This window comes from Malaclemys terrapin, chromosome 4, assembly GCF_027887155.1.
Source record: "Malaclemys terrapin pileata isolate rMalTer1 chromosome 4, rMalTer1.hap1, whole genome shotgun sequence".
Taxonomy (NCBI): Eukaryota; Metazoa; Chordata; order Testudines; family Emydidae; genus Malaclemys; species Malaclemys terrapin.
Window position 1 is genome coordinate 54,229,839 of NC_071508.1, and position 144,179 is coordinate 54,374,017.

Genomic DNA, 144,179 nt, shown 5'->3' on the forward strand with positions numbered 1-144,179 from the left:
TGATGTGAATATTACAGGCAAACAAGAAGAAAATAAGCCCTTTGGTTAAGGTACTGGACTGGGACTCCGGAAATCTGGATTAATTTCCTGGCTCTGCCACAGACTTCCTGTGTGACCTTGGGCAAGTCACCTCGTCTCACTACATCTCAATTCCCCATGTGGAAAATGGGAATAACAATACTTCCTTTCTTCTATCTTGTGTGTGTCTTGGCAGTTTAGAATGCAAGGGATGGGCAGTTCTCTTACTATAAGCTTGTACAACACTTAGAACAATGGGGCCATCATCTGGGTTGAGGCCTCTACATGCTTCTGTAATACTAATACAAATAAAAAGCACTATTTATATAATAACTGGGAAGTGACAAAGGGACAGGTTTCAAAGGCATTTAGATGCCTTAAGCTGCAGAGAAGTGCCTAGGGATATTTTCAAAAGTGCTTAAGAAATTTAAGAGCCTAATTTCCAAGGAACTCCCAGCAAACGATTCTTCATTGTGTTGCTGAAAACATTTTGCTGATGACAAATGCCAGAGGAAAATTATTCTGGGTGGGAGTTATAGTTGAGAAGCAGAGTGGCAGAATTGGGATTGGTGACAAGGGAGCAAAAAGAGAGGATGAGAACACCCCTCTTTACTTCCCATTTCAAACACATTTTTCCTATCCTCATCTTTTTATTTCCTGCTATTTTCGAGATCTGCTCTGCTCCCCTTGTGCCACTTTCCAGTTCACGCCTCCTGGTTTTTGGCTGAGCTGTTAGCCCAGTTTCCACTTCCTCCAATAGCAGTTCTAACCATCAGTCATTCTCCACTGCTGCAGTTTTCCTTTTTCTTGCCAATTCTGGCCACTTCAGAAAACTTTCATCTTCACCCACCTCTATTTCTGCTCCATCTCATTTCCTCTTGCCTTTCCAATGTTTGCATTGCCACAATACATCTCTGCCAGTATATAGACCATGCAGAGATAGACCTAGAGATCCCAAATAGGTGAAAGATGGATGATAGGTGAAAAGATGATGATAGGTGAAAGAATGCCGAAAGAGGGAAAGGTTAGATTGCATAAAAACCCTTGCTTGCTTTACCAGAGTGAGTTGTACTTTCATATATCATGATGGATGCAAGTTATGGGTCACTCTCTCACTTATGAAAATAAATGTACCATATCACTGCCAATTGTTATACTGTATATTATAAATTCTATCTCAAGATTTATACACTTAGCAAACACACAGACAATACAGGTATGGCTCAGATATATGTATGACCTATGAACTAATACCCCTTGTAATATTGAGAGAAACAGCTGCAAAGTACTCCAGTGCAGTATACTGGTATTGTGTTATCCAGAGTGGTCCAGCTTTTAATGGAAAATGGAAGAACAGTCCAGCACATCTCTAGTTTGCCTGGACTGTAAGGGACAGGGGCGGATCTATGTCTTTTGCCGCCCCAAGCACGGCAGTCAGGCCGAAGGCCGCCTGACTGCCGCCCACATGGCGACCGGCATGCCGCCCCCCGCGGCTTGCCGCCCCAGGCACGCACTTGCTGCGCTGGTGCCTGGTGCCACCCCTGGTAAGGGACATAAGAAAGAGCACCTGCTTACGTGATTTGCTGAACTGGGGCCTACAAGCACTGTGCTCAGACCCCATTTCAGGCAACAGAAAGATCTCTCTTTTCTATTACCTAGGGTTTTGGTACCATACATATTACCATAGTGTCTGAGAACCTAATTGCAGATATGAGGAGAGGCTATAATAAAATTATAATTGCATCATAATTGGGGGAGAGGGATAGCTCAGTGGTTTGAGCATTCGCCTGCTAAACCCAGGGTTGTGAATTCAATCCTTGAGGGGGCCATTTAGGGATCTGGGGCAAAATCAGTATTTGGTCCTGCTAGTGAAGGCAGGGGGCTGGACTCAATGACCTTTCAAGGTCCCTTCCAGTTCTAGGAGATAGGATATCTCTATTTATTTAATTTATAGAGAACTGGACATGCCTAATAAGGCATCGCCTATTCAGGCATCGCCTATTCACAACCAACAGGAATAGCATGCTTGGCTAACTGAAAAGGCAAGAATTTCAAACCAATAAAAGGAAGTTGTCATGAGGTGTAGGTATCTTGTCCTGAGGTCAACCATGAAGGGTGAGACCCCTTGCCTGAGCTGAGAAGAAAAGCCCACCCTTTAGGGCCCACCTTAGGTGTCAGATCTGATGAGAGGGGATAATAGCTGTAGCATGGTAAACAGTTGAAGGATGGAGCCAACACCTGGGCCTTATCTACAGGGAAGCCATAAAAGGTTTCCAGTGAGATGGGGAGGTGGCCCTGTGAAGGATGTGGAGAGCGTGGATTAACTTCTTCATCCTTCCAAACAAAGAGGAAAAGACTGATGCTTGTGGAACGTTCTCTTCTCTATCCTCTTTTTCACTGACACTGAGGAGGACTGTGTGGGGCCTCTTACTGAGAGAGGGCTCTATTGTTTGTTTGCTGTGTAGTTAGCCACTCTGACCCCCTTCCTCTCCCCCAAAAAAAGGAACAGTGAGAAACTAATCGCCTCCCAGGAGGAAAACAGCCTAAACAAGCTGTTTTGCTATTTGCTTTAGTTTGTTCTTCCACCCTAGCTTAAAAGGGTCAGCAACCCTAAACCCACGGGCCCTATTACAGAAGTACTTTTGTATGCAACATATAATTAACCTCTGGAACTCCCTGTAGCAGGATATGATTGGGGGAAACATATGAGTAAGATTTTTATTTAATAAAAGGATTAGATATTTATAGCAATAAGAATATCATCTGCATTTCTACAAGCTAGGATACAAACTAGCAGCCATTGTTCTTCAGGTCAGAAACCAATAACAGCTAGGTTTGAGAAGCAAATTCCTCCCCATGGAACAGTATTACAATTAGATGAATTCTGGGGTTGTGAAACTTCCTCTGAGGCCTCCAGAAATGGCCACATACACAGACAGGAAAATAAAATACAGTATATGGCTCTTTGACCTATTCCAACATAGCAATCCTTTTCTCTAACCTCATAGCTGCAGGACCACCCATCTGCAAGAACACAGGTGTTAGACCTCTGATTTTAAAGCCATAGAAGGATTAACTAAAAAGAATGTAACTACTGGGTTGATTGTGAGGCTTATCTGGCAAACTGAAACCTATGAACATGTTGTAGCAAATGGCAAGAATCAGGGACTACATGGGAACTTTTGATTTTATACCCCTCATGACTCAAGTGGCTTCTGAAAAGAAAAGCCTCATTCACAAACAAGCAAGAGAAAGTGACAATCCTTGAAGTGACTCAAGCTATTTTTTGCAGAAAGGTAAAATTGCTATAGCTAGATGGACAGGGCAGCAGACAGTGCTGTTTGGAATCTGCTGGCGTTTGGAGTATTTTGAAAAGTACGACTTGCAAATAGGGTTCGAGAGGGAAAAGTGACATCCTTTGAAATGGGCCTTGTGTGCCACAGCATCAGTTTTGTTCTTGTGCACAGGGAATCCCATAAGCTGTCCCTGTTTGTTACCAGTGCTATGAAAAAGAAATAACCTTCCCCTAACAGTGTCTGACATTAACAGAGATGTAGATTTTGAATTGATTCAGAATTGGGAGCCTTCCTGGGTGCAAAAGATATTGCGAACCACAAACACCTCAACCCATTGTCTCTATTGTGCCACACAAATATTTGTACCCTTTGGAGCCAGATCCTTGCCTGGTGTAAGTCTCCGTAGTTCCAATTGCTTCTATGAAGCGACACCAATTTCTACCAGCTGAGGATCGAGACCTTGGATTTTATCTGAAGGATCTCCACAAGTGATGGAAAACCCCCCCAACCATTTCAGGTTTTAACACTTCTCTGTACAAAACTGAAATGTCATTGCATGTAGTGGTGTGAAGAGACAAACAAACAAACAAAACCCCCTGCAGCCTTGCGAAACACAGACAGGGAAACTATAGCTGTGAGTTCTGACAGTAATAAAAACATCCCTGGATTGATTCCAGAGAATTTATTGAACAGAATTTAGTTAGTTGGGTTCTTTGGAGTTAGTTTGTTGTTGCTTTTTTAAAAAGATTGCACATCACTTAATTTTTATGAGCTCAATTATACCTTTAAGGCTCAGCCCAGCATAGGGGGTGATGTGGAAACAAACCTCTCGAGAGAGAGCACTGCAAGACAGAATGCCTTGTGGGTGCACTCAGGCCGAATATGTATTACTGCAACCAGGGCCGGCTCCAGGCAACAGTTTCTCAAGCAGGTGCTTGGGGCGGCCGCTCAGGAGAGGGGCGGCAGGTCCAGGTATTCGGCGGCAATTCGGCGGCAATTCGGCGGACGGTCCCTCACTCCGGCTCAGAGTGAAGGACCTCCCGCTGAATTGCCGCCGCAGATCACAATCGCGGCCGCAGCTTTTTTTTTTTTTTTTTTTTTTTTTTTTTGGTTTTGGCTGCTTGGGGCGGCCAAAACCCTGGAGCCGGCTCTGACTGCACCCCTTTATAGGCTTGAATTTGTATTATCTATTGCAAGTCACTGGCTCCTGAGTGGAAAGCCAGATCTACAGTGCATAGGAGATTGGAGCCACGGCTCTGCCTTCTTTCCACCCCTTCCTGACCCCTTTGGAGCTCAGTGCATGCCAAGGGAGTAAGGAAGGAGGAGTCCCTGGAACTCCCTCAAGCACAGGGGCTGCAGAACCTGACCCTCACCAAGCCCTACAAGGTTGGAAAATGTTACACACACACACACACACACACACACACACACACAGAGTTGAGAGATGCTCCCTTCACACATACACATACCCTTCCACTCTGTATGGCCCATCCAGAATCTAGCCCTGTCTAACTACAAGAGGTTTGATGGGAAGGATATGGGATGTATCTCATGTGTTGTAAGACAAGTGTCGCTTGTGATTTATTTATTTAGAATAAGCCACCCCTGCTCTGGGTATTTTTTGCATAATTGAAAACATTCACAATGTTAAAACCAAATACAAACCATCAGAGAATAAACTGCTCATCTCACCTGCCCCACGGGCCAAGCAGTAGCTAATCCCGAGGGCCATGCAATCCTTCAGCCCATCCCCTTCCCAAAGGTCAGAGAAATCAATGGCTCTTGCAAGCACGTCTGGAAGGTTAACAAGTCTGAGCTCTGGCAGGCCAACAGGGGAAGCAAAACTAGAGCTAGAAATCAAGATATTCACAAACAGTGAAAGTGTCTGTAAGAAACACACCCATCCTTGTTATTAGCCTTTGCAAACCAAGCAACAGGGACTAGGGAAATGACCAGTGCTGACTGCATTCCCAGTGTCCTGCAAATACCGAGTCCACAGCACCCCCCACAGCCCAACCCATCAGCCCCTTTTCAAAGCTCATTGCAAAGTTCCTGATCCAAGCTGCTTGTGGCCTCACAGCACTGCCACCCAGGAGGGCTCCTCCGAGGTGAGTGTTAAAGGAGCAGCGGGACTGATACTGTATCTAATGTGGCACAGGGTTCCTCCAGCACAATGCGCCCAGACTAATGAATGGCAGTGCCCCGGAGTGCAAACAAACAGGGAAAGGTTCTATTTTCAAAGCAATCACATTGCACTTCAATGAAGATTCCCTTCCCCCACCCTCCTCAAAAAAAAGTTTTAATATACACACTAAATTAAGCTTGAAAAAAGGGGACATTTCATCTTTAATCTATTTACTTCTGAATATTTAACATACAATTCTGGCACCAATCACCAGATTTAACTGGAAAATTACTTACTAATCTGTTTGCTTATTTGGAATAATTGGGTAGGCTGCCAGGGAAGAGGATTTCCTACCCTGTTTAATATCTCAGTTAGTAGTCCAATTTCAGCTTGGCGGCATAATTACTCTGACAGAGCTGTAGCCACAGGGCCTGTGAGTGGGGCTGCTTTTTAAACCGTAAATTATGGAGGATTAGCATTTATGAATTTTAAATCAGGGCTGTGGTAGGAGACACTAAAGCTGCTTAGAGCTTGCAAACCACTGCATTCAATCACCAGTCATTAACACTTCCCTTCCCAGAGCTTTTTGCAACCATACTAATAAAAATACATTTGCAATCTCCTTGGGGTGACAGTCACTGTATCTGCGGCACAGTGTTGGGATCCACGTTCTAGCAAAAGGTGTCACGATTCAGGCTGACCAAGATTTGCCTCCAAACATAACACCGAGAAGCTCTCTCCCTTGCCGGGTTTCTGCTGCTGCTTCTAACAGATGGGAAACTGTGTCATTTGATCCCGAGGATATCAGTGTTAGTATAGTTAAACAATTACAAATATTAAAAACACAGCTGAAATCAGAGCTGCAATGTGGCTGTTCTGCAGAGATCTGAACTCTGCCATGCTTCTAACTCAGGAGCTTATTGTGAGCTTATTGCTGTTGTGTTTGCTCGTCAGGCTCATGATGAATCGTTATGGGGTAAATCCTTCCTTTGATGTATGCGTGTAACTTCTTTTAAAGCCAATGAGAGTCATGTACATGCACCGAGGGTAGAATATTCTGTGCCCTGAAGAGTGAGACTTAAAGAAACCTAACAAAAATGATACCACTTTGAAATTACGAGTCATTCCACTCAGGAGTCCGAAGAGCTCTGAAGCCATAAGATGTACATCCAAATGAAAGTATTATGCCCTTATTCCTTTATGAACATGTCTATGTGTCTCTCTCTCATTGAGGGTCCAATTCAGCAAGGTACTTCAGAAAGCAGTGCAATAGCGAGTGCCTGGTGTTACCATCTGGGAGGCCGGAGATGCAGATAGGAATCCAGAATTGTTAGCGTAAGGTCCCACAAGGAAAATTTATTTATAACAGCTCCTGCATGACTGAATGTAAAGGGAAAAAATATGTACAGTGCATGAAATTATATACATAAGAACATGAGAACATAAGAGCTGCCATGCTCGGTCAGATCATGGTCCATCTTGCCCAGTATCCTGTCTCTGCCAGTGGCCCATACCAGACCTTCAGGGGCACTGTACAGAACAAGGCAATGATGGAGTGATCCACCTGGCTTCCATACATGGCTTCTGATAGTTAGAGGTTTAGGGGCCCCTCAAACAAAGGGTTGCATCCCTGACCATCTTGGCTAATAGCCATTGATGGGCCTACCCTCTATGAATTTATCCAGTCCTTTTTTTGAACCCAGTTTAATTTTGGTCTTCACAACCTCCCATAGCAACAAGTTCCACAGGTCAGTTGTGCATTGGGTGAAAAAGTACTTCCTCTTGTGTTTGTATTAAATCTGCTACCTATTAATTTAACTGGGGGACCCCAGGTTTTTGTATTGTGTGAAAAGGTAAACAACATTTCTCTATTCATTTTTTCTGTACCATTCATGATTTGAGCTGTTCCATATCCTTGATCATCTTTGTTGACCTTCTCTGAACCTTTTCCAATCCCATTATATCCTTTTTGAGATGAAACATTCAGAATTGGACACAGTATTAAAGGAGCAGGTGCACCAAGGGTTAATATAGAGGTATTGTGGTATTTTCTGTCTTTTCTTTTCTTTTTTTTTTTTTTTTGCTCGTTTTGCTAATAGTTGCTACCATGCTGTTAGCCTTTTGACTACTGCTGTGCATTGAGCAGAAGTTTTCAGAGAATGATCTATGGTGATTCCAAGATTTCTTTTTTGGGTGGGAACAGCTAATTTAGAATCCATGATTGTATCTGCATATTTGGGATTATTTTTCCAATGTACATTACTTCGTCTAGTCATCCAGTTTTGAGAGATCCAGATGAAACTCCTCACAGTCTGCTTTGGATGTAACTGTCTTGAATAATTTTGTATTGTCTGCAAACTTTGCCATTTCACGGTTTGCCCCTTTTCCAGATCATTAATTAAGATGTTGAACAGCAAGATCCTTGGGGGACCCTGCTGTTCACCTCTCCCCATTGTGAAAAGTGACCATTTACTCCGACCCCTTCTTTCCTGTCATTCAACCAGTTGCTGATCTATGAGAGGAGCTTTCCTCTTATCCCATGGCTTCTTAGTTTCCTTAAGAGCCTTTGGCAAGGGACCTTGTCAAAGGCCTTCTGAAAGTCCATGTACACTATATTGACTGGATCATCTTTGTCCACATGCTTGTTGATTCACTCAAAGAATCTGAATAGATTGGAGAGGCCTGATTTCCCTTTAAAAGGCCATGTTGACTCTTCCCCAGCAGAGAGGTAAATCACTGTGGGGCAGGAGGCGGGACTAGGAAAGACCCGTCTGGTGGCTCCTACCCTGAGCTAGGCTCAGTTGCTTGTCCTGGCTGGGCTGGGAAGACGGGACTTCCTCTTCCCGGCATGACATCTGGGGACGGGTCAGACCCACCCCCAGATTTTTCACCCAGCTGCAGGAAGCTCTGCAAACTGCCCGCTCCCCACCCCTGCGCTTCCTGCACCCATCGCTCCTCAGCTGCAGGGGAAGGGATCACTGTACAGGGAGCTGCTCCCCCATCCGCCCCACCCCCATGCACCCAGACCCTCTCATACCCAGACCTCCCACTGACCTTTGCCCCCCACACTCAGAACCCCTGCTGCCAAACTCCACTCCCCCTGCACCTGGACCACACTGACAAGCCATCCACACCCGGATCCCCATCCCACCAAGCCCCAACCCACTGTACCTGGATCCCCACCCCACTGATCCCCATTCCCCCCACACCCAGACCCCCCCCTGCTGAGCCCTAAGCACCTATCCTGGATCCCCCTGCAGAGTCCCCATTACCATTGCACCCAGAACCCCCCAACAAACCCCTGTACATCCAGATTGCCCCCACACCTGGATCCCGCACTGAGCTGCCCACATCCAGACTGCCCCACACAGAACCCTCTCAACCCACACCTGGATCCCCCCACACTTGGATCCTGCCTTGCTGAGCCTGCCTGCCCACACCTGGTGCACCTGGCATGGAGTGGCAGGGCCCTGGGATGTTTCTGGGGGCAGGCTCGGTCCTTGCACTGTATCCGGGTTAGCAGCCTGACCGCTGAGTCTGTGTCCCAGGGGGAGCTGCACAGTGATCTCCCACCTTTGTGAAGCCGGTGGCCTGTGTTCCCCAATGCCATGCTGGAGCTGCCGCATTTATTTGACAAAATGTGCAGAATTTTAAAATATCGTGCGCAGAGTTTTTATTTTTTTGGTGCAGAATACCCTCAAGAGTAAATTTCATATTTGAGTTCCTTCAAAACTCTTGGGTGAATGTCATGTGAATGTGATGCCCTGGAGACTTATTGCTGTTTAGTTTATCAACTTGTTCTAAAACCTCTGCTATTGACACATCAATTTGGGAAAGTGCTTGTGATTTGTCAACCCCAAAAAAATAGTTCTGATGTGAGTATCTCCCCCATACCCTCTGCAATGAAGACTGATGCAAAGAATTCATTTAGCTTCTCAGCAATGGCCTTGTCTTCCTTGACTGCGCCTTTAACACCTTCATTGTCTAGTGGCCTCACTGCTTGTTTGGCAGGGTTCCTGCTCTGATGTACTTTAAAAAAAATTACTGTTAGTTTTTGCATCTTGAGCAAGTTGCTTCTCACATTCGGTCTTGACCTGCCATATTACTCTTTTGCATTTTACTTGCCAGTTTGTCTTCCTTCCAAATTTTGCAATTAAGATTTGACTTCCAAATTTTAAAAGATGCCTTTTTGCCTCTAATGATCTCCATTTCTCTACTGTCTTTTTTTGATTTGGGTATACATTTAGTCTGAGCCTCTATCATGATCTTTTTAAGTAGCCTCCATGCTGCTTGCAGGCATTTTACCCTTGTGCTGCTCTTCTTAATTTCTGCCTAACTAGCATCATCCTTCTTGTGTATTTCCCCTTTTGGAAATTAAATACTACAGTGGTGGGTATTTTTGTGTGTGGGTATTTTCCTCCTACCACAATGCTAAATTTAGTTACATTATGGACACCATTACCAAACGATTCAGTTATAATTACTTCTTGGATCGGATCCTGTGCTCCACTTAGGACTAAATCAAGAATTGCCTCTCCCTTTGTTGGTTTCAGAACTAGCAGGAGCAGTCATTTATGGCTAGAAATTTTATCTCTGCATCACATTCTGAGGTGACATTTACCCAGTCAATATGGCAATAGTTGAAATCCCCCATTATTATTGTGTATTCTGATTTTGTAGCTTCTCAATCTCCCTTAGCATTTCACAATCACTGTCAGCATCCTGGTCAGATGGACGGTGGTATATTCCTATTGCTATACTCTTTATTATTCAAGCATGGAATTTCTATCTGTAGAGATTCTATGTACAGTTTGATTCATTTAAGATTTTTACAATATTTGACTCTATGCTTTTTTTCACATATAGTACTACTCCCCAGCCAACATGACCTACTCTGGCATTCCTTTATATTTTGTACCCCGGTATTACCATGTTCCATGAACTATCCTCATTCCACCAACTTTCTGCAATACCTATTATATCAATATCCTCATATAATGCCTGGCACTCTAGTTCAGTCGAGTATTTAGACTTCTAGAATTTGTCAATATTCAGTTGCTTGCCTTCAGGGCCAGCTCCAGGCACCAGCTTGGCAAGCAGGTGCTTGGGGCGGCCACTCCGGAGAGGGGCGGCAGGTCCAGCTACCTCACTCCCGCTCGGGCCAAAACCCTGGAGCCGGCCCTGCTTGCCTTCATGTGTTATGTTTAAATGGGACTCTTTGGTGTTTGACTGTTCCACACTCACTCCTACCTATACTTAACCAACTTCTTTTTTATTGTATATAGTACAATAAATAAATGTACAGAGTGCAAGAAAAGTATTAGGGGATAAAGAAAGAACTGACACTTAGCTAAAATCCTGAAGGAAAGGTGGACTTTTTTTCAGGTTCTCTGAAGATAAGAACAACTATTCTCCCCTCCCCCACTTCTAAATATTATTTTTCATGTATATTTGCAAGGACTATGGCTCATCAAGGTTAGATCAAGCTGGACTCAAGAAGAAATTATCTTCCATTGCAAAGTATTGCACCATTAGGTGGGTTTTATATGCTTTTCCCCAAAGCATCCAGGACTGACCACTGACAGACAGGACACTGGATTACATGGAGCTATGCTGAAGTCAGTGGGACTATTCACATGCTTAAAGTTAGGCACATGGGGTAAAATTTTCAAAAGCACCTAAGTTCCATTTTCAAAAGTTCTGACGTGACTTAAGAATCTAAGTCTCATTGAAAGTCAATGGGACTTAGATGCTTAGAAGCCTAAATCAAAGAGACTTAGGCTACCAAGTCACTTAAGCACTTTTGAATATTTTACCTATGCTCAAGTTCTTGTGTGATGTGCATCATCCTGGAATGTATCAAGAAACAAACAGACTTTTAACGTAGCAAGCAACAAGCAAGTTTTAGACCACTGAGATCATGTACAGACAGACTATACTGTTGTTTTCAGACAAGTTATAGAACAAAATGGGATATGGCAAGCACCTCTTCTGGTAAATTTTATGGCTTTCCAGAAGGCTTTTGACAGGATGCACAAGGACGGTGTTTGGAAAATTATGACATACTACAGAATACCAGCAAAAATAATTAGAATCAAGGATCTATGGTAGGGGTCGGCAACCTTTCAGAAGTGGTGTGCTGAGTCTTCATTTATTCACTCTAATGTAAGGTTTCGCGTGCCAGTAATACATTTTAACATTTTTAGAAGGTCTCTTTCTCTAAGTCTATAATATATAACGAAACTATTGTTGTATGCAAATTAAATAAGGTTTTAAAAATGTTTAAGAAGCTTCATTTAAAATTAAATTAAAATGCAGAGTCCCCCGGACCAGTGGCCAGGATCTGGGCAGTGTGAGTGCCACTGAAAATCAGCTTGCATGCCGCCTTCGGCACGCGTGCCATAGGTTGCCTACCCCTGATCTATAGGATACTGCCAAATGTGCAATCAAAGATGGTGACCACATCACTCAGGGTGGTTAAGAATTGGAATAAATTGCCCAGGAAGCTTGTGGAATCTCCATCATTAGAGATTTTTAAGAACAGGTTAGACAAACACCTGTCAGGGATGGTTTATATAATACTTAGTCCTGCCATGAGTGCAGGGGACTGGACTAGATGACCTCTCGAGGTCCCTTCCAGTCCTATGATTCTATCAGCCAATGGCTTGTAGTGACAACTGTATTATGTCCCCACTATTGCTTGCACTGGTCATTGACTATCTCATGAGGAAAGTAATTGAAGAAGGTAGCCAAGGAATTTTATGGATAAATGATATATTCAATTGAATGACCTCATTTTCCCTGATGATGATGTCCTGCTTAGTTCAACACACTGCTTAATGGAAGGAAAGAACCAGCTTTTGGCACATGCAGCAAAACAAGTTGATTTGTTCATCAACATGAGGAAGACAAAATATATAGCTATCAGTTTCCCAAAAGTAACCATTAGAGTAGATGAAGAAACACTAAAAGAAGTAATTTTACCTGTCTAGGAAACGAGATGTGCAGTGATGACGACACCATGCTAGATGTCAAGGAGCAAATGTTAAAAGCAGCAAACAACTTTCATAAACCTGAAAAGATTTGAAAAAGTTGCATGATTGGCATTGACACAAAAATATGAATGTTTAACACGTCTGTCCTCCTTTATGGAAATTTACAGCAGAAATCGATAAGATCAATTCATTCCAAAGTAATTGCCTGCGAAAGATCTTCAGTGTTCTTTGGAAAGAGCTTTTTGCAACACCAGAAATTCTAAGTAAAGCAAACCAATCTAAGGCATCAACATGATAAGACAACAACGATGGATATATTTAAGGATGCCACCAACTCGGCTTCCATGGCAAATGATAATATAGGCACCATCTGGAAAGAAAAAAATAAAGATACCTTGCTGAATCACGGTCTAAACTCCTACCCATACCAGTGAAACCTAAGCTGGTGGAAGCTAAGGAAGAACAGTTTATATGGAACCCTGCATAGCTTTTCTCTTTCGTCCATCTTTCTACCACCAGATCCTGGAGGAAAAGTGAACTCTCGGCAATGCTATCCTTCTATCAGGAACTCCACTGATAGGATGGCAGGTCCCCAGAACCTATTGAGAGATGTAAAAATAAACTTCAGCCAGATTTAGAGTCAAATTAAGGGACCACCCAGAGACTGGATTTTCTTCCCCATTGAAGCCAGATAAATAAGACTCTATGTAGCTGACCTCCTCTTTTCTCTGAAGGCCAGGTGAGTCAGAGATGTCACGTGTAATCCCACCTCTGCAAGAATCAACCCAAACCAGCATGGAACAAGTGTTCCCCATTGTGCATGCAGCAATTAGGGAACATACCTATACGGCTCTGACAATCAGACCTGGATGATCCTGCAGTGTAGGGTCTGGGCAGAAGGGCAGGCATGAAAGAAGTGTTCAGCCTCCTCTTTTTCTCCCCATCTCTTCCACCATTTTTAGGCCTTTCCTCATTACAGTTATTAATTACCCAAGGTTCCTTCAGTGATGGATTACACTGTGTATATTACAAGTGTCGAGGGAAAGAAGAAGCGTATGTTCAGCACTGAAATGAGTGAAAAGTTGCCTTCAAGTGCTCTCCTCCCCCTTTAAACATCAGAGAATGAATGAGAAAAGCAGAGAGAGGCAAAGCCTGGATTGACACGCCAAAGAATATATATTTTTGTATTAAGTGCTATTAGTCTGAAGAACCAGCAAGACTGACAGAGGTGGTGGGACACATGGCCACCAAAAGATAAGGCCTCAATTCTGAGCTGTGCCAGGAGATTGACAGGGGTGTGGGGGAGGGAAATGTGGCTTTACACCCCTTTTGCAGACACCTGGTTTCTGGAAGCCAGCTGGTCCTCCACGTAAAGCAGAGCAGGGTCTGAGCTACGCTAATTTACATTCAGCCACAACAGCCCCTAAGGGTCACTCTTGTAGCTCAGAATAGCTGGAGTGCAGCGTGATTCAGCCATGCCCCCCTCCAAACACCTTCTGTTCACACCACGTCTCACTCCTACTACAATGAGGAGGAGGGAGAATATGAGGGGTGGTGACGGACAGCTATTTCAGGATCTTTACATGGCTCGTGAAACCTCTTAACCTCAAAGGACTGGTTATGCTGGGTATGCGGCCCTTTGATTTGGGCAGAGACGATATAAAGATTGCAGTGGAGACCAGAATCAAAACCTAACTTCTTAGATTTTCCTTGACCATCAGAGACTGAAAGGAGAAGGAAAGGAAAGAACTTAGACTGAGCCCCAACACAACACTCCTACATGTGTGAGATTCCTTAGCGTTTTGGTGATATGCACCTATCCCAGTGGTATTGCAGATTCACTTGAAAAATACTGATGGGAGCTACAGAATACAGTTTAATCCTTGTGCCTCAAAAGAAGATGATCTTCCTTTACATTTAATTTTTATAGCACAATATTTCTGAGTGCAGTCAAATCTACTCTCTTTTGACAGTGTTTCCCTACATAGCTTTGAAAGTGTCTCAAAACTTGTGGAGAAAAAAAAGTTTTTTTCTACAGTATACAAGATGAAGGTACAGCACCAGATATAACTTTGACTTGGAAATCTCTCCTCAGAAGGTTTAATATGATTCCTCTGCCTGAAACATGTATAATGTATGAAGCAATCCTGTCCAGTTTCCTCTCAAAGCCAGCTGAACAATCTCCTTTCATTGGCCATGGTGCCTTAGAAGCAACTCCTCCACACAACCAGGTGGCTAGTCACACAGCCTTGGATTTTTATCCTCTATAACTAGACACATTTCAAATATAAATAACACTACCTCTCCCAAAAGTTGGTTACTTACAAACCAAGAAAGACACTGCCATTTCCTCTGACATGGATTATATAATATTATTTGGATTCTTTCCAACCTTGTGGGTGTGGGGGGAAAGGAGGAGAATCTTTCTCCAATCACTTATCCAGATGGAGACCTGGCTTTGTAGGACATCATCAACAGTGTGTCTGGGAGAGCTGCTTTGGAGAGATACTTGTCCACTTCTGAATAATGAAACAGAAAGTGTATCTATGAAAAGCTACTCGCCTGACACCCTGTCTAATTTCTCTGCTCCCACAGACACTCACTATCAAATGAAATGTGGTAAAGTTAGAAAGCTAGAAATGGTTCTTGTAACTCTTTTTTGGGGGGGGCGGAGGGAGGGATTATACAACACAATTATTGTACATCACCAAATAGACTTGATTTGAATCTCATTTATATCAACATAAATTGGGGTAATTAAACTGAGGTTGGGACCAGAAGCAGAAGTATAAACTTATCACAAAGTCCTTGTGCTGTGACCAAAATAAGGAAGTACTAGAAAGCAGATAGCATGGGGATGGGCATGAGCTAGACAGAAAACTTGCCCTTGCAAGACTTTCAGAAAAAAGGAGCATCAGATACAATTGAGATAAGTACCTCCTTTGCTAAACCAAGACTAGTTACACTATGTGTTTAGTGTAACTTGTAAGATTGTCTACTACCTTACATCTTTTTATAACTATTTACAAGTGTGCCAGGTGAGTGTACACTGCTACCACCGGTGACAGTGAGTGGAAATTTCTGGTTGCATTTTATATCCAATTTGCGCAGGTCGAAATGACTACATCAGGAGCAAGGCAGTGGAAGCCCCCTACTTTGTTCTCCATGGGCAGGATTTCAACTGGAAGCACAATGCTAAGCGTAAGCTGTTCCATTCTAGGAGCAACACTGGGCTGCACGGTGACTCTGGGACACACCTCTAAATCACAGCACCTCCCCTGCTTCTTCCTGAGATAGTGATTACTGCTGCCCTGCACCAGCTAGCCAAGGCTCTGCCCATTACCCATGCCCCTGCTCAAGGAAGGGAGTGAGCAGGTACACTGCACACCTCCCAGTGCAGATGGTGAGGCACTGCTTAGGCGAATAGAGTGAAGATACACCTGAACCTTGTGCATCTATACCTGGGCATGTACCCTATATGCGCTCTACTTACTCAAGTTCTGCCTTCCCTGTGTACACTGCTATTTTTAGCAGTGCGGACCGTGTCTGCTTTTCACTGTGATACGTAGCTACACATACCCTACTCACCATGGCAAGAGATGTGCAGTGTAGATGTAGCCCAAGTCAAATGTAACCCAACTTATTCTATCACCACCAATTTTTCAGAACATTCAGCACTGGGCTCGCAATGCTAGTCTGAACTGTGCAACCAGTTCTCTGGGATTAGTTTTGTACATTTGGTTTTATGGCACACAGAGAAGCCGCAGTATCAAGATGATGCAGTGTGCCAAATAAATTGTCATAACCTTTTAGATATGTATATATACACAAAAGTGTGGAATTGAGTGTGCAGTGAATGAGATCTGAAACTGTATTTTCATTAGAGCTTAGGGGGCAGCTAAAGAGTCAAGGTGTATGAGTCATTTCCCTTCCATATCTTGAAATGTATTCAGCTGAATTCTCACATACAGCATGGAGCTGGATCTCATAAAGGCCTTGATTAAAAATAATTCTCTCCTTGAAAAGCATGAATGACTCATCTACCAAAAAATATATTGTTTAGGACCATGGATCTGTTGGAATTTACTCAGAGGACATCTACGGGCAAGGTTCAACTAACTTCTGTTGGTGAGAGAGCCAAGCTTTCGAGCCACACAGAGCTCTTCTTCAGGTCTGTGAAAGGTACACCACGCATCATAGCTATAAATGCAAGATGGAACATATTGCATAGCACAGTGGTTTTCAACCTTTTTTCATTTGCAGACCCCTAAACAATTTCAAATGGAGGTGCGCGGATCACAGGTTGAAAACCACTAGTTTAGCATAATATACTGGGTTTATGGCTTAAATCACAACCATTTGTAACTCACTAACCCCCCTTTTTGTCCTATGACTGCAGAGGTGTTAACAGGACACTCTATCATGAATGGTCCTTTAGAATATGTGCTAAGAGTACTTTTCCCAGACCAGAAAAAGAGCTCTGTGTGGCTCAAAAGCTTGTCTCTCTCACCAACAGAAGTTAGTTGAATGAAAAATATTACCTCACCCATCTTGTCTCTATAATGAGCAGAGACAGACAACTGCAAAACTTTTCCCGTGACTCCATCTCTATAGGGAGAATGTGCGGGCTTTCCCCATAGACCATTCAGAGTGAGACTAGTTGAACCTTGCTCATAGATGTTCTGAGTAAATTCCAACAGATGCATAGTCCTAACCAACATATTTTTGAGTAGATGAGTCCCTCATATTTTTCAAGGAGAGGCTAAAGAGGGGAGCTAATTGAAAGAAATACAGCACCTTTTCATGAATCATAAGAACGGCCATACTGGGTCAGACCAAAGGTCCATCTAGCCCAGTATCCTGTCTTCCAACAGTGGCCAATTCCAGGTGCCCCAGAGGGAATGAACAGAACAGGTAATCACCAAGTGATCCATCCTGTTGCCCATTCCCAGCTTCTGGCAAACAGAGGCTAGGGACACCATCCCTGCTGATCCTGGCTAATAGCCATTGATGGACCTATTCTCCAGGAACTTATCTAGTTCTTTTTTGAACCCTGTTATAGTCTTGGCCTTCACATCATCCTCTGGCAAGGAGTTCCACTGGTTGACTGTGCACTGCGTGAAAAAAATACTTCCTTTTGTTAGTTTTAAACCTGATGCCTATTAATTTCATCTGATGACCCCTAGTTCTTGTGTTATAAGGAGTAAATAACACTTCCTTATTTACTTTCTTCATACCAGTCATGATGTTATAGACCTCTATCATATCCCCCCCTTTAGTCGTCTTTTTTCCAAGCTGAAAAGCCACAGTCTTATTAATCTCTGCTCATATGGAAGTCGTTCCATACCCCTAATCATTTTTGTTGCCCTTTTCTGAACCTTTTCCAATTCCAATATACCTTTTTTTAGATGGGGTGACCACATCTGCACACAGTATTCAAGATGTAGGTGAACAATGGATTTATATAGAGGCAATATGATATTTTCTGTCTTAAATCCTGTTTACAGTGTCACACCACAAATGTGCTGTTTTATTTTATGTTAAGTTCCTGGACAGCTGATGGGACATGCTTGCCTTACAGGATGAGCCCAAATTATTCCCCTTACTTCCTGATCTGGCTTGGAAAATCACTTAAGAAACAATCATTAGTTAAGAGCATCTCATATGGAAAAATGCTGTAGTCTGATATTAATATTCCATGTTCTGTATAGTATTTAGCATGCATATTTAATTCAGTGGACAATACAGTGAAGTTAGCCAGTTTGTACTACAACCAGATGATAAAGCATTTCTGATGGAAAATAATATCTCCCAAGTGTGTCACCTTTTACATAATGGGCAGATTTTTGTCCCGTAAGCAAATCCTCAAGTAATATAAATCCTCTCTTTTTGCCAATCTCTCTGAGAAACTTTGGGCTAGATTTTGCCCTGTTTTGGGGCCACTTTATCAAAGCAAAACAACCCTACGAGGATAACCCCTATGTAGCCATGTCCTCAAGGTAAGTGCTAGTGTCACAGCCCCCACGACTCTCTCCATGGTCAGGGCAGGAGCTTTCTGTGTTCTGGGGATCCCCAGCTGCCATCCCAATTGCTTTGAAGGCCATTGGCTATCAGTGTAATTTAGAACAGCTCCCAGGTTGCTCTAACTTACCCCAGGGGATGAGCCGGGTACAAAGCCAGCCAAGCATTAGGGAGTGCCAAGTGACTTAAAGCCACCTTTGCCACCCTATATCAAGCTGTACTGTGCACTCCATTGCTGCAGCTGAGGATCTAGCCCTATATGCTAAACAGCAAGGGTCTGATTCCTTAGACTCCTCACTGACATTACCCATACATTACCCATTGGAGAGTAAAGGCCTAATGGCAAAGGCATATTCCTTCTTCATAATCATCCACCCCATTAAAAGGGTAGCAAACGGAGTCTGATCCTACCCTCATTGGTTGTGTGGGAACAGCACTGGCCCATACTGAGGATTAGGAGAGATTAACTGCCAAATAAGAGACCGCCGAAGCATTCTGGCTCACTGCTTTTCAGCATATTTACAATTTTCCATTTGCCTTTTCTGCCTTAGAACTCAACTGTCAGGGTGGTTGGATCCTCATATAAGTGCTGTAAAATGGTCAGCCTAGGCTCTGGGCAGTGTTGGAAGGGATGAAAACAACCTAACTGCTTTTTCTCATCATGGTGGGCATGTCCCAAAATTAAAACACTTTTGGGATCAGATCTCAAAGGTTTGCACTGACATTGCTGGTGACCATTTTGTGTGGTCTCCCCTCTGTGCCCTTTGGGGTTCCAGTCTTAACAGGGAGAAATTAAATTCACTATCTGTCATTAGTTGTAGGATTGTGACTGCGATACCCAACAAACCTCCACTGCACAGCTGGCTTTCAGCATGTTGGGAAAGTTCTTGCTATGGAAAAATGACCAGATCTAGAAAGGACTCCTTTACTACCCTCCTGATGGTTGCTTATTAATTACATCAAAAAGATTCAAAGCCAGATCCTCAGCAGCGTGTAATTGACTTCAGTGGAGCTATACCGACTTATGCCACTGGAGGATATGGTCCTCAAGAGTTAGTATTGTCTCCATTTCCTTTGTATTAAGCAAAAGGCCCTGCCTCAATGGGATCTATGCAAGAATATATGTAAAAGCCTATAATGTGAAAATTTATTATCTTGTACTTTAGATTGTTTCCTGCTGTGCCCTTTGTTTCTTGTTTAATTTCATTATCCTGAGCTGTTTTACTGTCTGAGAACTACAATATGAAATGAACTCATTGATTATCTTAGGGCCAAATCTTCCAGTCCTTCCTAAATCTATATTCCGTCAAAACTCCCTTTGACTTCAATGGGAGTTTGGACCAAGTTACAGCAAAATAAGGATTTGGATTGCATTATGGCCCAAAGCTGCATCATGACACAAACAGGTAAAGCTTTGTTTCTCTTTTCACTCCTCTGACATAAAAACAGGTCAATGAGGTATTTTTTTTCTTTTAATTTACAAAAGAAAAAATTGCTCCCAAGCCGAGATCTCATATGTCAAGTTTAAACCTCAGAGAAGTGGTTTATGGCTTAGTCATGAACCAGAGAAATAGGGGTACAGAGTCAAAATGTTGACTTGTTGCAGTGCAAGGAGGCGCTGAGAGATGTCAGCACTCTGAGTTATATTTTATATTAGCTGAAAATGAGCTAACTCTGTTATTTCCATAAATTAATCTTAATTAAGATAAAGCCCTCTCAAAGCCTAACAGAGAGAGAAAAACAAATTCATCCTGAACCACGTCTCTTTGCCATGAAATTTAGAATCGTATTGGGGTCATTTTATAAAGAAAATAATATTCCCGGCCTTCACAATTTGTGACAGTCAGGTTAGAGAAAAAGCAAAATTCCCCATCGTCCTCTCAAGATTTCCTGCACTGTTCTTTTGTGAATACGCTAGAATGGGTGATAGATGGGAGGCTGCCCCTTTCTAGAGTTCTTGCTGCGTTTTGTGATAACTCATTATATTTCTTTCTTTACAAATAGCCCCATTAACACTCCAGAATTGAACAGAATCATAAAGCTTGAAACATCCCACTCCCATTCCAGTAGAGCTAGAAGTATTGTTTCATGAATTACAGAGCTGCCAAGACCTGATTTATCCAAGCATAGCCTTCAAAGCTGAGTCACAGGGGGTGTGTGGTGGTGGTGGTGGGGGGGAATGGATTGGAAAATTGGAAAATAGTTTTTATTAAGATGAGGATGATATAACCTAGCTGCAGCTTTATTTAAATTGAATTGTGTGTCTTTTATGTTTCTCCAACAATATGGTTGATGAAAATATTTTAGCCCTTGTTTTTTTGGCTGAACTAAAAACCCTGTTAAACCGTTTATAGAAAATTTACAAAACAGAAGAGAGTCAAGCTCTTTCAAAGTCTCCGTGGCCTCAATAAAACCTTATATATTCTGAAATTAGATGTCACTCTTAGTCAGATGATTCCAAACAAGACTACTATAATCCTCTCTGTTATGGAGATATTTATTTTTGTCTGAAAAACTTCAAAGCATGCCGTGAAAGATAATCAAAATCAAAATTACCATTCCAATGAGGATTTTTTTAAATAAAAAAGAATAATTCTTACAGTTCTTCTGCAAAAGAGAACCAAACTGACTTGCTTATCTCTTCCTTTCGTCGTTATTCAGTAAAGTTTTTACCTCTGTTGGGCAGAATCACGTCACCAGAAAAAAACCCTCATTCTCCCCCCCACTCCCGAAGTAAATTAAGTAGCTTAGGACCATCACCCATACACTGAAATACAGTGGCCCACTTGGGAGAATACTATACAGACATACTGGGCTTTTCTCCCCTGGGGCTAGATTGATGCCTTTAGTAACAATTGATGCCAGAGCCCTAAGAACAGCATTCACCCTCCCCGAGCTGCCCACTTGTTTTATTATAGGTTAGGGTTACCATATTTCAACAATCAAAAAAGAGGACGGGAGGAGCCCCGCCCCTGTCCTAGCCCCGCCCCCGTCCTGTCCTAGCCCCGCCCCTGCCCCTTCCACTCCCTCCCACTTCCTGCCCCCTCAGAACCCCCAACCCTCCCCCCCACTCCTTGTCCCCTGACTGCCCCCCAGGACTCCACCTCCTCCCTAAGCCTCCCTGCCTCTTGTCCCCTGACTGCCTCCTCCTGAGACCTTCCCCACATCCTAACTGGCCCCCTAGTACCCTACCCCCCTACCTGTCCCCTGACTGCCCCAACCCTTATCCACACCCCCACCCCCTGACAGCCGCCCCCCAGAACTCCTGACCCATCTAAACCCCTCTGCTCCCTGTCCCCTGACTGCCCCCTCCTGGGACCCCTGCTCCTAACTGCCCTCCAGAACCCCACCCCCTACCTAAGCCTCCCTGTTCCTTATCCCCTAACTGCCCCTTCCTAAGACCCCCCCAAACTGCCCCCCAGGACCCTACCCCCTACCTGTACCCTGACTGCCCAAAACCTTACACCCCCAACCCCCAGACAGCCCCCCCCAGAACTCCCAAACACCCCCCCCGCTCCTTGTCCCCTAACTGCCCCCTCCTGAGACCCCCCCACCTGTACCCTGACTACCCAAAACCTTACACCCCCAACCCCCAGACAGCCCCCCCCTGAACTCCCTGACCCATCCAACCCTCCCCCCTGCTCCCTGTCTCTTGACTACCCCCCCCCCCCGAACCTCCCTGCCGCTTCTCTGGCCCCCGGCCCCCTTACTGTGCTGCAGAGCAGCGTGCTCGACAGCGGGGGAGGGCAGCAGTGTCGGAGCCCGCGATCTGTGAGTGGAGGGAGGGAGAGGAGGGGGGGTGTCAAGTTTCAGGAGGGAGGAAGGGGAAGTGCAAGCAGGGCTCTGGCTCTGGCTGTCGGAGCACCGGCTGCTTTGTAAGCGCGCGCACGCTCTGCATGGGAGGGGGAAGGAGGGGAAGTCCGGACATTGACAAATTCCCCCCGGACGCTATTTTTAACCCGAAAAAGCTGGACATGTCCGGGGGAATCCGGACGAATGGTAACCCTATAGGTTATTATTTATTGTGTGTCTTGCAATCGCGCCTGGAAGCCCAAGTCATGAACCAGGACCCTATTGTGCTAGGCACTATACAAACATAGAACAAAATGATGGTCTCTGCCCCAAAAAGCTTTGCGACAATTAGAGATGCTGTGACATACCAAGGCACAATCCAGGCCAGAGGGGGCTGTGTCACCCCTGAGGCTGCAACCTTGGGTGCCTTGATACCCCTGTGCTTCCCTGAGAGGAGGGGCTGCAATTCTGGCCAGTCCTTACATGTGCTGTACACAGAAGGGAATAGGCTCCTTATTCCATCTCCAAATACTGCATGGCAATGTAAGCACAGCCTCAGTCTGGCCCTTGGTGATGGCTATAACAGATGTTTGCTTTCCCATTTAGAGTATTAGTAATTCCCTACCAGCACCACTAACGAAAACTGAAGAAACAGTGAACTTTCCACTGTTAGTAAAATAATTCCTGGGTTTTATCCCAAAGACTTCTAGGCCCTACAAATGACTATAAAGTGGATATATTGTGCATTGGACTTGCACTATTCTGACCCAGAGTAGAGAATCTGGCATCTCTCAGGGGAACATACACAGCTTTGATACATGTCCAACACGTGGGGGACTTCATATTATGTTTGTAGTTAGCCTGCAGCGGTTTGATTTGGGGGGATGAATAAAGATACTGCATTTGGAAGATCAGCTTGCTTGATTCCTTATTCAGTACATGACAGGTTCTGTAACCCTTATGTCCCACAGAAGAACTACTAAGATCAAGGTGGAGGGATATTTGAGGGAAGGGAGGGCACTGCTGTGCAGGGTGGCCTTGTGAAAGGCCACAGGATTCAGTATCCCAAAACTCCATCTCATATACTCTCAGTGACCCCTAAGCATAAGTAGAGGCTCTAAAAGGGCTGTATTGTAGCCCCATGAGCAGTCCCTGGAGAGAAGTGTCCTAATTGCCCCAATCAGTGTTACTATGGCTTTCAGTATGAGGAACTTCACCCAGAGAGAGACAGAGAGAAATGAAGGATGGCACAGGAGAGGACGTCTGGAGACCTGGCTTCTCTTCCTGGTGAAGCAAAATGGCTGTTCGTGGTTCCTAGCTGGAGAGCACTAATGAATCTGGCCCTAAATGGCCATGGAATATCTCTATTATACCTGTTGCTTCTGGAATTACTAGTTGTAGGTGGGTACAGGACTAGTGAGGAGCATAGCCCCTAACATGGATATCATAGCCTCTGATATTCCGCAGGAGTCAATTGTGGACCTCCGCAGTCCATCGCCTTGTCACACTCTATGCAAAGCTGATTTTGTGGTTCCTTTGTTATGTAAATGAGCTTCTAAAACAGTCCTGATATCCTCTAAAGCAATAGCACCCGTCTATAAACTGCAGAAGCTCACTTCTGTGTGGCAAACAGCTCAGCTCCCCCCTCCAATCCCTTTTCAATTTGCTGGGGTTATAATTTTTGCATTTCCTTTCTAGACCGCATACAGTCTTACTTGCATTGTTTTACACACCATAGCACAATGGCTTCATCAGTTCTCCCTTTTATTTCATAATTATTTTAAGAAGAGATGCTCTGCAATAACACTGCATTCAGAAGCAAAACACAGAAGATGGAAACTTTTTAGGCTGCCTGCTACATGGGCTGCTTTGATATTCTGATCTCACCCCCCTCAAGTACAGTTCTTGACAGTGAAGGACGAGCGTGTAAGTCAATCTCTGTTAAATGCTAGTGTGCTCATTTAAAGATACAATGGGCACACTTGGCTGTGTTCACGAAAATCTTGGTTGATACCAATTAAGCCCTAAAGAGATTCTATTAATAGTCTAAACTCTTCTCAAATCCACTTTGCAATTTATTCTGGAAAGTCTCGAAGTTCGATGAAACTGCAAAAATCCGCGAAAGATTCAATGGAAGGAGAAGTTGGAGCAAATATTACTTTTAATAATAGCAAACCTCTCCATGTCCCCAATTTGGGTTCTAAATCTCACTCTCACCTCCTTATCCCTTTTATTCTCTTTTATTCTTTGAATTACTTCCTATAATTGAGACTTTCTTGAAGGGCTGTTTAATGAGAACAAGTTACATTTATAGGTTTCTGAATATAGATTCCTTCTTTGGGACATGGTGTGCCCAATTTTAGACCTTTATTCTGAGGTCTTTTCAGCATTAGCCCTGATTTCCATGTGAATAACAATCAAAATATTTGGGAGGCGGGAGAGAGAGGAGAGGGAGAAAGAGAGAACCCTACTACCACCCTAGCCAAGGCATAAAAAGTAAATTGATCAGGGAGCTTTAACTTCATGGGCTGCTTAAATAGACTTGGAGACCATTAGCTCTCTGGATTTTTGATAAGAAGTTTTGATTTTTGTTTGTATTTTAGAAGATAAAGTTTTCAGTGACAAAAAGCCAAGCCCACAGTTTATATTCCTGTCTTGATGTACTTTTAAAAGGTTTTCCTCCCCCCGCCCCTCCTTGGCCCCTAATTCATGTTGCATAAGAGGATCCCTGCATCTAAATTGTAAAAGGATACCATTAGATTTACTTGTTTTATATTCTATATATAAAAACAAGAACCCTTCCCTGAAAAAGAGAAGACATTTCTGCTAAGGGATTACACGGTACACCCCCTCAGAGTGAGAGACCCTGAGAGCCAAGGTGACAGGCAGGAAACAGAAATGACAATCAGTTTTTTGGAGAGCTGGCCTGAGCCTCAAGTGGCACCATAGTAGCTGTTACAGCGGCTCTTCTATTTCTAAGCAAAATGATATCAAACAGACAGAAAAGACATCCAATAATGAGAAACTTGCAGCTGTTCTTGAAGAAAGACTTTTTATATTGTATCCCGATCCAAAATACTTTAAACCAGTTTTATCAATAGCGATAAATCAGTATGACGATGTGATGTGTCTTTAATCTTTTCTAAAACAAAATTTTTTGAACTTTTGAGCCTGGCCTTCCCAAATGGGTTAGGTCTTCTAAGACAGCATCAAACCTTCTTTTCCTTGCTTCCCATGTCAGCCTGAATCCCGATAGTTATGAAGCATAAAAAAAGTTCAAAGTAAAATATAAATTACCATCCCCTTCAAACACAAGTAGAAGTCTTATTAAGTCTCTAGTGCTTGAATCACGTCCCATGTCTGTTCTTTAGACCTTTCTTCCTTTGTGAGGCATAAATGGACACATCTTATTGATTTTCTTTCAACCTGGATCACCTCGATTGCTGTGAATATGGCAGACAAATCCAACTCATTCTCCCGCAGGGAACGAGGAAGAATGCAGACGAGAAGCTGGGGAAAGTCTTCTCACAGTAGGATACCAAGAGTCATTACGCAAAAACCCAAGTCTAACTGCTTGTAATTCCAAGTCCTTTTTCTTTTCAGCTCCTTCAAAAAAAATTTTTTTTAAACACTGAGCACTCTTTCTTAAATTTTTGATGAATACCATTTTGACTATGGGATCAATTGCTCAAAGTGTTTTTGTTTAAAAGAAGTAGGATCAGATAGGCCCATGAGGGCTACTAACCCTGATAAGCATATATGGTTAACGATTAGTGAATGTGTAAACAGACTGTTCAGAAAGAGGAAATCAGAACAACAGAAAGCATTGTCTGAAGCTTGAGAAAAAAAAGCAAGTTTTAACTCCCTCTTCCCTCTCCCCCCCCCCCAACTTGACTATTTTTTTATATAATGTATGGACTTTTTTCTAAGGAAAATTGTATGAAATGAAAGGAAGCGTAAAAGTAGAAAGATTTTTGTGCCTTACACCAAACCACTTACTGTACATGAAAAAGGGATTTAGTTATGTAGGTTTTTTTAAAATCAGGTGAATGACTTCAGTGAAGTGTAAAAAGGTGGCAAGAATGTGTAGTACCCCCAGCTCTGCTCCCAAAACAGGGAGAAAAGACACAAGTGAAATCCGGTGGGATATCTGTGGATGAACTAGACGGACCGTATACAGACATATTCAGTGGCAATCTGTTCTAAAAAGGATTGTATTAAGAGTACAGTGCACAGTGGCTTGTACATTAAAGACATGATATGCAAGGACTAATTTCAAAATTCAGTAATTCATTTAACGAGAAGGACTACTGTAAAAGCCAGATTTAAAGGACTTAGGTGCAGTTCAAATCCTTTCACACACAGCCATCAGCACAGTGCACTAGCAAGGCAATGCCCGTTTAATAAAACCGCGGCTTTATAACTTGTCAGCATCCATGAAGTTGCTCATCACGATGGCAATGAAATGCATTTCTCCAATAGCTCTCAGTGTGGCATGCAAAAGCTTTTAGTCCAGCAATACACAGTCAGTTCCACATAAAATTAACACCAAAGTGTGTTAACATCAAGGGAAGAGACAAAGTCTCTTTCAGATGGATTTCACAAAGTTTCAGAGAGCTAGTGTTAACTCCATGGGACCTTTGATGCTCTTTAATGAAGCATTTTATAACTAAACTTCTTGTTACTTTAGACTCATATATGAAGAACATAAAATGATGTGATCACAGAAGATGCACTAGGAACTTTAATATTCTTGCTATACAGGTTTTTCTATGCTATCTTGCTACATATTCATCTCATTACATAAAGTCATACTGACAGCAATGGCTAGACCTAGGTGAATACCTCAGAAGAGTTTCTACAAATATTCACCCAAGTAAGATACCGAATTGACTCTGGGTGTATACACACTCATTTTTCAATCTTTTTGGGTGAAATTCAGCCCGGTGCAGTAGGCCAGCGCAAGACCTGGGCACCACTGAAGTATCCAAAATAAGGGCATGTCTACACTGGAAACTTGAAAGTGCTGCCACAGGAACGCTCCCGCAGCAGCGCTTTGAAATGCGAGAGCTCTCCCAGCGCTCTTGGTAATCCACCTCCATGAGGGGATTAACTCTGAGTGCTGGGAGCATGGCTCCCAGTGCTCTGAGCTTGTCTACACTAGTGCTTTAAAGCGCTCAGACTTGCTGTACTCAAGGGGGTGATTTTCCACACCCCTGAGCCAGCAAGTTAGAGCGCTATAAAATGTAAGTGTAGACAAGACTTAGGAGGGACCTAAGTGGTGTATAGACCCTGTATTCATCCTTTCTGTGAATATTCTAGAGAGTAAGTTTACTGATTGGACTGTTCACAGAAATGCTACAAATTTTAAATGCTGCAAATGGCCCATGTAAACATTTGAATGGCACCCACTGTATTTTTAGGAGCTACAGCATTTGAAAAAAGAATAATAAATAGATACTAAGGACAGAAGCAGAGCATTTAGGTAGACAAGGGATGCCTTATGGAGGGCTGAGGCAACACTTGAAGACCAATATCTGGAGATGAGAACAGTTAGAAATGATAAAGAGCACTGGAAAGTGCCACAGGTTGAGGAAATAAGAACTCCACTCAGACGTCAAACCTATAGATGTTCCCAAAATTAAGAACCTCAGTCAGAAGATGAATGAAACAACCAGTTTTTGAGCCCAGGTCAAAACTCATTTTGACAGGTGGAATGGCCCAGTGGTTAGGGCACTAGTTGAGGATTTTGGAGACCTGGGTTCAAGCCTCTACTCTGCCACAGACTTCCTGTGTGACCTTGGCAAATCATTTAGCCCCTCTGTGTTTAGGTCCCCTTCTGTGAAGGAGGGATAAGAGCATTTCCCTACCTCACTGGGGAGTTATGAGGATAAATACATTAAACATTATGAGGCACTCAGTAATGGGCTCCATATCAATACCTATGATTAATTCATTTCAGGTTTTGCTGTTCACAAGAATTTGGGCACATTTTTCCCTATTAATTTTTAGTAAATAGAGTGGAAGAGATATAAACAATTTATAAGATCAAGCCATGGTACCTGGTGGAAGAATCCAGATGTTCCTCCTGCCAATAACATCATTAAATGGATGAGGTGGATGTGAAATATTTATGATGAAGGTGAATCATAGAACACAGAGCTGGGATCTAGGGCTCCATCATTCTCTAGCACCAAGTACAAAAATACAAATGCACTGAACAAACACCACACAGAGGGAGAGAAGGAGATCTCCCTGCTGAACGAGGGGGTAGGGCTGACCTAGGAAAGAAGGCCTTAAAAGCCAGAGGCTAAGCAACTAAAGGGAGCTAGCGAACAGGGGCCGCCAGGGCAGGCTCTGGCAGGGGAGGGCGCCGAGCCCAGCAACGGGCCCGCAATCCCCGACTGGCCGGAGCGCTGGGAGCAGGGCGGAGATCCTGGCCGGGGCTCTCCGCTCTCCCCGGCGGCCAGAATGCTGGGGGGAAGGCGGAGAGCCCCCGGCGGCCAGAGCACCGGGAGGAGGGCGGAGAGCCCGGCCGGGGCTCTCTGCTCTCCCCGGCAGCCAGAGCGCTGGGGGGGAGGGCGGAGATCCCGCCGCGGCTCTCTGCTCTCCTCGACCGGCCGGAGCGCCGCGGGGAGGGCGGCGAGCCCAGTCGCGGCCCCGCTCTTGGGCCGGAGCTCCCCACCACGCCGCCCCCCTCCAGGCGCCGCCCCAAGCACATGCTTGGTGGGCTGGTGCCTGGAGCCGGCCCTGGGGGCCACAAAGAGGGGAGTTTGTAGGAGGGACTCGTAAGATAATTGCTATGGTTAGGAAGGGAATGTGCCACAAATTCGGAACAAAAATGTGCCCAGCAGATATTGTAAACAAACTGACCCAAACATACAGTAGTTAAATGTACAGTATCAAGAGGCCTCAAAAACAGAGTGAGGTTCCAAATGATCTATAGCCTATTTGCAGGTACAATACTATTGTGCCATTTATTATTTTTTGTATTGTATTACTATAGTTTAGAGGGCAACCAAAACTGAGACAAAATACAGATGACAAATAAGAGATGGTCCCTGTCCAAAGAGCTTACAATCTAATGAGGCAAAACAGACAAAGGGTAAGGGGAAAAAGAAGAGGAACAGAGATCATCTTACCATGGTCAGCAGCAGAACCAGGAGGAGAACCCAAGTGTCCTGAATACCAGTCCAGTGCCATATTTACCAGACAACAATATCATTCCACTTCACTTCCAACACCATTTTAACAAGCCTTATTAACAGATAGTCTACCATATCTCATCAGTGATATCCAACCAATGTTCCTTTTCTTAAAATACAGTAACCAATTACTTTCGCTGTCACAATGAATGGCACCTCTCTCAGAATCACTGTGTTTATCATCAATGATCCTCAGTTGCTTTGCCCTTACAATCCAGGGATTATGCCCATGGACAGGTGTCCAAAGGAGGGATGCACCCTGTTTCCCCTACTCTAATCCTCCCAACAGCAAGAACAATTATCAGTGTGTTTTAAAGATTATGGTGTTGGTTGGCACTAAAGTGTCCGATCTCTTTCTTTAAGTAAACAGAATCAATCATATCACCTCTGGGATAAAACAATACATAAAAATCAACAAAACCTGGGACCCTCTGTGCATCCAAATTGCAACAAGAAAACAAATAAAGCAGTATGATAGCAGTAAGTCTTCTAGAAGCTCCAAGGTGCTTAGACCCTGATTCAACAAAGCACTTAAACACATGCTAAAGCTTCAGCACTCGCTTAAATATCATTTATATCAATGGGACTTAAATATGTGCTTAACTTTATCCATATGCTTCACTGCTTTAATGAATCAGGGACTTAATGCGCACAAAACCAAACTTTCCACCCCATTATTTTATAACAGCCATAAATTAAGAAACCAAACAGGAACTGGATTGAAAATTAAACATTTAATCAACATACATTTTCAGTCATACTTGTTGCCTAGGAAACCATGTGATCCACCCATTTTCAATGTACAGTCTTCTTATTCTGATCAGCAGGAAAGCAAAAATGCTGCTCAAGGCACAAGCTAACACAGATGAGTCCCAGAAGGTTAAGTAATGCTAATGGTCATGGAATTAGAATTCAGTCTCAATGATAAACCTCAAGTTCTGCTTCTTAATAGGTGGTCTAGGTGCACAATGAACAGAGATGCTATCGCTGCTGCCCTTTGGCACCTGTCTCAGCATCAGCTGTCATTTCTGTTTCAACCCCCTCTTCCTCTACTGCTGCATCAGGCACAATTTTCCATATGGCTTGGTCTTTGCCTCTTGACCTTTTACACTTATCATCCTTTTAGCTGTTACTCACTTTCTCCCTGTGGCAGCTGCCCCTGCCTCTTTTACTGCCAGACACATATTCAGGATGCTGCCTCTTGCGCTTTAATAAAGCTGGTAATTTTTTATGTCCCCCCCTCATGCAGGACCTAATCCAGCTCCAAGTCAATGTGGTGTGGTCTTCTACATAGCACCTAGTCAGATATTTTTGCCTTGCATTTAAAACTATAATTATAAACTCATCTGACTTGTAATAAGTTGAACGCTAACTCAGTACTTTTAATAAATGGATTCAAAATGAAATATGATGGCGTAGCAACAAACACGGCTGTAATCTGTGTACATTCCCTATTTATTAGGGTTCACTCTAGCACTTCTTCAGTCAGACTGGCATGAAAAAAGAAAAATATCATCTTGGCAACTGACCTAACCCATTTTTCATTGGATTTTGCAGAAACAGGTACCCAGCTTCGCTGCACTCCACGAGAAGCCAGAGATACTGGGGAGCATACTTCATTTCAGAAACACAAAATTTCAGTGTTTCTGAAGCTAAACGTTGCAGGATTTCAGTTCCACAAAAACCATCGAGGTTTTGGCTTTTTCAACCAGACTCAGGATGGAAAAATATTTCCAAAAACTCAACAATTGTCACCAAATTAAAATTCAGTTTCCCAGCCACCTCTAAGGCAAATGTAGGGAGTGCAACTGAAATATCATTCCAAACAGAGGCGTGGATTGTTGTTGATTCTGTGTAGGTGAGGAGAGGAGGGAAGGGAGCACAGGTATTGTCAGTACCGTCCTCTCCTTTCTCTATGCTCACCATCTTTTTTCTCACTCAAATTTGACTTTCAGGTTGTCTTTTGCTTCCTTCTCTTTTCTCTTCACATCTAGTCTCTCTACCCAAAACATGTTGGTTTCCCCTCTGTAATGCTTCTCAAAATCTACCCCTTTCTCTCTTGTCCCCTGCCAAATTCATGCCCTGGTGCTCGATTATCCTGACAATAGTAATCTCTGACTCGCTGCCCTCTAAATCCAAAGGCAAGGCCCGATAGATTGTCAGGAGTGGTGCTAAAAATGGGAGCTCTGCAATGAAGTTCAGGTCATCTCAGAGAACAGTCATGGCAATATGAGGCCTGTGTAGAGTGAATGGGAGGAAAATTGCATAATGGAATTAAGGTAAAGATTTAACTTTATTCCAAACCTTCTGCCTCTTCCCTTCCCCCTCATCTGCTACCCCAGCCCACTCAATTCTATGACATAATCAAATTCTTTTAATCTTTCAGGGGTCTATCCTCAGGGGAGATATACTGATATATAGCAATTGGATCACAGAGACCTCCTCTGCTTCTCTTATATCCCAGTCATTTCTAGATGAGGTTAGGCAACTGTCCCCATCTCATCTGGAACTAAGTGCTGGTGTGAAGATTGCTACAATGATTGTACCAATAGGCCCACTGATTGAACAGTATTGAACAGGGCAGCATGAATTATTGGTCTCCTTGCTTTGGTTTGGATGCTCATGCCTTGTTTTGCCTCTCTGCATTGGTATACAGTGTTTGGATTGACACTCTCCAGGAGCAGCTTGTATCACTGGACTCTCTACGAATTAGATGTCCTGTGGCTTTGTAGACAAGGAAGCATGAAGAAGTTTTTCCACTCCCTAGGGCTGGTCTACACTAACTCTGTAAATCGACCAAAGTTACACTACTTCAATTACGTAAATTACATAACTGAAGTTGACATAACTTAGGTCAACTTACAGCAGTGTCTACACCGTGCTCGCTGTGTTGATGGGAGATGCTCTCCCGTTGACATAGCTTCCACCTCTCCAGGAGGTGGAGTACAGACGTTGACGGGAGGGCGCTCTCCCATTGACTTAGCATATCGTCACCAGACCCACTATCGGGTCACAGCAGTGCTGATTTAGCCAGCAGTGTAGACATGGCCCTTGAGTATTAGAGAAATTATCAGGAGGTTATCAAGTGAAGACAACCAGGGTAAAAAGGAGGTAGGGTACACATGGGGAAGCTGAGTCAGAGAGATTAAGTTCCAACTATACAAAGCATATTGCCTACAAATTATGTGGAGCTTGCAGCCTACAATTCTCTTGGGAGAACTGGCTGGTGCCTCTTCTCAAAGACTGAAGATCCATTGTAGCTGCACTCTCATCACTGGGATTTGGCAAAGGAGCTTGTGTGCACCAGCCAGATGTACTGCCTTTCCCCCTCGACATACACTCACTCTTGCTGTCTCTCTTCCTGGGGCATCTGCAGCTCAGAGTAGCCTACCCAACTAACACCACAGATAACCCCCACACCACCTTGGGGGGAGGGATAGCTCAGTGGTTTGAGCATTGGCCTGCTAAACCCAGGATTGTGAGTTCAATCCTTGAGGGGGCCACTTGGGGATCTGGGGCAAAATCAGTACTTGGTCACTGCTAGTGAAGGCAGGGGGCTGGACTCAATGACCTTTCAAGGTCACTTCCAGTTCTAGGAGATGGGATATCTCCATTAATTTCATGTATTTGCATACTCACAAGAGCTTTTGAAAATTTAGCTGCCGGAGGAGTCTCATGTACCACATGTTGGGTAATAACATGTGATGACACTACATTTTTAAGACTAAACTCACTATTAAGAGAGTTCTTTACAGAGATGCTGCAACTGCAGCTAAGTCTCCACCCATATGCAAACAAACTAACTTCCTGGTGCCTCCTCCAAACTCTTTCTCCTGCAATCTGTGCTCCTTTCTCCAAGTTCCATGCAGGTTACTGCAGGGGGAAAATTAGCCCTCACTTAGCTCCAGCACAAGGCCTATTGTCTACTTAATTCTTATTTAGAGGATTTAAGTGCTACAAGGGGATTGGACAGGCCTGCTGTATAGGGCTGAATTTCATCCTAAGTAATTTGCCCAAGACTACAGAGCAAGTCAGTGTCAGAGCCAAAACAGGAGTTCCCGTCACCTAGTCTTGTGTTCAGACCACTAAACTATGCAAGTCTCTGTCTATATAGATAAAATAGATCAAGTGAGCCAAAAACTTCATTCTGAACCCTTGCTTCCTCTCATCTCTAACTCTTGGCGTGTTCCAATTTGCTTTTCTAGACCTCTACCTAATTGTTATACTTACCATTGTTTTCTATTATCATTTTGATGACAAAACTTGTTGGCTTTCTGGACTATAAACATTTCAGTCCAGAGTGGAAAGATGGGCTATCAAACACTTTCTCTTTGCGGGGGTAGGAGGGGAGGGGAGCGTGTGCTTGACAAAAGCTGTGAGTTTTTTTTTGTTTTTTTTTTTAAAAAGCTTTTTTCTAGTATTAGGAACCTATAGTTCTAAATCCACTTAACTCTCCTATTATTTTTCCTATTGTAAAGTAGAAAAAGAAATCCCTAGACAAAAAAAAGGAATAGACTGTGTAAAGTTTTAGACTGTAAAATATGTTCCATACCTAAACAATTGCTTAAAAATACAAAAGGTAAGCTAACTTATAATAAATTATAAAACTGTTTTCTATGGAATCTGAAAGAATGAACTGTATAAATTATTTGTGTGAAAATAGCAGCATTTCCAAATGTAAGGCTTACAGTCCTGTTAAAAAAAATCAAAAATAGCCATTTTTTAAAGGAGAGAGGGCTCGGTGGGATTTATTAATGCACATCTTTCAGAGATATTCTTATTTGTACAATGCAAGCACTGGGTTAGCATGGACTTCCAAATTATATTTAATTGGACAATTATTCAAAGTGAAAAAACCTACACAATAAACTAAGGAGGTCCTTAATAAACACCTTGTCTCTTCAAGAAAAACAGGGAAGTCATTTACTGACCCAAGAGGCACAATTTTGTCTTTGGTAAATTTATTTTAAAGTAATTGCCAACTCCAGGAGTAACAATATTTTAAAGAAAAACTTGGCGCTCTCGGGCAGAATAATAAATTGTTCTCTGCCCTGTATGAAGGCCTAATCACATTAGAAAGATGTACATTTAGCTGGCCGAGGCAAACAGAGGATGTATATCACCTGGTCCACGAGCCCAATAAAACTCATTAAATGACATATAGCTTTCTTCTCTCACCAGATTAGAACTGAATTAGAGAGGGAAGACAAATGATAATGTACAGGCCGGCTTTACATCTCTGTCTCTCTCTCTCTCCAAAACAAAATCTCCCACTTTTGTTTAAATAAGGTCCTTTGTGGCCTCCAAGAAGGACTTTCAGTGATTTACCTCTCTACCACCCCAGGCATTATACACAAGAGAGAAGGGGAAGCCCCCTATTAGCTTCACCTTTGTTAGGAGTTGGCTGCTCTCTTAGGACTTCATAAGAGGCTATTTAGGCCACCAATGAAAAATCAATAGTAAATTCTATTGTTTAGCACTATATCTGGGACTGAATGGGAGCACTGGGTCAGATGCTATGCCCACCCTGACTGGAAAAGAAGTCTGGAGCCAGGTAAGTTCTTCATAGCTTTTGGCCTCTCTCAATAATGGGTATACCATAGCTGAACATCTAACTCCTGAAGGTGGTCAGATCTGGATCTGAATTCTGTAGCTCAAGGTCATCTCTCTTTAGCACCTACTCCTTAGCTTTTCATCTTCAGAGCTCTTTACAATCACCAACCAATCAATCCTCATGATCTACTAGGTAAGTACAGTAATGCCATTTTACAGACTGGGAAATTAAAACAGAAATGGTCACAAAGGGAGTTAGCAGAAGAGCTGGGATGAGAATCCCATAGATCTTGGCTCCCAGGCCTCATTTTCTTTCCTCATGTGCTTCAGACATAGCTCTCTTGGGAATATAACCATAGGGCTCAGTCCTGCAAATACACTTCCTGTAAATAGCCCCACTGACTTAAATACAAGTGTGGGCTTCCACTGGACTAGTCATAGGAATAAGCTCTACGCTCAACAGTAACATTTGGTTCTTATTTATTTACTTACAATATTTTGCCAGGAAAATTCCAGTTCTGAAGCCTCTTTTCCTCAGCAAGGTCATCCTGAGTTGGGACAGCAATGCCGTATCTACACTCCAACCTAAACAAGTATTCATCAAGATGGACTCTCCTTCCTCATTTCAAACAAAATTGCTGGGACTCTCACAAGACAGGTTATGATAACAGGTTTATTTTGTGAGGTGGGAGGGGGTATTTTTAGTCAACTTAATAAGAAGCTTTCCTTTTAGATGCTTTCATTACAAACCCTGATAAATCTTAAGGGTAAAGAGGATGTAAGAGTAATGAGGACTTGAAGGGCTCCTCGGCTATGTGGTGATTATCTCTCTCCCGTACTGCATTGCCGTGGGACATCTGGTTTCCAAATTTGTGCCTCTCTTTTGCAGATCTGAAGACCAGCCTACCAATTATACATTCACATAGGTTGTAATAAATCAACAACAACCAAACTCTGACAAGGTGATGGCTGTTGACAGATAAAAACGATACACGTCTTTGTGCTGTTCTCCAAAAACAAACACATGCTTTTATCAGATTTTTTTTCTTTTAATCAAAAAATTGCCTTTTTCAATGTAGTCTCACCTAATTTCACAGAGGACTTGCACTACTCAAGGTTCCCCCTTCTCAACCTGAGCCGAATGTAAAAGCAAGTCCTGACACAGGCTCTGGATCCAACTCCTATTGAAGTCAATGGAAAAACTCCAATTCACTCCATTGGGAGTTAGGTCAAGCCCAAAGAGCATACCCTCTTGCCCCTCCCCCCCTTTTTAAATGTTATTTATTAGGAACATGTTTTGGGCAAATGAAAGGAAAGGAGCAAAGAATCCAAGTGTAAAAGTCCTGGATTTATTCATAAGCTAAGTAGAAGGTGGGCACCACACACATCCTCCTAGCAAGGTATGTCTTATGCACCAACTTTTGGTGTATAGGGCCCAAATCGTGCTGCCACTGACTTTAATGGAATGAGAATCAGACCATTTCACAAAAGTGAAATTCCCTTCCTAACCGCCCCAACCAGAGGTCCAGAGCAAAGTTGATGCATCACTCAACTCCATAAAATAGAATCATTGGGTTAGAAAGGACCACAAGGGTCATCTAGTCCAGTGGTTCTCAACCAGGGGTACACGTATGCCTGGGGGTACGCAGAGGTCTTCCTGGGGTACACCAACTCATCTAGATATTTACCTAGTTTTACAACAGACTACAAAAAAGGCACTTGTTAAGTCAGTACAAACTAAAATTTCATACAGACAAAGACTTGTCTCAATGGTTCTCAAACTATTGGGTGAGTCTGTTTTAATGGGGTCGCCAGGGCCAGTGTTAGACTTGCTGGAATCCAGAACAGAAAACTGAAGCCTGATCCCTGTCATGCGTGGCTGAAGCCGAAGCCCAAATTTTTAAGTGAGGTGAAACTTGGGGCACGCAAGACAAATCAGGTTCCTGAAAGTGGTACAGTAGTCTGGAAAGGTTGAGAACCACTGATGTAGTCTAACCCCCTGCCAAGATGGAGGATTTGTGGTGTATAAATCACTCCAAGAAGATGGCTATCCAGCCTCCTTTTGAAAATCTCCAGTGAAGGAGCTTCCACAACCTCCCTAGGCAGTCCGTTCCATTCTCCTACTGTTCTTACAGTTAGGAAGTTTTTCCTGAGATTTAATCTAAATCTCCTATGCTGTAGTTTGAACCTATTGCCTCCTGTCCTGCCTCTGCGGCAAAAGAGAACAACCTTTCCATCTTTTTTATGGTAGCCTTTCAAGTATCTGAAGACTGCTATCATATCCCCCTTTAATATCCTCTTTTCCAAACTAAACATACCTAGTCCGTTCAGCCTTTGCTCATATGGTTTGCATCCTGTTGATCATCTTTGTCACTCACCTACGGAACCTTTCCAGTTTCTCTACATCCTTTCTATATATTGGTGACCAAAATTGGACACAGTACTCCAGCTGAGGCCTAACCAGCACTGAGTAGAGCGATATTATCACCTCCCGTGACTTTGCATGCTCTGCCTCTGTTAATGCAACCTAAAACTACATTTGCTTTTTTTGCAACAGCATTGCATTGCTGTCTCATGTTGAGATTGTGATCCATCACAACTATCAGATTCTTCTCAGCAGTGCTTCTGCTTTTCTTCCTAATTGGTCTCTCCATTGGACCTTGCCTACTATTTCTCTGAGTAGGTTGAAATCCACCTTTCTGAAGTGTAGTGTCCTTGTTTTGCTGTTTTCATGTCCTCCTTTCCATAGGATCTTGAATTCTATTAGATCATGATTATTTCCTCCCAAGTTCCCGATCACCTTCACGTTTGCAGCTAATTAATTCCTGTTGGTCAAAACCGGATCCAAAATGGACAACCCCTTGGCTGTTTTCTCAACTTTCTAAATCAGAAAACTGTCCCCTATACATGCTAAGAATTTGCAGGACATATTATGTTTTGCTGCAATAGTCTTCCAACAGATATCAGGGAAGTTAAAATCCCCCATTTATACTAGCTCACGTGTGTTAGCTAATCTTGTTACCTGCTTGTAGAATGACTCATCCACTTCCTCTCCCTGATTTGGTGGTCTCTAATAGACCCCCACCATAACATCGCTACTGTTCTTTCCCCTTGTTATCCTCACCCAGAGACTCTCAGTAGGTCTGTCGCACACTTCTCTTTGGACCTCGGAGCAAGTGTATACATCCTTGACATACAGCACAACACTTCCTCCTTTTTTCTCATACCTATCCTTTTGAAACAAGCTATATCCCTCAATGCTGGTACTCCAATCATGGGAGTTGTCCCCCAAGTCTCTGTGCTGCCAATTAAGTCATAATTTTCTTCATATCCCATGACTTCCGGTTCATCGGGCTTGTTTCCCATACTCCTTGCATTTGTATACAGGTATTGACGATACTTTGAAGACTGCCCTGTTACTTTTCTTTTTACCTTTTTAATGCAGTTGTGATTTCTATACCCTTCTCCAGAAATTAGCCCCTTCCTCTTATCTTCATTACTTGAGACTAGATGCGCATTGGCCAGATTTTTGTCACCATGCCCCCATAGGACCTAGTTTAAAGCTCTCCTAATACATCTTAAATGGGATTTAAGTGGCACATTAGTCTTGTGCTGGCCATTTGCACAGACATGAATTTCACCCGGAGGGCTCAGTCATCTATTAAGGCACGATGAATGTGGACACTATAGGGCTGCACCATCCTCGCTGGGAGCTCTGGGAGGGATTCCAATTCAGGGGGACAGGATTCATCCAGAACTCATTAGCAGATGGGGCAGTGACCCAAATACCATACACCTTCAGAAGAGTCCAGCATTGTCCTCCCATCAAATTGAGGGAGCAGTCCCTGACTTCCAGAGAGCTCAAGAACTGCAATTGTGCCAAGCTGTTCCACAGGGGCATAATGATGCACAGGGAAGTGGGTCATAATCTAGCCCACTAAATCTTATGTCTTTTACCTCCGGCCACATCTCATAGGAAGTCTCATCTCCAATCCATGACAACATTTGAAAGAGTCACATCACACACACTGTTTTCCTAGTGACGTGACTGGGCCGGAAGGGAGTGAGTTACGCTGTGGATCAGTTTTTACTCTGTCAATGTTAATACCTGAGAAGCACCCATCAAACATATCTCTTTGATTCTTTTTTGCTGGTTTCTCTTCCTAGCCCCCTAACCCCTAGTTAGCATTCAGCTTCAATACAAAAACTGACAGGTCCTACTAAAAAAAACCCACACACTTTAGGCCTTTGCTCCCTCTCCCTCTCCGCTAAAGGAATTCCACTCTCCTTTTCTCATCTATAATATTGAATAAACCATTAACTGGAGACAATCCAGACAGAAAATCAGTCTATATTATAATAAATCCCATTCACCTTTACTTGACCAATTCATAGAATGAGTCACTGAAACATCAAAGCACGTCCTTTGCCATAACTTTTTATTTCTTTCCTCATTTAAAGTTCAACACTGCGGAGATCACACTTGTTGTATGTTCCATAGTTGTTACAATGTAGTCTAATGTTCTGTCTTGATACTCACCTGATCCCTTATTCTTTCAAAAAGTATTCAAACTTCTGTAGATATCTGTGTGTTACACGTACAAATACCTTCCACAAATATGAACCACTGAACCAATATTTCTCTAATTAAGACAACTGCAGAAATGGATTTACTTCAGATTTTTAGCAACAAAAAGGTACAGTGACATTAAAACACATGTCATGTTCTGGGTAACATGAGAATAAGAAGCTTGGGTTTTCAAAAGGAGTCTGAAGAAGTTATGCACCCAGTTCCCATTGGAATTTAATTCCCTTGAGCCCCTTTGAAAATTCCAGCCAAAGTTGTTTAAATCATTACAAAGTTTAAACTAAAACTACTGGTTGCAGCCCAGTTTGGCTTGATTGGGTTTAAGAAGTTCTTGTGGCAAATTTTACTGTCAGCGCCACCAGCAGTGAAAAAACAAAACAAAAACAGCTTCTCCATTGACGTCCATGGAGTTATTCTGCATTTAAACCAGTGACAATGAGTGTGGAAATTGGACCATTGTTTTTTAAACTGCATTCAAGTACTGCTGCTAAGTTAGAGAATCTCTGAAAAGGATTTGGGGGTTTGAAACACTTAGAAGTGATACTCAGAACTGATACTTTCCCCAGTTTCTGTAAGATGATATACTGAGATGCATTGTGACAGATGCTTATGGATTATTTACACAGTGCCACAGGTGTGCATAGTGCCCGAGAGACAAACAAACATAAGAAAAATTCCCTGTCCCTAGGAACTTACCAACTGAGATCCTGATCCTCAAAACAGTTTGGTCTGCAAGACTAGTTCCTCTCCCAGAGTCCCTGTGAAGTGAAGTCAATGATTCAATACCTCTCCTGGGTAGCGTCTGCTAATAGGGTTGCTAGAGCCATAATTTAAAGCTGTTCACAACCTCCTCTCCCTCGATGGAATCCTTATGGGAAAGCAATGGTGAGTCTATCTCCTTTAGCATAGCTGCCCCCAGAGGTGCAGGAAGATGCAGATGGCACCTCCTTGTGCTCATGGGGTGAATCTGGTAATAATCTGCCATGAATTATTCACTCAGCTGTACTTAGCAGCATGGCATTAGGTGCTATCTTTAGACTGAGATTTAAAACGAAGCTCTTGACTGAACACTGTCATTAAAGATTCTCAGGCACTTTCCTTAAGAACAAGGCATCAACCCCAGTGTCCTAGCCAAACTCCAACTTGGGTAAACCATTCCATGAACCTCAATTCTTCCTGCATTTCTAGTTAGCTATGGTAATCCTCTGCATTTCCTGTCCTACCCTGCTCTTTGTGAAGCACTTTGGGATCCTTCAGGATGAAAAACCATATATATGATTACCTTTAAGATCTTTGAAAATGCCTTTGCAAATAATTAACATTACAATTGTATTTCCTATGATAAGGAATGAAATTATGCTATGTGTTCCTTGTATGAAGTCTAGGGAATGTTGTAAACACACTGGTAATGTTTTCTATACGCAAAGGCAAAAACAAAGATTTCCATGGCAGAAACTTATTATCATTCACACGCTTTTTATAGTGTGTCCAAATAAATTCTACTGAACCCTAGAATAACGTGGGAGATATGCAATACATTTGTCAATTGTTCCAGCTAGGGATTAAAAAAATGATCTTGAAAATCACTAGTTATATAAAAGGTGTAAGTCCAGACCCCAAGAGATGTTGGGTAAAATGTTCAAAAGCACCTACATGGTTTAGGAGCCCAAATACCATTTTCAGAAATAATTTAGACACTTGGGAACCTAAGTATCATTAAAAGTCAATGGGACCTAGGCTCCTAAATGACTTAGGTGCTGTAGAACATTTTACCCTGAGGCACCAAGCAGTCTAACTCTCCCTGTAGCGCTTAGTGAAGATGCTACCTATGCTGACAGGAGAGCTTCTCCCATCAGCGTAGGTATTCCACCTCCCCAAGAGGTGGTAGCCATGTCGATGGGAGAAGCCCGCCTATCAACAATGGGGGTTAGGTCGATATAACTGTGTCACTCAGGGGTACAAATCACTTGAACAACTGATTAGTTTGGTAGTATATTACACAATACAATCATACAATTTATTTTTGTATAGCACACCAGCTTGTCACTAAGGGCTGGAGATGATAGGGCAGGGTAAAATGGTACAAATAATGGCTAACTTTTGGGGAGGGGCAGGAAATGGGATTCTCTTTTTAAATTAGACAGAAGAACATATAGGGTAGGGAAATAGATAGAATCTGAAGGGACAAAAAAGCAGCCTGGACCCCATTACCCCACAGAGAGGTTCTTTCATGTGGTGGTGTAGGAAGTACCAGAGGGAAAAAAGGAAGAAGGCTGGTGTGAGACTGGTAGACCATGGCTGTAGGTGTCAGCTGAGCACTGACAAAGCTGGAAACCAGACCAGCTCACTTGTGTGTTAGTATTGTTCAAGACAGGTGTTAAACTTGTATGGATGTGTTTAGCGTTGAGACTTTAGACTCTATGAAATGCTTGCAAGTTGCTGAATGCATTAATCTTACTTATAATGTATCCCATGCTATAAGGTAATATGTAAGTTTTGCTTTAAAACTGTAAAAATGCCTCCTCTGAACTTGTGAACTCAGGCAGGAAGATGGTTCCCCTACCCATCAAGGAGGATTATCAAAACTAAATGGGCCATTATTAGGGTGACCAGATGTCCTGTTTTAAAGGGACAGTCCTGTATTTAAGCACTCCTGCAGGTGTCCCAACTTTTTCTTTAAAACAAGGCAAATTGTTTTTTCTGTCTTTCACTCCCACCAGTACTGGCAGGTCTGGCTGCTGGCAGGATCCCTGCTCACCATCCGCTCATCCACTAGCAGTAAGTGGGAGGGTCCAGTGGCTGACGATGGGGGTGGGTGTGCAAGGCTGTACGGGGCCAGCTGCTCCCTCTGCTGGTCCATCAGTGCAGCCCCTGCGGTGCACTGGCTATCAGCCAGCAGGGCCACCCACGTCCCGTTTCTAGCCAGCACTGATTGGGCCCTGCGAACTGCGGAGGCCAGCGTGTATGGGCAGCGACCTCTGCTGCCCGCTCATAGGCACTTTAGGTGCTCCCCCTCTCGCTGTCTTCTCCCTGCTTTGCCCCTTCAACTCCCACAGCTCCTCCATATCTCGCTCAGCAGGGCACGTCCTGCTCCCAGTGCTGTGCAGAGAGCCAGCCCCTGGTCAGGGTGCTCAGCTCGCCAGCAGGCTTCTTCCTTCTCCCACTGCCTTTGGCTGGGCTGGCACCTTGGGAAAGCCCATGACCCTCTGGTCTGGGTCACTGGCTAGGAGGAGCCAAGCCCTGCATGTGCCAGCAGAATGGGGCCCCTCACAGCGCTGGCACGGGAAGCCTCTCCGCCCCTCAGCTAAACTCTGGAGTGGCGGTGAGGGGGGAAAATGATTTCCAGCCTGTTCGCATCCTGACCCTGCAGGCTCCACAGCAGACCCCCGGGCAGGGGCTTAGCACCATCTTCACCCCTCCCGGGTCCTGCCCCAGGGAGCAGGGGCTGCTCCATCCCCTAGGCACCCTCCCCTGATGAGCCATCTCTCTGGCCTATTCCCTGCAGTCAGGTTCCCTGGGCCCCAGTGCACAATGCATCCCTAGGGTTTAACCCCTTCCTGCCCATGCTGTAACCAGAGGTACTGGAGGCGGCTGGGTTATGTTGGTGGCCAGCAACAGCCTGGAGGTGTTAGCTGCCTTTCGACACTGTGCGGGCAGGATGGGACAAGATGCTTCCAGCTACAGGGGAGGGGGGGAGAAGAGATGAGTGCTGCAAAGACACAGGTAAGGTCATCCCTTCCCCTGCGGCTGGAAGCAGCTCCCTTCCACACAGGCTGCTGCTGGCCACATTCTGGTGTGAACCCTGACAAATCGGGGGGGGGGGGCATGTGACCCCCCCCATATGTTGCCTCGGAATGACGTAGCACCAGGTACCAGGAGAGGTGGATCGTCCCGGGGGCCCAGCCAGGCATGGAGGGCAGGGCAGGGAGGGTTGTGTCACTTGGTCACCCCCCCATGTGAGAGAGGGGTACGGGAGTGTGTGTGTCACCTCTCGCCGTGTGAACCCTAAAGCCTTAAAGATAAGAAGGTAAATAAAAATAATACAACTATGCAGTATTTCTTTTTAACAGGGGCTCAGTCAACTTGATGTTAATTTGAACGTTTGTACTTCATAGTTCTGATTGATTGCTGTTGAACTCACTTGAATAGGAGTAATTTTACCAGGTGTCCTGTATTAAGCATAGGGAAATATAGTCACCCTAGCCATTGTGAAATATCACAATACAGAGACTGGGCTAGTGGCCCTCTTGCACCTGTAAAGGTGCTACATGCAAGGAAGCTTGTCCCATCAATTTGAATTCTGGAAGAATGAAATACAGATAGCTGACATGAAAATTCTTCATCTCTTTGCTATTTGGACTCTCACAGGGCTAAAGCAAGGAAAGAAAAGAAAAGATTCCCCAGGGTCAACCTGGGTTAGCCCTAAAAGCCATTCAGTGGACAGATTAATACATCTGTCACCTTTTGGAACTATAAACTGTAACTCGTTTGTGCATACATGTTGCCTGCTTTAACCTGTAAATAACTCCCTCATTTCTTTTTCCTAGTTAATAAATCCTTAGTTAGTTCACTATAGGATTGGCTATAAGTGTTGTCTTTGGAGTGAGATCTGAGATACAAATTGATCTGGGGTAAGTGATGGGTCTCTTGGGATTGGGAGCAACCTGAATATTTTGTGATCTTTGGTGTAAGTGACCATTTATCACTAAATCCAGCTTGCCCGGGTAGCAAGATAGACTGGAGTGTCTGTGACTCCATGGGAAGACTGTTACAGTGCTTCAGGAGTTCACATTTGTTACTGAGTTGGTGAGGTCTAATTACAGAACGTACCACCAGTTTGGGGTGTCTGCCCTGCTTTTTGACAGTCTGCCCTGAGGTTGCACTCATGGTTGTGAACCACTCCAGACAGCGTGACAGCTGGTACAGGAACAGAATGTACAAGGAATAGACTGTACAAGGAACAGAATAGAGAATAGGAAGAGATGGGGTTGGAGAGAGAAAGGAGTGGGGTGGGGCAAATCAACAGAGGATCTCAAGGCTACAAAAACCACTGAACTGGATTCTGAAATGGTCAGGAAGTCAATAAGATGACAAGGGTGGGAGATTTCTGTTCCTATTTCAGGATAGGGTGAATAAAGGGGCCTCGCATTCTTGATGAAGTGGAGTATAAAGATTTGGGATTTAGAGGGACCGTGAAGTAGGGAATTAAGGTAATTAAGACAAAAGGGGATTAAGGCATTCATAATAGATTTGTGGCAGAAGACTGTGAGGGGTGGAAGGCTGGCCTTCTGCTTAAGAGCACTGGCTTGAGACTCAGAGAAATGGGGTTCAATTCCTCCTGACACAGAGTTCCTGGGTGACCTTAGGCAAGTCACTAACTTGTCATTTAATCACTTCAGTTTGTAAAATGGGGATAACAGCATTCTTTTCTATTTAGATTTAAGCTTTTCAGGGTAGGAACTATCCCTTAACGATGTGTCTGTACTGCACCTATCACAGTGGAGTTCTGGCCTCAGGCATAAGAAAATATTACAACTTATTGCAACGAAGTAATTATTGTGATAAGAAACACTCCCTTTGGAATGGCAGCCACTACAGTTCCCAGACTTCCAACTAGATTAACAGGAATCATCAGGAATTTTGGGGAAATTCTACAGCCTGCGCGATACAGGATGTCAGACTAGAGCAGGGGTCTCAAACTCAAATGACTATGAGAGCCACATGAAGACTAGTGCATTGGCCCGAGGGCCACATTACTGACACCTCCCCACCACCGCCCTCGGCCCTGCCCCCACTCCACCCCTTCCATGAGGCCCCGCCTCTTCCCACCTCTTCCCTGCCCCCATTCCAATCCCTTCCCCGAAATCCCCACCCCAACTCTGCCCCCTCCCTGCCCCCAGGGGCTACAGGAGGGGTGTGGGGTGTGGCAGGGGCTCAGGACAGGGAGTTGGGGTGTGGGGTGCAGGAGGGGTGAGGGGTACAGCAGGGGGTCAGGATGCAGGGTGCGGCAGGAGGCTCTGGGCAGGGGGTTGGGGTGCAAGAGGAGTGCGGGGTGCAGCAGGGCTCAGGGCAGTGGGTTGGGGTGCAAGAGGGGTGCGGCGGGGGCTCAGGGCAGTGGGTTGGGATGCAGGAGAGGTGCGGGGTGAGGCAGGGGGTTCAGGGCAGGGGGTCAGGGTGCAGGGTGCGGCAGGGGGTTTGGGTGCAGGAGGGGTTCGGGGACAGGATCTGGCCCGGCGCGTACCGGGGGCAGTGCAGGCTCCCTACCTGCCTGTCTGCCCTGCCCCCGCGCTGCTCCGGGAAGAGGCTGGAACGTGGTAAAGGGGGGGGGCGGAGGGGCTGTGTGTTGCTGTTGCTTCAGGCACCGCCTCCAGCAGCTCCCATTGGCCGTGGTTCCCTGTTCCCGGCCAATAGGAGCTGCTGGGGGCGGTGCCTGAAGCAACAGCAACACACAGCCCCTCTGCCCCCCCTTCCCAGCCTCTTCCTGGAGCAGCAGGGAGCCTGCCCTGCCCCCAGTGCACATCCGGCCAGAGCCGCTCTAAGTAAACACTAGGGGAGGGTGGGGGGGCTGTGAGGGGCTCGTGGGCCGCAGAAAATAACCCTGCAGTCCGCGTGTTTGAGACCCTTGGACTAGAGGATTGCAATGGTAACTTCTTGCCTTGGAATCTCTGAATCTATAAACTACTGAATGAATGGCTCTATGGCAGAGTAAATAACATCAGTGAACAGCATCATGCACAGGATGGAGGAAACTTTTGTATAAGGTCACATATCAGAACAGGAACTCAATGAGATGAGTCATGTTCTGACTCAGTTAGCAAAGGTTAAGTTATGTACAATATGAAGTACATGAGTCCCACAGAGATGTAGTCAAATGGAGCAATTGTGGATCAGGTTGCAGGCTCAAGAGTCTCCTGTGTCGATGTCACTCCAACTACTGATGGCCTTAGATAACAAGTTAGGATACAGTCTATCCACGATTCTGCCTTATATAAACTACGAGTCCCAACAAGTAATTATTCGTCCGTGTATTGCACAGCCATCGATAGACACTCTTCTGCAGAAAACACAAGGCTTGGAAGCAGATACAGCTGAGAGAACAGAACCTATGTCATTTATATCTCTTCACTATGAAAACAATGGAGTTTGCTGTTGAGATGGAAAGAAAACATGAAAAATGTCACAAATATGGAATCAATCCCTATGCAAGCAATGCATTATAATAAGTGAAGTCAAGAATTACTTTATGGCACCAGGGGAGAGAGAAAAGAACTCTGAAAATTGCAGTAAAGCAAGGAGGACCCTTCAGTGAATTCTTTTAGTCAGATGGACACCTTATGATGTCGGAACACAAGGAGTTTCAAAAAACGGAATTAATTTGTACTGCAAAAAGAAATTATGTGCACACACCTTAGTCTCTACAACTAAAGAAAACAATTACCTAGTAACTAATTACATGACAGGACAAATTCTAATAGGTCATACAAGTCCAGCTGCTTACTTTTTAAGTACCCTGAACCCTTTCATGTCAGTATTCCCAAATAACAGGATTATGCACATGAGCCAGTTGCACGGTAGTGGTACCATTCACTTTTACATTCATTGATATGAACTCAAAATCGCTTTTAGATACCTGTCTGCGAAATATGTGGCTGCAGCAGAAAGAGGTGAGACATGAGTTCCTGGCTATAATGGAAACTGTATATCCCTTTTAAAATGATCTATGAGACCCCTGTGGTCTCTAGCACAGTGTTACACATCTGGGGCAGGACCACATGCTGTGCTTCCAGCCATGTAACTACACTCTAATTATAGTAACTTTAGTACGAAGTGTGACCCTTATAGTCCACACTGGCCTGATTGGTCAAGAAACCGAGGAGACTATTCCATATTCTTCAGAGTAACCACAGGTTAACAGGTTTAGGTTGCCAGTGAGCCTACGATACAAATCTAGGTACTGACTGAGAAAACTATCAGATTCCTCTTATCAAGCTAGGGTGACCAGATGTCCCGATTTTATAGGGACAGTCCTGCTATTTGGGGCTTTTTTACATATATGGGCTCCTATTACCCCCCCACCCGCTGTCCCGATTTTTCACACTTGCTATCTGGTACCCTATATCAAGCCTTGAGTGGGACTCCACGCATACTCTCAGGCTGACAACAACTGTGTACCTGTGAGAAACAGAATCTGACAGACGACTTAGGTAGCTTTCTTGAGCTGAGAGTGAATCAGAAAAGGACATTTATCCAGCAGCACAGCATATGCAACTTGGCTAGGCCTGGGATTTTTGTGAAAATCAAATATGCAAAAAATATAGATAATTTATTTCAACTTAAGCGCAAACTCATTTACATCATTTTATTTCTCCACAGAAATAACATGCCAGCCCTGGAAACCATATCTCCACTAGAACTAGAATATTTGCTGAATGGTAAGAACAGCACAGTATGTCACCACCTGCCAAGGGTCTTTCCTGATGACTGCTTATGATTATAAAGGTAAATTATTTGCTTGTGTAAAATAATAGTTAGAAAAGGAAAAGGTCACCCATCCAGATATAAACTTGGCTGCAAAAAATCATCAGCATACAGAGTTAGCAGGCCTATTCATTGCTTTATAAACAGTAGACCAGGATAACATTACATAGTTTGCAATCTGTATTTGTTCTAACTATGTGAATCATAGCTTTGCATAATTTTATCATATTCCTGCCAGGAAAAAGCAAACATTAAACAAAATATTAGAAGCTAGCCAGTTAAATATCCTGGAAGAAGAAAAACATTGAGATTATCTCTATTGCTATGATTGATGAGCATTATTTTATCTATGTGATTTGGTGGCTTGCTTCTTTTTATATTTTTTGTAATATCGCTTAAAAATAATTTCTAAACTGCGATTAGTTTATTTTGGTTGATCTGATATTGTTACATTGTGCTGAAGCATTCATATAACCACTTGGGTTTTTACATATCACATGATTGATTACCTACAGATAAGAGAGAAAATATTACTTTAAGAGATCTGACCTTCAGTGTATCATGTCAGATGAAAATAATTTAAATGCTGCATTACATGCACTCAGCACCAGGAAATGTTATAAAAGGAAAAACTGTTTACTAAAGTTTTCTGCTTGGATCAGGAGCTTCCTCCAGTAACATCCCTCTTCTGTTTCCCCTGCTGGAAATATTCCTTATTCCTAGGTTCTGTTGTGAGAACAGACACAAATACCGCTTCAGAAGATGACTAGCGATGGCCTTCTACCTGAAAGTCCCATACTTTTGTAAGTTTTCTCCTGCAACACGTTCTGGTCCTCTTTAGGAACTGCAAGATCAAGAACTCCATGGGAGATATTCTGCCTCCCACATTCCTGCCTCTATACTGTGACCTAGTGATGTATAGAAGCAGTAAACAGCCACTAGGGGCCTATGAGTGAACATCCCCAATGTATGCACTAGATTGGACCAGGAGCACTGCCAGCTTTTTTGCTGCCCTAGGCGGTGGAAGGTCCCGCCCCCGGAATACCGACGACGACCGGGGCGGCTGAAGATCCGGCCGCCGCTCCCCAAATGTTAGTGTCCTAGGCGACCGCTTAGGTCACCTAATGGGTTGCTCCGGCCCTGATTGGATCACCAAGGCACTAATAATGCTAGCCTCACAATGAGCCCTGGTATAGGCGGGTCATATTGGGGGTGGAGCTTGGGTTAAAAGGGGTTGAAGCTGTATCATGTGCCATTATGGTTATTCTGACTTGTGCCCCAAGCCATAAGCAGTACTAGGGAAGCTGCTACGACTTAGAGAAGTCTCCTATGCTGCTCAAATTCTGCCAGGGGCTGAATCAGGGAAGGTGCAAAAATGGTTAAAAGCCATTTTTGCTCCACCACTTTCCTGAGTTGTGCCTTATGTGATATGAATTTTACTTAACTCCACAGGTTCCTCCTTATACAACCATTCCTCCTTGTGCTGAAAAGCCTCTACATCCCACTCTCAACTGTTAGCAGAAAGTTCTAGGTTTTGCACCATGGAGGAGACAGGCAAGGACAAAGGGGATTGATCCTATCAGCAAGCTTGGACATCTTTCCCCATGCCCACCCTTTTGTCTCCTGACAATTGAGAAAAAAAATTACTAGGCCTCCAGGGAGAGAAATTCTTCCATGAAGTGGAAGTGTGCCTTGTAGAAGCATGCATTATCAGTTAATATGATTGGAAGAACAGTATATTTTCAAACTGCACTAAACTTGTGTGTAGTGTCATCAGATCTGACTGCATAACCCTGATTTGTTAATAAAAGTACCTCGTTCACTGATGAGATGACATATGTTGTCCAGGAGTAATTTGATGGAGACAGCTTTCAGAGTAGCAGCCGTGTTAGTCTGTATCCGCAAAAAGAAGAACAGGAGTACTTGTGGCACCTTAGAGACTAACAAATTTATTAGAGCATAAGCTTTTGTGGACTACAGCCCACTTCTTCGGATGCATAACATATGCATCCGAAGAAGTGGGCTGTAGTCCACGAAAGCTTATGCTCTAATAAATTTGTTAGTCTCTAAGGTGCCACAAGTACTCCTGTTCTTCTTTTTGATGGAGACAGTGGATAATCACAGCAGTAGAGACTGACTGGATCTGTGACAGGGTGCATCTCTGGGCAGTGCTTAATTTGTAATGAAAGAAGTGCCAGGGCTCAAGCAATTATTTTACATTCACAAGTGATGCAGCAAGTCCAGAGGTGCTGTGGCTGTGAACTGCCGAGCCTAGAGGTGCCAGGACTCAGCCTTGGAACAAATTAAGCACCGTTTCTGGGTCATCACCACACCTGATGTACAGTATGTGAAGTACCCATCAAGGAAGGACAAAAATCAAGGAGAGAGAATTAAGAAGTTCCATCCTGGAGTTACATGATTTGTCAGGAGAATTTGCACTTTGCAGATTACTGGCACTCTCTCTTGCACAGGATACTCATGAAAGCTAAAGACCCCATGCTGTCAGATGAAACCAAATCAAATAAAGGAAGAGAAATTCTACAAGCAGGCTTTAAAATTGCACCTGTCCTCCTGGTGAAGTCTAATGACTTCCTGTACAAAGACACTCCCAGCATAAAAAGTCATGGAAGCTCTGTGGCTTACATTTAAAATTAGACAGGGCAAAGCACGGAAAATATTCAGCAGGGAATAATCCTGAGTTGGTGTGAGGCTGGACTAGAGTACTAGATGATCTGTTTTTCCATCTGTGATTTCTGTCTGAGGTTGTTATTACTTTTACTAATTAGGCCTTAAGTATTGATCAAGACAAAGTAGCCTAAAAGCAACATTGGTGTCTTAGTTCATGAAAACAACAGTGTTCTGCCTACATGTGATAAGATGGCATTTAAATTTGCTCATTTATACAAGTTCATCTGTTTGGGACCTAACCAGGAAATGTATGGAATCTTGCTGGTTCATCATGTTAAGAAGAGAGTAACTCTGGTAGACTTTGTTTTATTCCATTGCATGTTATCTCTCTGTGCATCCCCAAGGCTGTGCCTATAAAAGACTGCAAGGTGACAGAATATGTTCATACAGCCTTTAAGTGCTACTTTTCAGGATGCATTGTAGTCTGTAACCCTGAGGCACTAAAGTGTTTAATGATGTTACTGTATGTACTTAGTTAGTATTCTCTAAGTGGCTCTTATATGAAAGTGTTCTAAATTATAAATCTAGAAGTTAACTTAATATTAGTGATAAGCAAACCTCAAAGGGTGCAGAGGTTCAGTTTTCATAAGCATCTTTAAATGCTGATGCTAATTTGGAGTCTACTTGAATCTCTTTGGCCTAAAAAATGGGCGGAATCTTCAAGATAATTCCAGCAATGCTTGTCTCCAGCAAAGTCAGCAAGACTTTCAGAATAACTTCTCTCCTGGTATTTTGAAAACTTCTGCTCCTATTCCTAACCAGACCAAGAAGGGCAGAGGTGCATACAAATGACCAAAATAAAGATGAACATATTTTCAAAAATCATTTGTTTTTCAGGACCTGCACAAATGAGATACTGCACATTCATATAGCTATTCTACTGAACAAAATTAAATAAAAACTAGTTATTTGCCAATACTGTGTGATCTAGTGGTAATAGAATGTTTCCTGGTTTCTTACTTGTTCTGCCTTTTGTAATCCTGGTTATGAAATGTGTGCAAGAGAGACAGAGATGAGTACAGGCTTGGTGGGGGGCAGTGAATGAAAGTGGAAATAGTGCAATAGTGTTATAAGGCACAGCTAGTAGCGAGACCTTTAGTCAAGATTGTATAATACTTTTCACTATAAGCCCCTATTTTCAATTGCTTACAGCTTTGCTAAACTTTAACTATTTGGGCTGAAGTTTTCCATGCTTAGTCTCTGCCACAGGCTGCTTTAAAAAAAAAAAAGAAAAAGAAAAAGTCTGTCATTTTTAAAGTATGCGATAACAAGTGGATTTCCCAATGGTAAATTCAAACATTTCTTTGAAGAGCTCTATCGCTCTCTGGGTTTGGAGAAGGAACTTTGAAATCTGCTGTGGGGGTGGTCCTGGGGTCTGAGAGGTGCCTTTTGCTCCCTTCCCCAGATATACATCCAGATTTGACCAAGCGAGAAGCCTATCAAAATTGTCATTTGCACATTCAGTCTGGGTTTTTAAGAATTTGGCTGCTAAAATCTCAGAGCATTCCATGTGCACAGACCATGTTCCCTGGCCCCACCGAGCTTGAGCCCCAGCTCAGATACAATAGTAGAAAACATCCTTTTGGTGTGTGGGAAGAAGCAGTGGGCTAAGCACCAGGAGAAAATCTCAGCTCTTCCACTTACCAATATTAGTAATTCTTTGCACTCCGTTACTGTCGAACAAGCAGTTGTGTAAGCCAGTGGTGAAGCATGTGTCAGGTCTCCATTCTAATTGCTGGCCCATATAGAGGGTAAGAGCTAGGGTTACCATATTTAGTGCCTCCGAAAGGAGGACACTTTAAAGGGGCCCCAGCCCCGCCCCCAGCCCCGCCCCAACCCCGCCCCCTCCCCAAAGTCTCCGCCCCCTCCCCTGCTTCCCGCGAACATTTGAGTCGCGGGAAGCCTGAAGCAGGTAAGGGGGGGGTGTGTGGGGGGAGGAGGCGCGGCCCACCCCCGGCACCGCAGGTCCCCAGCCTGTCCCCCGAGCCCCCGACCCGGCACCCGAGCCCCCGACCCGGCACCCGAGTCCCCGGCCCGGCACCCGAGTCCCCGGCCCGGCCCGGCACCGGGCCCCCCCGAGCACCGCCGGCACCCGGCCCGGCCCGGCACCCGAGCCCCCGGCCTGGTACCCAGCCCGGCACCCGGCACCCGAGCCGCCGGCCGAGCCCCCCGGCCCGGCCCGGCACCGGACCCCCCCGAGCACCGCCGGCACCTGGCCCGGCACCCGGCACCCGAGCCCCCGGCCGAGCCCCCGGCCCGGCCCGGCACCCGAGCCCCCGGTCCAGCACCCGGCCCCCCCGAGCACCGCCAGCACCCGGCCCGGCCCCCGAGCCCCCGGCCTGGCACCCAGCCCGGCACCCGGCACCCGAGCCGCCGGCCGAGCCCCCCGGCCCGGCCCGGCACCGGGCCCCCCCGAGCACCGCCGGCACCTGGCCCGGCACCCGAGCCCCCGGCCGAGCCCCCGGCCCGGCCCGGCACCCGAGCCCCCGGCCCAGCACCCGACCCGGCACCCGAGCCGCCGGCCGAGCCCCCCGGCCTGGCCCCGGGCCCCCCCGAGCACCGCCGGCTGAGCCCCCGGGCCGGCACCGCCGGCCAGGCCCCCCGAGCCCCCAGCCCGGCACCGGGCCCCCCCGAGCACCGCCGGCGGAGCCCCCGAGCCCCCGGCCCGGCACCCGAACCCCCGGCCCGGCACCGGGCCCCCCGAGCACCGCCGGCTGAGCCCCCGAGCCCCCGGCCCGGCACCCGAGCCGCCGACCGCATGTCCGATTTTCCTGGACATGTCCGGCTTTTTGGGATTTCCCCCCGGACGGGGATTTGGAGCCCAAAAAGCCGGACATGTCCGGGAAAATCCGGACGTATGGTAACCCTAGTAAGAGCCCACTAGTCCTATCAGTTACTCCATTGACTCAAATGGTCTGTGGTGCGGAATTAAAGGTCCTGGGCTTAAATCCTACTGATTACCCACATGAGAGTCAAAATAATTCCAGATAATGGAATTTTTCAGTTTATTTCCGACACCTAGGAAATTACATTTAAAACACCTTCTTTTGAAGAAGATTAAGATTGCAAAATCAAACACTGAGTCAAAAGTTAGGAAATGCCAGAATTAGGATTGTCCTTGCAATTTTAATACTCCTTGTGAGTACTATGAAGTAGAATTGTTCTGTAACACCCCTGCTTCATTCAATGCACAGGCAGACAGTGAATGAAGCAATGCACAGGCAGACAGTGAATGAAGCAGAGGTTTATACGGCTAGCAAGGATGTTCTCTTGTGCTAAAGACAGTGGAGAACTCTGAACTGTTACAGGCTTTCTGTGGGAGTTAGATAAGACTATCATGATGCATATATACGAAGGGGAGAATAACTTTACGCAGGCAACCTTGATTCTAAGTATTTCTTAACTTCTGCATGTGTGACTCTGCAATCTAAACTTTATTTAAACATCTTTTTTGTATGTAACAGTATGAAACCTGTCAAGAATATCTGACGGGAGCTGGTAGAAAAATACACATATTTATGTGAAAATCATTATTTATTAAAAGATTACACCCAAATTACCAATAAATATTGGTGATAGCAAGTTATTCCATCAACTCTAATCCTTACATCTGAGATCTTATTCAGGCCCTAAAGAAAGAGCAAAAGCTAACTCTCCTTTCACAATGGGACATAGCTGACTAAGAGAGAGAAATTCATTTACTTACGATATCCAGAGGATCATAGCTAGCATTTTGTGATGTATTACTGAATTTTAAAAATTAACTTTGTTTTACTTTGTGACTTTTGTATATTAACATTCAGGACCATCTGCACAGACTTTATCCATGCATATTTCAAACTCTGGAAGAGCTCAAGTTTGAATTAGTGCTGATGTGTGGACATTGTTCATCATTAATGCACAGTATGTGTGCCCTGAAGAAAGGTCAAGAGATCCTGAAATATAGAAACATCCATATCAACACCTGCTACAAAATAATGATATCATCCCAAGCCAGTTTTAGACACCTGTCTTTGAAACCTGTGACTGTATGGGAAAGAGGAGAAGCACAAAAGGGCAAGTTCTCAAACCACTGCATATTGCCCTCCCACCCCCCAAATTTGGTTAGTTTCTTTGCCAAAGCTGTGCGTTCCCAGTCCTGGAGAGAGCATCCCTATAGCTGGCCGAAAAGTGGAAATATCTTCCCATGAAAAATGTCACATTTCTGGAATTGTTTTTCATCCCGAATCACAGTGAAAAGTCAGAAACATGAAGTTTTTCACAGGAAGGGATTTCCAGAAGGCTCTTGTCTATTTTACCATCTCCCTGCAGACAGAAATTGAAGTGAACAAGAGCTTTCCAGGCAGGCAGTGAAGACTGAGTGCTCTGCTTCTTTGCTTCCCCTCAGCCAGGCTGCCAGAAAGGCATAGACCTAGGGAGTGCATCCTCCAAGCCACCCCTCACCCCCAGCCTGGCTGCTGGGAGGTTAAGTACCCTGGTTCTCTGCCCCTACAGCAGTAGAGTGGGGGATGGGAGTGGGGTGGGGGGTAGAGCTAAGGATGAGGGGAGCCAGGGCACTCAGACTGCAGGAACCTACCTAGAAGGCTCTTATAAATTTCACTTTGCAGTTAAATTAGCAAGAGCTTTCCAGAGGGCCAGCTGGGGAGCAGACATGTTGATTTTCCTGGTGAAAAATTGGAATTTGTTGTTAAAATTGAAATTTTCCTGTGGAAAATTTAGTTTGTTCAAATCTAAATCCACTTCTGTGCGTCACATCTCTCATCATGCCACGGCCCAAATTTGGGATGGAATGTGTGACAAAAAGTAAAAATGAAAGACATGACATTAATTCATGCTCAAAATTCAAAATGCTGTGGGATTCCTTCCTTTAGTCTGAATAAATTTTTCTATAACCTCAGCTTCATGATCATTTATTTCTCAATAATAAAAGTGAAGGGACACCAAATTTATAGAAAACATAGGGAACTCTGGAACTTGAATGAATGACAGACATCTCTACAAATGAGAGATATTTGAAAGGTTCCAACTCTTGATTTTAGTGAAGTCTTACAAAGCACATTTCATACAGTGTACTTTTCAGAGAGAAAGGTTATTCGGTCTTGGTCACTGAGTTTTGTCATGATAGTCCCTCAAATATGCAAGACAAAGTCCCCATCCTTGTCTATCTTAAATCATATTGTTGCCCCTTTTGACCTGAACAGTTAGCCAACATTCTGGGCTGTGTCAGATTGTTTCCATTAGGAGGAGAAACTGATATGAGTCAGTCGGGAGGACCGGACGATCTACATCCGAGAATATTGAAGGAATTGGCGCGGGAAATAGCAGGGCCGTTAGCGATAATATTTAATGAATCTGTAAACTCGGGGGTGGTCCCGTTAGACTGGAGAATAGCTAATGTGGTTCCTATTTTCAAGAAAGGGAAAAAAAGTGATCCGGGTAACTACAGGCCTGTTAGTCTAACATCTGTAGTGTGCAAGGTGTTAGAGAAAATTCTGAAAGAGAAACTAGTGGAGGACCTGGAGGGTAGTGGCAATTGCGATAAATTACAACATGGTTTTACGAAGGGCAGATCGTGCCAAACGAATCTGATCTCCTTCTTTGAGAAAGTAACGGATTTATTAGATAAGGGAAATGCGGTGGACCTAATATACCTGGATTTCAGTAAAGCGTTTGATACTGTACCCCATGAGGAATTATTGGTTAAACTGAAAAACATGGGGATCGATATGAAAATCCAGAAGTGGATAAGGAATTGGTTACTGGGGAGAATGCAGCGGGTTGTATTAAAGGGTGAACTGTCAGGTTGGAGGGAGGTTACTAGTGGAGTGCCTCAAGGTTCGGTTTTGGGACCCATTTTATTTAATCTATTTATAACTGACCTCGGAACCGATTGCAGGAGTGGGCTGATAAAATTTGCGGATGATACGAAGGTGGGAGGCGTTGTAAATTCGGAGGAGGACAGGGATATCCTGCAGGGAGACTTGAATGAGCTTGTGAATTGGAGTATCAGAAATAAGATGAAATTTAATAGTGAAAAGTGTAAGGTGATGCATTTGGGGATGACTAATAACAATTTTAGTTACAAGATGGGGACGCATTGGTTAGAAGTTACGGAAGAGGAGAAGGACCTAGGGGTTCTTGTAGACCGCAGGATGACTATGAGTCGACAATGTGACGTGGCGGTGAAAAAAGCCAATGCTGTCTTGGGATGCATTAGGCGAGGTATATCTAGTAGGGATAAGGAGGTCCTGCTTCCGTTGTACAAGGCGCTGGTGAGACCTCATTTGGAGTACTGTGTGCAGTTCTGGTCTCCCATGTTTAAAAAAGATGAACTCAAACTGGAACGGGTGCAGAGAAGGGCGACTAGGATGATCAGAGGAATGGAAAACCTGTCGTATGAAAGGAGACTAGAGGAGCTCGGGTTGTTTAGTCTGACAAAGCGAAGGCTGAGAGGGGATATGATTGCTATCTTTAAATATATTAGAGGGATTAATACAAGGGAGGGAGAAGAATTATTCCAGCTTAGTACTAACGTGGATACCAGAACGAATGGATACAAACTGGCCGTGGGGAAGTTCAGACTTGAAATTAGACGAAGGTTTCTGACCGTCAGAGGGGTGAAATATTGGAACGGCCTACCGAGGGAAACTGTGGGGGCGACGGACCTGTCTGGTTTTAAGATAAAGTTAGATAAGTTTATGGAGGGAATGGTTTAATGGTAAAACATAGTAGTCAAGGAAAGCCAAGCAATGGTGGGTAAATAGTATAATGGCTAACGGGGTCGGGCTGGAGACTCTTGCCTATATGCTCGGGGTCTTACTGATCGCCACATTTGGGGTCGGGAAGGAATTTTCCTCCAGGGCAGATTGGCTGAGCCTCTGGAGGTTTTTCGCCTTCCTCCGCAGCATGGGGCAGGGATCTCTAGCAGGAGGGTCTCTGCCGATTGAAGTCACTAAAAACAGGATTGGGGACTTCAACAGCAGAGTCCAGGGAAGGGGTAGGGACGGTTTTATGGCCTGCAGCGTATGGTCCCGGTGTTTGCTGGCATTCAAGCAACATCCGTTCTTTATCTCGCTGTGTAATCCTCAGGAGAGTGATATCGCTCATGGTAACCTGGTTGAAATACGGGACTTTAATTAAGGGGACAGAGGTGGCCGTTCCTACTGGGCTGTTTGCCTGTGGCTGAAAAGAAATCCTTCCCTGCAGTTAGCCAAGTGCGGGGGGGCGGGGGAGGGGGGAATTGGCCCTGAGTTTTTCACGTTCAGCTAGCAGGGATCTTCCCTGATACCAGCCACGCGGTGGGGGGAGAGGTACAGCAATCATCCCAGATAATTCATGGTGGGAGGGAGGGGCGGGGGTTTAGTTTGGTTTCTGCAGGGATCTTCCCTGATACCAGCCACGCGGTGGGGGGAGGGATAAAGCGATCATCCCAGAGAATTGGATGGGGGGGGGGGTTAGTTTGTTTTCTGCTGCTGAAGGTTAACAGGAAAACTACAGCAGTCAATGGGCTTTGCTTGGTATGTGGGAAAGGAGGGCGCAGAAGCCGAAAGACAATGGCTTACCATGGCCGCATGCAAGCTGAATTCTGTTGCCCGGACCTGCGTCTGTGATCTCTAACACCAAAGCCACAGGCACTCAATATTAAAATGGAAAATGTGACCTTGTACTGAAATCACATGTGCTATGTAATGTGAATAGTGTTGTTCACCATGAAAGAGTATAAGCATTGTTCTGTAAAATGTATCATTTTAAAAACTTCTCTCCTTTTTTTCATCCCTCCCTCCAACAGCTGCAAATTTTTCAAGCCTCCCTCCTCCGTCCCGAACGCTATCGGCGGAGAAAGAGGACGCGAGACGAGATGTTCTCGGAAATAATGGAATGCACCCACAATGAAAGCGCTCATTTGAATGAGTGGAAGGACACGGTATCTAAATACAGGAAAGATGCCAGTGAACATGAGGTCATGAGGGACGCTCGAGATGAGAGGTGGCAGGCTGCAACGCCGGGGCTGCTGCATGATCAAACGGACATGCTCTGGCATCTGGTGGAGCTTCAGGAATGGCAGCAGTATAACAGACTGCCACTGCAGCCGCTGTATAACCTCCCTCCCCCCTCACCATGTTCCATATCCTCCTCACCCAGACGTGTAAGAACGCCAGGGGGGGAGGCTCCGTGCACCCTCCCACTCCACCTCCAGCCCAACCAAAAGGCTGTCATTATATTGAATTTTTTCAGTGGCCTTTTACTTCCCTCCTATCCTCCTCCCAAACCTCATCCAGGTTACCTTGTCGGTTCTCCCCCTATGTTTATAATCAATTAATAAAGAACACATGATTTTAAATGATAGTGACTTTATTTCCTTTAAAAGCAAGCTGTGATTTAAGGGGGGAGGGGGTTTGCTTACAGGGAATGAGTCAATCAAGGGGGCGGGTTTTCAACAAACAGAACTTTCACACGGTAGCCTGGCCAGTCATGAAACTGGTTTTCAAAGCTTCTCTGATGCGTAGCGCTTCCTGGTGTGCTCTTCTAATCGCCCTGGTGTCAGGCTGCGCATAATCAGCAGCCAGGCGATTTGCCTCAGCCTCCCACCCTGCCATAAAGGTCTCCCCCTTACTCTCACAGAGATTGTGGAGCACACAGCAAGCAGCAATAACAATGGGGATATTGGTTTGGCTGAGGTCTGACCGAGTCAGTAACGATCACCAGCGACCTTTTAAACGGCCAAATGCACATTCTACCACCATTCTGCACTTGCTCAGCCTATAGTTGAACAGCTCCTGACTCCTGTCCAGGCTGCCTGTGTATGGCTTCATGAGCCATGGCATTAAGGGGTAGGCTGGGTCCCCAAGAATAACTATTGGCATTTCAACATCCCCAACGGTTATTTTCTGGTCCGGAAAGTAAGTCCCTTGCTGCAGCCCTTTAAACAGAGTAGTGTTCCTGAAGGCACGAGCGTCATGAACCCTTCCCGGCCAGCCCACATTGATGTTGGTGAAACATCCCTTGTGATCCACAAGTGCTTGCAGCACCACTGAAAAGTACCCCTTGCGGTTTATGTACTGGGTACCTGGTGCTCCGGTGCCAAGATAGGGATATGGGTTCCATCTATCGCCCCACCACAGTTAGGGAATCCCATTGCAGCAAAGCCATCCATTATGACCTGCACATTTCCCAGAGTCACTATCTTTCGTAGCAGCAGCTCAGTGATTGCTTTGGCTACTTGCATCACAGCATCCCCCACAGTAGATTTGCCCATTCCAAATTGATTCCCGACTGACCGGTAGCTGTCTGGCATTGCAAGCTTCCACAGGGCTATTGCCACTTGCTTCTCAACTGGGAGGGCTGCTCTCATCTTGGTATTCTGGTGCTTCAGGGCAGGGGAAAGCAAGTCACAAAGTTCCAAGAAAGTGCCCTTACGCATGCGAAAGTTTCGCAGCCACTGGTAATCGTCCCACACCTGCAACACTATGCAGTCCCACCAGTCTGTGCTTGTTTCCCGGGCCCAGAATTGGCGTTCCACGGCTATAACCTGCCCCATTAGCAGCATGATCTCCAAAGCACCGGGTCCCGTGGCTTGATAGAATTCCATGTCCGTGTCCTCATCACTCTCGCCACCACGCTGCCGTAGCCTACTCCTCGCCGCCTGGTTTTGCAGGTTCTGGTTCAGCATAAACTGCACGATAACGCGCGAGGTGTTTACAATGTTCATGACTGCTGTCTTGAGCTGAGCGGGATCCATGCTTGCTGTGGTATGGCGTCTGCACTGTTCACCCAGGAAAAAGGCACGAAAAGGTGTCTGCTGTTGCTTCCCTGGAGAGGGGGAAGGATGTACCCAGAACCACCCGCGACAATGTTTTTGGCCCCATCAGGCATTGGGATCTCAACCCAGAATTCCAATGGGCGGAGGAGACTGCGGGAACTATGGGATAGCTACCCCAGTGCAACGCTCCGGAAATCGACGCTAGCCCCGGTACATGGACGCACACCGCCGAATTAATGTGCTTAGTGTGGCTGCATACATTTGACTTTATATAATCTGTTTCCAAAATTTAAATTATATAAATTCGGATTAATCCCGTAGTGTAGACATACCCTTAGTCTGCATTCCCAGTATTCTGTGCCCAAAAGCAGCTTTGTCTCTGCTTAGGTTTTGTCTCCTGACCTAATGCCTTGGGTGGTGGCTTTCTATTGTTTCCAGATATCTCTACATAAAGGGACCTAACTGATTCTCCACTTAACCTGAATGCAGAGAGATTAGGATACCCATCAACTTTAATCAGGCCCATGATTGTCTCTGGACCAAAGACCTGCTTGATGGTAGCCATTAACACCTTCCAGCATGACAATATTGTTCTACTGGTATAGATGTATCCCACATTTTTCAAAAAGCAAAGCAAAACATGCCCCATGGTTTGATCACTAAATAGATTTTAAACACATCTATATACATGAGACTGGCATTACCAATAACTAGCACAAATCATTTTCCAATTCTGTGGCAGAAACACATGATTTTAAAATTGCTGGACCCTCACTGTCCAGGCAAATTGAAAGATATTGAACTATCAATCTCCAGGAAGATGAGCAGTGACAATGTCTTTATTACTTGTATATCACATGGGTGAACTATCATTGACTCTCTACAGAATACTGCTGCCTGTTGTAACACAGCCTAAAACAATAGGAAAGCTCCATGGAAAAATCAGACATTGGAGGGAAATTCTGGGACCCCATACTAATCTGCTTTATGCAACCATTATACACATCACTTATTGGCACTTGGTGTTTGTGCTCCTATGAACTGCATGTTGTAATACTACCCCCTTCTGCTGTCCAGAGAAGTGATAGGAGCATGGTCCATATATTCCACAAACTGAAATGAAGATGAACGAATCAATCCTTCCAAAAATGGAACTTCTGGTGCCAGAGCAGCACACAGTCAATTGCTCTATTGCAGAGGTTTTCAATCTTTTCCCTTCTGCAAGCTCACGCTTTCGACATGAAAATAATTTAACATTCTGAAGTCATGGCCCCAGACACTGCAGACTCAATAGGAGTAGCTGTACACTTCCTGCTCCCTTCCCCCTCCTTGAGAGAGATGTTGGAGGCAGCAACAAGGACAGGGATGCAAAACTCTTGTTGCTCTCCCTGAACCTCAATGCATACAGCTGGTACAACTTTAGCCTTTAGAGTAGGTTACACCTGGGCCATCATGGCCCCCAGCTACCTAAGATGGGGGGAGGGGAGACAGTGAGCAAAACACAGTTATTTAAAGACACTTTTCACCCCACTCTTCTCAGTTACACTGCGTGCATCTAGCGCCCCTCAAGGGTCAAGCATAACTGGCAAACAGGTGTTTGAATGGTGTTACACCCTCTTGACACTAGTGTTTCCAAAGCAGTTAGTTAAAACGTGTTAGCCAAGATACACAACCCATTTTCTTACTTTAGACACGGACTTAGATAGCAATTAGAATGTGTAATTTGCTCATTTGGACTAGTTCCTCCACTTTATTTCTTGTCTCCTTTCAAACATTCAAACCTGGCCATTCCACCAGTATGTGTACCAAACTCCAAAAGAACCAAGAAGTGGCCTGAGATCTCAACGGGATGTGCACCTGCACAGTCTCCCCATAGCCATACATCTAAATAGAGGTGAACAGCAGGAAAGGTTGGAGAGGGAGTGCTAGGTGAAACCTAGGGATGGCTTTGAGGGAGGAATATGGATACCACTGTTTGAGTAAGAAATTATAATTATTTCTTTATAGTGATCTATTTGCTTAATTTGCACCACCAGATACATGAAGGTCACTAGCATTGGCAGAATGAAGGCCTGTGAATTTGGTTTATATTGCTGATCATGGTTGTTAGGATTATTTAGACAAATAATCTGCTTTGTTCCAATTCTTACTAGGATAGCCAGTGGAAGGCACATAAACAGAGGCGTGCTCTCTCTCACACACACACACACACACCCCTCATTCACCGTCATGCCCACCAGCTTTTAAATATTTGTGATTGACATTTCCAACATGGGAAACTCACTCAAATATATCTTCCATATATTTTGCAATAGTAAGATGTCAGAGAAGGTGGAGCATCAAATATTATTCCCCACTCTACAGACCAGTTTTAGAAGACTAGATGGCAGTAGTTTTCCTTTGATTGGTGACCAAGTAAATCGCAAACCTACAGGAACTAAAATCTTTGTGTGACTGCCAAATGTGGAGCTAAGGGAGAGCATTGTTCAGGTGAGCACCACTATGACCATGGGTCTATTTCTTTCCTTTTGATGTTGCCTATTGTCCCTTGGGATAAAAAGTGAAGCATGAAATGCAGAGACTTTACAATGTTTAAAGACTGTGGCAATTTAGTTCAGGCTGATTTTCAAAAGGAAACAACTGAGTTTCAAATCAAACTGTTTATCTGTGGCTACAATGATCACAGTATGTTCTGTATTTCGGAAATTAATTATTTACTCTAGTGTGATATATTTAATTGCAATATATTATTTAGTCACAAGAAATTTCTGTCTGCTATATGGCGTTCCAGACTGGGTGTGGTCCATGGTAAACAACAGACAAAGCTGGAACTCAAGTTCTGTGAAAGCCTCTTTGTATCTGCAGTTGTTTCCTTTAATAAATATTTCTTGTTTAAAATGGACTGTCAAAAGTAAACCTGTGAGAAACTGAATTCACTCCCTAGTAGAACAGGTCAAAAAATATGACTTTGGAATTTTGACAAAAATTTTGACAATTTTTTTTTAAATATTGTGTAATTTTTTTCCTGATTTTGACCAGCTTATAGAGTGTGTTTGAAAATTATCAAAAATTCAGAATTTGACAGATTTTCCAACCAGCTCCATTCACTAGTAGCAATTCATTATCTTAGCACTGCAGCTCCCAGCCCATAAAAAGCTTCATTGTCTACCTAAGGTAATGCCCTGCCTTCGTGTGTGAGAGACTGCCCTCTAGTGTTTGACTGACAGAGAGATTAAGATTGTTGCATGCACCTTCTTGCAGCCATGTTGGTACCAGGATACTAGAGAGAGAAGGTAAGTGAAGTAATACCTGAGAGTGAAGGGCTACGAGGTGCAGATGGACGCCCTGATCATCAGAGCCTTGGGCACCTGGGACCCCTGCAACGAGCATGTGCTGCGGACCTGCGGGATCGGTCGACGCTATGCACAGCTCATGCGGCGCCTCATGGTCTCAGACACCATCCGATGGTCCAGGGACATCTACATCGAGCACATCACCGGCCACCGACAGTACCAGGAGGCGTGAGCCGGAGTGACATCATTCTCCCACTAAGAGAAAGGGACCAAGTGACCTTCTCTGTTGGATCATATGAACTGGAACCAGAAACTCCCTGAACATTAAATCTCACCAAATGAGGGTCAATCCATCCTCATCATCATATCCACTCATTATACTCCACACCCGAACATAGCCACTCTATGAACTTCATACCCTCATATCTCAATGCCTGTACTTTGACCCATCAACCTTTTACCCCCAATTGGGGATATTGCAGATTATGTATTCCTTATGCCACCTGATCTTAAACAAAACTTTGCACCCTCGATTATCTGTACGTTATTCCCTGATAACCAGAAACTTCTATGTTCAAACTCTGTTCACTTTTTTTTTAACATCATCTTAATAAAATTTTTAAATCTGTTCTTTTGTTGGACCAACTTCTGTTGGTGAAATAGACAAGCTTTGGAGCTTATACAAGACCTCATCTTCAGGTCTCTGAGTAAGTTCGAAAGCTTGTCTCTCTCACCAACAGAAGATGGTCCAATAAAAGATATTACCTCACCCACCTTATCTCTCAGACTGATTAAGAGGCATTCTACTGCTTCCAGAAAAGGGAGATTTCCTTTAGCTCAAGTTATAAATGTCTGAATTTTTGGAGCTGAATGAAGCAGGGATCTAAGACCAGGCATATGTGTGTAAGAGCTTAAACAAATAATTGTTTGTCTCCTCTCACACATGAATTAGTTACAAAAAGACAGCGTAAGAGTTTCTGTAAAAATTCCACTATCACTACTAACACGAGTAAAGAATGACTGGAATCCATGAACACATGCCCGGAATCTTTTGATGTCTTTAGACTGATGTGGGCTCCTACTGACTGATAAACATGGCTGCAGTGGATCCTGATAAGGTAGCACAGGTGTAGCATTCAGTGGGGTTATGGTATTATAGTTAATTTATAATTATACTGGGATATGGGAGCAAGCCTGGGTGAAGAGACTGGGGTAAAACAGAGGCAACCTCATGGTAGGGGTCTACTGTAGACCACCAGATCAGGAAGATGATGTGGATGAAAAATTTCTAGAACAAATAACAAATATCCAAAACACAAGACCTAGTAGTAACGTGGGACTTCAACTACCCAGACATCTGTTGGAAAAGTAATACGGTAAAACACATGTCCAATACATTCTTGGAATATATGGGGGACAACTTTTTGTTTCAGAAGGTGGAGGAAGCAAGGGGACAGCCATTTTAAACTTGATTTTGACCAAGAGGGAGGAGCTGGTTCTGAATCTGAAGGTGGAAGGCAATTTGGGTGAAAGTGATCATGAAATGATAAATGTAATGATTTTAAGAAAAGGAAGGAATGAGAGCAGCAGAATAAGGCAAATGGACTTCAATAAAAGTAGACTTTAACAAACTCAGAGAACTGGTAGGTAAGATCCCATGGGAAGAAAATCTAAGGGAAAAAGTAGTTCAGGAGAACTGGCAGTTTCTCAAAGAGACAAATTTAAAGACTCTTTAATGACCTGAAAATCAAAAACGAATCCTACAAAAATTGGAAACATGGACGGATTGCTAAGGATGAGTACAAAAGAACAGCACAAGCATGTAAGGACAAAATCAGAAAGGCTAAGTCACAAACCGAGTTACACCTAGCAAGGGATAAAAAAGGCAATAAGATGACATTCTATAAATACATTAGAGGCAATAGAAAGCTAGAGGAAAGTGTAGGTCCTTTACTTATCAGGGAAGGAGAGCTAATAACGCACAACATCCGGACAACTGAGGCATTTAATGCTTATTTTGCTTCAGTCTTGACTGAAAAAGTAAATTGTGACCAGATATTAAAACAAATAATATTAACAACAAGGAGAAGGAACCCAAGTCAAAATAATGAAAGAACAGGTTAAAGAATATTTAGATAATGTACATGTGTTCAAGTCAGCAGGGCCTGATATATTTCACTCTGGTACTTAAGGAACTAGGTGAAGCAATCTTGGAACTGTTACCAATTATCTTTGAAAACTCCTGGAGGATGGGTGAGGTTCCCAAGGACTAGAAAAGGGCAAACACACAGAGTGCCTATATTTTAAAAGAGGAACAAAAGAAAATGATAGACCAGTCAGCCTAACTTCAATACCTGGAAAGGTACTAGAACAAATTACTAAACAATCAATATGTAAGCACCCAGAGGATAATAGGGTTATAAATAATAACCAACATGGATTTGTGAAGAACAAATCATGCCAAACTAACCTAATTTTCTTCTTTGACAGGGTTACTGGCCTTGTGGATAAGGGGGAAGCTACAGAAGTGACATATACTTTTAGTGAAGATTTAGTTTAGATTTTAGTGAAGCTTTTGACACGGTCTCACATCATATTTTCATAAGCAAACTAGGGAAATGTGGTCTAAATGAAATTTCTATAAAGTGACTGCAAAATTGGTTGAAAGACTGTACTCAAAAAGAAGATATCAATGGTTCGCTGTCAAACTGGGCAGGGGGAGGGACATATCTAGTAGGGTTCTACAGGGGTCTTTCTTTGGTCTGCTACTATTCAATATTGTCATTAATGACTTGGATAATAGAAAGGAGAATATATCTATAATATTTGCAGCTGACATCAAGCTGGAGGGGTTGGAAGCACTTCAGAGGACATGATTAGGATTCAGAACGACCTTGACAAATTGAAGACATACTGGTCTGAATTCAAAAAGATGAAATTCAATAAAGGTATATGCAAAGTACTTCACCGAGGAAGGAAAAATCAGATGCCCAGATACAAAATGGGGAATAACTGGTCAGGTAGTAGTACTGCTGAAAAGGTTCTGGGGGTATTAGTGGATCACAAATTAAATATGAGTTAACAATGTGATGCAGTTGCAAAAAAGGCTAACATCTTTCTGGAGTGTACTAACAGGAGTGTTGTGTGTAAGACTCGAGGGGTAATTGTCTTGCCCCACTCAGCACTGGTGAGCTCCAGCTGGAATACTGAGTCCAATTCTGGACACCACTCTTTAGGAAGGATGTGGATAAAATGGAGAGAGTCCTGAGAAGAGCAACAAAAATGATAAAAGGTTTAGAAAACCTAACCTATGAAGAAGGTTAAAAAACTAGGCATGTTTAATCTTGGGAAAAGACAACTGAGAGTGGACCTGATAACCGTCTTCAAATATGTTAAGGGCTGTTATAAAGAGGATGGTGATCAATTGTTCTCCATGTCCACTGAAAGTAGGACAAGTAGCAATGGACTTGATCTACAGAGAGGGAGATTTAGGTTAGATATTACGAAAACTTTCTAACTATAAGGACAGTTAAGCATTGGAATAGTCCTCCAAGAGAGGTTGTGGAATCCCTGTCACTGGAGGTTTTTGAGAACAGATTAGGCAAACACCTGTGAGCAATAGTCTAAATATACTTAGCTCTGCCTCAGCACAAGGAGCTGGACTAGATGACCTCTTGAGGTCCCTTCCAGTGCTATATTTCTGTGATACTGTATTTAAGATTTTATAACGATAAAAGAGAACCTGATGCTTTCTCAGCTACAAACTTTGATCCAAGTGGAGGATGAGAACTTTTTTTGTCCAACTGAATAACTTGAATAATAGTATGCTATTTTGATAGTATGCTTTCCTCCCCACAAAGAATCCCAAAGGGCTTTACATAGGGTGTACTGGGAAAAAATCTGCTACAGTTGGCTCTAGGATGGAACACATCAGTTGTCACAGAAGTGAAGAATACCTCATTCATTAGAAAGGGCATGGGGACTTTGAGGTAGGTAGAGTGCAGTTGCCCACCGTAGCATACAAACCAGGCCACTAGGGTTCAAATTCCAAAAAAAAGGTACATAAATCAGAATTGATATTGGGGAAGAGGTTTCTTTTCCTCCCCCCATCTAAATAAACTGATAGACGTCTGCAAGCAAATGCACCATGCTCTATTACTCAGGTGCTATAAGAAATTAGGAACTTTCTAATCTCCAGTCTCTGATCCTGAGAACATCATCTGTTGGGGTTTTGGCAACACCACAGGGAAAACCAAGCTGCTTAAAAGCTAGGAAATGTTTCAGGAGATACCAGTGTCAATCTCAAGGGTTGCTTTCACCACCTCACTGCTAAAATTAACATGGAGTAAAAAAATCTGGAAAACTGTCTCAGTCAGTGGCACTTTATAAACTGATACAAAATGCCATTCAGCGTTAAAAACATGAAAAAGAAAAGAAAGTTAGTGAGTTTAAAATTAATAACTATATCTCCTGCTTTCAGAAAAGATATATGCTGGAGCCACATGTCAGGCCATTGAATATTTCTATACTGGCACTGCATCTGCATGTAGAACCAAATGGAAGAAAGAATACTTTTTAAAAGGGAGAAGTGACACAGTAGTAATATTACCATGAATACTCATGGTCCTTGAAAAAGATCTTTAAATTCTCATTATTTCTCATTTGCATTTGCCATCACTGGAATTTTTATGATAAGGTCCAATTAAGGAAAATGTTTCTTTTTTACCAGGCCTATTTATCAAAAATTCAGATAAACTCTTTGATGAATTTTCTGCATAAACTAATCATGAATAAACATAATCCTGTTGCTCCAAGAACAGATGCCATCCTGTAATTCCCTGCCCCCGACAGCTCTGCTCTCCAATCATAAAGGAAAAGGAAATTGTTTGACCAAGTTTACAGAGTAAACCATAAATCATAGGCATCTTTGCCAGAACAAACTCATGTTTCTTTTATGAAACAATTGCTCCTAAAAGAGTTTATTTTCATTTTAATAAATTTTCTTTGCAAAAAAAAAATAGAACACTGTGTTCTTAAACACTTGGTATTTTTCAGTTCTGGTTGAGAGTAAAAATTTGCATCATCAAGTGGCTTTCTACAAGCAGGCAGGATGTTACCCAGCTGCAGAATGAGGGGATTCTGTAGGAGATAGTTTGATAATATTTGTATTTTTCTCACTTGGAAAGGTGTAATTGGAAAATGGTGGGGTTTTAAGGGTTGTCTCTGTCCAAGTCAGATATTGGATATATGAAATAAGAAAAAGCTTTTTGTGAATGCACTCAGAAGGGAAATTTCAAAAGCAGGTGCTCTGTGGGAGATCACCACATTCTCTTTTAGCCAACACAAGTATGGTTGTGTTTTTCCCCCCAGAGGGTAAATAGGGCATGGAAGAGGTTCTGAAAATACACCCCCAGCACTGCCCATTCCTACTTGTAAGTATCCCTTCCCTCTCTTGACTTCCAGCACCCCTCTCTCCCACACACCCCTACTGTGAAGCACACAGGAAACCAGGTTTACATAAAGGACAAGTCTGGCCTGAAAGTGGCACCCAAACATAGGGATGTTCAAAGAGCACATCCCTGAATAGAGCAGTTTTACTGTCATATTTCCTGGCACATTATAGTACAGTGCTGGGGTGAAGACTCACACTCCATTGAGGGAAAGAAAGATACATTAGACACATACATGGGGTAGAGTACAACGGAGTAACTGGCACAAAGAAAGCACTAACCTCACTTACATGTTCTGCTATGTTCCCCCCCCCACACACACACACCAGACATATACTGCTCCCTTTGCCCAGAGGTCCTGGGGCAATTTTTATAGTGGGGGTGCAGAGAGCCATTTAACCAGACTGTAAACCCTGTATATAATGGAAACCAACTTCAAGCCAGGGGGTGCAGCAGCACCCCCAGGACCTGTAGTCCCAACCCTATGCCTTAACCTCAGTGAGCAGCAGCACCATGAACCACAGTGCATCAGGATTAGAAGCAGTAGAATAGCTCAGAGGAAGAGCCATATCATCATTGGCGTAGTCCTTGGTACAATGCATCACATGAACACAATCTCTGGTTCCCTGGCTGAGCATACACTGTTCAACTATACTCTGCTCTGCCCATATTTATTGATCAGGGGCACTAATAATAGCATAGCGGTGGCCATGCTGGGTACAAGGGGAGCAATAAGGCACTGGGTGTGTCAGAGCACTTAGTGTTTCAGAACAAACTGTGCTAATTAACTCAGATACAACCCTGCACGGCCCATTTCAATATAGAAACAAGGGGCTAAACCCTCAACTGTGCCAGAGCAGAAGGTCCTGCATCCAGCAGAACTATGCTTCTGGGGCCCTTAGAGGAGCACATGCCTGTGCTAGTGTTCCAGGACAGAGATCATTCAGTCAGCATCTCCTAGATGCGGGGACCCCTCCTTTCCAACAGCTCATTGGCTGACTGCACTGACTTTCTGTATGTTGGACTGTCCTCTGCTCTGCCTTATCCTCATTCCAGCCCATGCCCGTCTCCAGAATATGATTCTCTACCCTGAGGTGGAAATGCTGGGGCAAAACTTCTGTGCTCCCCTAGTCTCAAGGTGTGCAGGGTGTTTTGTGGTCAACTTCCACCCCCTCCTCCCAGAACATTTTGTAAAATGCTTTGCATGGCCAAAGGGCCCTTCCCCCATAGCCCTACTCCAACTGCCATTTTCAGCAACACACACACACACACACAAATTTTCACCTCTATTTCCTATTCCCTTCACTTTCATCTAAACATAACTCTACGACTTTGCTCCTTCCTCTCCCCTTCAGTGGTTTTGCCTTCTCTCATCCCTCCTGACTGCAAGGTTGTGCTCCCTCTTTCCCCCATTTGTCACCTTCAGCCTCTCTTCCCTCACCCCCTCTTGCAGGCTCCATTATTCAGTTCTTCCCCCCATTTCTGTATGAATGCTCATCCCCAACCTTGCGCCTGCCTTGCCTCCACCTGGCTTTGCTATTTAATACTTGCATCGCATAGTGCTTCAAGCATCAGTAGTGAGAGGTACTACACACAAACAGATAATGAAAAGACAATCCCTGGTCCAAAGAGCTTGATCTCTCGCTCCTCTGTCCATTATCCTTCATTTCCCTTGTTGCCTCATACTATCTGCCACCTCTTCTCCACTAGGACCGGTATCTACTCCACGATGAGAACATATTTCAGTTGTATCTGGTATTAAAATTTTGAGCCTCCTCTTGGTGGCAACGTCCTTTCTGAAAAGTGACAAATTTGTAACAACAGCAATACAAGTGCCTAATGCCATAGATCTGAAATCACTTTCCCTTTTGCCTTAGTACGTTTTTTAAACAGACCCTAAATGAATGTCACTGTTTATTAAATATTTTTCCTTAAATGATGTTTTCAGAGGAGACAATAGCAACTGGAAATGACAACTTGTGCCAGCTTTAAGTCATATTATCTCATGACAACACAGCATATAATATGTGTCATTCAATGTATGAATGATTTCTTCTGTTCAGAGTTTTCATCCTCCTGCTTGTCGCACAAAGTATATGCATTACCCGATTAAATAACTCATGGCCCCATAAATCGTTAACCATGTGTACAGTACATAATTCAGTGATCTGAAAACTGAGCTACAATTCAAAGCTTTTCTTAGGTTTAAAATAAAATTAACTTTGTTTACCAAAAACTGTTCCAGTGACCTTTCTCTCTAGTTTCCATGGCATGTTTGTTCAGCTAACTGCTCAAAACATTTTTAATGCCACATTCAACCTCTGCAAAGTCAAACTAATGCATGACAATCCATCAAAATCAGCTAGATAACAGAAAGTACATTCTGATTCCAGAATTATTGTCGTCTGATTCTAAATGACAAGGTATGAAACAAAAAGAGCAGAGAGTTTGATTTTCAAAAGCAAAATTAACACCACAAGAATAATAAAAAAAAAAATCTTTTGGACCAAGATACTGGCGAAATGATATGAGATTAAGCATAAAGACAATATATGCATTGTCGCATATGCAAACTTTGGTCAAATAAAGGCTTTTAACAGCGTGTAACCAGATGCTCTTTAAATATAGATATTATAAATTTGTTTTATGAGAGCAAAGTAGGAATGTGCTTGAAACATAAAGTTTAGGTCTGGTTCCAAACTCCCCCAAAGGGTGTTGGTTAAGGCTCATCTCTTACCTAAAGCAAGGTTTTGATCGTTTGTTGGCATAAGAATTGGTGGACACCTAGGCAACCCTAAATATAATCCACATAGAAGTGAGAAGAAACATTCTAAGACTTGTCTGAAGTGAGCCTAGAAGAAATCAGCTACGGTACACATGATCTTCATCACCATAGCATCTGATCACCTCCTCCAAGATAAAAAGGAAACACCACACTTGCTCTCTCTATATTCACTCCCTCCCACCAAGAAGCAAGCTTAGCAGGGGCTGTGGAGGGCCATTTAAAGAGGGGGGGACATAGGGTCACCCTGTCTGACCTTTTTTTCCCCCACTCAGGCACCCTCCCCTGCCCCAGCCCACTGGCAGCCTAACCCTTCTGGCCCATGAGCTCCTACATCCACCCCCTCCAAATCTGAGTCAATGGCATTGCAACCTGGCACATGAGGTTGCAGCACCACTCGGGTTTGACTCAGCAGCCCCACCATCATAACCGAGAGGCAGCTGGACCAAATCTGATTGAGTGACATTGTGATATGGCACGTAGGGTCACAGGATCACTCAGGTGTGGCCCTGCGACCCCTCCATCATCACAGAAAGGTGGCCAGGCCAAATTTGAGTGAGTACCATTATGGCCTGACACGCAGGGTCACAGCATCTCTCAGGTGTGGCCCAGCCAAAATTCATTAGGGCCATGGTGCAGGTGCCCCCCTCTGTTACCGATGTTTGGTGGTTTTTTTCCCTTTCAAATTAATGTGTGAAAATGAAGGGGCTATAATGGGATATCTTGATTAAAGTATTAGGTTTTGCATTGAACTCTGAAAGCAGCAAAGCTAGTGGTCATCCTTATGGCATTGGGCAGCAAGTTCCATTGTTTTGGCCAGGCTCTTGTGAAGCTTTTGCATCCTGTCACAAGCCATTCTCATTGGTCTACAGCTTCTTGGTTCTAGTGTAACGCTGAAACCATGGGAGGCATGGACACAGAGAAACAGCCTATCTTTCAGGTAGCAAAGGCCAGGTCCATGCCCAGCTTTGAAAATCAGGGGAGACACCTTGAACTGGACTCAGCAGGGAGTCAGTGCAGAGAGTAATGTAATGGAGTGATGTGTTCTCAGTCATCTGCATTACAGACCAGCTGTGTTCTGAACAAGTGGCAGATTCCTCAGGGCATGGGGTTTCCTTCCTACATGTAGAGAGCTACCACAGTCCAGCCTAGATGTTACTGTGGCCCAGGAGGTGTGTAATAGGAATGGGCACAATCTTTTGTCCAGTGCATGCGAGCACTTTTTTGCCATTGTTACTACTAGGGTGCCTAAACACAGTAGAGATGGAGTCAATGCTGTGGGCTGATCTGACAATCTAAGGCCAGATGCTGTTGATGGATAGGGTTGTTATAGAGAAAAAGAGTTCATCAAGGCACTTTTCTATTTTACCTTCCTTGAGATGAAGGATAGGATACAACATATGAAAGGCTATGAGAAATGCAATGGGATGCAAAAGAAAAAGGTCCTTTTAAAGCATAACAAAGCACAGAGGAGGAGCAATGTCATTCCAGTCACTTTCTGCTTGACACTACTAGTTACAATAGGTGAACCTTACAGAGTTTGACAGCTAAGTTTGGATAAGCATGCCAAAGTTTGGACACTTATTTTAACCTTATTTGAGGTGCTTATTTCTGTGAAATTGGGCTGGAAATTTCATGGGAAGAGGTTCTCGTGAAATTTATATTATTTCTTGCTTCTCTGGAAGCATTTCCTCTGCTGGTCCAAGCTACACACAAGGGCTCCAGAGGCACATGAACACGAAAAGTTACTCATATTTGTGTCACCTTCCAAATTGGTTCAATATGAGTTTTGGGCCACAGTTTATATTGCCTCATTTTATTTTAATTGGTTCCCCCATCCTTAATTATTAAATCACTAAACCAATACATCTACCAATTAAATACGAAAGTATTAATGCAGCTACTAACATTGTCTTGCTTGCCCATCAATCTGGCAATGTCGACCCCCCACAATTCAGAGCCCGCCACTAACTCCCTCTTTCCCACCACAGCAGAGTCTAGCTTCTTGTGCTCACTGCAAGAATCTTCCACAATCTGCCCCTCCCTGCTTGTCTGACCCTAGTGCCTCATTGTCTTGCCATCTGCACCTCCATTTCTGCCAACAATAACAGCTTTAATCCACACACACCCTTGCATTTGTCACTTCTTCAACAATGCCCTTCATAAAGTAGTCCAAAAGGCTACTACCCCCTCTCCTCCAGACCGACTTATGCCATGACAAAACTAAGAAATTACCAACTAATCATGATCAGGTAGAGGGACACAGCTGATACTTTATGATGTACATATAGTTTAGTGCTATTTATTTTGTTTGTATGTTTTCTTTCTCTCCCCCTATTTTCATGTGTTGCTTCTTGTCTTAGGCCCCAATCCTGCCAACACACATGTAGAGCTCTCCTAATGAGCAGCGCATAAAGTTACTCACATACATGACTGCAAGATATGGGAAATCCCTGCATTAATCTTGCAGGAAAGATTGTCAGCTTTTAAAGCCAAAGACATCATCTTCCAGTGTGTGTATGGATAGTGCCTAGCACTTGTTCAACACAAGTAAATAATTAAAAATCATACTCATGGCACCTCCATTCTTCTGTCAGCCAGCACTAAGACAAGCTAAACCCAGACTACATAATTACCTTTCCCTTTGCTGTGATAAGCTTTGTTTAGGTGCCAGTGTTAGTCCATTAGGGCCTAATCCAATGTAAATTGAAATCAGAAGCAAGGTCCCCATTGACTTCAATGGGTGATGAAAAATGGCCCTTGTTAGATAGGCCAGAACCAAGGCTACTTGAATCCCTCATCAGGACCTTGGCGCCAACACCCTGTAGGAAGTGCAGTTAATTGGAGGTTCTGTACTACTGGGTTCCATCCTTCCTACGAGACAATAAAACTAGTTTTCTTCTGGCTATTGAGGTGGATAATCCTTTTCAAAAACAATAAGGGGATAAAGCCCGGTGTCCTGGCCAACAGTACCTTTTCTCAGCAAAACAAGCTAATGCCCAAGGCAGCTTGTCCAATGTTAAAGCTGTTGTTCAATGAATATAGTGGCCACTGTACTTCCACTCATATTTGACTCATTACCTTGCAAAGAACTTTTAAATATCTTGAAAGTCAATCTCTACAACCAAGTTCTATTCTACTGTAAACAGAAAAATAAAGAAAAACAGATCTCACATTCTTAATTATTAAATTTGTTCCCAGGCAAACAGACTAGTTTTTTGTTTGTTTGTTTTTTTGTGTTTTGTTTTTTTAAATCGACTCTCCCTTTTTCTCTGGCATTGTAGCACTTTTTGGAAGACATAAAGAAAGGTAGATCATTATAAAAAGTCAGATGCAGGTTTTAAACAACTCACCCAACAACATGACTTATGTATTGGAATTTTTCAGGCTTTGAACCCCCAAAAGGTCTCTAAAGAATAATCCATGTTCATCATATGAACTTATAAAGTCCTCATCACCACGGTACCTGGGTGCACTTTACATGATTTAGACTAGTGCTATGTTGCCACAAAAATATGCTTCAAGTCCCTCCTAGCTATTGAAACTAGCTATAGAACTGCCCTGAAAGAGGGGAATACCAGCCAGGATACTAATTGCCAAGCAAAATTCCAATGCCTGCCATTAGTGGAAGGCTTGAACAAAGAAGGGCATTTTACAGTGCTTCATAAACCTAGCGAGATTCAGGCTCAGACAGATTTCTGGCAGGAGTGAGTTCCAGAGGCAGGAACTTGTCGCTGAGAATGACCTGCCCCTCAGTTCCCACGAGCTCCTCCCTTGGGACAGATGCAAGAAACATGTGAATCTCAACAAATGAAAACCAGTCATTAAAAGGTGAATAGAATACTGTGGAAAAACAACTGTGGAATAGTGTAACTAAGAACTAATAACTAGACTCTCTTCTTCATAAACAACCATCCTCGTGGAAAAGTCCTATAGGATTTAATAGGGATGAAACCAATAGAGTTCTATAGAAATTTAATAGGGTTCTGTGGAAATCACACTATTAAATTCTATAGGTGTCAAAGAAGAATAGCCTTTCTATGGGATTTTATTTTTAACAAAATCATCCTGTAACAGGGATGATAAACCTGTTTTAACACCACCCTGTAACCAATCATTCTATACAAGGGAAACAAATCTCTATTAAATTCTCTAGGATGGTTTAGAAAACCTATAAGAAAGATTATCACTTTCTATTAAACTCTATATGCCTGGTCCATAAGGAAATTCCAATCTAAGGGTCGGGAAAAACTGAGTCTCAAATTCATAAGAAAAAATTATTATTAGGCTGAAAAAAAGAAACCCTAAATGTAGGCTTGGCAGAATGAAAAAAAAATAATAATTTTGACAGATACTATTGATGTTATTTTTAATCTTTTTTTATTTTTATCTATTTCCATTTTTACAGTTTTTGGGAAATTATGGTGGGTAGTCAGAAAACAGGGGGTCAGACCATAATTATTTAATGACAGTAGACACAGACACAAAAAGTTACCTTTATAACTATTAAACCACAAATTGTCAACATCAAATGTCCAAATATACAATGCAGATATCCTTAAATCAAACTCTAAGTTCTCAAGCAGCATTTTTCTTACTTTGTCTATCTGTACATTTCTATCATCAACCATGGAAATATTTTTTCATTGGTTAGGGTGTGTATAGTGAAATTGACATTTACAACATTTACTAATAAAAATCTAATCCTTCCAAGCTGACCTAAAAGAAACTTTTGAACCCCAAGAAAGGGGAAAATTTGCATTTACCTAAATTATAGACAAATCCAAAGTTTCAGTGCGATACCCTCTGTGACTCTAAGAAATCCTGATACTGCACACTTAGGGCCTCATCTTGTGAGGTGTTCAATTTCCACGGTAAATGAGAAGCTTGCAAGATTGTATCCTTAATCTGTTGTTACTCTTTCACATGTTGCTATATTCTGATTTCAAGGTATTTATATTTCAGTAGCTATTTAGCCTTCCATAAAAATCCTTACAACGATGTTTGGCTTAGGTATTTAAACTGACTTAGAAATATGAACATTCACTATTTGGAGACATATTTAGAAAATTAAGTGTTTGATTTTCTGAAACTTTCAACAAAGAGGTAAAAACTCCACACTGAAAGAAGGAAAACCATGTCTGTCTGACCCTGCCTCTCAAACTATGTAGCACACATAGAATGTATTCTACACTGAGGGTCAGACTTTAAAATGTCAGACCCTTTGCATATGGTGAGCAATTCACTGAAGGTATTTCTTCCGAGTGTAGACTTAAGAAAAAGAAATGGATGACACAATTCTAACATTTTATTTCAGAAGTGTGGTTTAAATTAGTCTTCCAGGAACTTTTAGCCAGTGAAATGTAGGTGTAAATGTACTAAAATATACACAACATTAGGCAAAACATTTTGAACAATGCTGCTGCTTTTTTTTTTTTTTTTTTTTGCATCAAAAATGCAGATTCAGTTAGACTGAAATACTTTGTGAATTCTTGTTGAATTTCTGAATTGTTATAGTAAAAATAAAATCCAAAAAGATTGAAACATTTTGTTTTCACCTTTTTTAAAAAAATTGAAACATTTAGTTTATTTGAAACAACTTTAATTTTATTTTTAAAAAGGTTTAAAAATTCACATACATAATGAAACATTTTATTTCTGGTTGAATAAAATGTCCTTTTGACCCAATATGATTTTCCTCCCAATTTTTCAGTTATTCTCCCAGCTCTACTCAAACACAGATGACTATCACATAAAAGATATAATTTTCAAAAAACATATTTTGCAATGTTTTCTATCAATGCACCAGAAGCATAGAAGAGACCATCTAATAGCTAAATGGACAAAAATCACCATGGTATCTTGTATTTTGCCTGATATATATGTATAGCTATACACACACATATAATCTATATCTTATATAGATATATTTCTTCCGTAAATAAAGAGTCAGAAGATCAGGAGGTAAAAGATATAGATATAGATAAATATATTAACCACCTGACCTTCTGACTAGTTAGAGAAGAACACACAAAAGGAAATTTGAAATCAAGAGAAAATCCACAAACCCATATGGATTTGTGTGAACACTATATGATGCAAGTACAATTTTACTATGAAGTAGTAATGATACTCTAGCATGTCTATGATCTCCCTGAGAAGTGATTGGAGTGCATTATGAATGTGAAATGTCTATGATGTGCTGTGACTACGAATTGACTATTATCTATTGTGACTCTGATGTGGCTGCAAAGGTACTGCAAAGCTCTGAGACTTCGATGTGACTTACTGCTATAACTGTGACATTGCTAGGATGTCAGAAGAAGTCTCTGCATTATTTTGGGGTGAAAAATTTAATTTCATAACAAAACAACATTTTGTAAGTCATTTTCAGAATCAATGTAAGCATTTTGCTCTGGCTGATCTGATGAATATATTCTTCCATAATGTCAATATAAACAAAAGCTCAATGTTGTAATTATGGTTTTGTTACTGATATTTATATGACCAGGATTTGTAAACATGTTAATACTTCCTAATTAAATAAATAGCATTAAAAAAATTCTGTGTTGATTTTTTGTTTTGGGTTTTTGTTTATTTTATTGGGTTTTTTGCATTCCGGCTAAAGGTTTTTGAAAATTGCAATGAAAAAAAAGTTCCAAAACATTTTTAAAAATCATTTGTTGCTTAGCAAATTTCTAGAGTTTCCGTTTTTTACCTTGTAAACTTTTTGCAATAAAACTTAAAATTTTTAAGTATATTTTCAAATTTTTCTAAAAAACATTTTTTTTGTATTATGCAATTTTCATTAATTTTCCAAACATTTTCAAGTGTTATAAAACGCAAAAAAATGTTTTCACTGGCAAAAGCTCACAAAACTACAGAGGTCAAAAGTTATTTTATGGAATGCAAACATTTCCAGGATCAGTCTTTAGCAAGCAACAAACAACTGTTGACTTCGACAAAAATGGAAGTAAATTTTTTTAGGAAGAAAATTAGGTTTTGCCAATGAAAATCTTCCAGATGACATAGCTGAAAACATGACAAATATGAAGTAAACAAGGATAGTTGTTTTGCTTTTTGCAAAATCCAGATAAACACAAGTCCACACAGAATTTTCAATGAAGTATCTGCAGGACATGGAACTCTCAATAGTAACCCATTTTATGAATGATTCAACTTGAGAGGCTTCAGTATATTATGATTACACTTTTAAGGCCAGATTTTCAGCTGATGCAAAATGGCACAATACCATAAACCAATTTACACCATCTAAAGATCTAGCCTTAAAAGTATAGAATCATAATATACTGAATTCAGTGTGTCCATAATATATTGAAATCAACTGGATAATGTCAATTTACACCATTTGAGAATCTGGCTCTAATGCTATGCATCTGCTATAAAATACATATTCCATTAAAAAGCCATCATAATATATATTCAATTTTAAAACCTATGTTAAACTACATTAAGGGTGACATCCTGTATTAGAATCTGCTGGATTCAGTTCAGGCACAGGGATAGCAATGCAGGATTGGTGCCTAAGGTTGTAAAGCAAAGAACACAAAAGTCATGAAATGCCATCTTAACTCTGGCTGTGTGTGTGTGTGTGTGTGTGTGTGTGTGTGTGTGTGTGTATTATGAGGAATATGTGATGATGTAATTGACGACTATCTCACATAGTACAATATAATAGCATATATTTCATTAAGATTTTATTAGGCACTTGAGACTGTACAGGCCACCCCACTCCATGCAACTTATGAGGTTTGCAGGCACAAGACCTTCTCCTGTGAACCTGAGCAGCTTTTACCATGCAAAGGACTCAATCCTGCAAGAAGCTGAACAGAGTGGCCTAATCAAGTAAAGCACTTAAGCATGTCCTTAACTTTAAGTATGTGAGCAGTCCCATGGTAATCAGAGAGAGTCTATCCATCAGCCTCAATGGGTTTGAGTGAAACCAGGGCTTCTGCATAGCCCTGACTCACTCATTACAGACTTTACAAAGGCTAATTGGTGTAATATTTAACAGGAAGCCAGTTGTCAATCTCTTCATCTGAAGAAACACTCTCCAGACAATGATGCCTATTTAGAAGAACTAATCGCATACAGTGATACTATAACAGATACCATACTTTGGAAATAAACATAATCCTTTCCTTTTTTACCCACACTTTACCAGGTAGAGTTTCCTGCCTGTAGTCAGACTGAAGCCCCAGTTCCATACTATAAACAACCACCATGAATTCTTTGACATTTCAAAATATTATATCATGTATCAAGTCATTGTTTTCAAATTACTTATTATTCAATAATTATTTGTAGCCATGTGAAATTGCACTCTGAATATGTGGAATTCTTGAAGCTTTCAGAAGGGATTATATAGTAATAATCCATAGCAAGACCTAGTCTAGTAGCAAACACTGATAAATTAATGGACACGGGAATATTTTTGAAATTTAGGACCTGATCCTGCTTCCCTTGAAGTACATGGTGAAATTCCCATTGATGGCAAGAGTGTGGAAATTGATCACAAAGTGATAATTTTTCAGTCTTAAAAAAACCCAACACACAATACCTCAAAGAAAACTCTGAATTCCTTACTGCGTGCCATCTCTCAGGGAGTATCGTCACACTGTAAAGAGACAGGGACCAAAAACCATCAGAAACTCAAAGGAAAGCAGAACTGCTGCTTATTGAAAAGAGGGGAAAGGAAAGGTCCTGGAAGCATTCCTTTTATTTTCCTATCCCATATCAAATAAATGTTTTATCACATTTATTTTTTTACATATTTACATTCCTGAAATAAAAATCTGCCTAAAACACTATTCAAAGCCTACTGGGGACAAATTCTGCCTTCAGTTACACTCATGTAACCCCGTGAAGTCAGTTGTAAAAATTGGACACACTCTCCAGGATTATTGTTCCTGAACTGGTTCCCTCCTGTTTTCACAGTCTCTTTTTTTAAAAAAAAAATTGTTTTCTTATATAACTTTTTTATCCTGACTTAAAATTCCATCCTCTGAATTTTTGAGTTGTAACCCTTGATCAGAGGCATCACCTGGCTTTGCTTAGAGGTTTAGTGGGCTTTATGAACTCCAGACCACCAGTCTCCCTGCTTCCCAATGCATCTGTATTCACAATGCACAGAGTTGATTGGATTCATAGTGAGCAAGTGAATACTCAGTACTTACAATTCTGTGCCTATGAATTTTACTGCAATGGTGCTTTGCCATAACTGGGATAACAACTATACTAAATGTATTTCATCTTTTATCAAACTTGGGTTTTTAGATGAAATGTAAAACATTGATATTCCTATTACATCCCATGAGGGAAAAGAAACACACCATTTGCCACAATCAGGGAAATGTTCTATTGCTTTAGACATGCATTTGTCTCTCACACAAATAGAAGTCATAAAAAGAACATACAACTGGTTAAATGTTATTTGATGTACCTTAGTTCCCAATTGGTTTGCTGTAGGTCCTGTAATGTCTTGTGGAAGTAAATCCATGCATGCACACAAGTACAGAGTTCATGCTTTTTTTATTAGAAGAACTTCAGCAGTCTGCTCTATATTCTAAGAACTCTAAGAGCAGTGCTGTCTTTCTCCCATTACAAGGTGGTAGCCTTAAAAGGGGACATATTACTACTCTCCCTCGATTCTGTACAAAGCTACCAAGGACTAATCAATCATAAACCTCTATAGCTTCGTTCTCTTACTTCCCACTGTTACAGTCCTATGGGCCATCTTCACTGGTCATATTACTATAGTCACATCTAAGAGATGGTTTGTCCCTATTATCTGAAATGGTATTAAGGAGGTCTGCTTTTGAACAGCTTCCAATGGACAGCTCTGATTTGGACACACTTTACCACTGGCCATAATGAACTTGCATACCTTCTACTCCGATAGCTGAGTGACCCTGGTGATGTATCTGTATGGTTGTTTCTGCTTTTTTCTCCATTGTACTATTAGTGCACATCCAGAGTTCCTACAACAGCAGATAGATTTTTCCTTTGTCAATGTTTTTCATCAGCAGCTCACTTTCATGCTGAGGTTTTGTTTTCACACCACTTTTTCCTTTTATAAATTCATCAGCATGTTCCTACACTTTCTTTAATTCTTTTTAAGCACTTTAGAGTCTGCAGTGATTCACAGTGCTGATACTGCTTTATTCCATTGTCTTCCAGCTTCTTCACTCTCTGGCTTAAATTTTCCTTTTCTCAGCAGCACTTTTTGTATGTGGGTCTTCCATGGCATGGCCCTCCAGCAGAGTCACAAAAGTGCAAGTGAACCCCTTCCAGGGTAGTGAAGAGTCCAATAAATGAATAGACCCGTTGCCCTTACTTGGGTCTTCAGCCCCAGCTCCCTTGAATTCAGCCATTGATTCAGGCTCTCACACCTGTGCCCTTCTTGGGGTTTATGTCATGGTGGCCAGTAAAGGCACCCAGGCCAGCCCACTATTTGAGGGATGCTATCAACAGCAGCTACACACTTCTCAATTTCAGTTCATTACTGAACATTCTTCCTTGAGCCTCTTCTAACTTGGCTCCTTGTAGCTTCACCTTTACCTCAGGGCTAAGGTTCTCCATTTGTCTCTCTCCCTGCAAACTCAGCTTAAGCAAATGCAGCCAGAAACAAACTCTGGTTCTCCCTCAAATTCCTTTGGCCAAAGAGGAACATCCTTACTTGACCCTCTGGTCCCAGCCAGGAACTGACTTGCTAAGGCCTTGAAGCTCCTTTTAGCTGATCCTGCTGGATTTTGATTGGCTGCTTCGATAAGGCCTCTCTAGGCAGGCCAGAAGGACCCACCCTCACTGCTCCTTTCCTGCCACTTTGCTGCTTCTTGGGGTAAGTTGTATTATGACTCTCCTTCCTGTGGGAGCTACAAAGGGCAGATATACTTCTAAAGATCTTGTTTTCTCTTTCAGTTCTGCTTTGAGAACACAAGTTCTGACAAAGCATAAATTGTCCTTCAATCACATTGATGTGCTCCACTCTGTGTCAGCATGTCTCCTACAATAGCCATTGCTTGACCCACCCAGAATTCAGGAACTTTGGCTGCACATCTCTTGTCAACAGCGGATGGATTTTCCTTTTCCAGTCTTGGATTTGAATTCTGTTGTGGGATAAGCACTTTGCCATGACATTCCTTTCCAAATGCTGGGCAAGTTAAGTGTTGTCTTGAATAGAGTTAGTACCAACAACATCTTTTGCAAGTGTTTTAATCACAAATTTTAAGGCTTGGTCTGCTGGGGCTGATGGCTGGTGTGCCCTTTGCATACACACAAGCTGTCCATCATTTTCTATGCTCAAGGCCTGTGACTCTGCCACTTCTACAGCTCATCCAACGTCCAAGTCTGACCAGCGTAAGATCTAACTCACTAAGAACTGTTCTGCAATGATAGATAATATCACACAGTTTCCATCTTTATCTCAGAATTCAAAATAGAAAGCTTGCATGAAAGTGCAAGTTGGCATCATATGGGATAATAATACAATCACTTTCTCAATTGGTTCTCATGTAAAAAGAGATGCTTTGTACATCACCTGTATTAGAAAGAATTTTCCAGTCACAACACTTGGTGCTTTTTCAAGGGGGAACTTCACCTCTGCTAGGAATTTTTGCGGGGATTGAATCATAAACGTAATTTACCCTTTATATCACATAGTGCAGCTTACCAATCTGGACTCCAATTACAAGCACCAAAAATTGGGCAAATGTTCCATTCTTACTGAATTTTGGAAATGTCGGTAACGCAAATTCCATGTTCCTTTTTATGAGTCTTTTCTTTTGGTTTTCCATTTGTAAACTTATTGGGACAGATCTTCAGTTGGGGTTGCTCAATTGATTTCACCATTTATGCTAGTTGAGGATCTGGCCCTTATTTGTATTTTCCTTTCAGAGGTTTAGGATTTTATGCATGAACAAGAGTAATCACATGAATGTTTGTGAGTAGCAAATAAAAAGAGTGTCAACATGGTAGTCCTGCCTTGAGTGCAGGGAACTGGCATAGAACACTTTTTGAGGTCCCTTCCAGTCCTACAATTCTATAATTTTATGGTTGAATCAAAACCAAAACAGAATATGAACCAATATTCTGACCAGGTCTAATCTTGAGTTTAGCCTATATTAAGTGATGACATCACCTTGTATTACTATCCTCTTTCCTTTTTATTTTCATGGATCTCATACTATTTTAAAAAATGGTAGATCTGTATTTAAAAACCAATCAAGAAGAATTTCAAGACCTCCTAATCTGAATGTCAGGACTACATCTGGGTGGAAAATGATGCTCTCATCACGTAAAACTTTGAGATTTCAAAAACTTTACATTCTGAACTGGGATGAACCCAAGACCTTAAGAAGTTTATGAAAAAACAGAAAGAAAGAGACCAACACACCCCAAAATAGCCAAGGCTAATTCAGAGCAGGGACTTGACCTTGGTTCTCCCATACCCCAGGTGAGTGCCCCAACCGACAGGATATTGGCTATTCTGGGATACTTTTCTGTACATCTCCCTGTCTCTGTCCCATCCTGGCCCCAAGAAACTTTTCCCAATGACACTTTTGATTAAACCAGTATGTTCCAAGAAAAAGTTTTGGTTTGGCGAATTGACATTTTCAGATGAAAAAGGATTTTACTTTAAAAAAATTCCTGACCTGCTCTAGTCAGGATCTTTCATGCCCCTACTGCTCAACATCCACTAAAACTTCTTTTTGAATCCTATTTCTGCTTCTGAAATTCCAGCAAGAATTCATAAAAGAAATCAGAAAGGTGCACGTTAGGTAGTCAAAGAAATAAATAACTTTTAGAATAAAAGGAATTGCAAGGGTGTTTGCTTTTTTTAAGTCCTACTAGTATTTCTTCCATTATTTAAAACCTGGACTGGACAAAGCGTTGGTGAATACGCTGCAGGAATAATTCTGTTTTTGCCAGTTGATGGACTCTAGAACCTAACTGGTCTTTACTAAAGCTAATCTCTATTTAAATATAGCCATTTAGCCACAGGTTCTGTTCAGTGGCAGAAAGTGGCAGTGTTCTGTGAAGTGCTAACATTCTAATGGAGCACTGACACTTCAGGGGATGTAGCTGGTCCCCGGAGCAGCACTAGCAGTGCATTTTGCCCAACCTACCAACTATCTGAGGTAGCAGCGAAGATATGAATAGGTTATTTTCTACCTCCTCCATTGAAAAAAACTATTCCTGGGCAAGAGACTTAAAAACTGCAGCTTTTTTTTTTTTTTTAATCCCCTGCCCTCCCAATTAGGAGAATGAACAAAACTCCATAGCACACTTTCTGGGTTTTCTATACACTAGCCCCATTAGTTTGCTGGGGAAAATAAAATTAGAAACACTTTATTACGATTTCCAAATTAGCATGTAACAAATGTTTCAATAATCCTTACCGAGCAAAAAGTCTGTTTTGCTCAACAAGCAACTGACAGCTTTCTAATCCAGTTACATTAAAGTCCTTTTCTGAGGGTGTGAGGCACTTTTTAACTAGCTCCTTAGGGCATTGTTAGATATCATTGCTTATAGCCTGTGGGAGCCACTGTGCTGTAATAGTGATTCCTACTTCTCTCCTCATCAGTCATATACAGTAGCCTACAAGCGATTGTTATGAACATGCAAATAGCCTCTACCATCCAGGAATGCCATAAATATGACTGGAAGACTGTCCGTTCACATACTATGGTCAGCCCAGACTAACACCACCTTATGAATGAGAATGATTTCCTGAGTCGTAGGGCAGAATAATTCACTTACACAGATCCTTTTCCGCCAATTGATAACTTACATATAGCAGTATACATTTAAGGGTGTTTTTTAAAAACAGAAAATACGTTTAGCAACTCAAGATGCATTTCCTTTATATAATAGACTGTAGACTACAGCTATGTAACAGTTTCAATCTCAGCTTCATGTGAGGACTGAATCAATTTAGTCTGAAATATGGACAACTAGGAATCAGGGGCAAAAAGCATAATATAATTTGCATTTTAGAAGTGCAGAGAGAGACCCATAAATACATGTAGACAGTTAGTAAAGAACTTCACTTTTAAGAATTTTACAGCTCTTCTGGGCTGGAGTTTGTGGAGATCAAGTTCAGGAGTTATTAAAATTGCCAAGCTACAATTAATAGCACAGGAACTATTCTTGTTGAATGAATTCTTGATATTAACCAGGAACTGTATGTGCAAAGTGCAGGAGACTTCCACTGCAACTAATTACCAAAGCCAGTAACATTAGCACTACAAAGTACTACTGCCCAGGAATAGACGGTGAGAAAATATTCACCTAATGGTGAACATGTGAAAGTGAATATGAACAAAAATGCTAAATTTAGGGCAGATTTGAGATACTCTGATTTGTGGAATCAAATATGGCATAAGACGAACTAACAAGGATTATGCAAACTATACAAATGCAAAACCCTTTCAATATACTATCAGAAGGTAGTGCATGATGAGTGACATTTCACCCCGTGTAGATGACTAACATGAAGCCAATGTATCACTCTTTAAATCTCCACTTAAACCCTATTTTGAGGTCTTAATTGGGACGTAAATGTTGCATAGACTTGGTGAAAGTTTATTTTTTAATTGACCTCCCAAAATATAGAAGAGTAATATATAGCTTCTGGAGTCTACATTATTCAAAAGTGAAAGACAGAAGCCAGATTTGAACCAAATAGCTACATGGATTCTCTCATAAATCATCCCCCCCTAGAGTTGTCTGATTATGTTGTTTCATTAGTTACAGGAATTTGTACTTCAGTTGTCTGTTTCATGGATGCATATAAGGATATACCAGTTAGAATCCTAGGAGTCCAGCTCTGAATATGACCGACCCAAATTACTTGCTTTTACAAATAGTCATGAAAATAAATGTCAAGCTCAGTTTTTAGATTTGCATAAAATTATTAAAATAGAAATAAAGTCAGACTACAAATCAACACAAAAATCTTTTGACAGCACAATTACTGTAGCCTTTCCAGCTCTTAATAACGTACCAGAACAGAAAATCTGCCTATCCTCATTTCTCAAAATACGACACCAAACCTGGTCCTTGGTTTGCCTGGAAAAGTAAAAAAAAGCTCAGAACATCCCCTCTATCCTCCAGGTGGTACCCCATTACTCCCTTCTCCTGCCCTTCCCTGCAAGCCCTACCTTGCATGAAGAGTCCCCATCTGAAAAATCATGATGGTTTGGTGAAGTTGCACATTTCCAAGCCCAAAAAATGTTTTTAAAAAGTTGTGTGCGTTACTGTGTTCATGGTTGGTCATGTTCTCCCCATGACCCTGAAGTTTCCTATACTGTCTAGCTGGCTCTTGACTGCCTGGGAAGGAGTCAACTTAAAATTTCCAGTCAACCAACTGGACAGCCTTCAGTCTCTACCAGTGTCTTTCTAACAAGTGTTACTTGATACCAAAATCGATAGGCATTCTCATACCATAACGATGTGTGCAATATAGACAGACAGAGGGCTATCGGCCCATCACTCCACCTCCTGAAATGAACCAAGCCAGTAAACAGTATAGTAAGGACACAAGGAGCTTTTGAGGATGTCTCCAAATGCATGATATGACTCAGCAAGTAGCACAAGCCCCAAAGGGTTTTGGGTTTTTTTTCAGAGAGAGAGAGAGAGAGAGAGAGAGTAGTGGAAATTAATATTACTGATCTCAGTTCTGTCCACAAAGGCTGCCAGGTCTGAGCTCCAATTTTTATTTTTTGGCAAGTTAAAGCAATGAGAGCTGATATTTATTTCTAAATATTAATATTAGGCCAAAAATAAAAAGATGAATGTGGATCATCCCCCTGTGCTCAGCTCTGCTAAGAGTAAGGAACAACACCTGGTTCTCCAGTAAAATAAACTGAAGTTCACCCAGAACACATTCAAGAATTAGATCAAACCAGAGCTAGGGCAGCACTGTCATACAAAAAAGAAAAGGCATCAGACATCTCTGGAGAACAAGACCGATAATACCATTGCGACTGAGTTCTCAAGAAAGGAGATATATCGCAATTAATTTTTTTCAGTTACTCACGCAAACCAGCACTTGACTTGTTCAAGAAGCGGAAGCTCTTGAATCATTGTTTTTATCCATTGGACCAAAGACAGCCGATAACCCGCATGGAAAAAACATGGCCCTGGGATACACGTTGAGCAGTTTTGCAGTAAATCTTATTTATTTCCTCTGAGTCTTCAATATCTAAAGCTCTTATGTATTCGTTATCAGCAACATGTCAAGTAATGTGATAACTTGACAAGGTTCTATTGAAGCAGCTTAGTGGGACATGCAGTACTTATGATTTCCGATAAGAAAACGTTCAGAAAGGTCATATCCTCTGTAGAATTCTGTATCTCTCTGGGCTACAGCAGTTAGGTGTTTGGAAAACAAAAGTTCTGAAATATCCCCGGAAATTGTGAGTGAAAATTAGTTTGGTTGCATCAGCACCAACTATTATGTACTTGGAACTATACAAGAAACAGAATAAGCATGTCCCTGCCCAAAGAGTTTCCCTAATCTGCTAATGAATGTTTGTCAACATTATGCAGTGACCTTTTGGTACAACTTGGCATGATTAGTAATATAATGTCCACTTGAATAAGAAATTGGGCTTGCAAATGAGGATACAGAGTGCATTGCTAAAGTTCTGCAGTGTCGTTTTGCAGTGCTTAGGTTGCCCCAGTCTTGCTGAGTACTGTGGTTAAAGCACAGAACTGGGAGATAGGAGATTTGGGTTCTACATAGTCCTGACTCTGCTACAGGCTTCTTGTGTTACCTGGGCAACTAACTAAACTCTCTGTGCCTCAGTTTCACCAGCTGCATAATGGAGGAATTCATAATTGCTATTATACCCATTTTACAGATGGTGAAGCGTGGGCACAGAATCCACAGAAACCAAAACATATGCACAGGCCTCTGACGTGAAGCTACCAAGATTTGTACAGCCTCATTTTATACAAAAGTCACCCAGAGACATGATAAAAAGAAAAGAAAATTTAATTAAACTCAAATTATATTAAAATAACCACAAAGGTCTTATAAAAATCATTAGGAAGTACCTGGGGCTGGAAGTGTGCATCTGTGGAGTGTGCATACCTAACACAAAGAAATCATGTTATAATTCCCATGGAATACTTCTTTTACATCAAAACACTGTCTTAAAAGGGTGACAATCCTTTTGAACAGATGAAGGATGCAGGCACTTTTTTCATGCCATGCATTTCTCCTTCTCTACTATCACCCCCATGCAAGTTGGCACTCCTCCGTATTTCCCTGTCCCTCTCTCTGAACTGATAGTGAACCCCTTACTCACACAAGTTGTCCCATTGCCTTCAGTGGGACTGGCATTTGGAATGGGATTCTCCCTCTCTGGTCATGTGCATCTGAGCCAGCACATGTTGTGGGAGGGACAGTTGTTTACTGCTGGTATAGGATAAGTAACAAGAGCAAGGAGAAAGCAGGGGAACTGTTCCTCAGAAGGATGTGCCCACTCAGTCACTGTGTGCGCGAACGCTGTTCTTGATCAGGGCTGCACCTAACAGCACAATCTTACTCACAATCTTTAATATTACATTTATTTAATGCAACCCTATGGCACCCCAGTAACACAACAGCCCTTTTTCAAAGCATGAGAAAATCCCAGGACAACACTGACTGGAGTTTTAACAGACTGGCTGAAATTCAAAATTTCCGGATTGTGGGAAATTTTGACATTTTTAAATTTGGTTTCAGTCTGATTTCGGTTTCCAAACAACTCTAATTTTAAAGAAAATGGGCCCAACTTCTCCCCTACTCTGGCCAACTTTGCATCGTGTAGGCAGATCAAAATGACTAACTGGCCAGCTGAATATTATCATGGCATATGGAAATCTTCAGGTGTCGTAGAGCGAAATAGCTTGCTCAATTCCACACCCTGACTAACCACTGTAGGGGCATGACCAGGGAAAAAGAGCATGGCCAGGGCACCACTGCACTCCAGCAACTCCCAACTACCAGAATGGCTCTGTTTGGGCCATACGTAGGCAGCTGGGCACAAATTAGAAGAACAAAGCTTCACAAGGAGTTGAGCCAGCACCGGGTTGGCTTCAAGATTGAAGGTCCACAAAGGCAGCATACACCCCTCTTTAGCCCCAGGCCTTTGTGCCAAATGGAAGTTGGCCAGATCCATGAATTGGGCCCAGTGTTTTGCTATGCAAATAAACTAATATCAGCTGATGCCCAAGCTACCTCTGTCATCACGAAAATCACCACCCAACAATGAGCTGCATGCACATATATTACATAATGTCAGAGACATGTGAACACATTCAGCTAAGTGTATAGCTTAGAACATATGTGACAAATCCCCAGATCTTTACTCAGGCCCAATGTAAATGGAGTTAACAATACTTCCAAGAAATGCTCTTAACAGTAGTTTCCTTTTGTACAAAGCCTGTTGTGCTTTCCAGCATGTCATGCTGCTTATTCCATTGAACATATTGAGCCAATTAGGTCATCTTTATTGTTACTTTTTTTCTGTCTTTCATTCTTCCTGATGAATGCAGAGCTCTTTCACTTGAGTTCACAAGTTTTGGTGAAGAAAATGCAGATGTCATTATTGGAGTCTATTAGATAAAATGTTACCTTCACATGAACTTGACTCAGAACAATGGTTTGATTGTAAATCTGAATCACAGCTGGAAGCCACAAGCTAAATAGCAATACGAATAATAGGAGGAGGAAAAAATGGCGCTATTAGGCAAATCAAAGAATCATAATTTACATAAACACCTGCTCATGCTTAAATCTTTTGAAAGACAATTATTTTAAATCCTGGCAAGTGCCGCAACTCAGATTGTTAATGCTCAGATACTCTTGTTCCTTTTTTCACCCAGGACGCTGGTGGGATCAGAATCAGCAGATTAAGGAGTCGCTGTCAGCTGTTCTGCCTGAGGGAGGATTTTCCTTATGATGAGACTAGGGACCACTCTTGATTAAAAAAAAGAAAGAAAAACGAACCCCCTAATGACCACTTCCCTAATGCTGATTGGAAATCAGCCTGATTATCAGTGCTCAGGTTATTGCCATTAAGGCTAGCTCAGCTAATTATTTACCAGCAAAACTCCTCCTGTAGGTGAAATCAATGTTGAGTCTTTGGATGGAGCCAACAAATGGCAGAAAATTCAGAGTGGAGATTAAAATTCTCTCCTTAACTTGTGATCTCATGCTTCTGTATTGCCAGAAACCCTGCAAACATATTAACCAGGCATACTATCTAGGGTGGATTTTGGAAACCGGGCAAATTTCTGCTTGCAATTACACCCCTATAACTGGATTAACAGGCTGAGTGGTGTAACTAAGGGAAGAATTTTGTCCACTTCATACAACAGTGTGGACCACTTACTTAGAAGAGCCAGATTCTACCCAGGATCCGCACAGAGTGATCGCAATATTGGGTACTAGTGATGTGCCTGAAACCAAAACCCTGCACTTGAACACCCTTAATGTGGAGCAAGATTGTACATGGATCCAGCGTTCAATTTTGCAACTGGCTCTTGTCTCTTCAATGTGTCTAGTCAATTCTTTAGCTCCAAACACACTTTCAGTTTTAGGACCGTTTAGAAGTTGAACTACCCCTCAACTTTGTGGCTCAGGATCATTGCTGATCTTAATCTAAACTCACTGGCTTTTCATCAACTTTAACTGTGCTCCTGCTGTGAGCATTATTTTAACTTGGCATTTTGGTGAGGGATTTTTAAATTAGTATTAATAAAAGGCATCCTAGTGATTGTGCTACACATGTGGCTGGGATTCTCTTGTTTGAGGCATCCCCGTGTTCACAGTGGAAGACAAACACTCAGGGCCAAACTCTGCCCTTTGATGCACATGCATGAATCAGCAGAAGCCTTGTACATGACTGAGAACAGAATTTAGCCCTTCGAATCTGAGTGAATATCCTGAGTGAAGCTCAGAAGTGGAGGCTTAATTTACTCCGTAATCACCACTGTTGCTCAATAAGTCACAGACTCACTTAAAGTCTTTCCTGGCAGAACACAGATATGGCCAAGTCCTAATTTATTCAGGCAAGCGAGATGCTAACTTGGGATTGCACCTGGTTATCAACAGGTAGTTTTAATCACAAGAAGAAGCCTAATTAAATTACAAGCTTTTCATGGAGGCATATTTGACCTGTTCCCTTTTTTTGTTAAGACCGAAGTCGCAGAACATGGATTCTTGTATTTGAAAGCTTTGATTTCTTCCCCTTTGGCACCGTTGATTCTCACTGGACTGTATGGCTTCCCCCCACTTCATGCATAAAGTGACATGGAAGGAGAGCATCAGCCACACAGTTGAGTGGATTTTACTGGGAAGTTGCTCTGCTGCATTGTCCACCATGGGGAGGGAGGCCAGAGCAGGAGCAGCGTGTACTGGAAGGCAGTGGAAGGTCAAGTCTGCAGGACTAAGAGCTAGTTCCCACAGCTTTCATCCTGTGTATGCTCCCCCCTCAGGTTCTCTACAGCACACCAGCACTTTTTTGGTCATTGATATACTGCCATTGCCATGGGCATGCTAGCTCCCATCCAACGCTCCTGTTGCAGTGTACAAAACTCAGAGAGGAGAGTTATACTGTTGCTGCCAAAAGCAGTAACTTTGCTTTCTTTGTTCCCTGACAGGGCAACGTAGCACTTAGAGCAGCTGTACCTGAGAATCCGCCTCTTGGGCCAGATCTTCGGCAGGTATAAATAAATGTTGGCCTACAGAGGACCTTGTCCCTCATCTTTGTTTCAATCAGCTACTTGGAGCTAAGTTCCCAAACAGTGTCAATGTGGGATGATGCTCCCATATACCTGTGATTGTGTACAATCTCCTCCACTTCCCCTGTACTCTTATTGGCTCACATACATACACACCATACAGTGGAAGGGAGTATCTGGTTGATTCCTTAATACATGTGTCTCATTCTCTATTACTTTAGCTTTCTGAAATCAAGTCTTTAAGCATTTAAATGTTTATTAAACCTCTATTTGGGGATTATATTTATTTCCAGTCATATACCAGAGATACCTGTTATCTAAGGGTAGGTCTACACTACGAGAGTAGTTCTATTTTACTTAAAGCGAATTTGTGGAACCGATATTACAAAGTCGAACGTGTGTATCCACACTAAAGATAGTAATTCGACTTTGTGAGTCCACACTAATGGGGCAAGCGTCGACATTGGAAGCGGTGCACTGTAGGTAGCAATCCCACAGTTCCCGCAGTCCCCGCTGCCCACTGGAATTCTGGGTCGAGCCCCCAATGCCTGCTGGGGCAAAAAATGTGTCGAGGGTGATTTTGGGTAACTGTCGTCATTCAACCCTCACTCCTGCCCTCCCTCCGTGAAAGCACCAGCGGGCAATCAGTTTGCGCACTTTTCTCGTGATTGACAGCGCGGACGCCACAGCACCGCGAGCATGGAGCCCATTGCAAGCATCACTGCAGTTATGGCCATTGTCAACACCTCGCGCCTTATCATCCACCTTTTTCAGAGGCAGATGCTGAGAAATCGGGCGAGGAGGCAACGGCAGCGCGGTGAGGACATTAAGTCTGAGAGGGGCACTCTCACAAAGCACGGGACCCCCCGCCATGGACATCATGGTGGCAATGGGTCATGTTGATGCTGTGGAACGGCAATTCTGGGCCCGGGAAACAAGCACGGACTGGTGGGACCGCACAGTGCAGGTCTGGGATGAATCACAGTGGCTGCGAAACTTTCAGATGCGTAAGGGAACTTTCCTGGAACTTTGTGAGTTGCTGTCCACTGCCCTGAAGTGCAAGGACACCCGGATGCGAGCAGCCCTGACTGTCCAGAAGCGAGTGGCCATAGCCCTCTGGAAGCTTGCAACACCAGACAGCTACCGGTCAGTAGCGAACCAATTTGGAGTGGGCAAATCTACTGTGGGGGTTGCTGTGATGCAAGTAGCCAATGCAATCATTGAGCTACTGCTCTCAAAGGTACTGACCCTGGGAAACGTGCAGGTGATCATAGATGGCTTCGCTGCGATGGGATTCCCAAACTGCGGTGGGGCTATAGATGGAACTCACATCCCTATCCTGGGACCTGCCCACCAGGCCAGCCAGTACATTAACCGAAAGGGCTACTTTTCAATGGTGCTGCAATTAATGGGAAGGGGGTAGGTTTAGCGGATAAAATAAAAAAAGAACAAGTTAAAAATCACTTAGAAAAGTTAGATGCTTGCAAGTCACCCGGGCCTGATGAAATGCAACCTAGAATACTCAAGGAGCTAATAGAGGCGGTATCTGAGCCTCTAGCTATTATCTTTGGAAAGTCATGGGAGACGGGAGAGATTCCAGAAGACTGGAAAAGGGCAAATATAGTGCCCATCTATAAAAAGGGAAATAAAAACAACCCAGGAAACTACAGACCAGTTAGTTTAACTTCTGTGCCAGGGAAGATAATGGAGCAAGTAATTAAGGAAATCATCTGCAAACACTTGGAAGGTGGTAAGGTGATAGGGAACAGCCAGCATGGATTTGTGAAGAACAAATCATGTCAAACCAATCTGATAGCTTTCTTTGATAGGATAACGAGCCTTGTGGATAAGGGTGAAGCGGTGGATGTGGTATACCTAGACTTTAGTAAGGCATTTGATACGGTCTCGCATGATATTCTTATCGATAAACTAGGCAAATACAATTTAGATGGGGCTACTATAAGGTGGGTGCATAACTGGCTGGATAGCCATACTCAGAGAGTTGTTATTAATGGTTCCCAATCCTGCTGGAAAGGCGTAACGAGTGGGGTACCGCAGGGGTCTGTTTTGGGACCGGCTCTGTTCAATATCTTCATCAACGACTTAGATACTGGCATAGAAAGTACGCTTATTAAGTTTGCGGATGATACCAAACTGGGAGGGATTGCAACTACTTTGGAGGACAGGGTCATAATTCAAAATGATCTGGACAAATTGGAGAAATGGTCTGAGTTAAACAGGATGAAGTTTAACAAAGACAAATGCAAAGTGCTCCACTTAGGAAGGAAAAATCAATTTCACGCATACAGAATGGGAAAAGACTGTCTAGGAAGGAGTACGGCAGAAAGGGATCTAGGGGTTATAGTGGACCACAAGCTAAATATGAGTCAACAATGTGATGCTGTTGCAAAAAAAGCAAACATGATTCTGGGATGTATTAACAGGTGTGTTGTGAGCAAGACACGAGAAGTCATTCTTCCGCTCTACTCTGCTCTGGTTAGGCCTCAGCTGGAGTATTGTGTCCAGTTCTGGGCGCCGCATTTTAAAAAAGATGTGGAGAAATTGGAAAGGGTCCAAAGAAGAGCAACAAGAATGATTAAAGGTCTTGAGAACATGACCTATGAAGGAAGGCTGAAAGAATTGGGTTTGTTTAGTTTGGAAAAGAGAAGACTGAGAGGGGACATGATAGCAGTTTTCAGGTATCTAAAAGGGTGTCATAAGGAGGAGGGAGAGAACTTGTTCACCTTAGCCTCTAAGGATAGAACCAGAAACAATGGGTTTAAACTGCAGCAAGGGAGGTCTAGGTTGGACATTAGGAAAAAGTTCATGTTAAACACTGGAACAAATTGCCTAGGGAGGTTGTGGAATCTCCGTCTCTGGAGATATTTAAGAGTAGGTTAGATAAATGTCTATCAGGGATGGTCTAGACAGTATTTGGTCCTGCCATGCGGGCAGGGAACTGGATTCGATGACCTCTCGAGGTCCCTTCCAGTCCTATAATCTATGAATCTATGAATAGGGGACGTTTTACCAACATTAACGTCGGATGGCCGGGCAAGGTTCATGACGCTCGCGTTTTCAGGAACTCTGATCTGTTTAGACGGCTGCAGGAAGGTATTTACTTCCTGGACCAGAAAATAACTGTTGGGGATGTAGAGATGCCTATAGTGATCCTCAGGGACCCAGCCTATCCGCTAATGCCCTGGCTCATGAAGCCATATACAGGTGCCCTGGACAGTGAAAAAGAACTCTTCAACTACCAGCTGAGCAAGTGCAGAATGGTGGTGGAGTGTGCTTTTGGACGTCTCAAGGGGAGATGGAGAAGCTTACTGACTCGCTCTGATCTCAGCAAAACCAATATCCCCATTGTTATTGCAGCTTGCTGTGTGCTCCACAATCTCTGTGAGCTTGGCCACGCAAAAACATAGGACACAACCCTGGCTCCAAAGAACTTTCATTCTAATCACCAGGTGACATGACCATGCACAGTACCTATCACATGTGCACTCAGTACAAGGTCGAATTTTCTGTCTTCACATTGAGTGCCTGGAGTCCTGCTGTACAGATCACACAAGCGGGGCCGGACAACGGAATTCTGCTAGCAGGCGGCCATGGTAAGCCGTAGACTTTGGGCTGCTTAAAGCTTAATTTACAGCAGTGCCCTCCTTTCACATTCCAAGCAATGCTCCTAGCATTGGCCAGCTCCTGCTGCCGGTGATCCGGCCAGCATGAACTCTGCCCCTGTCCCACTCCCGTCGCGGCTGTCCCCGGGAAAGATCCCTGCATGCTGCCGGCAAACCGCTCAGCATGAACAGTTCGCCTCCCCGCCCCCACCACATGGCTGGACTCGGGAAAGATCCGTGCATGCTGCCGGCGATCCGGCCGGCATGAACTCTGCCCCTGTCCCACCCCCATCGCGGCTGTCCCCGGGAAAGATCCCTGCATGCTGATGGCGAACCGCTCAGCAGGAACGGTTCGCCTCCCCACCCCCACCGCGTGGCTGTAAACCGCCGGTTACAGTTATTTAAAGGAACAGGCAAACAGTCCCCATACTAAAATTCCCCTAATTCAAAGCAGGTCACCATGAGTGCTATCACTCTGATGAGGATTACGGAGACAGAGAAAGACCGCATGCTGCGTGAATGCCAGCAAACACCAGGGCCGTATGCCGCCATGCTTTGCCAGGCAATGATACCGGAGTACCTGCTGCTAGCCTGGCGCGGAAAAGTTTCCTACCATGGAGGAGGCAATAAGGCCACTCTCCCCAGGAACCTGATGCAAAGGCTTTCACATTACCTCCAGGAGAGCTTTGTGGAGATGTCCCTGGAGGATTCCTACTCTATCCCCAGACATGTTAACAGACCTTTCCAGTAGCTGCACTGGCAAGGACTAAAAAGTTAAGCGCCTAGGGCAAACTAATCATTAAAAACCCATTGCTAACATACCATGCCTATTCTATTCAAAATAAACGTTTAAAACACTTACCTACTGATGTTTCCCCTGATTCATGGTCTGGGTTACCGCCTTGGGAGGGTTGGTAGGGTATCTCCGTGAGGGTGATGAAGAGATCCTGGCTGTCGGGGAAATCAGCGTTGAAAGCACTGTCGACTGCCTCGTCCTCCTCATCTCCTTCCTCATCTTCCCCGTCCGCAAACAGCTCCGAGGAAGCGGCCATCAACAATACCCCATCTTCAGAGTCCACGGACAGTGGTGGGGTAGTGGTATCGGCCGCACCTAGAATGGAATGCAGTGCCTCGTAGAAACGGCATGTCTGGGGCTGGGATCCAGAGCGTCCGTTTGACTCTTTGGTCTTCTGGTACACTTGTCTCAGCTCCTTGATTTTCACACGGCACTGCGTTGCATCCCGGCTGTATCCTCTCTCCGTCATGGCTTTTGAGATCTTCTCGTAGATCTTCGCATTCCGTCTTTTCGATCGCAGCTCTGAAAGCACGGACTCATCGCCCCACACAGCGATCAGATCCAAGACTTCCCGATCAGTCCATGCTGGGGCCCTCTTTCTATTCTGCGATTGCATGGTCACCTCTGCTGGAAAGCTCTGCATTGTTGCTAGTGCTGCTGAGCTCACCATGATGTCCAAACAGGAAACGAGATTCAAACTGCCCAGACAGGAAAAGGAATTCAAATTTTCACGGGGCTTTTCCTGTGTGGCTGGTCAGAGCATCCAAGCTCGGACTGCTGTCCAGAGCGTCAACAGAGTGGTGCACTGTGGGATAGCTCCTGGAGCTATTGGCATCGAATTCCATCCACACTAACCCTAATTCGACATGGCCATGTCGAATTTAGCGCTACTCCCCTCATCGGGGAGGAGTACAGAAATCGATTTAAAGAGACCTCTATGTCGAAATAAATAGCTTCGTTGTGTGGACGGGTGCAGGGTTAATTCGAATTAATGCTGCTAAATTTGACATAACCTCCTAGTGTAGACCAGGCCTAAGACTCATTTTAGAAACATGGGGCAGCTCCATTGATTCACACCCTCTGATTCATCAATTTACACCCATGAACTCCAAAGATGTTTAACAACAATTAAAAACTACAATGGACTTACTTAAAGGAGTAAACAATTATTAATTAGTAAAAGTATTACTACTTTTATCATTTCCTTTGAGCTTGGCCACGCAAAAACATAGGACACAACCCTGGCTCCAAAGAACTTTCATTCTAATCACCAGGTGACATTTCAGCTAAAAGAAGGGCAGTTCTCAGAAAGATCACTTCTGGGGGGCTTTGTGGAAAAAATGTGTTTTAAAGGAAGGTTTGAACAGAGAGAGGCTGGCTGGCTACATGGTGCACAAGAAGGAGGAGCTCCAAGTACAAAGGGCTGCATGGAAAAAGACAGACGTAACTAGCAAAAGTATACCAAAAACATGGTTGAGAGAGGAATAAAGGCAGCAAGAGGGATAGCAAGAGGAAATGAAATCAGAGCATGTACAGTGGTCATTATTAAAACATCTAAGGATAGGAAATAACTGCAGTGTCTCTGATAAGACAGTGTGGTGGCTACTGTTAAATGCTAGCTTTTTAATATTGCTCACTATAGTCTGGGGTGGAGCTGTATGGGCCACAAAAGTGAGTATAAAAGGTAATGTTTGATGTAGAAGGTGAAGGGATCCAAAGAGGACAGGAGCACGGCCAGCGCAGCAAGAGACGAAGATGCTTTTAGCACAATCGGTTTGGATAAATTTCAAGACGGAATGTCAGGAAGCCAAAGAGTCAGACTAGAATGGAGATTCCATGGGTGACCAAGGGAGATATTACTGTTACTTCACTTTATTTTTCAGTGCTGTTATAAAGAGCGGTAACATTAACTCTGCCATGCCTTCTAATGTTTTGAATAAGCAATTTGCATTCTGGTCCATTTCCAAACATGGTGTTGTGAATGTAACCATTTTGCTCAACCCAGAAATCTGAATTTTTTAAAAATAATCAATCCCTAATTATTGATTGATATATATGCCTGAATTTATTCCTGTGGAGAGAGATTGCTGAACATACAACATTTAAGAGTGCTAGTCTGAGGGAAAATTTTCTTTGAAGAGCATGAACCAAAGACAGGGTTAAAACCTGTCATAAGATGCCGAGATATTTTTGTTATTATTTACAGAACCAAAATTCTCTACAGGGAATCCCAAATTCTATAGAGGGTTCTTGAGTGTTAAGGCCAGACCCCCACCAGGCGTAAAGCAGCCTAGCTCCATAGCCCCAACTTTACTTTGAAGCCTTTATATTAGCAAGCATTAAAACCATACACAACCAACCATCTTCCTAGGAGGTATAGTTTCTTCTCTGAAGAAGAACAACTGTATTATGTGTTTGTACAGTAGCTAGCATAATGAGGCTACCTGTGACCTCGATTATGGTCTCTAGAAACTACCATAATAGAAACAAAAAAATATGTAAGGGGGCTGTGGAGTGTAAATTTTTCCACCCAAAGTTAGGCATAGCATTGCCTCCTGGAACTGAGTTCACAATGGCAATTCTTAGGACTGCAGAACAAGAATAAGTCATGCATCGTAATAAAAATACTCCTTTAGGGCAAAACAATAAGTCTTTCTAGACTTCCACCAGGAGAAACAACAGAAGCCATCAGATCAGGAGATGTTCTGGAAGGAGAGCAGAATCTTAAAGATTCCACGTTAAGAGTTTTGGTCCAAATCAAACTTCAACTAAGTCACCTTTTGGGGATAAACTCATGAAGATTTGAGGCAAATTGAAGCCCTTAACAGTTTATTTTGGATTGCGTATGTCCCAGAGAATACAAAATGTGAAGATTTATGGAAGTATGAATTAAGAACCTCAGGGAGCTGTAGAAATATTGATTTCGCACAGTATGCTGTTCAGTACAGGAAAGTACTGGAGATAAGCAGCAAAGATGCATGTAACCCTGTCCTAGCACATTTCACTATCTATTAGTAAGCTTTGAATTGTTTAATTCATTCATTCCTAATTATTACAGTTATGATCCAATGAGGTATAGAATACCTCCATCTCAAGTTGAGCGCCGTGCAGCTCTTGGGAAGTGCCAAGCACTTGGTATGGTCAGGTCAGTCCTCAGTTTGTAGAAAAGACCAAGAGAGTTGTTTTTTAATCAATAGTTGGAATTATGGAGGGTAAAAGTATAGTTTGGATAAAATAGCAGCCAACCCAACTCTGCAAGTTCTCTGAACCTTCGTTAACGTTCATCACATTTTGTTAGTTAATTTTCCTTATTTTCAATGATTCTAGGCATTGAGGGAATGATTTCAGATAAATGGTTCTGGTTTTGACAGATTTCTGAGAGTAGGTGATTTGTATTAACCCTCCTTTTTATTTTGGTCAGCCAGGTTATAGGGAAGAGATCTTTTTGTGAATGGTGATGAAATGATATGGAATACCGACGTACTGGCTAAGGAGAGGAGATTGTGGATGAGTGGTTAGAGCAGCAACAGTGATTCAGAGCTCTTGGGTTCTAGTGTCAGCTTTCGATACCTTCAGATAATTTTTTTAACCAGCAGACTGATAGAATTTTTCCTTACCTTTTCATTAATTATTCAGAAATCAGCAAGCAGATTTTTTTTTAAAGAATAAACAGAGCTTTGGTCTGAAAAAGGGTTTGCAGGAAAGTCCAGTGCAATCTCAACCACAGCTTTCATTGCCCAGCAAAACCAAAATAAATAATCTCAATCCCATGTACTTACTGAACAGTCCAAACTTGGGTCTAACTATATCAATAGCCCATCCTTTACCTGAAAGGGGGGGGAAATCAGGTTCAGGATACTTTCTCCATAACTACACACCCGTAATGCAAAATCTCTGCATGTCTTCGTTAAAAAACTAGCCTGTCTTCTCTTTTAATTATACCTGAAAAGTGTTAAAAAAAAAATATTGCTTTGAAACAGAGAGAGGGAGGGATGGAGGGACGGAAAGGAAGAAAGAGCTAATATGGTTGTGTGAATCTCAAAGACCCTTGCAAATAAGGGATCATCATTTTAATTCTCAAGTAGAAATTCCTTTAAGGATTTCTAACAATTCATAAATGAGTCCTGATGCACAATCCAATTCAATTAAAAAGTGGATAAGTCAAAAAGTAGAAAGAAAAAATGCCAAGCCTGTGTATCTTCTCACTTATGAATCAATAGAGCGTTCATGAATCCAGCCCAGTGTGATTGCAAGAAGCTGAGCATTCTACATTATTACCGTACTGTAGTTCATTTAATACTGCAACTATAGTTCATTTAATGCTGTGCTGGCTTCTCTTGCATTTTCCTCATATAAAAGTTAAGTATCCACTACAAAAATGAATCATCTAAACTCCAGGTAAAAGCTATCACAGTATGAAAGTAGAGATCATGCTGTGAAAATGATATCAAATGTTATATAAAAAGAGCTATCCTATTGAAAGTGTTTGTGGTTTGTAGTTTACCTCCTGTTAGTGGTTCTCTCTGTATTGATTTCAAAAACCTGCTCAGAAAGCTAAACTCAGAATTTTTATGAAAGTATCTATAAAGCGCAGCCTGTTAGCATCTTTTCAGGAGTGGAAAACCAATATAGATATATTACACACCAAAAAAAAACACCTTACATTAAAAGAACATTAAAGCTGCAAAGTCAAGCATTCAAAAGTTTGGAAATGTTCAGCCCCCTTGTGTGTGTGCATTAAGATCTTTAATTACATGATCGCATACTATTCTCTCCACAGCACCCCTGCCTCATTCAGTGTACTGGATGGACCTGCTTTGGGAACAATCAAGATCATGCAGTGAAGGACATTGTTGTCTGTAAAACACTGCCTCATTTGTTAGAGTCACTGTTAGCTGTAGTAGATTGTTACTGTCTATGTGGACCAGCACTAGATGGGGCTAAGACTGGTTCACCTAGACAATTTGCCAGCACCACACATTTGCTGTCATTCATAATGAGTATTCATTTTCAGTGGGCTAGGAAAACCAAGTAAGAATTACCCTACAGCCTGGTGATTAGTGCACTCACTTAGGATGCGGGACACCCAGGTTCAAGTCCCTGCTCCAATGATTGTTTAATTATTTATAAAAAGTGGAACAGCTTCAAGAGGAGAGATTGAAAAAGTCTCACACCAGACTTTCTTAGCGCCCAGAGGCTAGGATACGCTCCTGCAATATGGGACACCCAAGTTCAAATCCCTTCTCCGTTTCAGGCAGAGGGGGTCTGCCACATCCAGGAGAGTACCCTAACCATGGCATTAAAGGTTATACAGGAGCTCCTCCCCTCCCCGCAGCTTTCTGTGAATCTAACGCTTGGCTTTTGTAAAAATGCCCAAGATCAAAGCAAAACATTTCAAGTCAGGTCAAAACAAAATTTTTTGTTTTCACATTGAAAAATCAAAATGTTTTGGTCATTTGGTCAAAACTATTCAGTGAACTCTGTGAATTTGCAAATAGTTTATTTACAGAATAATACAGTTTCAGTTAACTTAAAATTATTTGCCTCCCCCCCAAAAAAATTCAGCTAGGTCTAGTAAAGAAACTGTATTTCCACTGGGAGCAGCCAGACTAGCAATAGTGTTTAGACATCTCTCTGAAACGTTTGCAGGCAGCCACTGCACTGATGCTGAAGTCTCATCTCAACTCAACTCATAAACTTGCATGAAATATGACAAATTCATTATCCAAATAGAGAGCCACAAATGCAGCAGCTGAACCCAGAACTTAGGCACTCAGATACTTCTCTTTATACGGATCGCATAACTACCACAGAAGGATAGGAAAAAACTGCCAGAAATAAGGTGCATCAAATTCACAAAAGCACACGGCACCTGTACTAGTTGAGACAGAGCTATGCTAAACCAGGATCCCACATGCTCAAATGCTGAAGTGTATTGCAGTGAGAGAAAAGCGTAAAACATAGTACTGATTAATGTAATAAGCTGAACCAAAGGGAAATACTGAGGCCACATTCACCCATCCAGGAGGAAATAGGGTTTTGTGTTTGGAAAAACAGTTAAGTACACATCAGCATGCCTCCATCAAATAAGAAAGAGAAGCTCCAGCAGGTGACTGGCAAGTACTGGGAGGTGTTGTCAGGGCCAGCTCCAAGCACCAGCCTAGCAAGCAGGTGCCTGGGGCGGCCAATAAAGAGGGGGGCGGCACATCCGGCCGTTCGACAGCGGGGCCGTCACTCCCTCTCGGAGCAAAGGACGTGCCGCCGAATTGCCGCCGTAGAATGAAGCGGCAGTAGAGCTGCCGCCGCTTGCGATCATGGGGGGAGAGGGGGGTTCTGCTTGGGGTGGCAAAACGCTAGAACCGGCCCTGGGTGTTGAATATCAGAGATGTGCCTCAGACACGGACTCCTCCTTGTATTCCACAGGGTCTCTGAGGAGAGAATAATTTGTGTTACATCCTTTTATGGAATACAACACACTTCCCTCCCACAGGTCCATCAAGCTTTGCTGGCTGGTATGCAGGGCATGTATTCCATGTCCCACACACTCATTTCCAGGAGGAAGTATCTCCAGCTCAGCCCTCTGGCTCCTCTAAGCAACAGGAGCCATGAATCAGAAATTCCTAACATGGCTATGCAAAGGGGATTTGGATTCACTATTCCCTCCTACTTCCCTGCTTGCCCCCCACCCTAACCTTAATCTAGCCCTTCAATGAAAAGTAAGTGGCTGTGTGTTCTCATTTTGTAAAGGCCTCAAACTTATCTGCAGTGTCCTGTAACATGAGGATTTTCATGCAGGATATTCAGAGACAGTATCAACTTGAGCATGGTCATCCACTCATGGCTCTTAGAAGCTCATCTTCTTGACATTCCCATTTCTTCTTCTGGCCACAATGAACTAGAATAAAATAAAATCTGCAATTTGTTTAAACGTGGACACATCATCATGTCCAGGATAAAAAAAACAAAACCAATGTGACTAGCAATGAAGCAAACATTCATGTTCAACATATAACTCAGCACTGCTCTATGTAGCCCCAAGAGCCTATCTGTTCACAATGTGGGACATCTGCCCATTTCCAACGGTTTCAGTTGGTAGAATAGCAGGTTATATTTTTTCTGAATGTCGCTGCAGAGTCTCTCGGATCCAGATATTTTACACATAACAGTCAGCATGCTGTGAACACATTCCTTATTAGGGAGAAATTTGTGCACAATCAGGTTAACAGTGCGGGTGAAGCACAGTACGCGTTCAGATCCCATGTCTACACATACAATGCTCCTTCCATTGTTCAAAATGACAATCCCCAAAGGAAAGCCATTAGTAGTCAGCCAGTTACCAGTTTCCTTCTTCAGTGTACATACATATAATAATTTGTGTCCCCCATTCCCTCAAGGCCAGAAACTGAAATGGCATTATTCTGCCTATCATCTTCAATGGGATTAAGTCCCAGTAGTGAAACAAGGAACAGGAGGAAGAGGCTGTTGCAGAAAAGTTGCAAATTCATCCCTGGAAGCCTGTGGTAAAAAGAACAAAAACAAAACCAGCATAGGGCCCCCAGCAGCAGAAAATGCACTGAGGACAACAGTTTGCAGCCCAGTAAGCCAGCAGCACCAACTACAAAGGTGACGGGGCCATGGTGGTGCAGTGTACCAATTCCCCACTGCAGCCTCGCTTGGCTGCACAATCAGTGGGAACAGTTCCGATGAATCCAGCCCCTACATTATAAATGCATGTGTAGGTACAGCGTACAATATGATGGCTGTTCTATTCAACAGAGCAGCAGTAAAGATTTTAATGCATTCTCCAGTTAGTAAGTTATAAATTCTTGTACAGTCACTGCAATATATACATTATGTCTCTCTGGGAAAACTCTAGCTATCTGAATAAAGAACAGAGCAGAGAACAGATCCTGGAGCAGCACCCAGACTCTGAATGATGGTTTTTTATTCAGTTAGCCACTAAGTGGAGCTACTCAGTAAGAAAGGTAGAGAAAACTTTGTTTTTCAGTCCTAAACTATCTCCAGTTCTGTTAGAAGCAATGTTTTAATGTTCACGGGTAAAACAAAAGACAAGGTTTAAAGGGTTAAAAAGAGTAGCCCTAATTGTCCGGGTCATGCACTTTGTATTGATTTACATGCAGCAGGGTTCATTTTGCCATGCTCATTACAGGAATGGTTGGATGGTTTTATCTTATAATAAATAATATTATTCCACCTGACGTCCATTCCCAATTCCAGTTGTGAGGCTGTATTTGGCACTCCTGCCCCATTGCGTTCACCTAGCGCTGCAGGGCCACAAACAGTGCTGCAGTGAAACGTTTACTACAAGTCAAGCATTTGTGGAGAATTCCCAGCAAGGTGCTTGATGTTCTTCAACTACCAGGTGAGGAGGTGAAGAGTGACTTGAAAAATGGGCTGATTCAGTCACTGAACTGATGTAAAATATCACTCCGCTTCCAGGATGTAACCTATCAGAACTCCAGAGTCCATGTGGTATGTTAACTTCTTTCCTGGCTCAATGCTCCCAGAAAGTAGGATGAGGGGGTTGCTCCTCTTCCCATAGGGAACTAACCTATGGAGTTCCACAGGGATGCATCCCCTACCCCCTCTCCTCCCCCCATTCCAGATGTCTATACCACAGTTGCGCTCAGTGGAGATGTTTGAGCTGGATCCCCCTCAATTTAAAGGACAGAGGGTTGGTGGTAGAACATTCTCAGTGAGGGGTCCTCAGCTCTGAAATAGACATGCTCCCCTGGTCTGAAATAGCCTGACTCTATTGGCCTTCAGGGAAAGTTGCACGGCTCATATGTTTATATAGAGGCTTTTGAGGGAAATCATATTTGTCCATTGGAGAGGAATATGGTTTTCTGGGGGAGAAAATTTAAAATTTATAGCATGGACATCTAGTACCTGGGAGGATAGGCACTCCTTTTGCACATGTCAAAAGAAAGATGACTAATAAATACAATCATTTGTAGTCACGTAAGGGCTTGATCCATAGCCCACTGAAGTCACTGGGAGGCTTAGCACTGCAGACACCATGTTCCTCGGAGAGGCATACATACGCAGCATCTTTGATTAAACTCATGACCTCCTATCTCAACTGCTTTAGCTGATTAGCTAAAGGAGCATCTCCATTCTATCTAGGCTAGTAGAAAGAAGGTATAAGCTTTTGAGCAAATCTGATTTCATTCAGTAGAGGGCAATGGTACATATGCATATAAATTGGACTATTACACTGGCACAGTCAATCCAAGATGCATGTATACATCTGCTACTAACAGTATTTAGGGATGTAAATTTAGCTATTTATCATAGGAACTTAGGTTAGTTATGCAACAAATTCCATATGCATTAGTCCATGACAAGGTATGCTAATCACAGCTCCACTTAGCCAAAATACGTCACAGCACTTGTGAATGGACAAAATTTACCTTATCACATCCACCATGACTGGTCAAAATACGGGAGTAAGGGTTGAGGGAGGAAATTCCATGAGTAATTTTGCTGAAATTTCTCCCCAGTTTTGACCTTTTTGAATTTTTGCAACTAGCTTTTATACTGGCTCCAACAATGTTCTGTAAACAAAAAAGACTAAACAAATATTAATACTTATATTAATTAATATTGGTATCCTCATTGAGGGTTTTTAACCAATACCGTTAAGAGAAATTTGGTAAAGGAGGTTCAATCTTCCAAAACATTTTCAATAAATGTTGCTATTATTCACTGAACAACATATTCAAAACATCGTATTCAGCCAGCTAAAGAATTAGTCAAATGCTGCAAGAAAAAAATGGACAAGTAAATTAGTAAATGAAAAACAGCCAAATTTGCTGAACTCTATTCCACAATTATGGTCTAGTTCTCTCCCATTGTTATTTATGCAAATTAAACATATATCCATTGAAGTCAATGCAGTTCCACCCATGTAAAACCAGAGTAAAATGAGATCAGAATCAGGCCCATCATATTTGATCAGCTCTAGTATTTAGGCAGGTGAAGCATCTTTTCACCTCAAAGAGCAAGAAATGTGAAAAGATGTTAAGGAACTAGGAAGGCACCACTTGGGTGGTGAAATTTATTTGTTTCACCATTTATGAGAGCAATAACATTGCACAAGGTATAGCAAGAGATAAGATTGTAAGGGTGTGAAGTCACATATTCTGTTCTCGTTTCTCAATCTCTCTCCCCACCATCTAGTTTCGTAGAGCAATCCGAAGATGGTCTGTTAGTGATGGCCACCCCACCATAGGTCTCCAGATGTAATCAGCCTTATAGTTATAGTACATGTGACACAATTACTCCGCAAGAGACTCATTTTGTCCTCCCACAATGGCAAAGTTAATGCTAAGCAAAACAGGAACCACTTGCCCAAAGAGAGGCTAACTTCTGCTATAGGAAAACTGGACTCAGACGTGGACAGTGGAGTATTTTGCTGTAATTATACAGTGTTCCAACAATGCTGCTTCATTTATAAAAGCCCTAACTGGAATTACGAGAAGCCATTGTCTCTTTAAACCTATAGTAGTGCAACGTTACATTGACTAATTGCACACAGCAGGACTTTTGACTTCTAAGATCCTTCCCCAACATTTCTTTATAACTTTGCCATCAGTTCCATAATACACTTGTAATTTGGGTCATCAAAGGTGGTAGTTAAAAGCTCCTTTCATCTGCATTGTTCTGTTAAAATTAAATTGTGTGGCTCCCAAACCTAAAAGTAATACTTATTTTTCAATGGAGCTTTGTAAACTTCACAAATACTGGAAGGTCACTTATGTTTTCAAGGCCATTTAGCAAGGTCAGGTTATAATGAGCTGCAACTACTTTATTTGCAATTTGTGGCTCTGAGGGATTAATTGTCCCTACTCTGTCTCATCCACAATCTAAGGCCGAATTGTCAAAATGATCCATGGCTTTCGTCCCCAGGCCCATGGTTTCATTATTAAGGTGCATTCTAATCGATAGTAGCATTTTTAACATTTTACCCCTTACGTTTTATCAATCCTTATTATCTAATGACCAATACTGAACTGGCACAAGGTTTTTCAGAAACACACTGACAGATTACAACAGGCAGTCACATGCATTTGTAATTGGACTTCATTACCATTATAAGTGCTGAATGGGAATAGAATAGAAAGGCAGAAAAAATGCACCCAGTTCACTATATTTGTTGCATTTCTTAGAAACGCTGCATGAGTCATATTAGTAAATCTTAATTTAAAATAACCCTGAACAACCTGGGATCACTTTCAGACTGAAATGCTTGATTCACTCTACTCCAGAGGCATGAAAGATATCCGTGGCTTTGAGAACTAATATGGCATCTAGAAATTATAGCACTCCGTTTAGGCAAAGAAAATACCCATAAGAAACTTAGCACTTGCCTTAATTCTTTTGTTGTTTTGAATATGGTGGTTTTTAATTACTCTCATTCTTTGTAATAAGTTAATGTTCAGATTTACCAAAGAGATATAAAAACAGATCCATTTTTTTTTTGGCTATCGGATGGAGACTGGAGCTATGACAATTTACACCAGACAATTTATACTGCCTCCTTACCCAAGAGCTCAAGTTGTTTAGAAGAAAGTGAATGGGCCAGATTCTCAGAGATGTAAACTGGCATATTTCCACTGAAGTCAATGGAGTTACACTGGCCCCATAATTGTCATAAAAAGATTATTGCAGAAGACTGAAATTTTCCAGCCTGTAGAATAGGTGGAATAATTAAATTCCATAGCATCCATCGCTTCTCAGGGGTTTATGAAATGCCTAACCTCTCTAATGAATAACAGTGTTACTCCATGAGTGTCCCACTTTCCTGAGCTCACTCTGGCTCCCAGAAACTTGGCCACTGCACTCTTCTCAACCTTGCCTTGCCAAAGCTACCAAGGCTTTCTAGACAGTATGTTAAGTTGTGTAACCCACATTTCTATGAATGCAGCCAACAACAAAACACATGACGTGACATTAAACACTAACACAAACATTCAAATGTTTAGAATCCCAGATAAAACTCAGATCTACCCAAACCTTACCCAATGAATAAAAATTGGGCCTGAGCTGCATTTCCGGAACTAGATCGGACTACCAACATAATGGGTAAAATGCTGATCCCTTTGAAGTCAATGGATTTTACAAATGACGTGTTCAGAACTAGGATTTTTGGTTAGATCTTAGCAGCAGCCACATAGTTCATCATAGTTTCACCTCTGGCTGCCATTTTGTGCTCCAGAACCTTAGCTTTCATTTTAAAAAAAGAAATTCTAGTCCTTATAGTTACAAAGAAAATCTCCTAAACGTGAACCAAATGTAACCGATGCCGTTATGTCTAAGTCTGCAGGCAGCCTGAAACTGCTTTGGGGGATCATTGTTAACCATTTTATTGCTGATCAAGGCCCACAAGAAGGAACGATTTTATTAGAAAGATCTACATAATCTAATGTGAGTAGCATCTCATTTTGACATCACAAATGGGTGCCACCTGAAAGCGTATCACCACTTGTATTTTTCCTATATGATTCCTGTTTCTTATTTTCCATCCATCCTTAAGGCATAGTTTGACAGAGGAATAGTTCAGATGGGTCAGTCCCATGTCTCCTTCAGTATTTTCTTAAGTGACAGACAGTAAAAGTGCCACCAATAGAAACACATTTCTGCCTCAGGTCATTTTGAATTTGTTGAATATAGTACATTTCTGTGCTGTTCTTGTGAGACTTTTACCCACAAAGGTGGAATTTTCTCCATTTAAGGTGAAATCTCATGAGAACTATAGTAAATGACCTACAGCACAGTATGTACAACTATATTTATATGTGTATAGCTACTTAAAAAAATAATTAAGAAACTTGCAGGCTAACCTTCCAGTACACCAAGTGAGGTAATACAAAAGAAAGTTGGTCTGTTAACGAACTAGTGACTTGAGTCAGCCTGGGTCTATGCTGACTTCTGCCTGACAACGTCCATCATTATGGGGAAGCAGTCGCAGGCTTCTCTCCAGCATTTGCTATATGAGAAGAGGGTATGGCCATATTCCTAGAAGATGCACAGAGTCTGCGCATCCCTCAACATCCTCGCCCAACAAGGATCCTAAATTCAAATTTGGGACATTTTGAGCTTTAACATATTTTGTTGCAAACTTTCCTGATTTGGCTGAGAAAAAGCCATAGTCAAACTGCAGTCTTCCTCCCCTCCCCCTTTTTCCACAGCAAATTAAAATACATTTTATTTTCAATGTAAAACTTTCAGAGCTGCTCTAGAAACAACTTCTTCTGGGACTCAAGTCAAATTTGAAGCTTCCACTCAAATTCCTGTACTCCTTTATGAGAATATTCAGATTTGTTTTTCATTCAGTGATGTGAAAGCCAATTCAAATAAGAGAGGAGGATGGACCAAAATGCTGGGGATGAACACTTCCAAGTGGGGATGAACACTTCCAGATCTGCAGGTGAGCATTGTGACTCAGGCCTAGCTCTACTACAAGTATGTTTGCACTATCTGTTTTAGAGCTTTATACTGTCACCCATCACTGAAGTAATTTGACTATTTTCCACATGTTGGTACTGTGAATACTTGTGCACATGCTTAACTTGATGTCATAAGTATTACCTCATTGTTACCCTGTGTTCCCCCAAATCTCTTCATTATATCCACCACCTTGTCTTACATTTATATTGTAAGCTCTTTGAGGCAAGAACGATCTCTTATGTTTGCATAGTGCCTACCGTAATGGAACTGGGGCCTGCTGCATTAGAAACAAATAATTAATAATACACACAACATCCTAAATACATCAGTGGGACTCTGCGTGTGCAGAAAATTAAGCGTGTGCATAAGTGTTTGCAGAGTACAAGTCTACATGCAATGACAGATAATCCAATCACCATAGCAGAGCTTTATTCTGTCCGTGCTTTCCTAAGTACCACCTGCATTTGCCTGTGAAAGAATAAGTAAAATCTTTTAGAAACACCATTAAAGTCATTAATTGGCAACAGAGCATAACCATGCCAAAACAATGTTTGAACTTTATGCACAGTATAAAGATCTGTATCATGACCAGGACAGAGCTACTGTACATTTCTTGCTAAGTTGGTGCAAGAATTGTAACCACAACAGCTGAGACAGAAGCATAGGCAGATAAAGAAGAATTAAGATTTCTTTCTATAAATTACTACAAATAGTAAATATTTTCAATAGCTCAAACGAGCACTGGATAAGATTTGTCAGGTAAAGTATAGTTATGTGATCATTACATGCCAAAAATATATTTTTAAACGATTACTTGATAATTATCTAGGATTTCCTAATAAGTGACTAGGAAATTTACTTCAATTCTGCGTATCTATTGCTTGCCAGTTTCGTTCCTATGGTGCCGGCACTCATATCACATCCTAGACACTGAGTTCTTCGTTTAATGTTACAGTAGAATGCAATGAATAATTTTGCAATATCTGTGGCAGTGTTGTTCTTTATATAAAAAGCAGGCAATGATGTTGAAAGAAAGTGTTGCAACACATCAGCACAGTCAAATTTCTCCTTTGCAATATGTTTTTTTAACAGGTCGCTTGTAAATATATTTGACTCATTTCAATGAAATAAAAATATAGTGGGAGGGTGAGGAGACAGAAGAGAGAATTTAAATATGTGATAAACCAACCAAACTGTGTAAGGGAGATCTGAATGCATCTGGTAAGTTAATCATTTTAGAATCTTATTGGATTCTGTCATTCCTTTTGGGGGCACAAGTGCTACACTGTATAGAGATGACATCCCTTTGTATTGTCAGGCAAAAGGAATGTTGAGGTGCATTGTGGTTTACTGATGCATCTCCTATAGGGAAACAATTTGCTATGTAAAATATTGAAGGAAATAGATGGGACAAATATAATTATGAACTGAGATCTTCATTTTTTCCCCTTACACATTTCCTCCTATAATGAGACTGATCCTCCTGGACTCTTACAGAGAATTATGAGAATCAGCAAAAAGAGGAATGATTCCACTAGGGGCAACATATACACAAATCCAGTACATTTTACTTCTACTTGTAGTTTATATGCCTTTTCACATTACTCCTTGCCAACTATTTCTACCAAAAATAATTATTGCAACCTATTTCACCTTACGTTTTGACTGTAATCCAGTCAGTGTCTATTATTAATGACATATAGAACCGTATTTGAATTCAACAAGTACAGAGAGATAATTAATTCAGTACACATGCCATGCATATCCAAAATGTTCAGGGTAACCTTGTCAAGTCCAAGTTCCCAACTTCTAAAAACAGAATGCTCAGATTTCTTTTTCATACAAAACATTGTTCTACATTGCTATGTAATGCTCACCCACTTTATTCATAAATCTGTGTAGGTTAATTCACTGTAAGAATGAATGTCCTTATTTCACCAAGTTTCCATTATGCCCATTATATCAATAGTCTCATTGAATGCCAGACACTCTAGCTCACCTAGCTTGGTATTTAGACTTCTAGCATTTGTACATCAGCATTTGCACATTTTGTCAATATTCAGTTTCTTGCCTTCATGTGCTATCTCAATCCTTATGTTCAAGGCACTCGATGGCCCGGGCCCAGTATATGTAAAACTTTGTCTAAAGCTCCAGGACAAAGATCGTGATCGACATCTTTGCTCCTCTAGCACACTGGAACTCTCTACAAGAAGAGTAAAGCTTATTTGTGCAGAATACAGAACTTTCTTCAGGGTAGTCTGAAAACTCCCCCAGGAATGAAGGACTATCATAAACCTCCCCACTTTCCACTTCAAGTGCAATGTACATTTCTTTGACCTTGCCTTCTCTAACATAACACACATAGCAACAATATATGTATTTATGTATAAAAAAGATGCATACAACCAAAACAAGACATTCTTCTACCTGGGAAGAGGATGAGAGAACAAACATGTCACAGATGTGTAATCATATGGCTTAAAGCACTGCTGGAAAGCATACAGATACTACGGTGATGAGCCCAATATAAAAACCTACATAGAACAGAATAGAATGTACAGTACAAATATCCAAATATTATAGCACTGGGATATTGACCTCAACATCCTGGTGCTGTAATGATTTTGGAGTAAAGTTCACAAGGTTGCTTATTGCAACTCTGAGTCTATACGGACCTTATGTTTCTCCTTGACTGCTGAAGTTTGGGAGTATCCCATTAAATCCTTCCCAGACTCACTACATAGTCAGAATTTCTGTTTCAACAACAAAAAATTTATTCGCTGTGATGTAAAGCAACCACAATCACATGGAATTGTTAGCCAGCTGTTCCTATTTTGGAAGGACAACCCTTAATTTTAAGTAAATAGTCAAGTGCTTTTTCTGCTCTCTGTTGAGTTTTTCTGGTCCACTATATTCCAATGGTGTTAAAAGGAATGTTGCTATTTCTACATTCCTATGCTTCACCAAATCACAAATGGTGATGACTACATAATTAACGAGAAGGTTGTACATCACAAGTTCAATACACAGTATTTAGCTTCATTCACATTACTTTTTATCAGAATAATGCTGCCCCACAAACGATATCAGATGAGGTGTGTCTGATGAGGGATTCCCCCTACTTCCCTTATTACAGGACTGTGGACATAAACAGATTTTCTAACAGATACAAGGTGAAAGCAAGCACTATTCTTTTTGCCTACTTCACCAAGAAGTATTTTACTACAACAGCACTATTCACCTGGCTCTTCTGGAGCCATTCTTAGATCAGCTTATAAAGCTGTCAAATAGAGCAGACCAAATTCTGGGCTGATGTTCATCTCCTATCAATTTCAAAAGGGGTCCCATAATGCAGAATATGTAGGGTGACCATATTTCCCTATGCTAAATATGGGACACCTGGTAAAATGACTCATATTCAAGTGAGTTCAATGGCAAATCAATCAATCAGAACTGTGCAGTACAAACATTCAAATTAACATCAGATTGACTGAGCCCGTTAAAAAGAATCCAACTACTCAGTATTTCTTTTTATTTACCTTCTTATCTTTAAGGCTTTAGGGGTCACATGGGGAGAGGTCACACACACACTCCCATACGCCTCTCACACCGGGTGGTTGACTGACCGCCCTGACCCTCCCTGCCCAGTGCTCTCCACCCTCTATGCCTGGCTGAGCCCCAGGATGGACCCACCTTTCTTGGTACCTGGTGTCGCATCTTCCCGAGGCAACACATGGGGGTGGGGGGGGGCCCACGCAGGGTCACATGCCCCCTCCTCCCCAGATTTCTGACAGAGTTCACACCAGAATGTGGCCACCAGCAGCCTTCCAGCACTGTGCGGGAGAGGAGGGAAGGGACGGGAGCTGCTTCCAGCCACAGGGGAGAATGGGGAGGGAGGGAAGGGATTACCTGGCCTGTGTCTTTGCAAAGCTCATCTTTTCATCTCCCTCCCCCAGTCCCTCATGGCTGGAAGCAGCTTGTCCCTTCCTGCCCGCACAGTGTCGAAAGGCAACTAACACCTCCAGGCTGCTGCTGGCCACCGACATAACCCAGCCGCCACCTGTCCCCCGACAATGCGAGCAGGAAGGAGTTAAGCCCTATGGACACATTGTGAACAGGGCTCAGGGAACCTGACTGCAGGGGCTTCCGCAAACCCGGCCACAGACGTGGCTCAAGAGAGAGGATGCCTAGGAAGACAGAGCAGCCCCGCGCTCCCTGGGAGCGGAATCCAGGGCAGGAGGGTGGGTGGTAAAGAGGGTGCTAAGCCCCTGCAGGTTCAGGGCATGAACAGGTTGGAAATCGCTTCCCCCACCACCACCACTCCAGAACTTAGCTGAGGGGCGGAGAGACTTCCCCGTGCCAGCGCTGTGCGGGGCTTTGGCACATGCAGGATTCGGCTTCTCCTGGCCAGCACCCCAGGCCAGAGATTTCCCGGGGCGCCAGCCCAGCCAGAGGGAGTGGGGGAAGGAAGAGCCTGCCAGCCAGGCTGTTGGTGAGCTGAGAGCTCCAACCAGTGGCTGGTTCTCCACACAGCACTGGGAGAAGGACGGGCCCTGCCAGGGCGGATATGGAGCAGCAGCGCGGTTGAGGGGGGTGAAGTGGCAAAGCAGGGAAAGGACAATGAGAGGGGGGACATGTAAGGGGCCGATGGGTGCGCAGCAGAGACAACATGTAACTAGCCACCACCTGGTGCCTGCCCGCTCTCACCAGCCACTGCAGCTCACAGCATCCAGTACCAGCCAGAAACGGGACGGAAGGCAGAGCCCTGCTGTCTGAGACTCGGCATGCAGGGGGGCTGCTCTGACAGACCAGCAGGGGGAGGACACAGCTTTGCCCCGTCACCAGCCTTGCACACCCACCCCCATCATTGGCCACTGGACACCTGCAGGAGGGCTTAAATACGGGACGTCTGGTCACCCTAAGAATATGGGAGTGATGCGGAACCTGGGAGAATAATGCTGCTCTCACTTAACACAGGTTTAAATCAGAAGTAGCTAAGACTTGGACTACACTAATTTTTTTTGCCAGCATAGCTATATTGGCTTGGAGTGGGGGGGAAGGGGAAGACTCACCCCCTGTAGCCAATATGGCTCTGCCAGCAAAACCCTCATGGTAGACACAGCCATGCCCACAGAAGAGTGCTTCTGTTGGCATAGCTAACATTGGTTGGGGAGGTGGTGAAGGTATGCTGGGAAAAGAACTCCATATGATGGCATACACTGAATCTACACTGGGGGATCTACTGGTGTAGCTATACCAGCCAAGCCTCTGTAGCATAGACAGGCCCTAAGGCTCTGTCAGCCCCATTGCACAGTAATGGCCCTGTTCAGCATTCTTACCAAGACAAAATGCCCTTGCTGAATCCTGGTGGTTCATTCATCCTTCTTCCGATGGCTTGGTTAGTAGCTGAAAACTCTGTGATGCATGGGACTCCAGGCATATGCTACAAGTTACGTCATTTTTGAGAAAGGTAAATGCCGACAATGGCACACCAGTAACACACAGAAGGATGGATTCTGTTACACCAGTTTAAACGATAGAGATTTGTTGAAAGTAAATTTGTTAGAGAGTGGATCAGCGGTACTGACAAAATTTATGTCTGAAGCTTAGTTCAAAAGATGTCATCTGTCCTCTTCTGAGCATATAAACCTATTTCTCCATGCCTCATGTGAATTACAAAGACCTACCTGCTTACCTTTCTCTCTTCTAGAAAGCGATAATGAGCAACCTTTAAATTAAAAGAAACCAAAAACTTTATTCACCGATTCTTGTCCAACTTTCCTACAAAAGGAACCAACTTGTGTTTTGGTAAGTTAGTAAAAGTCTGGGCTCTCCCTGCCTGCAGTGTGTTCACAATTCTGGGATAGACAATGTCCTATTTCTAAAGTTCGTCAAAATATGAAAAACAATCAAACATAGAGGGGGAGGGAGGCATACTAAACATGTAGCTGCTTTAGCCATTCTGTGAATGTCGGAAAATCTGGATCCATCCTGTAACCAAAATCATCTCAAGTATAAAGCCACTGAACCTGCATGATCTCAGGCACAAAGTTCTAATTATGGTATGCTTGACGGGCTCTTAGAACAACAGAAAATAGTACAAGAAGCAGTAGATACCACAGGGGATGATTTTTTTTCCTCCCTTCCCACCTAGGGAGTTTTCAGCAGTGGTGAGTAGCTCTTTTTCTTCTTTAATGCTTAAGTTGTTTTGCATTAGGATTTGTTTGGCATGAAAAGAATCCTGTGACCTAACAGACTGTAAATATTGTATCACAGGACAGTTGAATGGTTACTAGTTTCTTTTTAGGGGAAACTCTTTCTTGTCATCCTGAGCATCGTTCTTTGCAAAAAGATTCAATGCAGTAATCCTCCTCTAAGACTGTATTTAATATCACATCCTGATAGGATTGATTCCACTGATATAACTGTAACAGTAACACTGAATAGAACATACGGTATATTTCTATAGCATTTTCATCTCAAAGGATCCCACTGTGCTTTATGAAATCTGGGGGAGATTTTCAAAGGCACAAATGAAGTTAGGTGCTCAATTCCCATCAACCTTCCATGGAAGCTATATGCTTAACTGGCTTTTGAAAATCTCTCTCTTCATACATTAATTTCCTCTGAAATCCAACCATTTCTGAGGTAACAGGGTAGCAATCATCTGGGCTACAACATAACAAATTGGGGGAGAAGAAAATTTTTGGCTAAGGACAAGAATGTGTCCTTTTACAAAAAGTTGCATGGGGTCTTTCAGGTACACCCAGAACAGAGAAGACCTCCGTTTTTAAGGTCTCACCTGAGAAACTCGCACACAGAAAATTGCATAGCGCTTTCTACTTTAAAAAAAAAAAAAAGAAAGTTGAATCAATGCTGTCACTGTGGGATCATATTGCTAAAAAAGGGCCAGACTCTGGGACCTTCTTAGCAATCTTATCAAATTACCCCACCCCCAATAGATTACTCACAGACTGACATGCTAATCATTTCTGAGTAAGAATGACAGAATTTGGCCCATAATGAGCAATTCTTTTCATCTGTTGGCTACTAAGAAATCAGGGCTCTTTTTTTTCCAAACCAAAAGCATTACATTTCAGTTCCTTGGGGTTCAAGGTCTCAAACTCCACCCCAACAATATATTTTTTGCCAATTTGTGAAATCCTGTTGCTCATCAAGATGATGGTTTTATTTCTTCAGTTTTAATTTAAAAACCAATAAGATGCACCATTATAAAAAAATTAAAAGCCAAAGAGTTTAATTCTATTTTCTGCAGCAATAAAGCTTTGATTTCTTTCATTTTATAACTTCTTTTCTAAAGTCATAAGTGAACCACTTTTCAGCATATATAGTTTGGTTATTACAAATCCAGATGAAACAGGCATCTTTCATCTGTGATTGTGGGGTTTTATTTTTTCCCCGGACAGTCTGAAATAGAATTTCAATTTTCAGCTTTAAGCCTTTACAAATTGTTTAGCGACACACAACTAAAATGTGGGATTATATATCAAAAGAGAGACAATTGTTCGAAGTATCTCCCTTTTGTAATACAAGACTTCTTAGCTATGCACCTTTCCCCTGGGAGAAGCTGTTATACATTGAGAGGGGTCCATTCAATTATTATTTTTGGACAGATCCATTAGGACCATGTGCAGCACTACCACTGTACTTACTGATATGCGCTATACCTTAAGGCTAAATGAGCCCCTAGATAGAGTCTAATCCATGATCCATCAGCATTTAGCTTTAATGACAGCCCTGTATGTTTCTCCTTTAATGACAAGCTCTCACTGTATATGTTTTTCCATTGGCATATTCTCATCTCTGTCACCAGATCCAAACTAGCAACTTTATTTCTGTAACACACAAACGCAAAATGCTCTTTTTCAGTGTTCTATTACTGTGATGTTTATTTTAAATAATCCCTAAATATTGCCATGTTATTTTAAATGGGTGTGTTTAATAGGATTTTCTATCAGGAGAGCTGTTCTATGTGAGATGATTTAAAATGATAAAGAATATATATATCATAAATTTGTTACACCAAGAAAATAATTCCTGGCTCGTGATTGCTTTTAGCCAATCGTGGGATGAATCAGGAAGTTTTATTCAATCCCATCTATTTCTTGCATAATTGGGCTGAGCTACAATTTAACTTATATAGTACCTATTAGCTCCAATGCATTCTATTTGCTCAGAAAAACTGCCTGCACAATCCAATTGAGTTACGTAGCGAATTACTTAGTTTTCTTTCCGTAACTGGGGCTGACTCTCTTCTCGCACTTATGTGAGAGGAGAATTAGTCTTATTGCTTGATTTCCCTCTAGACCTATGCCCTCTTACCCACCCTCCCTCTCCTCTTCCTGGCCGTGTCCCCCTCACCTCCCTTCTCTTCCCTTGCCTTGTCTTCCCCCACTTTTCCCAAAATATCGTTTAACTAACACGACATTTTCTGGCATCACTCTGCGGGTGTGTTATACCCAGTCCCCAACTCTGTGTTTGTCTTATCTATTTAGACTGTAAAGCCTTCGCGGCATGAACCATTTATCACTCTGTTATTACAGTGCCTAGCACAGCAGGGCCCTGAGGTACTATTGTAATAAACAAAGTTAATAATAATTCCCAATTACCCTTAATATATGCATTTTTATAGTTTTTTATACTCTCTCACACCATTGTGGTCTAAAAATCTATTGTATGTGTGCTTACAGATAGATACAGACACACACACACACACACTTCTTTCAGTCAATTGTAATATTCGGATACAAAAATCCAACCCATTGAAAATGTCATATTAAAGAAAATTACCAATTCCAAATAGATCACATACCTGGCTATTTTGCTGTTATTCATCTACTTAGCCAACATATGATGTAATATAATTACATATAAGTTTTGCATTCAGAACTCCATTCCCATTTATCAACAAGAACTAGACCACATACACTTTTCTTACAAGATGCCCAATATTTAACCATTGCTAACGTGGTCAAGGCAGTTGACAAAAGATGGAGAAGCCACCAGCCCAGAAAGGCTGAAGAGAAAAAATGGTCAAACAGAGATAAATGATGGAACTGCTATCAAACTTTCAAGAGCTTGGAGATGCCTCTCCATCCCCTCCCGCCCCCCAAAATTCTTGAATGTCACACTTGTGTTTCCTTCAAAGTTTATGTGACATAAGTGGTTGCTTTACCACATTGACTGTGCATTGTGAGGAACAAGGAATAGAGATCCCACACACACACACACACACACACCATTGTTCTAGGAATTAATCCGGCCACATTGAATTTGTTTTGTAAAATCAAATAGCAATTAAAGGCCCCAATCCTTCTTCCTATGAGGAGGCCCACTGAAGTCACTGTGTAAATCTTTGCAGGATTAAAATGATATTTTGCAACATACAGAGAGGCACTTAAATGTGGGTACCCTATAAATCAGCACTTAAAAAGTTATCCTCCATTTAAACCTCCCCCATTCAATTTTGAAATTTTAGCGCTCTGGGATCCATTCAGATTGTCTGTCTGCAGTAACAAGCAGCCCATTGTAAGATGCTCTATCCTAAACAGGAATTGTTATTTTTCCAGTCAAGTGCCTATTTTTAATAACCAGGCTTTTATTCATTTGCTAGATGTCAATTAATTTGTTAGGCTGCTGTATTCAATTCATTCCTATTTCATCTATCAGCTTCTATTTAAGACATTGATTATAAATTTAAAATGTTACTTCATCTAGAAAGTTATAATAAAATCCATTAAATTTTAATTTTCTGAACTTTTAACACATTTTAAACATTAACTTTCCACAGAAATATTTAATTTAAATATTTAATCAGACTCTTCATTTCAAACTAAAGGCTATTTTGAAGCTCTTCACAAATTCTGGCCCCAATTCCAGAAAGCAATCCTATCCAGGACATAACTTAACCACATGCTTAACTTTAAGCACATTCTTCAGTGCTTTCCTGAATCAGGGCCAATGGTTGCTTTCAAAGGGGGATGGCATGGCGTTTTCCTTGCAAGTGAAAATTAAATTAGATCTTATTTATGTCTCCGGTAAATATTCTGTGTGGCCCCATATAAAATGTAATTACTAACAAATTCATTTTTTCCAAACAAAATCTTTCTTTAGATGACTGCCTACTTAGCATGAGGAACTCAGTGCCACTAGATGTTGAGGCCAAGAAGTTAGTGGGATTTAAGAACAGATTAGACTTTTATATGGATAATAAAAATGTTGATTTCTATATATAGAATGTTTTAAAGCACTGGAAGGGATATAAAGCACTGTGCTTCAGAGGATAACCTGGAGGCACTTTAGGTAGAAACTTGCGTATGAGCAGGTTATCCAATAGTTGTCCAGTATAAAATTTAGAACCATAGAAGATTATGGTTGGAAGGGACCTCAGGAGGTCATCTAGTCCAACCCCCTTCTCAAAGCAGGACCAACACCAACTAAATCATCCCAGCAAGGGCTTTGTCAAGGCGGGCCTTAAAAACCTCTAAGGATGGAGATTCCACCACCTCCCTAGGTAACCCATTCCAGTGCTTCACCGTCCTCTTAGTGAAATAGTGTTTCCTAATATCCAACCTAGACCTCCCCCACTGCAACTTGAGACCATTGCTTCTTGTTCGCAGATCGAGGGAAGTGATTATTCCCCTCTATTCAGCACTGGTGAGTCCACACCTGGAGTATTGTGTCCAGTTTTGGTCCCCCAACTACAGGAAGGATGTGAACAAATTGGAGAAAGTCCAGCGGAGGGCAACGAAAATTATTAGGGGGCTGGGGCACATGACTTATGAGGAGAGGCTGAGGGAACCGGGCTTATTTAGTCTGCAGAAGAGAAGAGTGACGGGGGATTTGATAGCAGCCTTCAATAACCTGAAAGGGGGGTTCCAAAGAGGATGAGGTTCCAAAGCGCTCGGCTGTTCTCAGTGGTGGCAGATAGTTTCTTGCACTTCCTCTGAAGTTTCTGGTTCTTGTGGGTTTCAGAGTTAGGATACTGGACTAGATTGATCACTGGGCTGATATAGTATGGCAATTTTCTATGAAGGTCTATAAACTGAGGCCAACGTTTTCAAACTTGGGTGCCTAAAGTTTAGGTGCCTACATCCATGTTTAGGCATCTGAAAATGGGGCCATTTTTAATCTAGATACTCTGAGCTTCCATTGCTCCTAATAAAAGGCATGGATTTAGATTGCTAATTTTGCGTTTAGGAGCCAGCCTAATTTTAGGCATCCAAGTTTGAAATTGTTGAGCTTAATCACAGGAACCTGTGGTAGACAGCCTTTCACCGGGCAAGGCACTGGGTTAATAGACCAGTTAACCTATGGCTATTGGATATGATAATGATCAGCCAGACAAGACCTATGGATGGTAGAATTCCAACCTAATAATAAATAATCATGAGAAGTATATCATGGTTTACATTAAAGTTAGCAACTGAGCTCTGTGAAATCTCTCCTTTGCCCTGGCATCTGATTTCTCTACATCTATTGAAGTATAGTTTCTGTTCTGGGAGGAAGCGGTTAATAGATTCCCTGAGTTCTAATGCACCATCAAAATGGTTCTTCTAAAGAAAAAATAATATAAAAGTGGCTTGGGGCTTTACTTTTCAGATAAACTAGCGTTGAGTCACCACTACCCCATTAGAATAATAGCTGATGGCCCGCAAAATTTCAGTTTACAAAATATTGCTTTTGAATTGTGGAGTAGCAAAAAGGAAGAAGATACAGTAACTTGTATCTGAAAGAAAGGAGAAGGGTTTTCAAATATGGTTGAAGAAAACTTTTGCCCTCATGCTGAGACCTTCATGTCAAGTTTCAAACCAGAACAGGTTGGTTTTTTTTATTATTATTAAAATATAAAAGCCTGGAAATGGAGATTTATAATGGTCATGTCGACACTTGTAATTAGAGGTACTTAGGTGTGCCAACACAATACAATTTAAATGGCTGTGAATAGTTCAGGGGATTACTAGTGGGCTATATGCAACCTTTACTCCTATGCCACCAGTTCGAATCCCACCTAGTAAGTTCTTTGGGGGTCAGGATCCTTGTTTTCATACACCTGTATAGTTCCCAGTCCATTGTTGGTACCATGCAGATAAATAAATAAATAAATATCTTTATTAACACTTTAACCACAATATATGGAATCTGTAAATAAATTATATTAATATAAATTAATGGAAATTAAGAAGAAATACCCTTTGATAGTTATTGGGAGGTCAATGTGAAATGAGTTAGTGGTCTCTGTCAGACTGCTAAAAGATAGAAAAGTGTCTATTACCCCAGAACACCATTTAAATTGGCACCTACATCAGTAATATCAGTAGAGAGGTAAAGGAATGAATGGACACGAAGTGAAATCGTGAACGGATTGAAGTTGGTGATAAAAGTCCCATCGACTTCAGTGGAGCCAATATTTCACCCATGGAAAATAAAATATGTGGGATGGCTGAACCATCATTGCCTATGCTGTAACTTTGCTGTGTTTGTTATACAGCATGTGCTAAGAAAAGCAAGGTCTCTACCTCAGAGAGTTTGCAGTCTAAAATCCCAGTCGTACCAAATTTACTGCCCTTGTTAAGTCAATGAGAATCATCAAAGGCATAAGCACTGTACAAGGTACTAAGGATTTGAAGGGCCTAAGTGAATAATATAGACCTTGTATACACTGACAAAGTGAGCTGTGTTAGAAAACGTGTTAATTCACACAATTGTTTTTGGCTACACTAGGTATTAAGTCGTGTTTAACATGTTGTTTAAAATGTGTTAGTTGCCATTAGAGAGACAAGTTGAGTGAGGTAATATCTTTCAATGGACCAACTTCTGTTGGTGAGACAAGCTTTCATGTTTACACAGACCCACTCTCGGATGCATCACTAAGGGCTGGTCTTCACTACAGAGAGATCCACACTGCTGCAATTGATGCAGCAGGGGTCGATTTAGTGGGTCTAGTGAAGATCCACTAAATCGACAGCAGAGCACTCTCCAGTCGACCCCAGTACTCCAGCTCCCCAAAAAGATTAAGCTAAGTCAACAGGAGAGCATCTCCTGTTGACACATCATAGTGAAGACACCGAGGAAAGTCAACCTAAGCTACGTCAACTGCAGGTACGTTATTCACATAGCTGGGGTAATATAACTTCGGTTGACTTACCCTGGTAGTGAAGACAAGCCCTAAGATTTCAATTTACAGCATGTCAGTGTACCATCACACACAAACAATATACTCACTTAAACCTGAGAACATAAGAATGGATCTCAAGTGTACTTTTGTATGCCCAGAGATACAGGAAATAGCCAGAAATTTACCTTCCCTGATTTCTTATTAGAAAAACTGGCACTCTGGTTTAGAAACCCCTGAAACTCTGGTCATTTTGAAACAGGTTTTCTAGAGAGCTCAGAACCCTCATTTCACTGAATCCTGTAGAAGGCTGGAGTTTTCCATTGGTAATTAGTTACAGTGGCTAGTAAACTATGGAGGCACTGTGCTCTCCTAGATTGCAGTTTGCTGATTACCTCTTGATAAAGTATGTTCAGTTTAACACGTTGCAGGGAATTTCTCTGGTAGTTTATCATTGTAAAAAGCATTTCCAGGCAATAAACAACAAAGAAATGGCGGCCCCAATGGGATCTGAATTAAATTTGGGGAGCGTGAGAGAACTGGGACTTATTTACCGTTCAACAAATTCCCTTACAAGGCCTCACAAGTAGAGATGCTTCAAGACAATAAACCACCTTCTCTTCAAAATCTCATTGAATATTTTAGCCAACACAGAAAGTTTATATGATCAGCACCAGAGGCAGGAACCATGATGTGAGATTTGATAGAGATATGAAATTATTTAAAAGAACAAAATACTCCTCGAGTGTACATTCGTTTGTTATACATAAAAAATCAAAATGCTTTACAAAATGTCTTCCAGTGCCCAAAGAAATCTATGTTATTCAATACTTTGGACCCGATAACCATATTCACCTTAGCTATGATCAAAACAAGATCTGGGCTGGGAGAGGAGGAGGAAAGAGTACCCGTACATTCTAGTTCTGCCCTTTATGCCCCCAGCCCACCAGGGAATGCCCCTTTAACCTGGAGTGGACAGGGAGAGCAAGTGTCATGAAGTTAGCTATGTCAGCTTTCCAGAGATGCCCCCTACATCTGGCATATCCCTGGCTGATGTCAAGGCAGTTCTCCATCTCTTTCATACCTAAAGGCCAATTTATCTTTGTTTTGTCAACATAATCATGTCCTTTTACGCTTCTCTCACTATTTTCCTAGGATCTGTCTCTACACATGCCTTAACTGTGTCTTGTTTACCTTGATTATTTAAATGACCAACACTTTTCCAACACTGTGGTTTTATGGTTATCAAATCTCTAGATGGGTCTCTCTTTCACTAGGCTTTTTATTATCAACTAGAAAGTTTGAATCGGAACACGTGTGCTGTATTATATTAGACATGCTTCCTAAATATAGAAACTATAGATTCCTCCCCTCCCCCCACCCCGCCCGCCTTATTTCTAAATTAGCAAGTGTAAATTTTCACATCAAAAGTGTTTTTAATGTTCATTGCATCCAGGTTTGGGCCCACCCTGCACTACAGAGGGGATGTGGACAAATTGGAGAGAGTCCAGTGGAAGGCAACGCAAAAGATTAAAAAGCTGGGGCACAAGACTTACAAGGAACGGCTGAGGGAACTGGGCTTATTTAGTCTATAAAATAGAAGAGTGAGGGGGGATTTGATAGCAGCCTTCAGTTACCTGAAGGGGGGTTTCAAAGAGGTTGGAGCTCGGCTGTTTTCAGTGGTGGCAGATGACAGAACAAGGAACAATGGTCTCAAGTTGCAGTGTGGGAGGTCTAGGTTGGATATTAGGAAAAGCTATTTTACTAGGAGGTTGGTGAAGCACTGGAACGGGTTACCTCAGGAGGTGGTGGAATCTCCATCCTTAGAGGTTTTTAAGGCCCGGCTTGACAAAGCCCTGGCTGAAATGCTTTAGTTAGGGTTGGTCCTGCTTTGAGCAGGGGGTTGGATTAGATGACCTCCTGAGGTCTCCTCCAACCGTAATCTTCTATGATTCTATATACTTTTGTGCTTCACTGTATATAATTTGAAGCCCCACAACATTTTACAAAAATCCAAATTTCACATGAAATGATCTTATACAAAATGTGACACTAACTTTTGCAAAAGTTCTTCATCTATTTCACTCACCTCTACTCAATTAAATGTGGTCCAGTGGATAGGACCCTAGACTAGGTCTCAGGAGACCTGATTTCTATTCCCAGGTCTACCACTGACCTGCTAGGTGACCTTGAGCAAGTCACTTCATTTCTCCGTAACTCAGTTTCCCCTCCCATCTTTTGTCCGTCTTGTCTATTTAGATTCTAAACTCTGAGTCAGGGATTATGTTTCATTACAGTGTACAAATAAGGCCACCATCTTCGCTGGAACCTCTAGACATTAGAGTAATGCTAATAATAATAAAAGTCAATGTCTTCCCAAACATCTTGATCTGTATGAGAATATCTTCTAAAAGAGATACAATATGCCATAGCAGATCAGACCATGGTCTATCAAGTCCAGGATCCTCCCCCCACAGACTGTGTGCAATGATTCTGAGGAAGGAAGAAAATGAACAAATCATAATTCACCAAGTTAATCGTGCAATGCAGCAGATGAGAGTAAAAATTCCTTCTTGTCCCCTGCAGCCTTCAGTTTATACTGGGAAGCATGAGTTCTAGTACCCCGCACTTCACATGCATAATTATAAATAATGTTATTACAATAAATTTTCACAACTATTTAGCAAAAACAGAAAGGCCCCTTACTCCACAAAAATTATATGAGGACACAGCCTTATAGGTTCAAGTCCATTAAAATAAATACTATGCAGTGTATATTGCAGATAAATAATAATTTAAAATGTCCTTTTAAAAGAAACCAAGTTCCCGAATGCTGTATATTCTGCAGTGTTTCACATGGTCCTATGGAGTAGGAACAGCAGTATTGTACGTTTGCAGATTTTCTTATTACTATGTACTTCTAGAATAGGTAGTTCAATGGAAGATAATGGTGCTATCCACTTCACTCTTCCTTAATAAGCTAACCATGCAATTTCAGGAGCTGACCAAACAGCCATCAGTGACCATCAGCAGATGAAAGAAATCACCACGGTATTTTTTAAAGCTGCACTGTTAACTAGCTTCAATGACTTTTCAGGCAGCCTACCTGGATTGTTTGCAGTCTTAATACACTAGTGGCTACTTATGCAAAAAAGGGGAAACTAATTAAATTTGTTTATGTATGTTATCATGTGGAGCACTCATTTCCAGACATCAAGCTATGAATCATTAAATAACTGCTAAATTGGTCTCCGGGGACAGATCATTCCTCAGAGTTGGGCAGGCCCCCATCCCACCAAAGCCAGGTGTGCTCTGCAGTGAACAGGATTAGAACTGCTTTAAAGGCCATGATTTGGGTATGCAGCCAGGCCTCACACTGTGAGGTGAGTGGTAGGAAATCATGAAAACAGTGACAGCCTTCCCGTCAGAGTTACTCCTCTGTTTGATTAATGAGGGCATTTGAAAGACAATTAGCAAGAGCAGGTTTGGCCGCAACTGGCTTATCAATCAGGAACCCTCTATTCAAAGCACTAGTGCCTTCTTTTGTTTTTTCCATTGCAAAAAAATTGTATCAGTGGCACACAAACAACAAGGGACCTTTACATGGTATTTAAAAAGAGAAGAGCAGAATGTCGCAGACCACAACCTAAATAGGAAAAAATGTTTCCTAAACCATAAGTGATTGACTATTGGCAATCATATCACTGCTTTTTGCATCACTGGAGTTTAGGTTGTGTATCATGAATCGCAATATTCAAGGCTTCATAACCAATTCTCTCTGGGCTAAAGTTCACATTACACAAGATCACAAGAAGAAGAAGAAAAAATATTTGTGTCTAAGAAAAACACCAGTTTCATTTTAAACCCTCTTGTATCTTCAAAATAGTTTTTATTTTAAAGCTGAATTTTAAAAATAAATTTAGAGTAATAATTCATCAGTTTGATTATTCATCATTGAGGCATTCTTAGTCCTTTCAGATTGCTGGTCTAAGCAGAATATATAGAATTTTTTTTTACTAATCAGTTTCAGTCCCAGCAGTGTTTCTCCTTGCTTTGATCCATTTGGGGTATAGATTTGCCTTATATGTATTGTTGCATGTTGTCATAACTATAAAGGGAAGGGTAACAGCTCTCCTGTGTACAGTACTATAAAATCCCTCCTGTCCAGAGACTCCAAAATCCTTTTACCTGTAAAGGGTTAAGAAGCCCAGGTAACCTGGCTGACACCTGACCCAAAGGACCAATAAGGGACAAGATACTTTCAAATCTGGGGGGGGGGGAGAAGAAGGCTTTTGTTTGTGCTCTTTGTTTTGGGAAGTGGTTTGCTCTTGGGACTGAGAGGGACCAGACATCAATCCAGGTTCTCCAAATCTTTCTGAACAAGTCTCTCATATTTCAAACTTGTAAGTAAACAGCAGGGCAAGGCGTGTTAGTTTATCTTTGTTTTCTCAACTTGTAAATGTACCTTTTGCTAGAGTGTTTATCTCTGTTTGCTGTATTTGAACCTAAGGCTAGAGGGGGGTCCTCTGAGCTCTTTAAGTTTGATTCCCCTGTAAAGTTATTTTCCCATCCTGATTTTACAGAGAGGATTTTTACCTTTTTCTTTAATTAAAAGCCTTCTTTTTAAGAACCTGACTGATTTTTCCTTGTTTTTAGATCCAAGGGGATTGGATCTTGATCCACCAAGAGTTGGTGGGAGAAAGGAGGGGGGATGGTTAATTTCTCCTTGTTTTAAGATCCAAGGGGTTTGGATCTGTATTCACCAGGGAATTGGTGAAGGTCTCTCAAGGCTACCCAGGGAAGGGAATTAGCTTTGGGATGGTGGCAGTGGACCAGATCTAAGCTGGTAGTTAAGCTTAGAAGTTTTCATGCAGGCCCCCACATTTGTACCCTAAAGTTCAGAGTGAGGAAACAGCCTTGACACATGTAATAGAACTAAGGAATGACTACTTAAAACACTGCATGCTATTGCTGAAGTTCTGCTTTCCATTAGATAGAACTATTTTTTTAAACAAATGTCTGTCAGAACTGAGAAAACTGTGATTTCACCTGTGGATGAGTCCGACAGAGTTACTTACTAATGTACTTAAGCTAATTATCCAGTTGATCTGAATAAATCCTAAACTGAAAGAGGAGGATTGAGTCTGAAGCATAATGTGCCATGTTTTCTCTCAGTTTACAGGTAATGTTCCCTGATAATACCAGAAGTATTTCTAATGAATGACTAGGCTGGTACTAAGTGGGTTTGTCTGCAATGCCAGCAGACTAATTTTTTTTTTTAATTTGCTATAATTTGTATCAGAAGTAGGCTCACAAAATAGCTTCAGTGTGTGTGTGTTTGTTTGAATACAGAGCAAATAAACTAAGAGGCAAATTAATCTCTGGTTTGCTTAGCTAGAGTACAAAGCCAAAGGATGCAACATAGCCAAAAACCTCTCACAAGCATCCCTGTCTTGGAAGTGTATGACAGCCCAGCAGATATGGATAAAGAACTACAACTGTTAATAAAAAAAAAGAAAAAAACTGGAATGCTTCCCACTCAGAACTCTCAGCTTGTCATGAGCCTAATCTACAACTATGCTTTTGCTAAAATCTCCTACTATTCCACTAACTGCCCAGCACGGCACTATTGTAGATCTGCCACCAGCATTTTAACAACCCAGTTCTGATCCAATGTCCAATGCAGTCCAAAGAGAGTCTTTCCATTGGCTTCAGTGGGCTTTGAGGAGGGCCCTATCCCACCTAACACTGCCCTGAAGTTGTAACAGTGCTACTGCAGTTTTGAGAGATGCTAACAAAAATTATGGGAGATGATAAAGGCCCTAAGTGGGTGATAGTACCGTAGTGACGCTGAAATGACTCTGCTTCGAAAGAGAATCAGCTGTTTCTCACTATTCTCTGTTTCAACTGGATTCAGCTCACACTGGTGGGCTCTGTGGAGAGGTTGTGTTGCAGAGAAGCAACTGCAATGTAGTCTTTGACTGGGACTCCGTGAGAATGCAGTGGCGCTAGAAGAGCTATAAACTGCAATATAGGCCCAGGCTAGTAAAAGCAGGTCGGAGAAGAATGTTGGGGCCACTTTTATAGAGATTAACGCAAACTGTGACTTTCCTTCAAACAACTAATAGTTTTTAAGATCATACTCAAGAAATTAGATATTTTGGGCTGTGACATCATGAGCATGAGGACGACAATTACCTCCTCATCTCTATTCATCACCCCCATTTAGACTCCTTGCTTCCCCATTGCCTAGTCGAGACCAGAGTAGGAACGATAGTGAATAGGCTGAAGCTCATTCATTGTAAGCTCCTTGGGGCAGAGACTTTTTGTTCTGTGTTTGTACAGTGCCTTGCACAATGGGGTCCTTGTTCATGACCAGGACTCCTAATACAAATAAATAATAATAATAATACTAGATAAGACAAATCTGATACTTGTAGGCAGTAGGAAGCACCCAGAGGGTTTTGCAAAGACTGTGTTCTGCTTCCCGGGGATGGAGTTGGGCTGTTGTGCCTATGCTTTCTCACTAAAAGCCGCAATCTACAAACAATCCCATATTTCCAACAGCTGCTGGATTCTTCAGTGGTGGCAGTGGCCAGAAATGCTTTTATTCATCTCGGTTTGTCTGTGAGGTTTTAACCTTTCTTGTCTCACGTGGGTTTAGCCAGTTATCCATCCACACATCCATATCCATCACACTGGATTACTACAATGAGTTTGAAAAAAAGGGTGGGGGACCGAGAAAATTTTGTTAAAATTTCCCTCCATACTTTTTTTCTTTGGTCAAAATATCAATTTTTTGTCAACTTTTTGATTATTAAAACAAAAACAAAAAAAGTCAACCAGCACCATGGCTTTAGATGGTGTTTCCTGAGAAGGTCATTCAATAGCTTCAGATAGCATAGAACAGTGGTGTGCAAACTTTCCCAGTCACACCGTCCCCACCCTTACTATTCACATAATTTGTCACACCCCCAACGCCCTTACTTGTCATCTGAAGTAATCCCTTACTTCTGTGCTGCTGCTGCTGGCGGCGGCGCTGCCTTCAGAGCTGGGTGGCCAGAGAGTGGCAGCTGCTGGCCAGGGCATTCATGTTATTTGTGGCGCAGGAGTAGTAATTTTTTAATCTTGCTCCCATCCCACCCTCAATATCCACTCTATAGTTAACCCACTCCAACTATTATGGCAGTGGGTCCTGAGGGACCTGCAGGATCCCATTTCTCTGCACCCCTACACTGTTCATGTGACACACACACACACACACACACACACACACACACACACACACACACCGCCCCAGTTTGCTCATCACTGGCATAGAACATACATCTTATGTCTTTTCTATAGACTACACTGGCTTCCAATTTACTTCCAGATGCAACAGGATATTTTGATTTTCATCTATAATCAGTGCTTAAAATGGTCTTGAAAAAGTGTGTTGTGGTGGTTTATCATTTCTACAGAAATGAAAGTGATATCACATCTCCCTCATCCCCAGACGCATCAATTCTCCCCCTCTCTCCCCGCACATCTGTTCTGCCTTCCTAACCCCTCCCATTAATTCTGCTCCCCAAGCCTCACCTTTGCTCCTCTGGCTGCTCTGGGGTTCTTCTCCCCGCTCACCCAGGCCGGGGGTAGGGAGGGAGGGAAGATGGGGCTAGAGTGGGATACCCTCTCCCCCTTCCCAAGCTGGGTGTGGTGGGGAAAGAGAAAGGAGGAGCAAAGAACCCTCCCTGAGAGGCTGGATTTTCTATTCCTTCCTCCTACCTCCCCTCCCATGACAACAAGTTTGGCTCCTGAGAGGATATTCCTGCTTCCTGCAACAGCTCTGATCAGCTGCTTATACTCCAGGAGGTGAGGAAGTGGAGAAAGCAGCTAATTAGAGGGGTTTCCTCCCCAGGCAGAGCTAAAATGTGTACCCCACCGTATCTCAGCTCAAGAAGCAGAAATTTGCTTTGCTGGGTCTGCAACCCCCTTTGAGCAGGCACACTAAGCACGGTCTAAGTCCTCATATGGTTTGGGTTTTAGTTGCTCAGAGACCATCTTTCTCCTCATGTATCATCAAGGCAGACCTTAGATTTAAAATCTTGAATTCCTCAATTCTCGAATTTGCTTCTCCAGTTGGTCCAAAAAGCTTGAAGGCCAGAACCTCAAATCAAGATCTTGCCCCATATCTGCTGAGCTGCAGGGCTCATCAATATATACAGGGCTTTGCCTTCGAGAAGGAGTGCAAGATGAGCAGTGACCATGATTGAGGAAGTTTACCCTGTTGATATCTATTTGCTTGGCACTGTTGCTTAATAGGCAGTACATGTGCAGCCAGGGCCCAGCAGTTTAATTGACTTTAATAAATCAAAAAAATACATAAATACAACCATCTTCACAAGGTGCAGAAAAATCACCTTGTTTCCCCTCTTAATTCTGTAGAGTGGGAGACATGCTGTCTACGACAGATTGTTTCATGCAGGTGAAAACTATGTGCATCCCTGCTGATGTTCCATTAACTACAATTTAGTAATTCTTCTTTACTCTTCTGCATCTTTTAACACAAGTAAACTTTAACTTAGCAATGTGCTCACTAAATAACACATCATTGTTATTAAGGAGAGAAATGAAAACTTGCTGACCTAATATCCCTGGCTAGGATTATTCTTGTCAATGATTTCACATTTGGAAAGCCAAAACTCTGTAATATATAAAAACTAACTATTGCATTTGGCATAACTTCAAATTAGCTGTCCCACACACACTTATAGCATGCAAATTAAATGTTCTGAATAAACATTAATCATTATAATAGGCTAATTATTGTCAGTTAACTAATAATTAACTACTGCACCACTGCAACAAATTTTGGAGAAAAATATTAATAAGCTGAATCATTTTACTTGAGAGAAAGAAAAAGGAGTCAGACTTTCAAATGCTAAAAAAAATTGTAAATAAAATATCAGTTTGTTAAACCTCATAGAAATAAGGTATAATTACTTTATTTTTGCTAACATACATAGGTTTATTGTTCCTTAGTGACCTACAATTAATATAAAGGCATTTTAAATATACCACTTAAAAGGTTTAATGAGTTTTAAAATATTAATTAATGTGTTAACAAATAGCTATTTCTCCTTGTCTCTGGCCATATATATGGACTGCCATGGTACTTATGGATAGCAAGGAGCCTAACTGTTTTAGAGGGATAAAGTCTACATGAATGCAGAACTGCTGCTTGGAGGCAGTGTGCTAAGACTGCAGAGTGTATATTGTGACAGACCTAGACCAGTGGGGTACAGGAGTCTGGTAGAGGGCAAATATACTGGTCACTGGATGAGTAGTTTTCTGTTCCCTGAGTGACCAGAGCAGGGGCTGCACTAGAGTAATCAGGAACCTGCTAGAACCAGTTAAGGCAGGCAGGCTAATTAGGATACCTGGAGCCAATTAAGAAGAAGCTGCTAGAATCAATTAAGGCAGGCTAATCAGAGCACCTGGGTTTTAAAAGGAGCTCACTTCAGTTTGTGGTGTGAGGGTGAGGAGTTGGGAGTAAGAGGTGCAAGGAGCTGAGAGGGTGTGCTACTGGAGGACTGAGGAGCACAAGTGTTATCGGACACCACGAGGAAGGTCCTATGGTGAGAATAAGGAAGGTGTTTGGAGGAGGCCATGGGGAAGTAGCCCAGGGAGTTGTAGCTGTCATGCAGCTGTTACAGGAGGTACTATAGACAGCTGCAGTCCACAGGGCCCTGGGCTGGAACCCAGAGTAGAGGGCAGGCCCGGGTTCCCCCCAAACCTCCCAATTGACCTGGACTCTGGGTTATTCCAGAGGGGAAGGTCTCTGGGCTGTTCCCCAACCCACATGGTGAATCTCTGAGGCAAGAAAATCCGCCAATAAGCGCAGGACCCACCAAGATAGAGGAGGAACTTTGTCACAATATTTAATAAAGAAACAACACATTCTTGAGTGTAAATAGAAACTCAATATTTAAATACCATGGAAGCAGTCATATAAATACTCAAAAGCCAAGACATTCATAGCTAAGTCTCAAATCTTAATAAAAATATTTTTTAAACTAGCCCAAGACCTGAATTCAATTGGAATATCAACCTTACTGTTATTTGTATTACCATAGCACTTACGAGCTCTAGTAATGGCACAGAACCCCACTGTGCTATCTCTGAATTCCCTCTCTCTCTCTCTGGGTATGTCTACACTACAGACAGAAACACTCCAACTAGCATACTAAAAAGAGCAGCATAGTCAGGGGTTGCACGGGCAGCAGCTCAGATTAGTCACCCAAGTAGATAAAAAAGGGGTCCAAGCGGGTTAGCGACACTGCTGTTTTGAGCACACGAGCTCAGTCAGAGCTAGAGCATGTCCATCTCCCCTCCCTGGGAAGCATGTCCCCAGCTGCAATGTAGACATACCCTCTGTGTGTATTCTGTGAGGAGAGCAATCCTCTGGTCTAGTTTAAAATACCCCGAACAACAATTTATCTTATTTACTTAGAAGTCTTTCAGGTGTGGTCATCACTGTCGTACCTGGCCACTTCACAGCCATTAGTGCTTCCATTCTCAGAATGCCCCTGTGAGGGAGGTGGTCATTATTATTCCATTTTACAGGTGGAAAAACTGAAGCACAGAAAGATTGTGCGACGTCACACAGGAAATCTGTGACAACTCAGGATTAGAAATCATTACCTCTCCTCCCTCTAATTCCTGTTGACCATGCTACCGACTCTCTAGGCCAGGTGACTGGCTGAAGATCTTCTGCCACAACTGTAGAATGACGAACTTTTGGCCATCTTGTAAACTCTTCTTAAACAGCTCTCAATTTTCATTTACATTTTTCTGTCTAAATTTTTCCAATTTTCATTGGCATCTGGCCATCAGAATCTGGCTTCGTTTTCTCTCTACAGTGAAGCTATTCCAGTTTGGGGCAACCTGTGCGGGAATTAAGATTTTTGGTTCGAAGTAGCAAAAAATTCATAGCCTAACCTCCTGCCTTCATAAAAAGGCAGCATTCTACCCTTTATCCCTACTACACACCACCAAAGCCCAATAAGCACTCACCACTAGCCCTCCTACTAACAAATTTTGAGATTCAAGACCCCTCTGGGCTTTAGAACATCATTCTCTTTCTTTAAACAGCAAGAGATACTGCCACATCAACAACATTGCCCTCACAGACTATGGAGTGGAGAGAATTACCTCAGTTATACTCAAAACTCCAGCCAGCCTGAAGAATTAGGGACAACAAAGATACTTATACTCAAAGACTCCGCATGACTATGGCTGGCTACCAAACTATACAGAAGCCTTGATTACTGAAACCCAGGTACTGGGTTGTCATCCCCCGCACACTTTTCATGGCAAGACTTTAAGCTCTTCCTTATATTGGAATCAACATTACTGAAGGTAGGAGAATGCCACTACTAGATGTGGAGTAAAGAAAGAAAGGGAGACTGAAAAATAGATTTGTGATTAGGAAGCAAAGGAAAAATAAATATATTCACTTGAAGGCCCCGTCACACAATTCCAGCAGGTAAGTCTTCATTTTCCTTGTTCTTTTTTAATGTAATTCCAGTTCTGAGTTGCATGTGAAGAGTGGCAAAGAATCCCTTCTTGAGCAATAATCAAATCAAGAGCTACTTAAGAAAAACACAACTTTCACTCAGACACACACACGCCGAGAAAATTAATGGTAATAAAGTATTTTTCTCAAGATTACTTATGAAATTTTTAAAAACCCTTCACTTTTAGATCAGATGTCAGTCACTGCCTTCGTGTTAAATAATGTTGTGCACGTGCACAGTAAGAAGTGCATGGGCTGCAGTATAGATGTTGCTGAAACTGAACAGAAAATTAAATGTAGTGTGAAATTTCATGGCCTCTCAGTAGCAAGAAGGAATAAAACCCAGAGGGCTATAGAACATTTTTCACAAAGGGGTCATCCCCTTGTCCATTGTGGCCATGTACACTTCCAAAAGGGAGGTTTAAAACCTACTGAGGAATGGCAGACGTTAGCACACAAAATGACCTAGTACTTTCATTCTCAAGGCTGGGCTTTCCTTCTGTCAAAGTGTTGGGACACTAAACATGGGGACCTTTTAGACGAACAACAACAGCTGAGCTGACGATGACTGTCCTGCTGACCCAGCTCTAAATATTTATCATCTTGTAAGAAAGCAGAGTTAAGCAAGTTCAAATAGATTCTATAATTTAACCCACTTGTGATTTTCAGAAGATTTTTTTCAATGAACGTTTAAAAACAAATGCTGTTCTAATGATATGGAAGTGATTTATTGAGTCTGGAGAGACATTTTGCTATAGCTGTTGTAAAATAGATTTACAATAAAAAAGGATCTTTTCCTACCCCAACTAAATTTCACACTGTAAAACAATGATCCATATAGCATGGAGTGATACAAGATGATAAAAAATTGTTTGAAAAGTATAAAACACGTCAGCAATATGTGCACAAGGCATACTAGAATCAGTGATATAATTTTGCATGGGATCTAGCATCAGAAATCCAAGAGTTGTTTTTCCCCTTGTTAAATTAGACAGAAAAAAGTAAAACTTTGAAATATCATCGTGACTACCAAATTATAGGCAGTGTCTGAATATTACAGCTAGTAGTCTAGCAAGAACAATTTGTAAAATTCTAGAGTCTATTATGCAATGTAGATGACAAGAGCTAATGCTAAATAGTTGGACAGACACAAAGTACTGCTTTGCTAACAAGGACACATCAACCGATGGAAATTTTTTGAGTAGTGTGTGTGTTCAGGTAGTGAAGTGAAGTGATCTCCAAAAGCGCTTAGTACCTTCTGGGTGATATAAAATAATAACTATGCATTATGACCTTTAGTCAGTTACTTAATGATAATACTAATGGGCCCACAATAAAATTTCGCTGACACTTAGTCAAGAATATTGTTGGGCTATTTTGTGGCATTAAGTTGGCATATGTAACAGCATTTAAAAACTAGATTAAATATTACAGAGTTTCAATTATGAGTGATGCTTACATTAAAAATAATTTAGGTGGGTTTTGATTTGACCAAAAAAAGATGGTTTTCATAACTGTAGGTTTCTGGGTATTTTTTTCCAGGGAAATGGCAAACATGGTAGGAGACAAAGATTTCCAAAACAGGAGCCTACAGTGGTTGTGCCCATCAACAAGCAGTCTCTAAACAAATATCATGTACATTTACAGCGCTATAAAATTAATGACAGGATATCACTAACCATAAGAGCAGCAGCAACACAGCCAGGAAGATGATCAGGTGATAGAGTTAGCAAGTAGCCCATTAAGAAGAAGAAGGTGTTGTAACCCTAAGAACCCTTAATGCCCACTAGCATAGAGTACACTGTCTCTCATCAGACCCAACCAACTCACTACGCCTAACATTGTTGTCATGGTATTTATCTAAAAGGTACGGTGTAAGGTATCATATAAAAGCTAATACCATGCTGCTTATTAATATCATTGTAAAATGTATGCGTTAACACTATATGTGTCGTTATCAATTCCCTCTGTATGATGTTACTAGAACATGTTTAAGACAAGACAACCTAGCCTAGGTACAGATGATAAACAGGTCTGTCCTAAACAAAAGGAATGTTTACCTCAATTTCCATATTAGTAGTAAACAAAGCTATTGAATTAAACCAGCAGGGACTATCCTAGTCCTGAACAAGAGAGAGTGAGAGAATTAACATGGCTCCTGCACCCCAGAGAGACACAGGAGACTGAATCCCCAGGAGGCCGTCTTGACTTGTAAGACAGACATCCTCCCTTTGGGGATATGAGGAAGAGAGACACACCCGATATTCACCCTTCACCTTAGGAGACAAAGAAACCAAATGATTCGATCTGTGTGACAGGGTCTTGGCCTGGCTGGCCAGTAAAAGGCTGGATAGGAGACTGTGGGTGAGAGAAATCACCTTGAACAAAGACTGCATCTTGCTAGATAATATTTTAGACTTTTAGATGAGTGTGTTCACTTTTATTTGCTTGTGATCATTTCTATCTTTGTCTCCTTTGCTTGGTATCACTTAATCCCTGCTCTTCTGTTAATAAACTTGTTTTACTTTCATAATAAATCATCAGTGCTGTGTAAGTTCAATAAAGTGCGTGCTAGTAGAAAGCTGACAGGCTACAGTGTTTTACTGTCTTTGTAAAGGCAGCGAACCAAACAATTTCTCTGTGAGAGTCCAGAGAGAGAGAGACACTGGCCCCATGCAGTAGGATGATTAGGAGGCAAATTCAGGGCTGGGAGAGTCCTAAGGTCAGCCTGCAAGAAGTAACCAGGTTGGGCAAAGCCAGGGTGAGGCTTCTGGGCTCAGAGCTCTGGACCAAAGCTGAACAGCCACAAGACACCCCCAGTCACAAGACAGATGGTGGCCAAACCTCTTACTAGCCCCAATGAACCCCGAAACATCATAGCTGCTACCTGTCAGAGGTAACATTTTATTTCACCATTGAAAACATTCACAACTTTAGCGCAATTTGACAGAGATTCTGTGAAATCCATATGAAGCAATACCTGGGAGTCTCACCTAACCCTACTAACCAATTACTTTTTCTTACTCCTCATTTCACTTCACAGATTTAGTGGAGAACTCACTTTAAAAAGACTTTGTTTAATAAGGAACATAGTTTTTGACACAGTCCCTGATGATATTCTCATAAGCAAGCTAGGGAAATGTGGTCTAGATTAAATTACTATAAAATGGGTGCACAACTGGTTGAAAGACCATACTCAGAGAGTAAAAAGCAACAGAGGGTCCTGTGGCACCAGAAAGGTGCCACAGGACCCTCTGTTGCTTTTTACAGATTCAGACTAACACGGCTACCCCTCTGATACTCAAAGAGTAGTTATCAATGGTTTTCTGTCAAACTGGAAGGGCGTATCTAGTGGGATCCTGCAGGGGGTTGTGCTGGGTCTGGTACTAGTCAATATTTTCATTAATGATTTGGATAATAGAGTGGAGAGTATGCTTATAATATTTACAGAGGACACCAAGCTGGCAGTGGTTGCAAGTACTTTGGAGGACAGGATTAGAATTCAAAATGACAGGTCAATTGTAGGTGCCACACTTCAAGAAAGATGTGAAAAAACTGGAGAGAATCCAGAAGAAAGCAACAGAAATGATAAAAGGTTTAGAAAACCTGACCTATGAGGAAAAGTTTAAAAAAAAAAAAAGGAGAGGGGGGGCATGTTTAGTTTTGAGAAAAGAAGACTAAACATTGGGGGACCTGATAACAGTCTTCAAACATGTTAAGGACTATTATAAAAGAGGACAGGGATCAATTGTTCTCCACGTCCACTGAAGGTAGGACAAGAAGTAATTGGCTTAATCTGCAGCAAAGGAGATTTAGATTAGATATTAGAAAAAATTTCTAATTTAGGCATAGTTAAGTACTGGAATAGGCTTCCAAACAAGGTCGTGGAATCCCCATCATTGGAGGATTTTAACAACAGGTTAGACAAACACTTGTCAGGGATGGCCTAGTTATTTTGGTCTAGCCTCAGCATGGAGGGATGGATTAGATGATTTCTCAAGGTCCCTTCCAGCCCTACTTTTCTATGGTTCTATGCGAGTCGTGGCCTTCTTAAATAGCTGTTTGAAATACAAAATGAAAAATCTCTGTGCGAAGCTAGCTCAAAATGGGGAGGGAATTTTGAAGAATTAAACAAGTAAAACCCTCAAGAAAAATGTAAGTAAAAAGTAAACTTAAATCTAGAATATATGCTGTATTTATAAATTATTGAAATCATGTAATAACTACACAAAGAAACAACAAACATACGTTAAGAAATATACCCTTATATCCTGTATTTTTAGTTTGACTTTAAATCAATAATAGTCTTAAATTGGCTCATAATATGGAAACTAATAAGGACTATGGGTAATGAAAATAATGTTTAAATAATGATCACTTCAGAATTACGGGCTCAGCATCTGTATCAGAGAAAGCACAAACTATAAATCTTAATATATTTTTGTGTAATGTTACATCAGCACAATATGGGTTAATTGCACACTCTTGATTTGCTAATCATCACAACCTTATCCCTCGATTCTCTAAGCAAACCCTTCATATTAGATACAAAGATCTATTAGAATCCAGAACTATATCTATTACATGAGAGAGAGAGAGAGAGAGAGAGAGAGATCTTTGACTTAACACCCATTCTAGACTAGAATACTTCAAGCTCTCTTTACAATCCCCAGTTAATTTTTGATACTGATGGACTTTCAGTGTCTTTCATTGAGTACATACCTATCCAAGTGGAGTACTCTGCAAGATATGTACAGTCTGACTCGCCACCATGTTTTAGCTTGTGTTTTCAGTCATACCTGTACAAAGTAAGTGCATAATGGGTGCAATGAATCAGAATGGTCAACTTTACACCCACTTTGCTCAAGTGTGAATGATTGTGCAAGATGTAAAGCTGTGGCGATTCAGATCCACAGAAAGGATTTTCTTTATGGTAGTTCATATGCTTCCTTCCACTAACGTGAGCCGATTGGGGGGAAAAAAGGCAGAAATGGGCTAGCAGCATGGGTCCACAACACAATCCCTTGTGTAGGAACTGCCCCCTCCCCCTGTCTCCACTCTGTAGGATCACACCTCCACTGTTGTAGAGCGAGCATGCCACGGGTTGAGCCAGAGGAGATCTCTGTCCCATAATCCCCTACCCTCCCACCCTTAGCCCTGTAGGAATTTCCTTGCAGAAAATAATGCTGCTCTGTTCAGCTTCAGTTTGTGAAAACACCCACTATGAGACGGAGCCACCATGGGAGCAGCTCTGGAGCCATGCACTTTCATGGGGTAAGGAAGACCAGGAAGCAGTTTGGAGACCCTGGATCTTTATATGACAGTTTCTGCCCTTCAGAGGTGTCCTGACATCTGGAAGACTTTTTTGTAGGCATGTAGGACATATTGTGATTTGTTAGGTACCATCTTTTCCCACTCTCTGGGACAAGAGAGCAAAGCCTGCCCCATGTCCTGCCTGACAGATGAACATGATGGAAACTCCTTATGTTAAAATTCAGTTTTCTATTTCTGATGTTGGTTATTTCCCATGTACTGAAGGGGGTGGTATGACTTTGTATGGTCACTTTACCCACTTAAAGGCTGAGGTTAAAGGGATTTTTACAGCTTGTGATAGTTTTTTTTAACAGAAGCTGAATAGCTTAAATCATTGCAATTGTATTCTGTACATAGACATGAAACCAACAGTGATTTACTTTGCAAAAGTAGAACAAAATTTTCTTTTATCCTATCTACTTTTCCCTAAGATTTTAAATTTTATTAACATAGTAGAAGTTCCCATTCATCCTTTCTGAAATTCCACACAAGCCTCTCTCACAATGTTTATTTCTACACAACATTATTTCAGTAGTACATATTGCTTTCAGAATAACTCTATATGCCTGTTAACCTTTTACCAGAGCACAATACTTTTTTCCTTTCGATATTTCAGAGCCTGCACCTGCCCTACATTAAAACCGAACTAACACGAGCCTAAAGCAATTGTCATTTTGCTTCATTTTAAAAATTTACTGTAGGAAAACATCCTTCGTATCTACAAAACCCAATGTCACAAGGAAGCTTTGGAGAGAACTGATGAATCTAGTTGAGAGCCTGCTTACCACTGTTGCACATATATTTACCCTCCTGAGCAATCAGATACATGTCGGTCTCCTCTAGATTTGGTTTCCCTTCTCCGTCTATTTGTGCCTATAAAAGTGTAATTTTTAAAGGGCTTAGAAAGTCATGGACAAGTTTATCCTTTACATTTCAAATCCTGCTGTTTATTCATGTACAAGGCAGAAATGTAATTGGGGGCATGAATCCATTTTATTTGCACACATTCTAATGCTAAAGCAGTTTTCACTTGGAGAGGACTTAAGGGAAGTCATAGAAATGTTGGGTTTGGTTCTGCTAGAGAACAAGGCTGAACAAGTACTGTCCTGGCTGAGGCAATCAATGAGCACAACTGTCAATGTATGAAAATAATAATAATCACACTTTATGGGTGGGATTTTCAAAGGCACTCAGAGCTGGCTTAACTCCACTCCCATTGAAGTGAATGGGACCTGCAATAATATAATTGTTTTCCAATGAAAACAAGGGTGCTCACAGGGCCTGTATGAAACACGGTAGTGACCACTGTGTCTCGCAATAGTAAAAATACTCAGATCTTGAACTCATAACACTCAGTACAGCCAACCCTCTCTTACTTCCCAGAAATAACCCAGTACAATATTGCCGTCAACTGTTTTTCTTGTATTCCAACAGCTCGCAGCCTGTCAATTTTCCATGCTCTGACAGTCTTATGCTGCACTCTCCAAATCGGAAGGCATTACACCTATTCTTTAAACCAATTATCTGTCCTGCTTTTAAACATAATTTCACTTCACGTAAAACATTTGTCAAAGGTCTGTTTTTCCCCATGCCCTCCTCTTTTCTCTCTGCTGGCTCTTCATTATGGCCATGCCTAATTGTAATAAATTGTCCACCATTTATTCTAAAGCATTGTATAGGGCTTTGTAAAATGCCCACCACTGACATACCTACAATTGGAAGCAGTTAACTCTTTAGGGCCGCTCCCTTGTTTCAAACAATGAATTGCATAAGGAACTGGCCCTCGGCCCCAATTAAAAATAAAAAAGGTCTCCATTAAAGTCTGAGATTGCCAAATTGGGGGTTTATGAAAGGGTCCAGTCAAAGCCCCAAATAGGGAAGAAGGAAATTCTACAGAATACAGATAATAATAGGACTATCACAGCATTTAGGGCAGAAGCTCTGCTAAACCTGGATCCTGAATGCGTTACCCTTAGGTTGGGATTTTTCAAGCTTCCCCTCTCCATAGAATCCTCAGATTTGTTGCCTAACATTACTGTCAAAAGCTGACTTTGGCAGTAGTCATAAATTAATTCCTATATATTCTTTTTAGAAAATTCCAGATTTTAACTATGGGCATGGAAGTATTAAAGAATTTTTTCCCAAAAGGACATGCATATAAATTCAGCCCTTACATCTGTCCTGTGAGCCCACTATTTTTGCATCATGGCAGTTTCTCGTGACTGGTCTTTACACAGACTCCATCAGCATGCAATGCTATAGTATTCAGATGAGTTTCCTCTCTCATCAGTCAGCCCCAATTCCAGGAAATATGCCACCAAGACACTGTGCAAGCATGAATTCCCTCACTAGGTTAAAGAACCTGCACTCAATACTCATTAGCAATATGCACAGTTCTGAGTTTAGTTTGCCACAGACTATAGCAGTATCATGTCCAGTCTCCTTCAAATGATTCTTAAAGTTATCCCAACTTTAGCTCACATTTCCCAGTACACATTGTTGCATGTCAGAGGTGCCTTACCTCCCAGCTTATTTGCATAAATATTTGAGTTCTTTGTATTTCTTTCTGATGAGCTGGATGCATCTTTGAAGTCCACTTACATTGACGGGTCTAAATTAATGATTTTACTTCAGTTGTTATAGATCCCCTCCCTGGACTATGTTGAGCATGATGAATGAATGCTTTCTATAGATGGTTTGACATATCAGTTGACAAATGTTGCATATCTGCATTGACATGCACCTTCTTTGGATCTGGTGTAAAAAAAACTGTGTATATCAATATCTGTATATCTGCCGTATGTCTGGAACGGATCAATTTAAAGCTTCGGAATGGTGTAAACAAGCCACTACTTTGAATGCTTTAATAATACTTTATACTCCTATAATCTCTCTCTTCTAAGGATCTCTATGAACTTTATAAACATTAAGGAAGCCTCAGAACAGGCCTGTGAAATAGGTAACTAATACCGATTGTAACCAAGGCACAGAGAGATTAAAGGTCTGGTTTTCAGAAGTCCTGAGAACTAATTGTGATAAAGTTCTGACATACAGATGTGTTTGCAAGAAATTGACATTTTCTTTCCTGCCCCCAGCCATAATTTCTAGGTCAAAGCTCAAAAGCCAAGCACCCACATGTCACATGACAGTGACCAGAATCCACTAACAGTTATTGTTACATCTTCCCTTTCAAACAAACAAAAAAAAACCCCTAATAACCAATGAGTTACTGTCTCTGATGCGAGCCTATGCCTTTCTGATCATGTCACATGAGCAGGATGAGTAGGGACTTTCCAATGGTTACTGCAATACCTACCACTCCAGTGGAAGCCAATGGGAGCTGCAGGCAGGTGTGCTGGAAAAATTTTCACAGTGGGGGTGCTAAGACCCATTGAACCAAACTGTAAACCCTGTATATAACGAAAACCACTTCAAGCCAGGGGATGCGGCAGCACCCCCAGCACTCCTAGTTCCA